The sequence below is a fragment of the Nuphar pumila genome, chromosome 11 (assembly GCF_984573655.1).
Source record: "Nuphar pumila chromosome 11, dmNupPumi1.hap1.1, whole genome shotgun sequence".
In the NCBI taxonomy this organism is placed as follows: Eukaryota; Viridiplantae; Streptophyta; class Magnoliopsida; order Nymphaeales; family Nymphaeaceae; genus Nuphar; species Nuphar pumila.
In genome coordinates, this window is record NC_143259.1 from 51,503,059 (window position 1) to 51,647,237 (window position 144,179).

A 144,179-nucleotide genomic window follows, 5' to 3' on the forward strand; every position below is an offset into this window, starting at 1 on the left:
CATGGGCTGTGCTAGCCTCTGCTCCGGATCTTCGCCTAAGACTGTCGTGATCATACCACCTTTTGACCACTTGATGCACTGATGAAGAGTAGACGGTACTGCGTTTGTGTTGTGGATCCACGGTCTCCCGAGAAGTAGATTATAAGTGGGCGGCACATTGACCACGTGAAAGAGAATTGAATGGACCGAGTGGTCAATGAAGATCTCTAGGAATATTTTTCCTTTCGCTGTTTGGCCATGATTGTCGAACCCATAAATGGTGATTGGATCTGGAATGTATTCTTCTTCTTTTATGCCCAAAGCTTTGGCGGTCATTTCCGGACATATATTGAGGCTGCTGCCTCCATCGATCAGCACATGAGGAACTGTCATCCCTCTGGTTCGAACCACAACATACAAGGCATTGTTGTGAAATACATGAGGTTTAGAGAGATCCTCATCGAAGAATGTAACTGGAGCATTAGTCATGGCCTGATTGACTATGTGGGCCATGTCTTCCGGAGTTATGCTTGGTTTCACCTTAATTTTCTGCAACAGATTATTTAATACTTGCTGATGTTTAGCGGAAGCTTGGGTTAAGTCCAAAATTGAGAATTTGGATAATGCTGTAATAGGCTTTAGAGTGGATGTCTCGCTTTTCTTTGGGGTGGACTTAATGAGATGCTTAGGGAGCCATGGCATACTTCTGGCTACCTCGGGAGATATCCCAGCGGGCTTGTCAGATACTTTCAATTTGCCAAAAGCTGAAATAAGGTCCATCTTCTGGGCCTTGGACCGAGCCTGCTGTAATACCAGGACTTGATGATGAGCTTGCATGTCATTTTCAGAGCACGGCCTGATATGCTCCTGTGGTTGAAACGACTGTTTGGTGATGACTACTGTAGAATGACGAGGAAATGGCTCTTTTAGAATATCTATATTTTCATCTTCCGCACCTTCTACCAGAAGATTTTTATCAATAAAGTTCTGAACAGTATTCTTCAGAACGAAGCAGTTCTCAGTATTGTGCTCGACTGTTCTGTGGAACTTGCAGAATTGGTCTTTGAATTTTCCCATAGGAACGGGAGGATCGGCCAGCCTTGGCAATTTGACCATCTCCTTGGTCAACAGGTACTCGAGCACCGTCTCGAGTGATTGATCTAATGGAGTGAACTTCCTCTCATAGCTCCATCCTTCGTGCTTCACTTTCTCTCGGGGTTTTGGTCCCTGCTCCAGCTGAAGCGGCTTGTTGAATTGCGGGATCGGCTTCCCTTTCTGATCATTTCTGTTTGAACCTCCTGCCCCATAACAGAAGTCTCTATTCTGCCCCTTGCGATGATTCCATTTATTATTACTGACAGAATTAGTGAAGTGAGTCTTCTTCTTTGACTCGTTCTGACCGCTGTTCTTGGTGAAAGTGAAACCTTCGTAGAAACCATTCTCCATACTCAATTCGAGCCATTCGGCTCGCTCTGTTAACTCTATAAAGGTTCTGGATGGTGCGGTGGAGATGAGGCCTTTTAGAGGCTGCGAGAAATTACTCAGAATTAGAGACAAAGCGTGCCCCTCTGATATGAGATCTCTCATTTTATTACAAGCTGACCTCCAGCGGCGGATGAAGTCTCTAGCTTTTTCATTTTCTCTCTGTTTCAGGCCACAGAGGTGGCTGAGGGTCGGGAGCGCCTCAGCATTGAACAGAAAGCGCTCAATGAACATATTTACCACCTTATCAAATTCTTTCAGCTCTATGGGGTTGATATGCTCTGAGTACCATTTAGCTGCAGTTCCCTCTAGACTGCGAGGGAAACAAAGGAAGAGTTCCCGATTGTCACGCTTGAATCGTGAACATTCAGCGAAAAACATGGCGAGATGAGCCTTAGGGTCGCCAGAACCATCAAACTTGATAAATTTTCTGGGGAGGTTATCCAGATTGTCGTCCCCATCTAAACCATCATAGAAGTCTTCGCTGGTGAAGACTTTCTTGCCCTTGTCGGGCCTGCAGATCTTTGACCATTTTCATCACATCTTTTAGTTGCGACTGAGTAGGGTCATTAACAGTCTGATTTTTGGATTTGTAAGCTGACCCCTGGCCCTGAGTCGACCTTTTGAATTCATGTTTATTTTCACATTCCTTGTCAGCATCGTCAGCTGTTTCTGATTCATCAGACATTTCCTCGTGACGACTCTGCTTTTTGCTGATATTCTTGACGGTATGACCCTTATCTTTCTGTTTGGTCTGAATTTGCTCAGTACTGACCTCAGCTTGCTCTGCCAGCATCTTGGTCATCATTTTTTTGAACATGGCATACATTTGGGGATCGATGCCATCATTCGCCTGTTGACCCTGACTCTGGATTGACCGAGGTGAGTCCATCTCTTCTTCTGAAGCTACTGAGTACGCGACGCCTTCAACTGATGTGGTTTTCTTTCTGAATCTTGTATGAACCATCGGGTATCACAAATGCTCTCTGCAAGGTAGAACTGATGGTTAGGCTTCTGAAGGAAATTTGGTTTGGAGGAAAATATTTGTTGAGAATTTTGGTAGACAATCAAAATAATATCCCATTACTAGGGATCGAGTCGTCACTGGGATTACGACAATTGCGTTGCTATTCTTTGCAAGATAAACAACTGAAAATATGCCTTGTTACCTAGGCGAGGTCGTCAAACCAAAGTGAAATGTAAAATAAAGGAATTTTTTTGAGGGGAAAAACATGATTTTATCAATAATACACTTGACAGAGGGGAGGGGGACAAACAATTTTCCACCACTCTACAAAATCAGAAGGCACACGAGGACCAGGAAAAATAGTAAGACTGACAAAGGAATCCCAGCCATGTCTGGCAGAATGGTATGCTCCGGACCACTGATCTGATGCGAGATCGAATTCTGGCAGAACCCCCGCTAGTGGACGAATCTCTACGCGTTTCTGCCTCTGAGAGAAGTGCCTGACACACCGCTCGAGATGATAGTATGCGCAGAAGAATGGGCCAAGTAGTCTGAATCGCTTGCCGTAAGCATAAGTGTATCTGGGACGTGATTCCTGACGATCAAAGTAGTCCCATACGACCTCTTCCTCCTGAAGGTTGTCGATCAAGAACCGGTATCGCGCAACTGGAAGAAGCTTTTCACCATTGCATCTGAAGGAACTGGCTCGGACTGGCACATGTCGGAGGAACCAAGACTGCAAGGCATAGGTGCACCCTTCGACTAGGATCGACTCTCTGAGTGCGAAACGAGTCAAACCTCGGTATAGAAAAGCGAGTGCGGCCATGGCTACTGAGAGGCGGCTGCTGGTCTATCGACTTCCCCATCTCCTTAGAAGCTGAACTATTCTGATATCCATGTAATTCCGTCCATCGGGAAAGAAAGCTAATCCCACCGTGCAAAGAACCATCACGTGCTGAATTCTCTCTCAAGCTGTTCTGGACAGCGAGCTGACTTCCACAAATGTCCCATACTGTCTGTAGATTTCGAGCAGATCCACATATTCGTTTCCATCCTCCTCTATCAATGGCCAAGACTTGCGTCCTGTCATGCGAGCTAAGGCATCCTTAGGGTCCAGACCCTTAACATTAATCAGAAACTGTTTCTCCAATGGATCTCCAGGCTGACCGGCTGGCTCGGGCAATCCCATGATCTCTGAAAATTCATCCATCAGCACTGTCATCTCGCCCCGCGGGAACCAGAAGGTAGAAGTGCTTGGATTCCACCGCTCTGCTAGTGCATGAATCAAGTTGCCGTTGACTGTCTGCTTTCCCACTGCGGACGCCAGTTCCAATCCACACTCGTCCAGATGGTCCGAAAACATACGAGAGAAGTTCTTGAACCATGAATAGTACCACCGGGGAAAGAAGGATCCGGTGCTGGGGACTCGATGTTCGGGAAGACTTTGTCGCACCTCGTAGGAGATGTGACCCTCAGGGAAGTCTGAATCAAGCTGACTGGATGCCATCAGACTGGAAGACATGGAAATTGGAATAAGACTTGGAAAATACAGGAAATTTGAGGAAAATGCAGGCAGGATAAAAATAAAGTAGGAACTTCGAGATCCAGAAGACAGGAGAGATGGGAAATCACCTGGAGTTTTGAAGAAAATAGAGGAATTTCATGAAAATCGTCCAGGGTTTTAATATTTCATAAAATGGAGTATTTGAAAATCGTCCAAGGTTTAAAACATGGACAGTATATGGACATAGATTGAGGAATTTTGAGAAAATCGTCCAGTATTTTAGAAAATTGGGAAAAATATGGAAAATGAAAAGAAAATAACATATTCAATCAAATTCTGCATAAACAAGTATGCACAAACAACATTCCCTAAAAGCTGACTCTAGATGCACAAATTTTGAAATGGCTGTGGGACCTTAATCCTAACTCTAAGGCTCAGATTATCTGTATTCAATCCAGTTATGCCTATATACTCAAGCCAAGGCTCGATGTACGTGACATAAAATCAAATTCTCCGGTTCTAGGTTCAAGTTTTCCAACATCCTTGAGCACCTGCCGATATACGTTGGACTATGGCCCTTGGTACGTGGCAGGGGGGTTTTCACCCAAATAGGTGGCCCAGTTGTGAGGCTCTGTTCCGAACTATGGTTCTGGAAGAGAGCTCAGCAATGTGAAGACCGGGACAATATAGGTGGGGGTGTTTTTTTTGAAAAACATGAGCACATGCAATCAAACAGAAGGCTATAAGTCCTAAAAAGATAGAATTTTGAAATATTTGAAGAAGCAAACATTGTTTTCATACAATTCCTAAATTGAGGAGTGTTGTATTAGACCTAAGTCTATGTGAGCATGAATAATTCTCCTCAATACGGTCCTACCAAACCATACCTAGTCTATATGCATTTCATGTCAGCTGGGTTCAAGTCTAGGCTCCTAGGTTCACATGATATCATAAAGCAAAGCTGACATTCCATGGAAATCGATTTTGACAATTTGAACTAAGTAGAGCATTAGATTGATCAGGCAAAGACAGGTCCCATCACGGTCGCCAAACATGTTATCATCGCAAAAATTTTTAACTTTTGCAAATCAAACTGACATTTGAAAAAGATTTTTTGAAAATAACTCGCCTCCATTTTTAAAATGCGGGAAAATTCTGTAGAATGGGACTCGCCTGTCGATACGAGGTTCAACCGTTCCTGCCACCTTTAACAGGGGTAATTGAATCAAGGATCAACCTTATGCTCTACTCTATTCAACTTGTCTAAATCATATTCTAATTTCTAAATGCACATACAATCAGGCATGTGCTATGAATTTTCAGAAAATGCACATTTTGAAAACATGATGTTTGCTTTGAATGATTGAAATATTTAGAAAATGTAAATCTTGGAAAATCGTGAATTGGGATTTGAAATGTACTTCTGAGAGAAATAAAATCGATTTTGAGGAATCCTTGACATTTGGTGAAAATCGATTCTGAGAGACTTGGTTTCTCTGAATTCAAACTTGGAAATTGAAATTCTAACTTAGAAAATTTGAATTTGGAACTTGGGAAATACTTGAAATATCATTGGCAAATCCATATTTTGAGAAAATCGATTTTTGAATAAGACTTAGAAAATTTTTGATTTTTTTAACTTCAAACTTTGAAATTGACTGCATAACTTGGAAAATTGAATTTATGAACTTGAGAAACACTTGAAATATTCTTTGAAATTCAATGCTTTTGGGAAAATCGATTTTGCTATAAGACTTAGGAGATTTTGAGGAAATGAACTTCTTTGAATTGGAATTGGCAAATGCATGAAATGAATGAATATGGATTTGAGGAATTGAGAAATACTTTTTGTATTTTTGAGAAATGCAGTGCATTTTGAAGTTTGCCTAAGAGTGTAGGCTGAATGTGGCTAATATGAAGATCATAAATCTATGTATCATTCGTATTCTGACTATGGCCATAAATACAAATTTTACCAAGTTTATAAACTTCATATAAGCTAGTGCATGTGCCATTCGTGTAGACCATGGTGAATTTGTAAAAATATGCAGGAATCATCATCCATCACACATTAAAACTATAAAAATAAACTATATGCAATGCAACCTAAGCTAAGCAGGAAATGTAAATTCTTATTCCAAAGTTTAATTACAAGTTACATCACTATTGAAATTTAAATACATGAAAAATAAAGTCTTCAATGTACCTGCAAAACTAGAAAACTTGTTAATGAATATATGTTGGCTTTTCTAGATTTATCCAGCAATATCAGGAAATTGCTGGATTTTGCTAGATATAAGCCTTTTTGCCATGATTCCCTTAAATCAAAATGATAAAATATGAAGAAATAATAAAGGTAAAATATGAAATTTCGAAATTGGGGTCAAAATGACCAAAATACCCCTAATAACAAGACTATGGCCTTGAAATTAGGGTTTTTAGAAAGATATTTTGATAAAATGCAAGTTTTGAAATTTGAATGGAATAAACTCAAACCAAATATGCTATGACATGATTAAAAATATGAAATTAGGGTTAGGGATTTCGAAATTTAGGTCAAATGACCAAATTGCCCCCGATAGCAAGACTATGGTCTTGAAATCAGGGTTTTTAGAAAGATATTTTAGTAAAAATTTGGGTTTTATGACCTAAATGAAATCAAATAACTACAAAATTAAACCTGAAGCATCCTAATATGATTATTAACATGATTAAACCCTAAAAATATATGCTTATACACGAAAATTCAAGAATATCACAAAAACTGTGATTTTAGCATTGTTTTTGGATCTTTCAGGAACCCGGTTTTGCAATTTGCTTAATTCAGCCATCAAATGGATTCCAAAATCCATAAAATATTATATATGCACTTGTTATAACCCTAATATCAAATTAGAATTATAAAAATATTTTTTTGAAATTAAATTAATCCGAAAATTGCATTAAACCCTAAAAATATGCTATTTTTGACTTAGTTCACCAACCAGTCTCAGTCCAAGACCCGAACCAGGGGTCAAATCTCTATGGAAATTTATGAAATATTACAGAGACTAACTAAGAAAGAAAACAGAGATTTCCCAATTTACAGATTGAAAAAAGCATCTCCGGTTAGGGAGAAACCCTTCTGGCAATCTGAGCTAAAATATATCACTTTTAACAGGGATTAAAACAGCTACTCCAGATTGAAAATACAGACATAAATAGCAATCTTAAACAAAAATCTCTGTAATTTTAGTGGTGAATAGTAGACAGAAAAATAATAATACTCACTGTTTACAGATCTAAAATCTGATCTGTGGTTTGGGATTTATGACTAACACAAGTCTGATTAGGGTTTTGGTAAACCCTAACGAGTTTTAAAATTAAAAACAGGTTCTCTGAAAGGGGAAAAATACTAAACAGTAATAAAAAATTCTGAAAATTTCACAGTAGACAGATCTATTCAATGGGAATCCATAACACTTTACAGATCTAAAATTGAATATAAGATGAGAGAAATATCATCACAGCAAGTTACCTTCTTGATTTTAACCACGATTTTAAAGCTTTAAAAACCTGATTTGATGTCTGATTTTTTTGACAGAGTGCCCGAGATCCAAAACCTCTGATTTTTTTACAGGAACTCAATAACTCATGTATGCACCACATATAAAAAAATTAGAAATAAACAATGAGTATTTCAATCCGAAATAACATTATCTTTACTGTTCTAAACCTAAAACACACAGAAATTTAAGAAACTTGAAAAACCATGCATTAACTAATGTAAATAAATAAAATAAACAATAAAACAGTAAATAAAACTTATTTCTATGCTATAGAATGTAAAACAAACATAAATAAACCATGAAAATAAAATAAAAACAGGGAATCAATGGCTGGAATTTGATATCACCTTTAAAACATAGATTTAACCCATTAAAAAGGGTAAATCATATATTTTATTGGTTAATAATGTAAAGAATCATATTAAAATCAATTCTAATGGATTAAAATCCCTGTAAATCATCCAAAACAGGGTTAGATCACCTTCTTGGATCGTTCTTGCTGATTCTTGATGGTTCTTGAGGTTGAATCCATTGTTTAGTCCATGAAGGTGATGGTGCCAATGGCTAAATCATGCTTAAAACAATGAAAAGTATTAAATAAAAGCTAAAAATTAAAGAAAATAATTACCTTGATGTTGCTGCAATGGAGGAAGGGCTGGAGAGGAGAGAGAAACTCCAAGAATCCCAAGGAAAGCAAGTTGGAAAAATCGACCCTCCTATAGCTTTCTTTTTATAAAAAATTTTTAGGTTAAAAATCAAATGTTTTAAAAAAATTGGACTCTTCTAAGGGGGGCGATTTTGGGGTGTAAAGACTATCCTACCCCTAGCCTAAATTATCCTATTTAATACCTAATTAACCCCTAGACTCTCCTAAAAAATCCCCAAATGTAATGCCACTTGGCATTTTAAACATTTGGCTTTTTAAAACACCTTTAAAAACCTTTTAAAAACACTAGTTTTAAAAACTAACTTTCAAAATGAGTTTTTCAAAATGGTTTTGACTCTTCTAAACCTCTAACACTAACCAAGACATCAACTAACCCTAGTCTAGCCCTGACTGACTCGAATATGGCGCCACCCCGAGTGGGCCCTACTTGAGTTTTTCAAAAAGTGATTTTAAAACTTGAAATTGAAGGAGTTTTCAAAAGGATTTTCAAAAGCAATTTTAAAATTAGAATTTTTGAAATGGCATAGGGTTCTAACTGAATTAGAATTCCTCTGGATATGGTGCCAACTGAGTGGGCCCACATTGAATTTTGAAAATTTTGAAATAAACACTGGAAATGGCTTTGAAAAAGGGTTAAAATTGACATTTGAAATTCAAGATCTTTGAAAATAGGGTCTCAAGCGAACTGGAACTCCGGGTTAGAGTCCTGAACTCTTAGGACTCGGAGATTTTAGATTTTAAAAGCCAAATGAAAGAATTTTCAAAAGATTTTATCAAGAAATGATGAAATAAGTCAGAAAACACAGTCAGGGTTAGACTCCTAACTCAACCGAACTCTAAAATAGAGTCCTGAACTAACTGGACTCTGTAAAATGACCTAAATTTTAAAAATAATCGAAAAAGACTGAAAATGGAAGTAAAACAGACTTATAAACCAGACTCCTGACCGGATTAGGACTCTGAGACAGAGTCCTGATCGGACTGAAACTTTCAAGAATTTGAGAAATTTGATGAATAGAGGAATTCAGAAGTGACACCACCTCAATGGGTCTCATCTGTGAATTGAAATCGATTAAAATTTGAATTTGAAATGAATCCAGATTGTTTTCTAAGAAAATATTTCGAAATATAAAGTCCTGGGGTTGGAAAATGACAGAGTATTGAATAAAAACCCAGGTTTTGAAATTGATTTTGAAATAAAGCTTTAAAATTCAAATCTGGATTGAATGTATTGAAAGCTGAAGTGCTGGATCTCAATAATGAGATGCAATGACATGCAATGCTATGCAATGCGATGGAATGATATGCAGAATACATGCAATGATATGCAATGACACATGAAATGTAAGTACTGGATGAGGGTGAAAATTTGGGGTGTTTACAGATGCCCCTCTTTGCTGCTAAGCCGGTTGAAAGCCGAGCTTAGTGGTAAAGAAAACACACCAAAATTGGATTATAAAAATGCCCCAGTTAGGTAAATTTGACTGGGTATGAAAGAATTAATTCAAATGATGGTGGTAGTTATAAAATGAAGAATAAGGAGAAAACTTTATTTCAAAAGAAGTGAGATTCAGGTTTTTGCCCTTAACCTGGATGGGACCGGAAATACCTCGTATGGAACGAAGCTCAGGCTTAACCTTTAACTTGATTTTGAAATACCTCATCACGTGAGGCTCAGGTTTGTACCCTTGACCTGATTGGGCAATGAAATTGGAATACCTCATCAAAGGAGGCCCAGGTTTATACCCTTAACCTGATTGGGTAATGAAATTGGAATACCTCATCAAAGGAGACCCAGGTTTATACCCTTAACCTGATTGGGTAATGAAATTGGAATACCTCATCACGTGAGGCTCAGGTTTGTACCCTTGATCTGATTGGGCAGAAAATGGAATACCTCATCAAAGGAGGCTCAGGTTTATACCCTTAACCTGATCGGGCAGAAAATGAAATACCTCATCAAAGGAGGCTCAGGTTTATACCCTTATCCTGATTGGGCAGAAAATGAAATACCTCATCAAAGTGAAGCTCAGGTTTAACCCTTAACCTGACTGGGCGGAAAATGAAATACCTCATCAAAGGAGGCTCAGGTTTATACCCTTATCCTGATTGGGCAATGAATGAAATACCTCATCAAAGGAGGCTCAGGTTTATACCCTTAACCTGATTGGGCAGAAAATAAAATACCTCATCAAAGGAGGCCCAGGTTTGTACCCTTATCCTGATTGGGCTGAAAATGGAATACCTCATCAAAGGAGGCTCAGGTTTATACCCTTAACCTGATTGGGCGGAAAATGAAATACCTCATCAATGGAGGCCCAGGTTTGTACCCTTATCCTGATTGGGCAATGAAATACCTCATCAAAGAAGACTCAGGTTTATACCCTTAACCTGATCGGGCAGAAAACGAACTGAATCCTCGAAAGAAGAGACCGTGATGGCACCTTCGGATTTCCGCACAATGAATCCGATAAGGGTTTTGCAAAAGGAAGGAAATTGGGGGTCCCTAAAGTTTGAAAAGGGATTGATTTTGGGCGCCTCATTGCTGAGACTAATTAACTTTTGAAATTGCCTTTTGCTGAAATTGGTGGCTTAACCTCAAGCCGAAATTGGACTGTCTATGGTGGGACAGTGGGGACACAGGGAAGTGTGCGAATCTGAGAACCCAGGCGCTCAGATTATACCGAAGAAGGGAAGGAATCTTGAAAACTCCTGTTATCAAGTCCTAAAAGGGATAACAACTGATGTCAGGATGTGCCAAAGATGAACCTCAAGCTCTCGCCTCACGCCAGGATAGCTAGAAAATATTGTCAAAATGTTGAAAATTATTGTTGATTCAAAATAATTGAAAATGATGACATTGTTTTGAAAGTATTCCCTCTTTTCTACCTGAAGTATTAACTCCGACTGGACTTAACTCTATAGAATCAAAATTCGAATTCAAATTGCTTGCGATTGACTTTCTTTCAAGGAGGCTATCAATTTCCTTGATATGGACGGGAAAGAAAGTATTCTTGATATTGTGAGAGCTATTAGTGAAAGAATATTGATAAAAGAATTTGACAAAATTAAAGGAGATTCTTGATAGATTCGACAGTCTGATATCCTGGGATTCTTTTCTCATGATGATCTTTCTGCACTCTTTTTTTAGCAGATTGGAGCTCTCTTGGATTTTTCGAGAATTACATCATCCTTCATTTTGGAGATGTCCTGACTTTTCTCTTTCTTTTTTTTTGGGAAGGGTACGTCACAAACTCCTTCATCTCAGAGATGTTCCGATCCTTCTTTTCTCTCAAAGATTATCTTGATAGTTATTGGCTCTTTGGTAGAAAATCTCTTGATGATAGCAGAAATTAAATACCTTTTAGGGTTTGTCGGTAGGCTCATCACACTCGCCTTCATCTCGACGGTGATCTGAACTTTCCCTGGAAGGATCCGTCACAAACTCCGTCATCTTAGAGATGATCCAAATCTTCTTTGGCCCCGGGGGTCGACTCGCTTAATTCGCCTTCATCTTGACGACAATTGAGAGATCCCTTTTGTAGATATTTAATTGCAGCTTGGGTGTTTGAGGAGATATGGAGATTGAGTGGATTTTTCTGTATCACCCAGGATATTTCGACTGCTTTATTTTTCAAGAAAGGTCTTTAAAAATGTGTCATTGACTGCGATCAATATCAATCACTTATGGCTTTGCAACAACATTGAGTTTTCTTTACTGGCCATATCGCAGATTTATTCTTCATCCTTTTGGTTGGCCAATAGAAAGATTTTGAACTTTGAATCCTTTTTCGCGAAAGCATTGCCCTTTCAGAAGTAATACTGAAGGTATTTCGAGGTACAATTTTATGCAATAAAGATTTTGAAATCAACAAATATTCGATGACAAATTGGCAAAACTTTCTTGAAATCCTTTTGTGAAAGCGAGCATTTAAAGCACAACGCAACACATCCATGACAAAAATTCTCTTCTCCTTTCCCCAAAGGAGAAGATTCAAAAATTGGAATTGGAAAGTACTCCTCTCTTCCCTGAAGAGGAGGTGTTTGCAAAACGAACTTTCGAAGAGAAATTAAGCTTTCGTCAAAACTTCCTAACATTAGGCTTCTCTTATGGAAAGGGGGCCGGAATTGGTGAGGTTGGTAAATTGGTCATGAAGGAACGAGTCCATAACACTCTCCCTGAAAAGAGGGTCCTTCATGATGAAATGGCCTAGTCTAAAATTATGGTTACAAGAAAAACGAACTTCCGTCGAAGCTCTCTCTGACCTAAGGGTTCCTTCTATGAAATTGGAATTTTGTTTTGCAAACGGTTCACAAAGGCACGAGTCTCTTCAAAAATTAAAGAAAATACTAAATTAATTCTAAAATTAACCAAATTAATTCTACTAATGCTGTATGATGATTATGCAACTCCTAAAATGCAGAAACTACTGAAAACAAGTCTAAATTGCCGAAACTAAGAAAATTACGAAACTACACCTAACTAGTGTAAAATAGCATTCTGACAGGTTATCGGAAAACCACTATTTGATAGGGCAAACGAGGTCCGATTTGCCCAAAATTTGTTCTGCTCTGCAACTGACAGATTAAACAAACTGACAGTTTTAACAGAATTGAAAAACAGTATCTGGAACTCTAGATATAAGCGTTTCAAATCTGGGAAAAATCAGGATATCGACAGTCTTGTAATTTGAAATCCAGAAAAAGCGGTTTTCGTAAAACGCTTAAAAATCAGACCAAATCAACTCCGAATGAGCTGAAATTTGGTCTGCAGTTAAATAACACGTCAATAAAGTGAATAGAAGAAAAAAATTTGGAAAACACAGAGTTTTTGCACAGAAAATAATGCTAATGCGACAGGGCAAAAATCTGGTTTTTATTTGAGTGCACTATTCACTTTAAGAATCTATTTTATCACTCTAAAAAAAAACAAATCAACCTAATGCAATCTAAATGACACTGTATACCAGTGTATATGCAGATGACTATTACGAATATGCTAAATGTACGACGAGCAAAACACGATAAGCAAATTATGACTAGAACTACGTTAAATAACAATGCAAATGCAACTATGCTAATCGATAAAATGCAATATGCCTAATAAGTTAACGAATATCTAACTATCATTCAAACCATCACAAAGCACATTTCACACATACTAAACAAATACGATACACGTACACACACTTCTACACTAAAACTAAATTAGATAAATAAACTAATTAGTATAAAAATCAAAAGAAATAATAGAAAATGAACTTACTTCACTAAAGAACAAAGGTTAGGGTTAGGACTCACTCTATTGACTCAATTAGGCTCGGTTTTGACTTAGATAGGTTCGGGTTGGTTTGGGAGAACTCGGTTTGGATTAGGTAGGTTCGAACTATGTTTGACTCGACTCGGACTAGTATGGACTTGGTTTAGGTTTGACCTAACTAGTTGGGTTCGGTTGACTTAGGTAGACTCGGCTAGGTTTAGCTAAGGTTGGGTTGACTAGGTAAAGGTTGACTCGACCTCGGGTTTGTTTTGACTTTGACTTGGGCTCGGTCTAGGTCTTGGACTTGGGCTTATTAAGACTAGGTTGAACTCGGTTTAGGGTTGACTTAGTCAACTAGGTTCAAGTTGGTTTAGGTTCAACTAAGCTTGACTCAACTTTGGTTTGGGGTAAGGTAAGCTCGGTTGACTCAAACTAAGGTTGATTTGACTAGGCTCAAGTGGGTTGAACTAGGTTTGACTCAATCTAGGGTTAGGGTTGACTCCACTAAGCTTGACTAAGGTTGGGCTTTGGTCTTAGACTCGACCTAGGTGTGGTTTAGGCTTTGACTTAGGCTAGGCTAGGTTTTGACTAGACTCAAATGGGGTGTAGACTAGGGGTTGACTCGACCTACCTCGGTTTGACTAGGTTAGGTCTAGACTAAAGTAGTAACCTCCTAATTAAGCTACAATTAATCCAAAGTTCACGATTTTAATGGAGAAGGTTGGAATAGGAATGTAATAATTACCAAATTCCAAATTTTGAAATGCTTTGGATTCTCAAAAATCACCCCATTTAAAGAGGGAGTTACACTCCTTAATTGCCTTTAAAGCTCCTTTTGGAAAAATGGAAAGACCAATCTAAAAATACACGATTTTTGCTTTTCAAGATGGAATTAAAATACTTTTAATACTCTATGGAAATCGTGTAGCCTAGATTGGAATTTTTATTTAATGCCAAAAACACTTTCCAAAGTTAAGGAGTAACTCCTTCTTTAATACCCATTCAAAATTCTAATTTTCCTTAAATGCCTCACTTCTCAAAAATCGCCAACCTCTAAAAGGGCTACTTTCTAAACTAATATAATTAATTCTACCTAGGGAATAAAAGGAATTAAATAAAAAACGATTTCCTAGGAGTTAATGCTAACCTAATTCCCAAAACCTACTTAATTAACCCCTAAAAACGGCTAGGAAAGAAAACCCTAATACATTGAACCTAGACACCTTCCTAACTCAATTAATGACAATTAATAATTTCTAAAAAATCGACCAAGAGCTCAAGGGGAGCTCTAATGGCTGCCGCCCCTCCTTGGGGAAGAAGAAGACTAAAAAAAACGAAAAGAATAAAAAAAAAATCTTAAACTAAAAAAAAATGACTTACTAAAGAATCTTATTTTGATAGAACTAAATTAAAATATGATGAAAAGAACTCCTAACTCCCCTAAATGCAAACATGAACAGCACTACGCTGGAATTTATTTAAAAACGTAAAGAAAAATAAAAATTCGACTCTTGTAATTTTTGTTTTTCAATAGATTCAAAACAAAAAACACAAAATGCTAAAAACGATTATTTAGAATTGTCCTAAACGAATTAAATGAATTAACACAACTTTATAATGCTGTTAACACCTAAAACACACAGCAAACACACGGTTTACCAACATCAACACACACATTTAACAAAAATACAAAGATCGGCTAGTACAATCCTAGCCAATTTTTTTTTCTTTTTCAAAAATAAAATCAAAACAAAACACAAACACAACCCACGAATAAAATGAACTAAAATGAAATTTCGTAATGAGATTTTCAGCAAAACAACACAATACACATGCTGGACAAAACAACAATATCAAAACAGAAAAATATTTTTGTAAAAATCAAGAATCGGCTAGAATAAGTCTAGCCGATTTTTGGATTTTTCTTTTCAATTAAAATCAAATGCAACCCACACACAAAACCGACTAAGATGAATCAAAATGAACACTTTCTTTATTAGATTTTCTGTAGAACAACACCAAGAACACTTATGACAAACTTGAAGAATCGGCTAGATGAAGATCTAGCCGATTTTTATAAAAAGGATGAAAAATCAATAAAAACTCGATTCCAATGAATCAATCAAATAAATAAACCTAAGCTAACGTGCTGGCCTTTGCACGAACTCTATTCTAAGGTTGAAAACAAGAAGAAAACAAGAAACACTCAGAAAATAAAGAAGAGAAAACCAACACTCACTTTCGGTTTTATCTAGAAGAGAAGGAAGAAGAAGACCTACCTTTTGGAAGATCCGACGATCGGGGGGATGAAGAAGAGCGGACCGTGGCTGGAGATGGACGTCCTATACAGTTCGAGAATGCTGTACTTCACCAAAATCGGTACCTTTTGCAGCTGCTACACGTTGGAGATCCATTGACGATGGAATGTGAGCCGATTCTCGATCGGAGGGTGTAGAAAGTCGGATGGAGGTAGGGCCGGCTCACCTTGATGGTGTGTTGCGCACTCCCGCCCAAGGTTAATGGTCTCCACCTCTGCTTCACCTGCAAAAATACAGAAAAATGGTGAATACTACAGCAAGGAACAAGAAAGAAATGAAAAGAAACAAAAGAAAGCTCGAAACTATGCTTGAAAATCAAGCATAGATCGGTCTTCAATGGCCAACACGTGGGGGAGATGGAGAGGAAGGAGATGCTGCTGTAGATTCACTGTAGGGGGCGTCCAAACACAGCCAAAGACGCCTAGGGCTTCTCTAAAAAGTATATTTATACTTTTTGGAATTTGCAAAAACACTGTTATAAAAAATATATTTTCTAGGCGCCTCTTTCTAGGGGGTTTTCAGAAAAACTTTTTGAAATGGATATGGATAGGCGTGTGGGTTGGGTTTTGGGCTTTCTAAGAGTTGATCCAAGGTCCAATTGACCTAATTGGGTCGGATATGGATCCGATCCACCTCGAAATCCATGCCCAAACACTAAAATAGCCATAACTCTCTCATTTTAACTCCGATTTTTCTGAAATTCGAACCATAGCCCCTTACTATCAAAACACCTCTAAACATGGGTTTAAAACCTTAAACTTGATACAAAATGCATGAAAAACTTGTTTACATGATGTGCATTTCATGCATCATCAATTCCCTTAAATCAAAATGATAAAATATGAAGAAATAATAAAGGTAAAATATGAAATTTCGAAATTGGGGTCAAAATGACCAAAATACCCCTAATAACAAGACTATGGTCTTGAAATTAGGGTTTTTAGAAAGATATTTTGATAAAATGCAAGTTTTGAAATTTGAATGGAATAAACTCAAACCAAATATGCTATGACATGATTAAAAATATGAAATTAGGGTTAGGGATTTCGAAATTTAGGTCAAATGACCAAATTGCCCCCGATAGCAAGACTATGGTCTTGAAATCAGGGTTTTTAGAAAGATATTTTAGTAAAAATTTGGGTTTTATGACCTAAATGAAATCAAATAACTACAAAATTAAACCTGAATCATCCTAATATGATTATTAACATGATTAAACCCTAAAAATATATGCTTATACACGAAAATTCAAGAATATCACAAAAACTGTGATTTTAGCATTGTTTTTGGATCTTTCAGGAACCCGGTTTTGCAATTTGCTTAATTCAGCCATCAAATGGATTCCAAAATCCATAAAAATTGGTACCTGAACTTGTTATAACCCTAATATCAAATTAGAATTATAAAAATATTTTTTTGATATTAAATTAATCCGAAAATTGCATTAAACCCTAAAAATATGCTATTTTTGACTTAGTTCACCAACCAGTCTCAGTCCAAGACCCGAACCAGGGGTCAAATCTCCATTTAAATTTATGAAATTTTACAGAGACTAACTAGGAAGGAACACAGAGATTTCCCAATTTACAGATCGGAAAAAGCATCTCCGGTTAGGGAGAAACCCTTCCGGCAATCTGAGCTAAAATATATCACTTTTAACAGGGATTAAAACGGCTACTCCAGATTGAAAATACAGACATAAATAGCAATCCTAAACACAAATCTATGAAATTTTAGTGGTGAACAGGAGACAGAAAAATAACAATACTCACTTTTTACAGATCTAAAATCGGATATGTGATTTGGGATTTATGACTAACACAAGTCTGATTAGGGTTTTGGTAAACCTTAACAAGTTTTAAAATTAAAAACAGGTTCTCTGAAAGGGGAAAAATACTAAACCGTAATAAAAAATTCTGAAAATTTTACGGTAGACAGATCTATTCAATGTGAATCCATAGAATTTTACAGATCTAAAATCGGATATAAGATGAGAGAAATATCATCACAGAAAGTTACCTTCTTGATTTTAACCACGATTTTAAAGCTTTAAAAACCCGATTTGATGTCTGATTTTTTTGACAGGGTTCCCTATATATAAAACCTATGATTTTTTTACAGGAACTCAATAACTCATGTATTCACCACATATAAAAAAATCAGAAATAAACAATGAGTATTTCAATCCGAAATAACATTATCTTTACTGTTCTAAACCTAAAACACACAGAAATTTAAGAAACTTGAAAAACCATGCATTAACTAATGTAAATAAATAAAATAAACCATAAAAAAGTAAATAAAACTTATTTCTATGCTATAGAATGTAAAACAAACATAAATAAACCATGAAAATAAAATAAAAACAGGGAATCAATGGCTGGAATTTGATATCACCTTTAAAACATAGATTTAACCCATTAAAAAGGGTAAATCATATATTTTATTGGTTAATAATGTAAAGAATCATATTAAAATCAATTCTAATGGATTAAAATCCCTGTAAATCATCCAAAACAGGGTTAGATCACCTTCTTGGATCATTCTTGCTGATTCTTGATGGTTCTTGAGGTTGAATCCATGGTTTAGTCCATGAAGGTGATGGTGCCAATGGCTAAATCATGCTTAAAACAATGAAAAGTATTAAATAAAAGCTAAAAATTAAAGAAAATAATTACCTTGAGGTTGCTGCAATGGAGGAAAGGATAGAGAGGAGAGAGAAACTCCAAGAATCCCAAGGAAATCAAGTTGGAAAAATCGACCCCCCTATAGCTTTCTATTTATAAAAAAATTTTAGATTAAAAATCAAATGTTTTAAAAAAATTGGACTCTTCTAAGGGGGGCGATTTTGGGGTGTAAAGACTATCCTACTTCTAGCCTAAATTATCCTATTTAATACCTAATTAACCCCTAGACTCTCCTAAAAAATCCCCAAATGTAATGCCACTTGGCATTTTTAACATTTGGCTTTTTAAAACACCTTTAAAAACCTTTTAAAAACACTAGTTTTAAAAACTAACTTTCAAAATGAGTTTTTCAAAATGGTTTTGACTCTTCTAAACCTCTAACACTAACCAAGACATCAACTAACCCTAGTCTAGCCCTGACTGACTCGAATATGGCGCCACCCCGAGTGGGCCCTACTTGAGTTTTTCAAAAAGTGATTTTAAAACTTGAAATTGAAGGAGTTTTCAAAAGGATTTTCAAAAGCAATTTTAAAATTAGAATTTTTGAAATGGCATAGGGTTCTAACTAAATTAGAATTCCTCTGGATATGGTGCCAACTGAGTGGGCCCACATTGAATTTTGAAAATTTTGAAATAAACACTGGAAATGGCTTTGAAAAAGGGTTAAAATTGACATTTGAAATTCAAGATCTTTGAAAATATGGTCTCAAGCGAACTAGAACTCCGGGTTAGAGTCCTGAACTCTTAGGACTCTGAGATTTTAGATTTTAAAAGCCAAATGAAAGAATTTTCAAAAGATTTTATCAAGAAATGATGAAATAAGTCAGAAAACACAGTCAGGGTTAGACTCCTAACTCAACCGAACTCTAAAATAGAGTCCTGAACTAACTGGACTCTGTAAAATGACCTAAATTTTAAAAATAATCAAAAAAGACTGAAAATGAAAGTAAAACAGGCTTAAAAACCAGACTTCTGACCGGATTAGGACTCTGAGACAGAGTCCTGATCGGACTGAAACTTTCAAGAATTTGAGAAATTTGATGAATAGAGGAATTCAGAAGTGACACCACCTCAATGGGTCTCATCTGTGAATTGAAATCGATTAAAATTTGAATTTGAAATGAATCCAGATTGTTTTCTAAGAAAATATTTTGAAATATAAAGTCCTGGGGTTGGAAAATGACAGAGTATTGAATAAAAACCCAGGTTTTGAAATTGATTTTGAAATAAAGCTTTAAAATTCAAATCTGGATTGAATGTTTTGAAAGTTGGAGTGCTGGATCTCAATAATGAGATGCAATGACATGCAATGCGATGGAATGATATGCAGAATACATGCAATGATATGCAATGACACATGAAATGTAAGTACTGGATGAGGGTGAAAATTTGGGGTGTTTACACATTTGCATCAAGTTTCCCCTTCAGGTTAAGGGATAAACCTGAACTACCCATTGAGGATAAGAGATAAATCCTGAGACCTCGACAAAGTCGTCCAAAAGTCATCGCAAAAATGAAGATTGAAAATCTCCCAACGTGACCAATAAACACTTTTCCAAACATCAAATTTTTTTTTTTTTAAAGTTAACCTACGAGTCAAGTCCTTTATCAAAACCATTTTTGCCAATCTTGTCAAAATCAACCTTCGGGTTAAGCCTTTTCTAAACCCAGTTTAGCACCTGGTCCTTCCAAACCCAATTTAACACCTGGTCCTTCCAAACTAAGTTTAGCACCTGGTCCTTCCAAACCCAGTGTAGCACCTGGTCCTTCCAAACCCGATTTAGCATCGGTCCTTCCAAAAAACCAATCTTCGAATTGGTCCTTCCAAACCCGATTTAGCATCGGTCCTTCCCAAAAACCAATCTTCGAATTGGTCCTCCTAAACCCAGTTTAGCACTTGGTCCTTCTAAACCCAGTTTAGCACCTGGTCCTTCCAAACCCGATTTAGCATCGGTCCTTCCCAAAAACCAATCTTCGAATTGGTCCTTCCAAAACCCGATTTAGCATTTGTCCTTCCCAAAAACCAATCTTCGAATTGGTTCTTCCAAAACTCGATTTAGCATCGGTCCTTCCCAAAACCAATCTTCGAATTGGTCCTCTTAAACCCAGTTTAGCACCTGGTCCTTCCAAGCCCGATTTAGCATCGGTCCTTCCCAAAAACCAATCTTCGAATTGGTTCTTCCAAAACCCGATTTAGCATCGATCCTTCCCAAAAACCAATCTTCGAATTGGTCATTCCAAAACCTGATTTAGCATCGGTCCTTCCCAAAAACCAATCTTCAAATTTGTCCTTCCAAAACCCGATTTAGCATAGGTCCTTCCCAAAAACCAATCTTCGAATTGGTTCTTCCAAAACCCGATTTATCATCGTTCCTTCCCAAAAACCAATCTTCAAATTGGTCATTCCAAAACCCGATTTAGCATCGGTTCTTCCCAAAAACCAATCTTCGAATTGGTCCTTCTAAAACCCGATTTAGATCCAATCTTTGAATTGGTCCTTCTAAACCTAGTTTAGCATCTGGTCCTTCTAAACCCAGTTTAACACCTGGTCCTTCTAAACCCAGTCTAGCACCTGGTCCTTCCAAACCCAGTTTAACACCTGGTCCTTCTAAACCCAGTTTAACACCTGGTCCTTCTAAACCCAGTCTAGCACCTGGTCCTTCCAAACCCGATTTAGCATCGGTCATTTTCAAAGTTGAATATTTGAATTGGTCCTTATAAACCCAGTTTAACACCTGGTCTTCTAAAGCCAGTTTAGCACCTGGTCCTTCCAAACCCAGTTTAACACGTGGTCCTTCTAAACCCAGTTTAGCACATGGTCCTTCTAAACCCAGTTTAGCACCTGGTCCTTCCAAACCCAGCTTAGCACTGGTCCTTCCAAACCCAGTTTAACACCTGGTCCTTCTAAACCCAGTCTAGCACCTGGTCCTTCCAAAACCTGATTTAGTATCGGTCCTTCCCAAAGTCCAATCTTCGAATTGGTCCTTCTAAACCCAGTTTAGCACTTGGTCTTTCCAAATCGGGTTTAGCACTGGTCCTTCCCAAAAACCAATCTTCAAATTGGTCCTTCCAAAACCCGATTTAGCATCGGTCCTTCCCAAAAACCAAACTTTGAATTGGTCCTTCCAAACCTGGTTTAGCACTGGTCCTTCCCCAAAACCAATCTTCGAATTGGTCCTTCTAAATCTGGTTTAGCACTGGTCCTTCCCAAATCCAATCCTCAAATTGGTCCTTTTACAAAATCTAACATCGCATTGGTTATTTTACCAGTTCCTGTATGCGTATTGGTCATTCTTTCAAATTCAATCTTTATATTAGTTCCAATTCCCAATTTCAACCTCCGGGTCACCCAATTTCTGACTTTCAGTTTTGACCTTCAGGTCAACCAATTTCCAATTTCCAATTTCCAAATTTCAATTTCCAATTTCTAAATTCAAAATTCCCATTTCCAAATTTCTAATCTCCAATTTCCAAATTTCAATTTCGACCTTTTGGTCACTCAATACCAATTTCAGTCATTTTCTCTTACGAGAGACCCTTTTTACAGGGAAAGTTCAAGGGAGCTCGTTCTTTTTGCATGCTATTTTTTATTCACTTAGCCTCTGTTCAAGGAAAATTTGAAGGGACTCGTGTCTTTGTGAACCGTTTGCAAACCAAAATTCCAATTTCATACAAGGAACCCTTAGTTCAGGGAGAGCTTCGACGAAAGTTCGCTTTTCTTGTGACCACAATTTCATACTAGGCCATTTCATCATGGAGAATCCTCTTTTCAGGGAGAGTGTGATGGACTCACTCCTTCATGACCAATTCACCGACCTCACCATTATCGGCCCCTTTCCATAAGAGAATCTTAATGTTAGGAAGTTTTGACGAAAACTTAATTTCTCTTCGAAAGTTTGTTTTGCAAACACCTCCTCTTCAGGGAAGAGAGGAGTAATTTCTATTTCCCATTTCTGAATCTTCTTCTTTGGGGAAAGGAGAAGAAAATTTTTGTCTTGGATGCATTGAGTCATGCTTCAAATGCTCGTTTTCACAAAAGATTTCAAGAACATTTTGTCAATTTGTCATTAAATATTTGTTGATTTCAAAATCTTTATTGCACAAAAACATTACCTCATAATATCTTCAGTATTACTTTCGAAAGGACAAAGCTTTTGCGAAAAAAGATTCAAAATTCAAAATCTTTCTATTGGCCAACCAAAAGGATGAAGAATAAATCCTTGATATGGCTAGCAAAGGAAATTCAATGTTGTCGCAAAGGCATGAGTGATCGATATTGATCGCAATCAATGACATATTTTTAAAGATCATTCTTGGAAAATAAGGCAGTTGAAATATCCTGTGAGACACAGAAAAATCCATTCAATTTCCATATCTCCTCAATTGTTTAAGCTGCAATTAAATATCTGCAAAAGGGATCTCTCAATTGTCGTCAAGTTGAAGACGAATTATGCGAGTTAGACCCCCGGGGCCAAAGAAGATTTGGATCATCTCCAAGATGAAGAAGTTTGTGACGAATCCTTCTAGGGAAAGTTCAGATCACCATCAAGATGAAGGCGACTGCGATGAGCCTCTGGACAAACCCTAAAGGATATTTATTTTCTGCTATCACCAAGAGATTTCCAATCAATGAGCCAATAACCGTCAATATAATCCTTGAGAGAAAAGAAGGATCAGAACATCTCTGGGATGAAAGAGTTTGTGACGTACCCTTCCCCCCCCCCCAAAAAAAAAAAAAACAAAAAAGAGAGAAAAGTCAGGACATCTCCAAAATGAAGGATGATGTAATCCCCAAAAACCCAATAGATCTCTAATTCTGCCAATGAAAAAATGGGCAGAAAGATCATCATGAGAAAAGAATCCCAGGATATCAGACTGTCAAATCTGTCAAGAATCCTTTTTAATTTTATGAAATTCTATTATCAATATTCTTTCACTAATTGCTTTCACAATATCAAGAATACTCTCTTTTCTGTTCATATCAGAGAAATTGATAGCCTCCTTGAAAGAAAGTCAATTGCAAGAAATTTGAATTCGAATCTTGATTCTACGAAGTTAAGCCCAATGAGAGGTAATACTTCAGGTAGAAAAGAGGGAATATTTTCGCACCAATGTGCATCACTTTCAATTATTTTGAATCAACAACAAATTTTCAACATTTTGACAACATTTTCTAGCTATCCTATCATGAAGCGAGAGCTTGAGGTTCATTTTTGGCGCATCCTGACATCAGTTGGTATCCCTTTTAGGACTTGATAACGGGAGTTTTCAAGATTCCTTCCCTTCTTTTGGTATAATCTGTGCACCTGGCTTCTCAGATTCGCACACTTCCCTATGTCCCCACTGTCCCACCATAGACAGTTCAATTTCGGCTTGAGGTTAAGCCACTAATCATTTTCCCGCAAAAGGTCATCAATTTCAAAAGTTATTTAGTCTCAGCAATGAGGCGCCCAAAATCAAACCCCTTTTCAAACTTTAGAGACCTCAATTTCATCCTTTTGCAAAACCCCTATCGGATTCATTGTGCGGAGGTTCGAAGGCTCCATCATGGGTTCTTCTTTCGAGAATCCCATCATTTTCATTTCCTGCTCAGGTTAAGGGTTAAACCTGAGCCTCATTTTGATAAGGTATTTCATTTCCCCGGTCAGGTTAAGGGTTAAACCTGAGCTTCGTTTCTACGCAAGGTATTTCTCATCCCATCCAGGTTAAGGGCAAAACATGAATCTCACTTCTTTTTAAGTAAATTTCTTCTTTATTCTCCATTTCTCTACCATTTTCATCAGGGCTAATTTCTTCATATCCAGTCAGATCCTTCTAAATGGGCCATTTTTATAGCCCAAATTAGGTGTGTTTTTCTTTGCCACTAAGCTCGTCCTCAAGCCGGCTTAGTAGCAAAGAGGGACATCTGTAAACACCCCAAATTTTCATCATTCATTTCCGGACAACCCTCCTCGTGCAGTGCCAACCCTGTTAGGTCAGTGTAGGCGTCAAACCTCAAGTCAGTTTCAAAAAATCACCATTTTACCCACTTTTATTAAGAAAATTACCATTTTACCCCTAGGTCATCCCGGACCCCAGTCAGTCAGAGTCAACCAAGCTCATTGGTCAGTTCAGAACATTTAGAATATCAGTCATTTCAAGCTCATTTGAGCTCACAGTGAGAAGGTCATTTTCATTTCTGACCATTCCTGCAAAAATGGAATCATTTCTTCAGAAATGAGCTCATCTCTCATTCAAATCCAAGCCAATTGTCTTCAAGTCACTCATTCCCAGTCAACCATATTCCCCAGAGTCTAGCTTGAGTTCATCAGAAGTTAAAGCGCTCCAATTTTAGTTCAAAACCATTTCCAAGTGTCTAGGAACCCATTTTAGCTCATTCAGCTGAAATTGAGCTGAATCCAGTTAATTGAGCTAGTGTTCAAGCTTCAATTTTAGTTCATCTTAGTACTACCAATCTTTATCTCAGCTCAAACCCAACTCAGATTCATAATTCACTTCACTCCAGTGACCATTCTGTACCATTTCTCTAAAAATGATAGCTTTTCTTGAAAATTTAGTCGGAAAGGCCAGTTGAGTCAGTGTCTGATCCGTTTATTTGAGTTCTGAAACTCTAAAACCCAGCTCAATCCAGCTCATTTCAGTTTAATTCAGCTCAAACCCAAATTTTCAGTGTCACTCTAGCTCGGTAGGGCCTGAAAACCATTTCTCAAACCATTTTGCAAATTTTGACAATTTTATCATTTTTTGAACTGGTACAACTGCCAATCGGGGTTTAAAATCCAAAATTCTTCATTCAGGGTTTGCATTTCGCATTGCATTTCATGTCATTTCTCATCATTTCATATCATTTCTCAGTATTTCGTAATATTTCATCACATTTCATTACATTTTTGAAGTCCAGAACTCCAGTTTATAAATTTCAATACAGATTGAGTTTTAAAAGTTTTCAGAAATCAATTTCAAACCCTGGGTTTCCAAAATTGACATTTTTACCCCTAGGATCCTAAATTTGGAAATATTTTCTCGAGAAAAACAATTTGGATTTCTTTCAAAATCAAAATTTTAAATTCTACACTAGATTTGATCTATAACGGGGTATTAAACTTCAAAATCAGAGCTCATTTCAAAAACTGCCAAAAAAAGCTAAAAGTTTTCTGAGAAATTTTACAAAGTCATTTTTGCTTTTATCACAAGTGGGACCCACTCTGAGTGGTGTCACACTGAAGCTTTTGGTCTTTATTTCAACATTTTTTTTTAGAAATCGTGTGGACCCACTCCAATGTGGCGCCCACTCTGAAACCCTTTCGAAAAACCATGTGGGCCCCACTCCAAGGTGGTGCCACATGTAAAAATAAATAAAAAATAAATAAAAAAATAAAATTCCAGATTTTTCTCTCTTTTTCTTTCCCTTTTCCTTTTCCTCCTCTTTCTTTTCTTCTTTTCTTTCTTTCCCTTTTCCTTTTTCCCTGTCCTTCTTTCTTTCCTTTCTTCTTCTTCCCTTTCTTTCCTTCTTCCCTTCCCTTCCTTCCTTTCCCTACTTACTCCAGCCCATTCACGTAAACTTTTTTTCCTTCTTTTCATTAGCCTTTAAATACCTAAGTCTATTCATTTCATTAGACCCTAAGTTTTCTTTGGGTTGGAGGGAAGCACATACGTTGAATACCTATCTCTCTCTCCCTCTCTCTATTACATGGTTCTCTCTTTGCAGCCTCCATGGCTCCTTCCAAGACAACCAACCACCTCCAAGGCAGCATCAAGGCATCCCATCACAGCTCCTTACACTGCAACAAAGGGACCACACCTCTCTTCCAGCCAAGGACCTCCATTGCAGCCCACCTTGAAGCATCATCTTCAGTCGGCCTTCCATCTCCAACCTTCAACAGCACTTGCAACCCATCTATACACTACCTTCTTCCAGCGAGGTTCAAGACGGCAACCAACCCATATGTTGCAAAGTGGAATCCAAGGAAAGGCTCCCATTTTATCAATATCTGTTTGTTTTGAATGTAGGATATTCCAATAAAAGTGCTATTCGGGTGAGATGATCCACCCAATCTATGGGTAGAATCATTCATCCCAATATCCAACATCAAAATTAATCATACCCCTGTCTTTTTTCATTTTATTTTCGTTATCATGTAGTTTTTATGTTGCATTTAGAGAAGTTTTTGATTTCATGAGCATTTAATGTAGTTTTATTGATATTTAATTTAGGTTTGATTTATGCGTCAAGTTCAGTTACGACCTTATGTGGAATTTTCTGTTAAAAAAATCCAAAAAAAATGCATAATAGTCTTAGTCATTGGCCTTTGTTTTTCTGCTGAAAATTTGGTTAAATTTGGGTTTCGGAACCCTCTCAAACAAATTAAATCCCAAACTGGGATTTCATATTTCCCAAAACTTCAATTTCTGTTTTAGCAGACAAGAACCTCCGAGATCTCATAGATGGGAGTTCCGAATGCTCCTTTAAAAATCACAGTACATTTTAAGTGGAATCTACTAATTGTTTGAAAATTTTGGGACCTTTATAAGTAGATTTGACCTTTGTCAAAAAACGATTTTCCCAGACCCATGGGAAAACCTTGATTTTTCTTTGTCAGGGTATAGACAGACCCTAACGTGTTGTGTCCGCTCAACACGTAGTTCAAATGCAAAAACTTTCAACACAAAAGTTGTTTCTAACCCTTTTTCCTGTCATTTTACAAAATTTGGGGATTTTTGGGATTATCCCATTATTTTTCCCAAATTTATCGTTTCTGCCTGATAGATTTCAATATTCAGAAATTCTAGAGATCCAGGTCTCTGATAACAGTGCACCCATTTCCAAACCATAACCCGAATCTCAATGAGGTGAAAAGATCATATTTTTTTTTATTTGCCAGGGACATTTTCTTACAATTTCAGTCATTTTACCATCAGTCTGCTATTTTCCCCACATTTTCTTCTGAAACCTGTCTGTTTGCCCTAAACCCTAGAGTCGCTGGATTCCGATCCGACTTGACAGAATTGTCCAGCTCCGACCATAGGTAAAAACCAGAATGTGTAAAAGAAAAAAATCCTTGCCTAACTGTCCTCTATCACCCCATAAAAGTTGGTAAATTTTTATGGAAATTTGATATTCGAAATCATATTTAGAATCCACATTTTAGGCAAAATTCTGATTTTTTAGGATTTTTAGCTATTTTCTATATTAAGAAAATACAAAAAAAATAGATTTTCGAGCTCCATTCTGTTTTTAGGGTTAGTCTAGGTGTCCATGCAAATTTGACTCAAATCCAAGTTCATTTGCTTTGTATGTCCGTTTATTTTTTAATTTAGAGGCAAAAATCAAGTTAAATTCAATATTTTATGATATTTTTGCCATCTTAAGGTTTTTATCATGTAAATAAGCATGTTATGTCATATTAGGGTTAATTTCAATCTCATTTGTATTTAAATTTCTCATTTACAAAATTTATTTCAGAAAACCCTGGTTTCAAGGCCATAGTCTTGTTATCAAGGGTATTTTGGTCATTTTGACCTAAATTTCGAAATTCCAATTTCTAATTCCATAAATTTTCATGCATATCATCATATTTCATCATATTATGTTTGATTTATTTAATTTAATTTTCAAAACTCCAAAATTTACAAAAATTCTTTCAAAAAACCTTGATTTCAAGGTCATCAGGGGTGTTTTGGTCATTTTGATCCCAATTTCGAATTTCCAAGTTTATTTTCGAAATTTATTCATTATTTCTCATATTTATATCAAAGGGGTTATGATTCTGGGTTTATATATGAATAATATCCGATAATTTCTAATATTTTTGAATCAATTTAGATAAACCTACATTTCTGTGCTAACAAGTTTTCTAGTTTTGCAGGAACATTCAGAAGGAAGACTTAGCCATTTTATTCATTTGTTTTATTCTATTCAATGTAAAAAGCAATGTAATATTTGGAATAAGAGTTGTTTTTTCATCTTAGAATATGATTGCATTGCATATAGTTTAATTTCTGCAAATTCTGATATCGGATGCATCATTCATGCACATTTTTCCAAAATCACTATGGTTGACACGAATGGCACGTGCACAAGCTCTTATGAAGTTTATAAACTCGGTGGGATTCGTATTTATGGCCATAGTCAGAATACGAAGAAAACCAAGATTTATGATCTTCGTATTAGCCATATTCAGCCTACACTCTTAGGCTAACTTCAAAAATGCACTGCATTTCTCAAAACTCAAAAAGGTTTTCCCAATTCCTCAATGAAATTCCCTTTCAAATTCATTCATTCATTCAATTTGCATCATTTTCAAAATCGTTTCCCAATTCCATTTCAGAAAAATCTGTTTTCTCAAAAATTTCCAAGTTTTTCTCAGGTATTGATTTTCTCAGAATCCTAAGTTTTCACATGAAACTTCAAAGTATTTTCCAAGTTCAAATTATGATTTTCCAAGATTTCCACATTCTCAATTCTAAGTTTCTAATCTCAAAATCAATTTTCTCAGGTTTTCCATTTTCCTAAGAATCCATTTTCCATTTCAAAAGTTATTTTCCAATGAACTTCTTGATTTTCTCAGAATTCTCATATCCATTAGCAATCCAAGTCTCAAAATTGATTTTCCCAAAGTTCAAGTTTTTCTAAGAATTCATTTTCCAATGCAAATTTCTGATTTTCAATGAAATTCAATGATTTTCTTAGGAATCCCATTTTCAAGCACTTTTCCAACCATTTTCCAAGTACATCTCAATTTTCCAAAGCAAACATCATGTTTTTCAAACTTGCATCTTTTCAAAATTCCATAGCACTTGCCTGATTCTTTGTGCATTCTAGGAAAATAGAACATAATTTAGATAATTTAACTTAGTCAAAGCACACATTTGATCCTTGGTTCGATTACCTCTGGTAAAGGTGCCAAGAACGGTTGAACCTCATACCGACAGGTGGATCCCATTCCACGGATTTTTTCCGCAAATTTTCAAAACGGAGACGTGTAATTTTCAAAACCATTTTCAAAACTTTGGTCAAGTTTGACTCGCAAAATCGTTTCTTCTAACTCTCGCAGAGGGAGGGAGGAAAAATTTTGCGATGATAACAGGAGGCCATGATCCTTCAAATGGGGTCCTGAACCCCTCTTCCTCCCACTGTACCTCTCTCTTCCCTCTGCTTCTCATCTCTCTCCTGTTCTCTCCTACCCTCTGTCTCCCTCCTGATTTCTCGCGCGACGGTAGGACCATCGGCGTCGACGACCTCGCTAACTACGTCAGCCACCTCCTCCTCGTCGGAACATGTAGGATCTCTGAATTTTTTTTCGGGTACTACATGGGGTCGAGTATGGGTTGCAGATTGTTGAAAACTTAAAAAAAAAAGAATGATTGAAAGGGGGGGGGGGGAGGTTCGAGTTTTACTATGGAGTGAGGGTGGTCGAAAACCCCAAATCATCGATTTGAGGGTTCTGACTGTTAAAGGCACATGCAAGTCTGATTCCTATTTGAGGGTCGAAAACCCCAAATCACTGATTTGGGGGTTCCAACTGTCAAAGGTATAATGGGACCTTGGGTTTTGGTTTTTGAGGGGGGGTACCCTTCGATCTCTGCAAACCGAGTCAAACTTGGCTACTATGAAACCAGACCGAAGGAAGGTGTGTCACTGTTACCCTGTGTATTTACCCAAACCTCATTCTGAGTTGGGATCGGATCTCGGTTCCATTGGTTTTAACCCTGTATGTTTCATTAGTAGGAAGTTTTTTTTTTGTTTATCCATGATGTTAAGTGATGGATGATACGTGGATATTCATTTCAATACAACCTAATCCAGTCCATGTACTGAAATTAGTTTCTAAACCCTGTACGGTAGGTATAATAATTAATCGATCACTCATTCAGAGTATTTCTATTTGGGAATATACGTTAAACCCTCTTAACGAGTCATGACTCGTGTAACTCATTGATTAAGCTGCAACACACAGACAGTGTCTCTGCCTCATGTAGTGTTGTGAAGATCAGTAGCATATACTGCTACTGTTGTCATGCTTTGCCCTTTATGGTTGCACGTAGTTCAGTCTTGAGTATGTTTACCCACCCAAACACGTTCTTTTTTATTATTTTGTATTTCCTATACTTGCTTGTTGAACATGTGAAAACTTATTTCATGCACATGTTGGGTTGGAAATTAGTAGGCTCTAGTTTGACTATAATGTTCTTTTTTTATAATATTGCACCATTTGTTTGTGTGTATATGAAAAATGCTCAATCAAGTAACTAGAACCTGCATATGCATATTATACTAAAATAGAACCAAGAATGGATTGAATGAACTACAAATAGTGTCGTGAGGGAAATTTCCAGAATCTGAGATGTATAAAATCTTATCAATGTTAATATGTTTGGTTTTGTGTTGTTCCCTGCGAAATGAGTTTTAAAGAGATGTCATTAAAACATGTTAGTGTGACATGCCTTCATGCAAGTGTAAATTCAATAGTTAACTTGTGAGTTTTGTTTTAAGCGTACGGCATAGAAATCAGTTTTTTTGCTGCATATGGTCAAAGAGATCATGAACTTTCTGTTAAGTTCATGTAAAAAAAATAAATATAAAATGGGTCATAGGTTTAATAACTGAAACTATAATTCTGTAAGGAGACCCTTGATGCAAAAAGGTTGCTCCCACATAATCAAATTTCAAAGGAAGGCCTGTATGTATGATATTCATATATAGTGAGGTCTAAGATGGAAGAAACATAATTATATGCTTGATGAAATAGAATTCAGAATAAAGCTTAATCTTAAATGTTATGTGCCCAACTGGTTTAAAGGTATCAGAGCACTCCGAGTGACATTATGCAATCAATATAATATGAAAAAATGTGATGTATATACCTTGGTAAAATGACTAAGGTTGGGGACCTACTACTATGGTAGTAGGAGGTAGTTGGGGAAATACCCCTCTACTTCAAAAAAAAAAAGATCAACCACTCAGTGTTTGGGCTTACCTTGGAGAGGGTAGGTAGTAAAAAACTTTGGGAAGATGTGTTTAACAATTTCGAGCTAAAGTGACTCGTTGGTCCCCAGTCCTCGAAGTTGGGGGGCACCCGGACTACCAATGTGTCCTAAATGGTAGCTCTTTATTCTTCTGTAGAAGTTAGGGATGCATCCTATTTTGGTTTTGGCCTTTGGGAGGTTCTCTCAGTCACTGACCGCTCCCTTAGGATTTATAGTTTCGGTTAGAACGTTCAGGTTAATAAAACATCCATGAATAATAAACCCCTAAATGTTTTCTTCCGTTACGAGTGATTTGGCCCGCGTGTACCCGTGGGATAATTAAAGATAAACATTTAATTAGAACATTTTAGGTATCACACTGAGTAAATTACTAGATTTATAGCTTCACAACTCTTTCAGAATATAGTTTTGTACTTTTAGCATACTTTAAAAATTGTAAGATGTGAGATATTTGAATCATGTTGATGTGTAGCTAAAACGTTATCCATGCTAATGTTGTGGTTGTTAGTTAAATGATATATATGTTATTGTTGTTGTATAGTTTCTTTAGTTGATCATGTATATGTTGAAGATCACACACGACACCCACTTCACATACTTGACACATGATGTACCTCCAAGAAAAATTACACAAATTCTTACTTAGATAGTTATAGTCTAATTCCTATGAATTTATCATTTTTCAGGTGAAGAATATAGTTTATGAGCGACTGTGGGATGAGGCTTCGATCGAGACTTTGGATTACTGTTCCCGCGATAGCTTGAGTTCATTTTTAGAACATGTCATTAAAACTTTGATGCTATTATTTATTGATAATGAAATGAAATAAATTTGTTGGCTTGCTCTCCACTGTAATGTTTCAGAATGTTTAACCTTATAGTATTACTTGTTTTCGCTGTTATAAAAAAAAACTCCTTAAAAATATGGGTTAAATTTCGAGGCGTTACAACCCAAGTGCCCATGCAACCCTATGGGATTTCTATCATCCTGCATGCATTTCACAAATATTGTATCTCAAAGCATAACATACATTCTCATAAGCAATGAATCATGTCAACATGCTATTCAATAATTTATTCATGTAGTATCACATAATTTGAATAATTAAAAATAACCATGCATTATTATCACAAATATGAATCAATCTGAGAAACACACTTCTAGCATCACTGTCAAATTATCTAGGTCTCATGGCTAGAATAGCCCAAAACTACACAACTAAACCATGTTGCCAAAATACAATGCAATAAACATGTTCATATTCATCTTTTCATATGCTTTGCAAATACAATCATGCTCATGCGTAATTTATCATGGAAATAAATGCATTTAAGCTGTCATAAATGAATTTACTCATAAATTTCAAACACAGTGTAAGAGTCTTTTTCTCAAAAATATAACTTACAAATTGTAATCAAACTCACTTTTATCTCTATCATAAATATTTATATCATATCTGATATAACTCAAAACTGAATTTGTGAAAAGTTTAAAGAGAACATTAAAATATAATTAAAACCATAAACCTGACTTTCTCGATAAGAGCTCTCATAAACCCTCACCAAACAAATTGACATGACTCTAATTAATGTCTTGATTTTACTGTACTCAAATCATATCTGGCCTAATTAAAAATATCTATGATAACAAATTGAATCAAAGGATCCACTACAACTAACCCATAACAAAAAAACACATAAGTCGATTTTCCCTATCCAAGCCCCCATAAGGCTAAATCGAAAAAGGCTTATATATTTTTAATTATGTTTAGTTGTAGCCATGCTTAATAAATATAAATATGCATAACTTAATTCAGTTCATCTTGTACATAACTTAGAAAGATCATATCTCAACAATATATGCATTTAGAAGAATCAAAATTCAAAAAAGAGCTCAAAACCCTAAATTGATTTATAAGAAATTGGTGTTTTGATTCTCTCAAGCACAAACTATTAAATCTTCATTAAGTCAAGCATGAATTCAGATATTGAATAGGTTAAACATGTTGAACATAATCATATAAATAAAAGTACTCTCCTTTGGAATCAAACAAAACAATTAATTTATAAGATTATCAAGATTTGATAATATTTTTCAATTACAACTTGCATAAATTTTAATTCAGTTCTATCTCAATTATTAGCCCTTTATATATGCATCAATAAGGTTTTTTAACACTGATAATATATAGAATACAACAGAAAATAATAAAATAATCATATTCAAACATGGTACTATCTAATTCCAAACACAAGTCATCAAGGAAGTTAAGATCCTTGATAACCCAGTTTTATAAAATTTGCCAAAAATAACAGAACGTATATAAAATCACTATATTTTTACTATGGTTACTTGTACCTGTCCAAAATACAACCCAACAAACTGATCTAAAAAATAATGAGCATAGAAATAATTAAAAATCTTTTTTCAAAACCCTATTTTGATAGAGTTTCAATCTAGAATCTATAAACTTCAAGATTTTCATCAGATTAATGTTTTTTTTTAAATTTATATAGAATGTTTTTGACAAAACTCTTTTTACAAAGTTTCTTATTATATGTTAAACTTCACCCAAAATGTTTATAAAATATTCTGAGTGGTTTTGCTTGGTCATTTTTACCATTCGTTAGAAATAGGTCAAAATAGTCTTGTAACCAGAGCCATAAACTGGAACTCTGTTAAAATAGGTGTTTCTTCCTCAATACGATTCCAAATCTGGACAAACAAGATTCTAAAATCAAGATCAAGATGCATAGATTAATTGACTATTTTTTTAAAAAAAAAATTGAACTAATATTCAAAGAGATATCAATTTATTTCCAAAACGAGTCAGGAATATCTTATCAAACATCTCAAACTTAGGTTTCTCATAAAATGTTTTTGTTAAAAATCTTCTTGAGACCACAAATCTTTTGAAATCTCAATATTTTAGATTTAATGAGATACAATATGAGCAAACTTATGAATATCATCAACAATAATCAAGTTATGACTAAATCTAACCCAAATCAACAAAGAAACTTATTTAGGCATGTTTTTCAAAATCATTTTTATAAAAAAACTCATTATTTTTCTTTGGTCAATCCAAACAACACTTTCTTCATAAAGGAAAATGTGTATAACGGGTCTAGACATGTAAATATACTTCTAAAAATAAATACAATTCATATATGTATGCCTGATGTACATAAAAGCCATCTACTATATAAATCTTACCAGAAAAATTGATATATCTTTAAGACAAAAAAAATCGAGTAGTTTGATCTCTACACCACCACAACCACCAAAGTTTGTGCAAGTTTAATGGCTGCACACACTACTCTAGACCTTTTAGATGTTTTTAGGAGAAGAGAAAGAAGAAAAACAAAAGAAAAAAGAAGAGAGAGAGAGAGATTTCTAGAAAAAAAATGAGAAGGGTGTGTGAGACGGGGTATAAATAGCCGTATCCACAAATCCCTAACCTATTTGATATAGGACTCTCCCCTTTAAAATTGTGTGAAGGCGGAGAGGAGTCCTTTCTAGAAAAATTATTATCTTCTCGACTCCATCCTCTCTAGATATTTGATTATTCTTAAATTTTATTTAATTAAGATTATTAGGTTTGACTATTCAACAACTAACCCTTAACAATTCTAACTAATATTATCTCTTCAAGAGGTGTGGGACACCCCACCCTCTTTGAAATCTTAAGTAGTGATTTAATTAAAAAATTTAATTAAAAACTTAATTAAAAATCTTAATTATCACTTTTATTATTTATCTAAATTAAAACTAGATAATATTTTAATTCATATGGACTCCTAGATCCAAATGGGGGTCCACATAGGATGTCCCCTATGAAGGTCCAATCCATAACCATTGGGTCTAATTAATATTAAAAACTAGATCCAATTCAAATAACTCTCCCGATCCATATTGGATCCAAATGTCAATTTTAGATCTAGAACCAAAGTCTAACCACTCTACTCGCTTAGTATTCATACTTTGACTTTTTTAATTATTCTTGAAATATTCTTTATAACTTGAAACGAAAGTTCATTATTAATTGAAACCAAGAAAATTAAGAAAATCAAGAATTCATAATTATTGTCACAAATTCACCAATAATTCATAATTTATTCATTTTAATTAAAAAAAAAATCTCAGGTTTTACATGAAAGCTAACCGAGGATCGCTAGGGTATATTAAGATCAATTAAAAGATCTACTTTTATATATGTTCTTATCCTTAAGGCCAAGCATCAATGAGTTTTTGAAAGGATACCCGCCAATTCTTATGGTAGATGACACTTTCTTAAAAGAAAGATACATGGGTATATTGTTCTTGGCCTATAGTATTGATCTTTGTAGTGAGATATTTTTTGTAGCATTTATATTTATTGATAAGGAGTCCAATGATTCATGGGCATGATTTTTAGAGCGTCTAAAACAAAAATTTATACACTTCGACAAGTTTAGAGAGAGAGGGGTATTGACAATTATCTTAGATAAGCATCTAAGTTTAAAGTATGTTGTCTCCCATACATAGCCTACATGTTATATTGGATTTTGAATGAAGCATTTGATGGAAAACTTTTCGAAGAAATTTGGTTCACCACTCAATGCACTTTGGTGAAGTGCAGCTCGAGCAACCATGAATGAACAATGCAATTATTTTCTTAACAAAATTATGGAACAAATCATAGATGCATACAATTATGTTGTCACTAACATGCATCCAAAACATTAGGCTAACTGCCACTTTTTAGCAAAAAGATATGATTGCATAACATCTAATATTGTAGAAAGCTTTAATTAGTGGATTCTTGTCATACATGGTTGCTTAACATCTAATATATTTTTGTTACGTTTACACGTTCTTTTGTTTGTTTTTTATTACTTTTACATGTTCTTTTGTTTGTTCCTTTGTTATCATGTTGGATTTATTATGTAGCATCTACTAAGATTAGTAAAAGAACTTCAAGTGGCTCATAATAAAGACAAGGAAAGAGACAACTTACCGAAAACCCTTTACCTTACCTCGTATTTCTTTGTGAGTAAAAATATAACCTTGTTTTACTATTGATTAATAAAAAATAACTGATAAACCTTGTATGTTCACAATAAATAATCGCAACTAAAAGGCAGTGAGGTGGGGCAGCTGACTGTTTAGAGAGCAAGGACTTGCTGTATCATTTTCTTGATACTAATAAGGTATATTTTTATACAACTCTGCATACTTACAAATAAATTTTCACATGCACAATGATGTTATACTAGATTTATGTTGCAACTCTTAATTCCTTTCAACTGGAGCAACAAATCTTTGGAAAATGGACATGAAGAAAAAGGATATCAAACTGTATAATTCTACATTGAATACATATTTAGCAAATAAAAAGGTTTAAACAAATAGTACAATAACATAACTTACTCAATAATAGATAGTACGATAACAATTTTTGTGTATGTTTGTTATCTCTTTTTCGTGTATATATGATGCATGTGATTTTTTCAGCACAATTTGTGTTTGACTGTTACAAATATTGACCAACGCAGATCATGGAGGGTATTTCTTAACAAAAGAACATGTAATTACTTTGCATTTGTTTGTTAACTCATTTCATACATGTACATGTTTTTCACTTGAGATTTTCTCATTTTACAAATATGATTATGGTATATTTGTAATACAATATATCTCATACTTGGGCAGAAATTGGAGATTTAACTTCATGCAGGTATGCATTTATGTGTCAATTGTTCACTACTTTGAGATATTCACTATAGTTGGTTGCTTGCTAATAATGGGTTATTTGCAGCAAGATGTCACAGATATAAGGAATCACATGATCAAGTTCTACAAGCACATGAAGGATATGACTTTTAAGGGTACAAAAGATAATGAAAAGGCAGAGACATTAGTTAGAGAGGTGTTAGAAGAGTCTGTCCAGCTAGTCGAATTGTGGATAATTATGCGCCAATTACACACACATGTAATTAATGATGTTTTTTTTCTTTAGACAATGTCTATGTTATGTAATTGTGTTTAGATTCAAAAGATAAGATTGGGCATGATTGCAATGTCTATGTTCTGTAAAGTCTTAATGTTGCATCTTTGTCAGTTGATTGGATCAACATGTTAGTTCATATTGATGAGGTTTTCGGGTTTTAGAACACTTATTTCAATAAGAAATAAATTATTTTCTGATAAAGTTATCTAATTTCATGCAAACCAACTATATTTAGTTATGTGTTAATCATATTAACTCGTCTATACATGGAGAAATAGTTTTGCAAGATAGTCAATTTTTTTGCGAATTAGTATGATTTTCATAAATATGTTTATGCGATTTCGGAACATATATGCAACATGGTCAGATTTTTTGTGAATCAGCAAGATTTTTATAAATATGTTCATGCAATTTTGAAATGTACATGCGAAATAGCTAAATTTTTGTGAAATAGTAGCATTTTTGTAATTATATACATGTGATTTCTGAAGATATATGTGAAGTATGGTATATGTGATTGTTGTTGTTTCAGTTTAAGGGGAGTTTTGCATATAATTTATGTGAATTTGTGAAGTATATGCAAATGAGTAAGATATTTTGTGATATTAGTTGTTTCAGCGATTATGCAAAACTGTATGATTTTTTGTGAAAAATCAAATTTTTATGAATTAGTAGGATTTTCGCAAATATATTTATGTGAATTCATAAAGTATATGCAAATGAGTTCGATATTTTGCGATATTAGTTGTTTCAGTAGTTATGCAAAACTGTATGTTTTTTTGCGAAACAGTTGGATTTTTGCAAATCATTAGGATTTTTACAAATATGTTTATGCAAATTCATGAAGTATATGCAAATGAGTTGCATATTTTGCGATATTAGTTGTTTTAGCAGTCATGCAAAACTATAAGATTTTCTGCAAAATAGTCAGATTTTTGTGAATTAGAAGGATTTTTGCAAATAATTATATGCAAATTCATAAAGTATATGCAAATGAGTTGGATATTTTGAGATATTAGTTGTTCCAGCGGCTATGCAAAATTATAGGTTTTTTTGCGAAACTGCCAGATTTTTATGAATATGTTTATGTGAATTCATGATATATATGTGAAAAAGTATGATATATGTAATTTTAGTCATTTCAATTTAAGTGGAGTTTCACAAATAACAACCCAAATAACATATAAATCAAATAATTTAAACATGTAAATGGCATATAAATATATAAACAATGACATTATATACAAATCATTCAACAACAATTTCAGTTTTGGTGCAATCTATTGTTAAACTTAACATATAAACATTGAAATGAAACATATACAAATCAATTACATTCAGATGACATTATATAAAAATTAATTCATAGAAACATATCCAAACTTATTGATGCAAAGCATCCTAAAGATCCGAGCTTTGAAGATGAATTGGATCCAAATTCAATTCCTAAGATTCGATCCAGGATGCGATCCATGGCAGATCCAATCGAGCAGGACCATCTGGGTCCAATTGGATCTCCGCGTACTCAGATCTATTTTTAATATCATGCTGCAATATCTGAGATACTTTTGTATCTTTCTCAGAGATTGTAATTTTATGTTTTGATTCCATTTTGTCATGTTATGAAATCACATTAAATTTATTTTTATTTTTATTTTTATTTTTATTTTTATTTTTTAGGTGTCGGATTCTACAGATTCGGATAGTTCTAGTGCCCTGTAGGATTGTTTTGCAGCACTAGAGGGTGTATAAGGTATTCAGGGTAGTTTTTTTTTTTCAATTTAGAAACCCAATATTGTGATGGGTTTTCAAAGCAAAAGCATCATTTGGATCTTATCCAAGATCCAATTCAACCCCAAGCCATAGTTGGTGCCACTTTGGGTTGGGCATCAATAACCCTCATTTGAATCTAGTTTGACCATAGAAGGTCAAAAGGGTTGTTGGAGGGTAATGATGCCCAGTTTTAAAAAGAGCCCATGCATTGGGCAAGTGGGCGGCAACTTGGAGAAGCCCACCCACCTTTGTGAGTGATTGAAGCTGGGAGGTGGCATCATCACTTCACCATTTAAGAGCTTAATACTTTCATGGTGGTCGACCATAAGGGCTGGTGGTTGTTGTTTTGAGAAAAAAAAAAGAAAATCTGAAAATGAAGTGGAAAAGAAATGTTTGAAGGTTGAAGACAATCATGATATTTTAGCCGTATCTCCCTAGATACTGGTCTAAATTGTATGATCTTTAACTCGTTGGAAAGCTAAGATTCTGATCTACAAGTTTGGTTACTACCACTTGGCTTGATTCAGCTCGGTTAAGCCGATAAAGTCCATGACAAGTTGCCTACTGATGGCATCAAGGAAATTTGTGGGTGATGGGTTGTGAGGGATCCTAGTAAGTGTGAGAAGAAAATGAAGAAGGTGAGTGTGTGAGTGAGAAGGACCTTTGGTGAGTGTGTTTTGGTGAAGAAGGAATGAGCTTGAACTGGTGAGGAGGACCACGATCACTGCAGCTGGAAGAGTTGGCGCATTCGAACCATCCTACCTCATCCCCATTGACATCCACAAGCTTTGTTTGCCTCTTCAAACCCTTGTTCTTATATTTTGAACTGTTTACTTTTGATTTTCTCAGCATACAAGCAGTTGGCTTATGTTTATGAATGAAAGTTTGAGTTTTAAATTCATATGTTGTTTGAAAGTAGATTCCAACAATTTGCAAAACTCATGATTGCTTACTCTTCTATTTTTTGTCAAAAAATCAAATTCTTAGTTCTAGAGTTGTCAGAGACAACCTCAAATAATTGACCGTATCTACTAAGATACTGGTCCAATTCTGGTGTTCTTGGGCTTCCTAAAAAGCTAAGACACAAACCTACAACATTTCTATTGAGGTTGCTATATGATTCAGCCGAAAGGGTTTAAAAATTTCTCTGTCAAGCAGTCAGTCAGACAGAATCTGTTAGACCTGTCTCGTCGAGAACACTGTGAACAATGTTCTGTATTTTGTACATTTCTCACAATCCCCTTCATGAAAATTTGATCTGTTTGATTTTGTAGAAAGCTAAGACAAAGATCTAAATTTTTTATATTTTTTATTTTAATTGATTCAGCCTAAAAGTAGTCTGAAAAAAATCTATTTTTCTGTACTTGTGTTTGGTCTGAATATAATATTCACTGATATAGCATTCTGTGTATGGCTTCTTAAGTTTTGAATATCTGAATATGTATGGTGTAAAATCGAAATCTGAAAGTTTGTCTGGTTAGCTAACATTCATCCACACAATAGTAAAGTTCAAGGTTTCTTATGAAACCCTCATCTGCATGACTGCATCACAGTTGAGTCACACGGTCAACTAGAACCCATTTATCAGGTTAGGCTAGTTAATAATTAGATCATCAGAGATCTTTAAAATTCAGTAGAGGTGCATAAAATTGCTCAAAAATTTTGAGTCATAGCTTTCTGAAAAGTTCTGAATCAGACCTTCATTTCATCTGTTGGAAATTTTCACAAACTTCGTTGTTTGAGGAGTCAAAACCCTCTTCGAACAGGTTGTCCACCAAACCTGGAGAGCTTGTCAGAGATTTGACTATCAGTCCTGGTTTCGAGTCCGTGGAGTGGACATTTCTGATTTGAATATAGTGATTTTAGATTTGTTAGAAAGGTGTGCAAGTCGTGCACAACTTTTCTTTAGACTGCCTCTGTCAAAACAGAGCGCACGGGTCCCGAAAAACCTATTTCCTATAGTCCTATTCGAACTCATCTTAGTGAAAAAGCTTTTGCGCGTATTGAGATCCATTTGGATCTTGGATCATAGATCGGTGTGTACCGATACCACATCATTTTGGTATCAAAACGAGGTTTGCCAGATTTCTCAATCCGACATGATCCCCGTTGTAGTGGGAAGGTTATTTTTTTTTTTTAAGATCCATTGGCCATGTCTGGGCGAATCAGATATAGGAGTCAAAGCGAGTATATCCTTAAAAAGGACATTCGTGACCTTAGGGATGAAACTCAAATCTTGTAGCATCAAATCAATGATCTTCATCATAAAATAAAAGATTTTACCAAAGAGCGGGAGAAGTCATTCTAGCGAAGTCAATGCGTTTCTCGAAGAATGCATAAAACACTTTTTTATGACACTGATCATGAGTTTGAGTTAGAACAGGATAAGAAAATGAGATTTTTGCAAAGTCAATTGCTCGCTGAAAAAACCCAGATGGCAAGGATAAAATCTAGACTTTGTGAACTAGAGTTAGAGAAAGACCGCCATCACAAACCTAATCTGCTCCAATCTTGGAGGTCTGATTCCATTCATGGGTCTGACCCACATCAATATTCATCTTCGTGTAGACAGAAGGATCCGCCGAGAAGATCCAATTGAGAGTCTCATATTCCAAATCTGACATGTAATTATGTAAATTTTTCACGTAGAGAATTGAGGCAGGGCCCTCGTACGCCCATCTCATCTTTTAGTCCCCGACCCAACCCCACTTCATTCAAGAATATTAATGCTGGAGTCAGGTTAGAGGAAACCTCGTATGTGAGTTGCAAGGATGAAGAAGATTTTGCTTCTTATGACTTAGAATCTTCGAAAATTCAGAAGATCATAGGCAATAATTTTGAAATTGATTCGGATCACGAGAACTAGTCCCAGTATGATGAAATCAGTCACACTCATATAATTTCCATAAAGGATTCTCTTGAGGAGCCTTTCATGAAATTGTAGGTGACCCGATATTCGATGAGGAGAATGAAGATGAACCTATCCTCGATATAGCATTCAATGCGTTGTTCGATGAAATTGATGAAATCAAGAAGGAACCCTCACTTGAAATTGAGGATGTTCTTATGCATGAATTTATTACTGAACCAGTGTTAGAAACGATATATGAAGAGATGCTCCACATCTCATCATTTTGGGAAATAAAACCTCTAGAAGACCAATCCTATGTCAATCTTGACGATCCGATCTACGAGAAATTTTATGAGCCTATAGAAGATACGATTTTGCCTCAAGATACGTTTGACATGATTGTCAACATTGATCCGTCAAGTCTCATTAGTGAATTCATCTTCAATAAAAAAGTCAAAATTGAAAAGCCCTATCATAGTATTGAAAATTTGATCGAGATGTGTGATAAGGAGCTTTTAGGAATTGAAAATATAGAAGCTCAAAATGAAATGTCTTTTGTTGACTTGTTCGAAAGTTTTGAGACAAATACATTGGAAATGACAAACATGAAAACTCTAATTTTTTTTGTGACCATCAGGATTTTGTTGATAATCGTACTTCTGTATCTTTGATAAATTCAGATAGTAATTTTGCTCTATTATTATATTGCGTTGCTTATTTTTAAAACAAATTGTCTTCTGATTGCAAAACTTTGTGTGCGAAGTTTGATATTGTGATTAGCATGATACATAGACAATTTTTATTTGTGACTGGTCTGAATTTTGTTGCAATCGTTAGAGCTTTGATACATGGTCAAATAATTAAATATCAAGTCTTGAAAAATTTTGTGTTTCAATCTAATTCGTCTGAATTATATTGTGCAAGGAAAGTTAATTTGCATGTTTTTAGTCAAACCATAAATATTTGTGAGAATTCATGTGAATATTTGAGTAAAAACCCAAGTATGTTTGCCTTGCATGATAAAAATGTTAATGTGTTAATATCTGATAGCAATTTATAATATTTGTCGAGCATGCATAATGGTTTAAGTATATATCTGATGTTGTCTACATTGCATAGTATATTTATTTTTCCTGTGGACAAACTTTGCGTTGATTTTATTTTGAATCTTTGCAAGAATTATGAAGCTTCACATGAGAAGAACAAGGCTCCAAGGATGAAGCCTTTTGACCCAGGGGGGAATGATGCAAAGCATCCTAAAGATTTGAGCTTTGAAGAAGAATTAGATCCAAATCCAATTCCCAAGATCCAGTCCAGGATGTGATCCATGGCAGATCCAATCAAGCAGAGCCATCTAGGTCCAATTGGATCTCTGCATACCCAGATCCATTTTTAATATCGTGTTGTAATATCTGAGATACTTTTATATCTTTCTTAGAGATTGTAAATTTGTGTTTCTATTCCATTTTGTCATGTTACGAAATCACATTAAATTTATTTTTATTTTTTTATTTTTTTATTTTTTAGGTGCTAGATTCTACGGATCCAGATAGTTTTAGTGCTCTGTAGGATTGTTTTGTGGTACTAGAGGGTGTATGGGGTATTCAGGGTAGTTTTCTTTTTCTTTTTCCAATTTAGAAACCCAATATCATGATGGGTTTTTAAAGCAAAAGCATCATTTGGATCTTGGATCTTATCCAAGATCCAATTCAACCCCAAGCCATAGTTGGTGCCACTTTAGGTTGGACATCAATAACCCACATTTGAATCTAGTTTGATCATAGAAGGTCAAAAGGGCTGTTGGAGGATAATGATGCCCATTTTTAAAAAGAGCCCATGCATTGGGCAAGTGGGCGACAAATTGGAGAAGCCCACCCACCTTTGTGAGTGATTGAAGCTGGGAGGTGACATCATCATTTCACCATTTGAGAGCTTAAGACCCTCATGGTGGTCGACCATGAGGGCTGGTGGTTGTTGTTTTGAGAAAAAAAAAGAAAATCCGAAAATGATGTGGAGAAGAAATGTTTGAAGGTTGAAGACAATGCTAGTATTTTGGTTGTATCTCCCTAGATACTGGTCTAAATTGTATGATCTTTAACTTGTTGGAAAGCTAAGATTCTGATCTACAAGTTTGGTTATTACCACTTGGCTTGATTCATCTCAGTTAAGCCAATAAAGTCCATGACAAGTTGCCTACTGATGGCATCAAGGAAGTTTGCGGGTGATGGGTTATGAGGGATCCTAGTGAGTGTGAGAAGAAAATGAAGAAGGTGAGTGTGTGAGTGAGAAGGACCTTTGGTGAGTGTGTTTTGGTGAAGAAAGAATGAGCTTCAACTGGTGAGGAGGACCATGGTCACTGCAGCTGGAGGAGTAGCTGGAGGAGTTGGCGCATTCAAACCATCCTACCTCGTCTCCATTGACATCCACAAGCTTTGTTTGCCTCTTCAAACCCTTGTTCTTATATTTCGAACTTGTTACTTTTGATTTTCTCAACATGCAAGCCCTTGGCTTATGTTTATGAATAAAAGTTTGAGTTTTAAGTTCATATGTTGTTTGAAAGTAGATTCCAACAATCTGCAAAACTCGTGATTGCTTACTCTTCTATTTTTTGTCAAAAAATCAGATTCTCGGTTCTAGAGTTGTCAGAGACAACCTTAAAGAATTGATCGTATCTACTAAGATACTGGTCCAATTCTGGTGTTCTTGGGCTTTCAGAAAAGCTAAGACACAAATCTACAACATTGCTATTGAGGTTGCTGTCTGATTCAGCCGAAAGGGTCTAAAAAATTCTCTGTCAAGCAGTCAGTCAAACAGAATCTGTTAGACCTTGTCTCGTCGAGAGCACTGTGAATAATATTCTGTATTTTGAGGATTTCTCACGATCCCCTTCATAAAAATCTGATCTGTTTGATTCTGTAGAAAGCTAAGACAAAGATCTAAATTTTTCATGTTTTCTATTTTAATTGATTCAGCCTAAAAGTAGTCCAAAAAAAATCTATCTTTCTATACTTGTCTTATGTCTGAATATAATATTCACTGGTATAGCATTCTGTGTATGACTTCTTAATTTTTGAATATCTAAATATGTATGGTGTAAAATCGAAATCTGAAAGTTTGTCTGGTTAGCTAACATCTATCCACATAATAGTGAAGTTTGGGGTTTCTTATAAAACCCTCATCTGCATGCCCACATACGAGGTGAGTCACGCGGCCAACTAGAACCCATTTATCAGGTTAGGCTAGTTAATAAATAGATCGTTAGGGATCTTTAAAATTCAGTAGAGGCGCGTAGGATTGCTCAAAAATTTTGAACCATAGCTTTCTGAAAAGGTTTGAATCAGACCTTTAGTTCATCTGTTTGGAATTTTTGCAAACTCGATCTTCTGTGGAGTCAAAACCCTCTTCGAACATGCTGTTTACCAAACCTGGAGAGCCTGTCATAGATTTGACTATTAGTCTCAATTTTGAGTCCATGGAGTGGACATTTCTGATCTGAATCTAGTGATTTCAGATTCGTTGGAAAGGTGGGTGAGTCGCATACAACTTTCCTTTGTATCACCTCTGTCAAAACAGAGCGCACGGGTCCTGAAAACCTTATTTCCTAGTGTCCTATTCAGACTCATCTTAGTAAAAAAGCTTCTGTTTGGATCTTGGATCTTGGATCTTGGATCTTGTATTGAGATCTGTTTGGATCTTGGATCGATGCATACCGATACCACATCACTTATACTCAATGATCTCATTCAAATGATGTTACATACAAATCAATGAGTTACAATGAGCTTTGAATACATAAAAAAAAATTTAAAAAAATCAAATGAATTTCTATAGTTGAGATGTGATTGGCGCAATTGTAGCTCCTCGATGTCCTTATTTGCATTCTCCAAAAGGGCAACTTGAGTATGTATCATATCCTCTTAAGTACGTAACATATTTTTTAGTATGTAGATTTTTTCAAGTGCAAGAGCCAACTCTCCTTTTAATCCACTTATGGTCTTTTTGTGCTTCTCTCCAACTTTCTCCTCTCCCTGAAAGACGCTCTTTGCCATTGAAGAACATGCAACTTGTTGGGCGGTCATAGCTTGCACTTTCTCCTCCACATGGGGAGCAACATCAGACTCCTGATCAGTGTTCGCATCTGATCCAACCACATGACCCACATTTACATCAACTTATTAAGGAGAGCCCACATTTACCTCAGTCCCTTGGGCAGGTACCTCCTTCGCCCTCTCACCAATGCTCTGCAGGTTGCTTCATTTATCTAGGCATTGAGGTTAGCAATAACATCAGTGAACACCAATGGGTCACCCTCTCCCTCCTTAGATACTTCTGAGATGGGAGATAATAATGTGCCTACAAACTGCTAAACTTTTTATGCACATGTTACCTTAGATATGGGTCACTTTGAAATTTGTAGTTGTTCTTTGTACGACAATTCATGGTTTTTTTTTTCAGCTCATTATTTGAGTGCAACTATACGTGATTATCAAGGGTGCATTTTTTTATAAAAAACGTTGGACACTCATAGTTTTGGCTTTGGATGTGGCTCCCTCTCTATCCACTAAGTTGTGCTTTCAAATTATCATAATGACCCAGTTTGTAGTTCTTTGTTGGCTTTTATTGTTGTACTACAACACTAGAAGATGATATGGGTGTGGATCCCTTCAACACAATCTTATTCTTATTGGCCATATTGTATTAATAAACATATTCAATTTTTTTCTACAATAACATGACAAGGAATATTGAACAAGTATTGCAAAAAACAAACAAACTATTTGCATTTCAAAAAACATTTAAAAAAAAGGAACATTATGCTTACCAAAAATATTGAAAAAGCATTTAATTAAAAAAAACAAACAAACAAAAGGGATCATTGTTTGATTCAGCCGTTAAACAAAGGGAACAATGTTTGATTCAGTTGTTAAACAAAAGAGAACATTGTGCTTACCGAAAAAATATGTTGTCAATGGTTCAACAGTGAAGTGCCTCCTATGAATAGTTGTCAAAAATAATTGCTAGAAGGGAAGCAGGTTGGAGACCACTAGTTGGGGGACAAAAAACAAATAAAAGCCTAAATTATGGAAAAATAAGTAGGTTGAGGATCACAATGGGTTTATATATGTCTTGAGAAATCTGCAAAAAACTAGAAATATCACATATTTGTCATAATTTCAGAAATATTTAAGTATGATATTTGTGATATAAGGTGATACACAAATAACTTTATGCGAGATTGTGCCATATATGTGAATAAGTAAGTTATTTGCAAATTTGTTGCAAGTGAAGTTTCACATATAAATTTATGTGATTTCATAAAGTATATGCGAGAAGAGTGTTTCACGAATATATTTATGCAAAATATTGATGTATATGAAAAATAATAGGATATTTGCGATTTTGGTGGTTTCAGTTTCACTATAAATTCGCAAATAAATTTATGCGAGTTCATGATGTCTGCATAAAAAAATGTATGATTCTGGATTTGAGTGAGAGTTGAACCTAACCAACGGGTGGTATAATTTTATTGAAATAAGGCTTCAATTCGCAGTTGCGAAGGGTAAAATTATCCTAATGATGTCAGATATTTGCGAGTTTGGACATTGGGAGAATATAAAAAATATAAGGTTTTAGGGAATTGTGCCAAATTAACCATAGGGTAGGGTCATTTTTTATTTTTATAAGGCTTAAAAAATCATTAGTAAGTGTGTTATACTTTTTGTAGGGCTTCAAAATTCAATAGTGGATAATGTGGGACACTTTTTGCATAATTGATGGCAAGTTGGCAATCCACTTAGCAGGGAATTGATTAGTTATTTTATTTTTATAAATAAACGTGGTGATGACAGGAACAGGCACGGTGGTCTGAGTGAAAGGTTAGTGCAATATGTTCAGAACCACCACTTACCGTGTCAAAGGCCTATAACTGGTTGTGGTAAGCAATTGGATGATGATTCTTCATTTTATGGCAGAAAGAACAGAATACTTTAAGATAAATTCCAGTTTCTACAATATCTAGAAATGATTGAAAATCTACCCTTTTAAGTTGGACAAAGGAGAAAGAAACACATCCATTTCAATCCCAGCATGATGCAAAATACAGGAAACTAGCAGCCAGTGAAAGCTCACGTTATCTCCTAGTGTTTCTGTTGTCCTTGCGTTGCCATTTGACATGGTACATATGGTCTTGATTTTTTTCTCCCTGCAGTGAATTTTCTTGTTCACAAAGTCTTGTTGTCCAAAAATAAATTGCAAATGATAACATTGGGAGTTCTTAAACTTCAACCAAGTGGAAAGACCAATGATGTGCTGCAAGTGCATCATTCTCTTTAATTAGTAATCAATCAGTGCAAAACATGGTTAAAGAGCAAATTAACAAGCCTAATGGATCTTGAAGAAGCACCAGACCATAAAAGTTGGTTGCATTTGTGCAGAGCGAGGTTCTTATGTAACCTTCACTAAAGTTACAATTTATATACTTTCATATAAAATACAATCTTGATCATGATTTTGTTCCTGTCAAGTCTTCTAATGTTAGATTCATGGTATCATGTGATCCCTTCTTCACTACTTCACCTCGAGCAGCTAGGAAGTCCTCCACACTTCCAGGTTCACCGAACCACCCCAAGCGATCCGCTATCAGATGCAGATTGTTACAACCGCCGCATCGAACCACCACTATGCCCTTCTCATAAGATTCCCGACATGCTGTCCTCACAGATCTGGTTTCACAAACTTTGCAGGTGTAGATCATAACCATGTCATGTCTTTTAGATGCTTTCAAGCTGGACAGAGCTTTGTATTGCATGGAGGTCCTACTGTCCAGTTCAGGTTTTTCCATGCTGGCATCTGCCTTATAACTGTACGATAATGGAGCAGCATTTTCAACTGATTCATCAGGTTTATCAGTTGACTCCATGCTTTCATTCGTCACTGATGATGAGACTGCTCGGACCCTTCCATGTCGCAAGGGAAGCAGATGCCATAGTTTACCTGCAGTTCATTACAAAAAAGACAGCCTTTAGAGGAAAACCACTCCAATTCCAAGTAGATAACAAAGCAAAGGAGACAGCCTTTAGAGGAAAACCACTTCAATTCCAAGTAGATAACAAAGAGACTAGCAATCAAGACAAGGATAAGCATGGAAAACAGCCAGCTGCATGCAATGCAGTCAGCATGCAGCCACTAGCTTATGTTCCAGATTTTTGACAGTACCTGAAGTCTTGAATACAAAAACTTAGCACTAACAAAAAACAAGACGCCAGCTCTATCAACTGATTTTAGCTAAAGAATATTGCCATGTTTTTCCTATAAGATTTGAGCTTATCTAAATGACTTGAAGGTTAAGTTAATATGGGAGCTCACTTAAGGTTAATGATACACAAACAACTGAAAACAGTGGGATCATGATTGTATACAAGTAATTCCAGATAAAGTATTTAACAATCACAAGTCTGATCTGAACAGTTGCCTAGACCATGTTCACCAAACTGACATTCATGAAATCAGCAAAAACAAACAAAACCAAAAGTTTTTTAAATATGAAGAAGCTCTCTTACGAGATATCCATAAGAAAAAGAACTCTGTTACGAGCAGCAGACATGTGATGACGGTTTATCAACAATTTTATCAAAAAGTATCAAATGATGTTTTTCATAGACAGAAAATACAAACATGGCCGCAGAAAGAGTATTGATCGATTACTTTTGTAAAAGAGGCTGCCTTGTGACTCTATTCCTTGCAGAATTTAGTCAAGCATATCATTATTTAGAAGAAGCTGATAAGGTGCAAATGAAATAGGCAGATTTTTAAGGGGGGAAGGAGGATATTTTGATTCTACATGGCAGAGGCTGGTAAATGAGCCGGACAAATCAAGCTTGGCTCATTTCCTGCAGTGAGCCAAGCTCGAGCTCATGGCAAGCTCAACTAAAATGAGCTGAGCTCCAGCTGGTTTGTTGAAAAAAAAAATACATTTTTAAATTAAAAATAATAAAAATTGCATTCTAAACCTACCGACCAAGCTCAAACTAGTTAATTTATAAAATAAACACATTGTTTCAAAGCCGTAAGCAATAAGATTTGAACTATAAACATATTGCTTGCAGGCCATACACTTAGACCATCTATACCCTACGATATACAATATGTTTAATACTAGTTAATGAGCCTATATGAGTTGAGCTGAACCGAACAGTCATCGTTCATGTTCAGCTTGCCAAGCATATTTCACGAGTTCGAACGAGCTCTTTATGAACCGAACACGAGCCGAGCCACATGTGACATGTCTCTTACTCTCTTTTCCCAGCCCTAATGGCAGAATCTAGACAAGACTACAACTCTATGCTTGGAATGGATAGGCTGTGGGGGACATAAGCTGGACAGAAGCCACCCAGCTGGGTAATAGCTATTGGTATCAACCGATGGGCCAAAGAAATCTTAAAGAAGAAGAGGAAGACAGAGCCTTAGGGTTGCCACTGAACCATGATTCCGAAGGGGGAGGTAGTGTGATTTTACTTTCCTTTATATGAAACTACTACAATACAAGACAATTTTACAAGAATGCCCCCATCTAATACAAAACAACTAATTAATCACAATGGGGCAATGTGGAAAAGAATAAAGAATAACAAAAATATAAAACATAGCAATCACGTCTGACATGATCGAAACTAATTTGGATCTGGATCTAGGTCCATAATTATCTCTTAATAGCCTCACTCAAGTTGTACATGGTGATCACCATGGACAACTTGAATTTTAAGTACCAGAATCTTTGTTTAGTTAATCCCTTGATGAAAATGATGGTACGAATAAGGCAGGGACATCCTAGCGACGTACCTATGAGTAAGACTAGTGTGCGAATATGCGAGGAGCTATGTAACACAGACTCTTCTAACAGGGCACTGCACCCGCACCCATGCGGGTGCGACACTTGGACACTGCTTTCTCTGTGTCAGGTGATGTCAACCACGCTGAGGTCCATTTCATTCTAAAAGTAGATTCAGTTAACCCAAACCAAGTCCAGTTTTATCTATATTACATATATAAATACATAAATGCACATACATACACGTAGTGTTAACTTAAAACTGTTAAAAATTATATATATACCCTCCCTGCACCCAAGTTTTTTTAAAGTGCTGCATCCGCACCTGCACCTATGTGACATGCTAGGAGTTGTACGGAATAATCCGACAAATTTCAGTCAAGTGTTTGTATGACAAACTAAAGGTATAACACCAACTTTAAATTGAATTTTAATAATAGTAACGGTACTGTTTTACCTTGAACATATTAGTCACTTGAGCCGGTGTCAATAGGGAGGCCGAGCAAGAGTTCGCTCAAAGTTGCACCACACGGTTTGAGGGACTCACAAGAGGGTTCTACTACACTGTTTTTAGGTGTTTAATAGTGTTTTGGCAAACAACAAATGAGGTCTTAAGAACCCTATTCGAATCTGGTCGCAAGAGGCCCAATTAGTTCTTTGGGACATTTCACCAAACAGTTGGTGAGCGTCCCTGATCACTATACAAATAGCATAATGGCTGTTCAGTCTTAACATGAAAATGTCGTGAAACTCAATTCCTGTCTGAAAAATAATAGATAGTTAACGATTAATTCACGAACAGATCCAACATACATCGAGTTAGACGTCAAACAGGTTTAACACATCAATGGATTGGATGCAGTTTCAATGAATATGAAATCAAGAACACACGTCCTGCTCAACAGCAATATGGATATTCACTGCTTAATTTAGAAAATCAGATTCGACACTTATCGAATTAAGCACAAAATCAGTCCTAAGCAGATACAGTCTTGACGCAAATTGAATCAATGCCTGACAGCTAAAAATAAATACAAACAAGAACACACCTGTCTTAAAACAGATTCTAAATAAGTTTTCAAACTCAAAATCAAACTCAGATATATTCCATAAACAGCCACGCATAAACAGGGTTTATCATGATAACAGTCCATTCATTTCATTCTTTCAACCATTCTAAAATCACATAGCAAGCGGAGGGGACCTCAGCCAACACTCGAGCATGGATTTGGTCCTCACGAGCATATGCAACCGAAAAGAGAAAGAATATTCACCTGCATGTTCTATGTTCATGGATTGAAGAATTAAAAAAAATATCAAAAACATTAAAAAATTTGATGTCAACCATCATCATGTTAATGCCATATTTAATAGGCATTCTGATCTAAAATTGTTGAAAGTTATTGAAACATGTTTTGCATCTTTCATTGTGATAGTGAAAAAAATTAAGTCAAGAAAACTTTGACTAACATGGTGACCGATAATAATTAGACATTCTATTGTGCTGATGATGTTGCCAGGGCCTAAGAAATTAAGAAAATGTATTATTAATGATGAGTTTTAGGATAGAGTCGTGTACTCCTTGAGTTAACCTATTTAGGAAATGCCGAAAGAAGTTGACATGGATGAGCCTATGCTTCACAAAGTTTATGAAATATGGGATACTCTGATTGAAAAAAATCAAGTTGCAGTTTTCAAGCATGACGAAAAATATCCTACACTTGATGATTCAGAATTTTTTAATTATATACATTCAATTTCAGTAAAAAGATGAGATAAAAGAAATACTCTTTTGCATTTCATGGCACCTTTTCTCAATTCCAAATATTATACAAAGAAGTGGTGGTAAGGAGGTGTTGGCTGTGTCCTTCCAAATCTAGACTCAGAGCTATCAAAGCATAGGAATATATGTATGGCAAGACTTTATCGGTAACAACATTTTATAAAGCAAGCCACACACGAGTTTGAAATTTTTTTCTCTAGGAGGTTATATGGATATGCATTACTAGTGAGAGAGGAGGAAGATATAGATCTTATCACATGGTGGTCAAATATGGATAAAAAATACCTCTTCTCCAATGTCTGGCAATGAGATTATTATCTCAACTTGTTACATCATCATATTGTGAAAGAAATTAGAGTAAATATGCTCAAATCCACAACATCAAAAGAAACAAGCTCACAAGCAAGCGTGCAAAAGATTTCGTCTTTGTTAATTCCAATCTTTAATTACTTTCGCGAATCAATGAGGAATACAAGTATTATTTTTTAATTACTCTTTTAGTTATTGAACTATTTTTTAATTCCTTCGTTTAAATATGCATGTATTTAATATTTTTAAATTTTAATTGTAATGCAAAAAATGATCATCCAAATTTTGAGATGTAAACCCATAGAAGTGTGACTTAGAGGAGCAACATGATTTCACCACTATAAACATAGACTTAACTGAGCCTAATCTTCCTTCTTACGATGAACTTGATAATGAAGCAAAAAATTATTAAGATCAATACTTCATCGTCATATACATTGTGTATGATATACTTTTTGTATGCAATTATGCATTGTTTGTTTTTTTTATTAGTATAATTTACTTTTTTTCTGCTTGACTTGTTTGATTGTTTAATATTTTATTAATTCACTTAGCGTAGCCATAATATATTTATGTTGATTTAATTGTAGTGTTATTTTTTATTGACGAGGAATAACAATTGTGTTAAAGAATGTGTGTGTGTATATATATATATATATATATATTCAAATGTATGTAAACCGAAATACCCATAAGGGGTATTTCGATCATTTCAGAGTGTAATAGTGGTCAGCCCATTAGGGAATGACTTTGTCTTCTTTTATATTTTTATATTTTTATTTTTTATTGAAACATGGGTTTGACGGGACAACTCCAACTACCTGTCGGAGCTGCCGTTGGGAGCCCAAGAGCTAGTTGGGCTGCCCCACTCTTCCGCTCTTGTTGTTATAAATAGGGGTTCTCCCCTTGTATTCTTCAATGCTTTTCTAAGCATTCCAGTTCTTTGCTCTTTAGTGGCTTATGTGTGCTTGACCCATAAGTGGTCAACTGTGTTTCCATACTATGTTCTTGTTAGCTCATAAGAGGCACTCTCTTGTTCTTGTTCTTGTTCTTGTTCTTATTTCATTACATGGTATCAGAGCTTTCGTGCTCTTGGATTGTGAATTTATTTGTGAAGATCACAAAGAGGATTCAAAAGATATGTGGAGCATCGGTTCGTGGGATCATGCATTAGGAAGCGCACCATCAAGTCTCTTCAACAAATTTCTTGCTAGCTTCTTTCCTTTCTTCCTTCTTTTGCTTTCACTCTCTCTTTGTTGTAAAAATGGTGGACGAAAGAGAAATTATCATATCTATTCCCGTAAGACTCAATGATTCTAACTATGTGATGTGGGCATCCATAGTAAAGCACAAAACATGGGAAAAAGGTCTATGGGATTTGGTTGATGGCACCGAAAGAGAGCCTAAACTTATGGTCACCAATATGAAAAATGGAAAGGAAGTGGTTCTCCAAAGGAAATATATGTCCAAGGCCGTTATCGAATATGAGAAAAAATGGAAAGAATAGAGGATGGGTCACTCCAAGATGATTGGGTGGCTCATCAATAGTATTGACATCAAAAAATGCTCTAACTTAGCAAAATTCGATTTTGCTAGTTACGTGTGAAAATACCTTAAAGACATATATAGTTTAACGGATATAGTACATATACGTAATGTGAACCATGACCCAAGGAGAGATGAGCATTAAGGAATATTATAATGCTTTATCTCTTCTTTGAGATGAATTGACTCTTTTAAAGCCTATGTAGCATTGTCCTCAAGACGAAGAACTCAATGAAAAACAAATTAGAACAAAACATTTCTATCAATATGTAAATAGGCTTAACCCGAATTTGAAGGGACCAAATCGGCTCTTCTACATAGAGGAGGAGTACCTACCATAGTAGAAAAACTTAAAGAGTTGACTATGGAGGAAAATAGGTTGAAGAAAACCCCTTACAATAAAGATGAATTCATGCTTGCTATGTCAAGGTTCAAAACCACACTAGGGCTTATAAGGCCCCTCACTTTGTAAGAAATAATGCGAATGAAAAAAATTCCAATGATTATGGAAGGAGTCTAAATGATACAAGAGGTGACCATGAATACAAAAGTGGCAAAATAATATGGCATTTTTGTTATGAATCGGGTTATATCAAGCCTTTTTGCCCTAGAAGGAGAAAAGAAGATGAAAAGAATGTGGCTTATTGAAAAAAATGGTGTAAATGATAAAAGCATTGGCCCATTATCTTTGGCACAATACATGGAGGCACTACAACTAATGCTCAAGAGCCAAGCTTTCTCTCTCTCGAACACGACCGCATCTACATGTATTGATCCCCGGTAAGACTTCTTGGATTCTTGATTCTGACGCTTCTTTTTATATGACCCCAAATGAGTGAACACTATCCGAATGCCATATTAATTCAAATGATTTTTATGTTTCAACCGCGGATGAAACTTCTTTAAAAATTAAAAGTTTTGGAATTTTGCAAAAACATAAAACCTTTTATGTACCCAATGTTAGAATTGTACCAAAATTAAATTTAAACATTTTATCCATTTCTTAAATTACGGATCATCGGTGTAAAATATCTTTTTTATCTAATGAATGTTTGATACATGATCTTCATTCCGAAAAGCCGATTGGGCGAGGCCATAGAAGAGATCTCCATGTTATGGAGAATCTTTAGTTATCAAAACATACCTTTTGTAATTTTGTGGACAATAAAGATATAAAAAATTGGCACAAGAGACTAGGGCATCCTAGTGTGTCACAATTATGTTTGTTTCCATTTCTTGCAAATTATAAAGAAAAAAAAAATAGTTTGTGAAGATTACATTCTTGGCAAAATGAAATCTCTACCTTTTAGACCTAGTTTTTTCATATCAATACAACCATTTGAGTTAGTGCATTCTTAAGTCACAGAGATACGGCTAACCGAGTGCCTCAACTGCGTTGACGCGATGCAACGCGGGTGCGCGTGCGGGTGTGGTCAACGAACCTTGGGTGTGGTCAACGCACCCAGGGTCATTTTTGTCCAAATTTAAGGCTGAAAAAAAAATTGCCCGATGTTTTATTGCTTGAGAGGAGGAGGATTAGGGCAAAATACTTTTGCCCTAATCCTCCTCCCCAGCCTCCCACTTGAAGCCGACGCCAACATCGCCTCCGACGCCGACGGTCTACGACTCCTTTCGGTCGCTCCTCCTCACTTATCAGGTACGTCTCTCTCTCCCACTCCCACTCGCTCTCTCTCTCTCTCTCAGTCTCACGAGCTCTCCATCACTCTCAGTCGCTCTTTCGCTCTCTCTCACGAGCTCTCCATCACTCTCAGTCGCTCTCTCTCTCAGTCTCACGAGCTCTCCATCACTCTCAGTCTCTCTTCTCACTCTCAGTCGCTCTCTCTCGCTCTCACTCTCAGTCTCACGAGCTCTCCATCACACTCAGTCTCTCTTCTCTCACTGTCAGTCTCTCTTCTCACTCTCAGTCGCTCTCACTCTCAGTCTCACTCTCCATCACTTAGAATGCACCTCCATTAAGTTCCCTCACAACCATGATGTCAACTCCCTCTGCTATCTCTCTTTAATGTGGAAGAGTCACCTAGTTGAAAAAGCAAAAGAAAAAAAAAATAAGAACATTAAGCACCATTCATGAAAGAGATCAAACCGTATCTCATATCTATATCTTACCAACCTAGAGAAGCTAACATATCAAAGTCATCAATTATCAATAATAAAAAAGCTTTGTTGAATCAGATAATAAAATATTTAATTTGTTTCTGTCTAAACACTGTCGGTCCCAAGCCCGGATAAAGGAGGGTTGCGGTAAGCCATTGACAGCCAACATTAAAACTTAGTCATACCCTATGAATATGAACCAATATGAGAATTTCGTTAGGGCGTTCCCTACTGAGCGATGCGCTGAACTCTATAGGCCCAGAGGCAGTGATAAATGGGCAAGGGTTGCTAGGTCGTCGCCCGAAAGCGACGCGTCACACCGGCGCCCGGATGTGGTGTCAAATAGGCAAGGGTTCCCTCACTTTGTTGGATGGGTGGGGGTAAAGAAGTTAGTCCAAGACCATAAAATTAGGTTAGCCACTTGGAACATAGGGTCTTTAACTGGTAAGTTGGTAGAGTTAATAGATGTTATGTGTAGGAGAAAGATTGATATTTTATGTCTACAAGAGACCAAATGGGTAGGTGAGAAGGCAAAAGTGATAGAACCTTAGGGATATAAGATTTGGTATACAGGAATAAATAGAAATAGGAATGGAGTAGAGATTGTAATAAGTCATGAGTTTATAGATGATGTAGTTGAGGTCCGTAGGAAGGGTGATAGGATTTTACTTATTAAATTAGTATTAGGTACGTATATTATTAATATTATTAGTGTTTATGCACCTCAAGTAGGTTTAGATGATTCCATTAAGCGTCAATTTTGGGAAGATTTAGATGGATTAGTACAAGGGATATCTTATAGAGAAAAGCTTTTCATCGGCGGTGACCTTAATGGACATGTAGGCATTAGTAGGGATGGATTTGAGAGTATCCATGGAGGCTATGGTATAGGAGAAAGAAACGAAAGTGGAGAAAGGATTTTAGATTTTGATTTGTCCTATGATATGATCTTAGCAAACACTTCGTTTAGGAAGAGGGAGTCTCACCTAGTAACATTTAAAAGTGGGGTTAATATGAGTCAGATAGAATTTTTCCTACTTAGAAAGAGAGATAGGTGTTGTTGCAACGATTGTAAGGTTATACCGGGAGAAAGTGTAGCTACACAACATAGAGTCTTAATTTTAGATCTTATAATTAGACAATGCCGCAAAAGGGATAGACATAGGATAGATCCTAGAATTAAGTGGTGGGCACTGAAAGGAGCTAAACAAGAAATGTTTGTAGAGCAAGTAATTAAGGAAGCTGATTGGTATCTCGAGGAGGATTCAGAATCAATGTGGAATAAGATAGCGGGTGACATGAGAAAGGTAGCTAAGGAGGTATTGGGTGAGTCTAAAGGCGGTGCACTGTTAGGTAAGGATACATCATGGTGGAACAAGGATGTCAAATTAGCTATTAAGGTTAAAAGAGAGTGTTATAGAAATCTAAGTAAGAGTCGTGATAATGAGAATTTGGAGAAGTATATGATAGCAAAGAAAGAAGCTAAAAAAGTAGTTCGAAACGCGAGGGATAAGGTATATAAGGAGGTTTATGACAAGTTGGATACCAAAGAGGGCGAGAAGGATATTTATAGGCTTGCAAAAATGAGAGATAGGAAATCGAGGGATCTGGGTATGGTTAGATGTATCAAAGATGAAACACAAAGGATTTTAGTCAAAGATGAGGAGATTAAGGAGAGATGAAAAGATTATTTTGATAAGCTATTTAATGGAAGTCATGCTCAGGATCTTGGAGACTTCTCCATTCCTTTTCATAAGATGAATCGTGACTTCATGCACAAGATTCAAAAGAAAGAAATTGCAGAGGCTTTGAAGAAAATGAAATCAAGAAGGGCAGTTGGCCCAGATGGTATACCTATCAAGGTTTAGAATGGTTGACAAATCTTTTTAACAAGATTTGGCGGACAAATAAGATGCCTAATGAGTAGAGGAAGAGTACTTTGGTGCCTCTATATAAGAATAAGGGTGATATACAAGATTTCACAAACTATCGTGGTATAAAACTCATGAGTCATACTATGAAACTTTGGGAGAGGGTGATTGAGTCTATGTTGAGGAAGGTTGTCATGATATCGGAGAATCAATTTGGTTTCATGCCTTGAAGATCAACTATGGAAGCTATACATCTTCTTAGACAACTTATTGAGAGAAATAGAGAGAGGAACAAAGATTTGCATATGGCTTTTATTGATTTAGAGAAGGCATACGATAGAGTACCTAAGGACGTTCTCTGGTGGACAATGATGAAGAAAGGTATTTCTCTCAAGTACATTAGTATAATTAAGGATATGTACGAAGGAGTAGTAACCAATGTCCGCACTTGTGGAGGGGTGACAACCAATTTTCCTATAACGGTTGGGTTACATCAAGGATCTGCTTTAAGCCCTTTCCTATTTGCTATAGTGATGGATGAGCTTACGAGATCAATTCAAGAAAATGTGTCGTGGTGTATGTTGTTTGCTGATGATATTGTTTTGATTGATGAGTCTAGAGCTGGGGTTAATGCTAAGTTAGAATTATGGAGACAGACATTAGAAGCAAGAGGTTTTAAGTTGAGTAAAAGTAAGACAGAATATATGGAATGTCGGTTTAGTAAGCAATGAAGTAGTAATGGGAGTGTAGTTGTAAGAACTTCAAAAAAAATAAAATTAATTGATCCGGACCCGAGGCCACCGCCCCTCGCTGTCATTAAAAGACAGCGATGCAGGCAGGAGGAGGGTTACGAACCCCCCCTCACCGCCTCTCGTCTCTCTCCCTTACCCTCTCGCTCTCTGCAATTTCTCTCTCACTCTCTCGTCCTCGACTCTCTCCCTCACCGACCCTCTCGTCTCCCTCTGTCTCTCTGTTTCTCCCTCTCGCTCGTCCACTGTCACCGACACAGGCGACCCCCGACAACCCACGGCCACCGGCGACAAGCTCCTCTCCGACGAGCTTCCTCTGAAACCTCCCCCTGGTACGCCGATGCCTCCTCTTCTCCCCTCTTTTCCTTTTCTTTTCCTCTTTTGTCTCTCTCCCTCTCTTTTCCCCTCGTTTCTCGGTTACGCAGGGAGGGGAGGGCTGAGCCACCTCCCTGCTGCCCTAGGTTGCAGGGGAGGGGTAAAGCCCCCTCCCTGCGAGCCTTTTTAGCGAGGGAGGGGTTGTGTCGTGCAGGGTACGGGAGGGGCCGATTCCCCTCTGGCTGCAGGGGAGGGGCTGAGCCCCCTCCCTGCTTTCGTTACTGCAGGGAAGGAGCTAAGCCCCCTCCCTGCTTCTGTCAGGGCAGGGGAGGGGCCGAGCCCCTCTTCCCTGCCCCCCTTTTTGTTGTTCCAGCAGGGGCCATCGGCCCCTGCCATGTTTATTTCAGCAGGGGCTGCAGGCCCCTGCCCTTTTTGCTTGCCAACAGGGGTTGATGGCCCCCTGCCCTTTGTGCACGAGCCTATACCCTTGGCAGACAGGCCCAGGTAATCTTCGTGGGGATAGATCATTGCAATCGTTGGTCTTCAACGAGGAATTCCTAGTAAGCGTGAGTTATCAACTCGCACTGACTACGTCCCTCTTTTGGCGGCAAGGGTCATTTGGCCCTGCCCCATCCTTTTTTTTTTCGAGTCAATTGGGACGATTGGCCCCAGCCCTATGTATCAAAGAAGTCGAGTCTTCTCCTTGCTTTTGCTTTTGTCTGGGTTGCATGTTAATATCGCATATTTGCAGCTACGACAGATCTTACTCGCGCTCCGCGACCCGAGCCGTCAATCGTGTACATCCGCAGACGCTAGCAAGCTCGTAACTCTCCAAGGTAGGGGAAGATTGCACGGAAGACTTGGATAATTGAATTAAGTTCAATTAAACTAAAAACGATCATTAAATGAATATATATATACAAATATATATTTATACAAGTATGCACTTCACTCAAGGACGCGGTTTCGCGATCCTTGCCCTTTACCTTCTATCAGTCTTTACTTGTCGTCACGCATCGCGTCGAGATCATGCGTTGCACTCCTGCTTACAGTTTTTACTTGTCGTCGCGCATCGCGTCGAGACCTTGCATTGTACTCCTGCTTACAATTTTTACTTGTCATCGCGCTCTGCGCCTAAGCTCTTGCTTTTGCATATGTGTTGGAATTGCCTTGCTATTGCAGATGACGTGCAGGTTCTTGCTCTTTGCGTATGCCTTAAAGGCATCCACGTAGAGGATGCAACCACTCTCTCTCTTGCGACGAGAGTTGAGTTAGGAGCTAGTGTTACATCCTCGTCTAAGGAGAGGGATACCTTGCAAGGATCCTGACTCTTCAAGTATGCAGTCCTGCAGACGAGTTGGGGTTCGAGCAAACTACTTAGCAGGGGTTCTGTTGAGAAACCTGTATCCCGTCTATCGAGGCCGGTATCGAGTCATGCGAGGCATGTAGATACCCCGATAACGGATGAGATTCTAGAAAATCGCATGCATAATGTTGGCACAAGGTATTGTTGTTTCAAAAGATAAAGTAAAGTTGATAAACATTACATCTTTGTGAAACACTCCTGTCGAGGCTTCTATTGAGGAGCTATACCACTTTCATCCTAGAGTACTTGTAGTCGTGCACGACACGTGTAACACCCCAAAATTTCAAGCTTGCAAACCTTTTGAAAAAAAAATAGACAAGAGACTAAAAAGGAATCTCTTCATCTCAGAGATGGTTTACGAAATCAACGGAAGACTATACTTTTATTAATTTCAAAAAGGCAAGCTGACAACTTTGAGCGCGTTAGCTAAAAGAACCAAAACGCACAACACATGCTACTTGCAAACACTTGGAAAAGTCACTTTCATTTAAGAAGTTCTCCAAATAGTACAAAATTCGGATATCCCAAGGAAAATCCGTTACAAAACCCCAAACAACAGGACGCGAGCTAAGAGCAGGAAGAAGAACGTCTTGGAGCCATCATGCCATCGCGCCATCGCCTGTGGTGTACCTAATCATCACCTGTACCCATAGAATGGGTTAGTTTCGCGAAAAACTAGTAGGTGCACAAGAGAGACTACAAGGAACTGAATTATGTAATTTAATTCAGTAGGTTACGCAGTTTAAAGCAGATATGCAGTTAAACACGTAAGCAATGCATGTAGATAACTAGTGCAAACGCATAAGTAGTGCAATCGAACAAGTAGTGCAAATGAATCAGTAGTGCAAGCGAATCAGTAGTGCAAGCGAATCAGTGGTGCAAGCGAATCAGTAGTGCAAGCGAATCAGTAGTGCAAGCGAGTCAGTAGTGCAGCGAATCAGTAGTGCAAGCGAGTCAGTAGTGCAGCGAATCAGTAGTGCGAGCGAGTCAGTAGTGCAGGCGAGTCTCACGGCCCAGCAACCAATGTGAACAGACTTTATGTTCCGATATTACTGGCCTGCGGGTACGCGCAGGCAAAACATAAAAACAACTGAGACTAGTTCGGGCGTCTATTATTCTATGTATTTTCAATAACCCGAATAGCTAGTTGAGTCCACTCCAAAGGGGACGTCTTTAGTCGAGAGAGGATTCCCCAGAGGCTGAAAAGCAGTGTCACGGATGCATCCAACTTCTGCAGAAGTGTTGAGCTAATTATTGTAGCCCCTTTCCCCTAACTCCAATGACTAGGGAAGCCGGATCATTGCTCGTAGGGTGGTTGTTAACAACCTATCCATTGAAGTTTTTGTACCGCTCTGTCCTCTTCCCTTACAGAACAACCAAAAGCGAATGGGTGCGTTAGGGGTTGCTTAACTAACGACCCATCCTATGTTGCGATCTTCAACCCACTCGAGCATCTTGCCTGTGAAGGCGAATGTGAGGTCATTTATGTGATTACAGCATTGTGCCTTTAGCATTGTTCGAGGTTGTACGATCGTCTCATCCGATCATCGCAGTACTAGACGTGTCGTGCACGACTACAAGTACTCTAGGATGAACGGGGTATAGCTCATCAATACAAGCCTCAACAGGAGTGTTTCACAAAGATGTAAAGTTTATCAACTTTACTTTATCCTTTGAAACAGCAGTACATTGTGCCAACATTATGCATGTGATTATCTCAAATCACATCCGCTATAGGGGTATCTACATGTCTCGCATGACTCGATACCAGCCTCGATAGACAGGATACGGGTTTCTCAACAGAACACCCGCTACAAAGTTCGCTCGCTCCCGACTAAACTCTTGTCGCAAGAGGGAGAGTGGTAAATGCTCCTTGCATCCTCCACGAGGATGCCCTTAAGGCATCCGCAAAGAGCAAGAATCTGCACGTCATCTGCAATAGCAAGGCAATACCACCACATATGCAAAAGCAAGAGCCTAGGCGCAGAGCGCAACGGCAAGGTAAAGGGCAAGGATTGCGAAACCGCATCCTTGAGTGAAGTGGATACTCGTATAAATATATATATATATTTATATATATATATATATATATATATATATATTTATATTTATATATATATATATATATATTTATATATATATATATATTCATTCTATGGTCGCTTTTAGTTTAATTGAACTTAATTCAATTTTCCAAGTCTTCTGTGCAATCTTCCCACCTTGGAGGGTTACGAGCTTGCTGACGTCTGCGGACGTACACGATTAACGGCTCGGGTCGCGGAGCGCGAGTGGCATCCGTCGTAGCTGAAAATATGCGATATTAACAAGCAAACTCAGACAAAAGCAAAAGCAAGGCAAAGACTCAACTTCTCCGATACATAGGGGTGGGGCAAACCGTCCCAATTGACTCGAAAAGAAGATGGGGTAGGGTCAAATGACCCTTGCAGCCAAAAGAGGGGTGTAGTCAAATGCGAACAGATGACTCACGCTACTAGGAATTCCTCGTTGGAGACCAACAATTGTAATGATCTGTCCCCATCACGATGTAGCTTCCAAAGATTCCCCGGGCCTGTCGGCCAAGGGTATAGGCTCGCGCACAAAGGGCAGGGGGCCATCGGCCCCTGCTGGCAAACAAAAAGGCAGGGGCCATCGGCCCCTGCTGGCATAACAAAAAGGCAAGGGCAATCGACCCTTGCTGGCATAATAAAAAGGCAGGGGCCGATGGCCCCTGCTGACAAACAAAAAGGCAGGGGCCATGGGCCCCTACTGGCACAACAAAAAGGCAAGGGCCGATGGCCCCTGCTGGCATAATAAAAAGGCAGGGGCCGATGGCCCCTGCTGACAAACAAAAAGGCAGGGGCCATCGGCCCCTGCTGGCATAATAAAAAGGGGCAAGGAGGAGGGGCTCGGCCCCTCCCCTGCCGTAGCAGAAAACAGGGAGGAGGGGCTCGGCCCCTCCCCTACCGTAACAGAAGCAAGGAGGGAGCTCAGCCCCTCCCCTGTCGTAACGAGAGAAGGGAGGAGGCTCAACCCCCCCCCCCCCCTCCCCTACCGAAACGGAGAGCAGGGAGGGGTGTCGTGCCCCTCCCCTGCTAAAAGGGGGCACAGGGAGGGGGTTTGACCCCTCGCGTGGCCACACAGAGAAGTGAGGGAGAGAGAGAAGAGACGGAGAGGGAGAAAGAGGAAGCGATGGCGTACCAGGGGGTTTTCGGAGGAAGCTCGCCGGAAGGAAAGGGGGGGTCGCCGATGTCGGTGGCGGCGGCTGTCGGGGGTCGCCGGCGTCGGTGACCGTGGACGAGCGAGAGAGAGAAACGGAGAGACAGAGAGCGAGTGGCGGTGAGGGGGGTTTCGTGACCCTCCTCCCGCCTGCCTCGCTGTCTTTTAATGACAGCGAGGGGCGGTGGCCCAGGTCGGGTCCGGGTCGGATCCGGCCCAAACCAATTTTTTTTTTTTTGATATTACATCCTACCCTCCTTAAAATAATTTCGTCCGCGAAATTTCTATAGCATAAATTGGTCAAAATACAAGTCAGGGTATTTATCCCTGATATCCGACTCAAGCTCCCATGTACATTCACTAATTCCATGGTGTTGCCAACGTACTTTTACAAGAAAAATCGTCTTCGATCTGAGCACTTGGTCTCGACGATCAACGATTGCTACTGGTCTTTCCTCGAACGTCAAGTCCTTTTGGATATCCACATCATCATAATGAATGATTGTGCGATGGGTCGTGAACATATCTTCTCAGCATGGATACGTGAAAGACGTGGATCTGAGCGTACTGAGGAGGTAGCGCAACGTGGTAAGCCGTCTCGTCGATCCGATCCAGGATCTCAAAAGGTCCGACGAATCGCGGACTCAGCTTTCCCTTTTTCCCGAACCGGAAGACGCTCTTGGTAGGAGATACCTTAACAAAAACCATATCTCCTGTTGAGAACACGAGCTCTCTACGTCGACGATCGGCGTAACACTTCTGCCGACTTTGCGCGGTACGCAGACGTTCCCTGGTCATCTGCACTTGCTGAGTATAGTGTTGTAGCACTATAGGTGAATCTAGCATCCGTTCACCAACCTCATCCCAGTAAACAGGTGATCGACAAGGCTTCCCGTACAATGCTTCGTAAGGGGCCATACCAATACTGGCATGATAACTATTATTGTACGCGAATTCTGCCAACCCGGTATGAGAGTCCCATTCTCCCTTCCAGTCTAACATGCACGCTCGCAGCATGTCCTCCAAAGTCTGAATCGTGCGTTCAGATTGTCCATCAGTCTGAAGGTGGAAGGCAGTGCTGAATTTTAGCTTTGTGCCCAAGGCTAACTGCAGCTGCCCCCAAAACCTGGAGGTGAACCTCGGGTCACGATCGGAGATGATTGACACAAGAACACCGTGCAATATCACAATCTCCCTGACATAGAGGTCTACCAAGCTGTCCAGTGACTGACTGAGCCGTATAGGGAGGAAATGCGCCGATTTAGTGAGTCGATCCACGATCACCCAAATCGCATCGTGTTTCCTCCGCGTCCTTGGCAAACCGACGATGAAGTCCATCGTGATGTCCGCCCACTTCCATTGTGGAATCTCCATTTGCTGCATCACTCCGCCTGGTCGTTGGTGCTCGATCTTAACCTGTTGGCAAGTCAAGCACTTCGAAACGTACTCGGCTACGTCCCGCTTTATTCCATTCCACCAATATCTGCACTGCAAATCTTTGAACATCTTTGTGCCGCCCAGGTGAATCGTGTACTTGGACTTGTGGGACTCAGCGAGAATCTCATCTCTCAAAATAGGATATTCTGGCACCCAGAGACGATCCTTACGCCATACACCTTCCTCACTCAGTCGGAAGGGGGTATCGGCCTGCTGCGCTAGAGCCTTCAGCTTTTCGTACTGCACATCGATCTTCTGACTGACAAAGATCTTTGACAATAGCTCAGGCTGAGCTAACATGCTGGAAAGACTGATCGAAACTGGAGTGACTGCAAACGGTTCCCACGATATCAGATCCTCGATCAGCTTCCACCCCGCAAATAACAAGTTTACGGAAACGCTGGGAGACTTGCGGCTCAGAGCGTCGGCCACAACGTTCGCTTTTCCTGGGTGGTAGGATAAGGTAAAGTCGTAATTCTTGAGAAATTCCAGCCAACGTCGTTGCCTCATATTCAGCTCCTTCTGTGAGAACAAATATTTTAGGCTCTTATGATCTGTAAAAGCCTCGAACCGCTCCCCATACAAATAGTGCCGCCATATCTTCAATGCGAAGACCACCGCTGCTAACTCCAAATCATGAGTCGGGTAATTCTTCTTATGTATTTTAAGTTGGCGCGATGCATAGGCGATCACTCTATCGTTCTGCATTAAGACGCAACCCAAACCTGTCCCGAAAAAGTCTGTGTAAATCACGAAGCCGCCTTGACCCGAAGGTAAGGCCAAAATAGGAGCAGTCGTAAGACGTTCCTTCAACATCTGAAAATTGCTCTCACACATGTCGTCCCACACGAACTTAGCTTCTTTCTTCAGGAGTTGCGTCAAGGGTAGAGAGATCTTAGAAAAGTCCTGGATAAATCTTCGGTAACACCCAGCTAATCCAAGAAAACTCTGAATGTCACGAACATTCCTCGGCTGCCGCCAACTGAGTACAGCCTCGACTTTCGCTGGATCCACGGACACACCTTCCTTGGAGATGACATGTCCCAAAAACATGATCTCCTCGAGCCAAAACTCGCACTTAGAGTACTTAGCGAACAACCGCTCCTTTCGCAAGGTTTCGAGAATAACTCTCAAGTGCTCACGATGTTGCTCCCAGCTATCTGAATACACCAAGATGTCGTCGATGAACACGATCACGAAGGTGTCCAAAAAGGGTTTGAACACTCTATTCATGAGATCCATGAACGCTGCAGGAGCGTTAGTGAGTCCAAAGGGCATGACCGTAAATTCGTAATGCCCATACCTAGTCTGGAAGGCCGTCTTGGAGATATCATCTCCCTTAATTCTGAGTTGATGGTACCCAGATCTAAGGTCGATCTTTGAGAAGATCCTGACCCTCTGTAACTGATCGAACAGATCCTCGATGCGTGGCAACGGGTACTTATTCTTTATTGTCGCCTGGTTAAGCATCCGATAATCGATGCACAACCACAATGATCCATCTTTTTTGTATTTTATTACCGGGTTTCAAACTTAGCCCTCGACCGATATCAAGAAACAACACCATGCATCGGAACATTGAAAAACAACATCCAATGTCGGGGACACCATGGAAAACAGCATCCACTGGCGCCACTTTATTGGTATACCAAAACAACAACAACAACTGTGTCAAAACACACCACCCCAGGCAAAGTGACAGACTCTCCCTAAAACCGTGGCCAGGAGAAGAACCTCAATATCGGGTTCAGGGGCAACAACACGCACACGGAGTTTTTGTATCCTCACGATTTTTCCAAAACCGCAACATCCAAGATTCCCGCGCTAAAGAAGGGACATCAAGGAGAATATGAATTACACTGTTCTTTACTTTCTTTTATCTGGTTATTAATTCATCTCTTTTATATTTGCAAATTAACATACAGAATTAATAACATAAGCTTGCACATCAGCATGCTAAACTTTTCACGAGACCACAGCCCGTGACAACATAAAACAGTGCGGTAAAACAATAATATCACATTTGATTTGTTGCAATGCATCAAAACAACTAAAACAGAGAACAACCTGCTCTCGAGGCTCACCTAGCCCCTAATGATCTAATTGACCATCGATGCACTCATAAGCAAAAATCATCAATCACATGCCTCTATGCATTATTTTCTACATGCCTTTTCAATGCACATTCATGTATGCAAACTTTGAGACGTGCATGAAACAATAAGTTCATAAACATATGCAATTTTTTTCCTGTCATATGCATGTGCTTATGTGTAGTCATTCACCATTAGGTTTCCATTCATGTGCGCTAAATTTTTAAAGAATGTGAACATGCATATATCTGCACAACATACATCATCTCCATTTGAAACATATAAATAGTCATGCAATAACGCCCCTGTGAGGCGCACACAAATTCTTGGTGAGCACATGCCATATCTTTTGGAATAACACCCTGAATAAGCATAACATAATCAATAGGAATGTAGAACATACATAACACAAGTAGAGGTATACATAATCAAAACATGAGACTATTCATTCGTAACATGTATTGAAAGACAACTTACCTGCCCACAACTAGGGTCTGGAAATTTAGAACACACACTATGAGTCAAATTACAGATTTAAAATAACATCAAGTTTATATAAGATTTTTCTTGAAATTGGCTATTCAAGCTTAGCCGACTTAATTGACTAGGGTTCAACCTCGCTCCAACCGAAACCCAACAGGCACCCACCTGTCAAACAAGTCCTTTGAATCTGTAAACCCTTGTTTCAAAAATTTATATTTCACACTAAAAAAAACATTTTCCTTTGCAGAACTTACATCCAGTTACAGGCAACTGGCCCAGCCGAACCTAGTTGGCTGGGTCTGTCCACTGCCAAAGCACACTGAAAATAATCTGTATATAATATTTTTCTTCTTTAAATCCATGCCCAGTCGAGTACTCGGCTGCACTCAGGTCGGCCTGTCAGGGGCTGCCAAATCTGGCCGCAGGCTGGAATGGGCCCAACAAGGTCTGGCATGCCCAGCTGAGCCTCTCGACTGGGCTGCCAGGTGCCCATCGAGCACCCTGCTGGGTCTTGTCTAGCCCGACCAGTATCAGATTTTATAACATACCATGCGATCTGCAGGAAACAGGGCGAGAGAGAGAGAGAGGGAGAGAGAGAGAGAGAGAGAACTCAATGGCTGGGGCGACTCACAATACACGACCACCAAGCCCTAACAATGTTATATAAAACAACAAGTATACAACTATCCTTGTAATATCAGAGATATTACAAGGATGCCATTAATGAAAGTAAATGGCATGTGTTTCATTAACATACCATGCGTATGGATCTGGATCCAGATCCATACGCAAGTTATATTTTAACACCCTCCCTCAAGTTGTACGTGATTTTGGATCATGTACAACTTGCTCTTCAATAGCCAAAATTGACGTCCTGTTAACCCCTTGGTAAACAAGTCTGCCACTTGATCTTCTGTTCGAACATGACGTAGTTCTATCTCCTTCATCTCGACTTTCTGCCGTATGAAATGTTGATCAATCTCAATGTGCTTCGTTCTGCTATGCTGGATAGGATTACATGCAATGTTTATTGCGCTTTGATTGTCACATAGAAGAAAAGATCGAATAATTGTCTCCCCAAGATCACTCAATAAGTGTCTAATCCATGTGGCTTCTGTCGTGCCTGCAGCCATCGATCTGTATTCAGCCTCTGTACTCGATCGTGCCACTGCCTTTTGTTTTCTGCTGCTCCAGGACACTAAATTGTGTCCAATATATGCACAATATCCAGAGACAGATCGTCTCTCATCTGGATCCCCTGCCCAATCTGCGTCTGTATAAGTGATGAGTTCATGTCCTCTATGCAAATTATCGTTCTTGCGATAAACAAGTCCGTCTCCTATAGTTCCTTTTAAATAACGTAGAATGCGCTTCACAGCTTCCATATGACCCTCCGTTGGAGCATGCATAAACTGGGATACCTGATTGACAGCATAAACTATATCAGGTCTGGTAAAGGTCAAGTACTGTAACATTCCCACGAGACTTCTATACATTGTAGGGTTGACACAAAGATGACCATCTTCAGAGCTCAGCCTTTGATGTAATACACTAGGAGTACTGGCTGGTTTGCAATTCGTCATCCCAGCTCTTTCCAGAAGATCAAGAGTGTATTTTTGTTGCATGAGTGTCAATGTGTCTTGTTGTCTGTCAACTTCCACACCAAGAAAGTACCTCAACTCCCCTAAATCTTTCATTTTGAAAGTTTTCATTAAAAACTGCTTCACGTCTTGCACATGATTATCTGAACTCCTAGTGATCACAATGTCATCAACATATATAAGAAGAAGTATAACAATGTCTGCCTTTTGGCAAATAAAGAGTGAATGATCCAGAGAGCATCTTCTAAAACCATAACTCTGAATTTGCATAGAGAAACTTTCAAACCAGGAACGGGACGCCTGTTTCAACCCATACAGAGATTTCCTCAGTTTGCACACCCAGGCAGTAGGGTCCTTCTCGGCATAACCAGGAGGTTGCTCCATATACACTTCTTCCTTTAAAATTCCATGCAAAAATGCATTTTTAACATCCATCTGGCTAAGGCTCCAACCTCGATCGACTGCTAGAGATATGATGACACGAATAGTACCCATTTTGACTACCGGACTAAAAGTTTCATCATAGTCTTCACCATATTGTTGTGTGAATCCTCGAGCAACAAGTCGTGCCTTATATCTGTCAATGCTTCCTTCAGGCTTATACTTGGTTTTATAAACCCATTTTGAGCCAACTACATTCTTTCCTTCTGGCCGAGGGACTATTTCCCAAATCTGGCATTCATGAAGGGCTTCCATTTCTTCATTCATAGCTTCAGTCCAATGACGGGATTGAAGAGCTTGGTTAAAACAAGTGGGTTCAGCCTGTTTTGTGAGCTGAGACATAAACAACTGGAAATCAAGGGAGAAGGTCTCATAACTTACCCATCGTTGAATAGGATGCTTAATGCGTGACGGCCTTTGAGCCGGATCATTGGCGATGCTTTCCACATTCTTCGGCTCTGTATTTTTGTCCCGTCTAGTGTATACCTGCCCAGAGAAGCGTTCTACTGGGGGTGGCTCAACTGGAGATGATTCAACATGTATTTGTGAGTCATTCAACTCCCTACTCAAGCCGAAGGAAGGACAATTTGTCTGACATGTTTCTCCTGTATTAGCAAAAAGATTTGCGCTCATCCATGGATCATATACTTCTAATTCTCGAGATGGCACCGCTGCAGAGTCATTGGCCTGAAAATTTCGTTCGTCAAAAACAACATTTCTAGAAGTCCTAATACGTTTTGTAGTAGGATCATAGCATCGATAACCTTTGTATTCATCTGCATACCCAACAAATCTGCACTTGACAGCCTTGTCCTGAAACTTATTTCGCAGAGATGAATCAATATGTACATAACATACACAACCAAAAACATGCAGCTCATCGTAAGAGGGATGTTGCCCGAATAAAGTATAATAGGGAGATTTACGATCTAAAAGTGCCATAGGAAGACGAATTATGATATGAACAGATGTGTGAAAAACTTCTGTCCAGAGACTAACAGGCACATTGCTATCATGTAACATGCTCATCGCGCTCTCAACAATATGCCTGTGTTTCCGCTCTGCAACCCCATTTTGTTGAGGAGTATGACGGCAAGAAACTTGTCGACTTATTCCTTTATCCCGAAGAAAGGCAATAAAATCGTTCGATGAATACTCTCCTCCACCATCACATTGTAAATGCACAATATCACAAGCAAACTTTGTTTTGACCATCGAATGGAATTCCCGAAATATTTGAAAAACTTCATGCTTGTGTTTTAAGAAATATATTCAAGTATAACGGGAATAGGAATCAATAAGGATAACATAGTAACGACTGCCAGAAAGAGAAGGAATAGGTGCGGGTCCCCAAACATCAAAACAAATAATCTCAAATGGCTTTGAAGCTCTTTTATTTATAATATGAAAAGGAAGAACATGACTTTTGCAGAGTTCGCATGAGGAACATTTATGATTATTATCAGAAAATGAGCATAAACTAGACTCTGGAAGGAGACCATCAGATACAAGGTTTTCAACGAAACCTCGATTACAATGTCCCAAACGACTATGCCAAATATCTGGCTTATTACAATGAGATGAATTAAAAACTGCCAATGAAGAAAAAAACAAAGACTCTAAAGGCGAAGACACTGAAGAATGCTTGGACGACTTCAACTGGAGAACTGGGACTGAAGACGAAGACATTGAAGGAATCTCCTTGAAGACGTACATGTTTCCTTGTCGCTCCCCCTTAGCGAACGTCTCCTTCATTCGTAGATCCTTAACATAAACAGAAGAGGGAGTAAATTCGACAGAAGAATTCATATCGCCAACAAGTTTAGCTACAGAAACAATGTTCTTTTTAATATTAGGAGCAAGAAGGACATTGGACAAGTGAAGTGAGGACTTTGACATAGGGATATGTGCATTGCCAGTATGACTAATGGAGTGATAAGTTCCATCTCCCGTAACTATACTACCTTTTTCAAAATAAGGCAATAAGTGAGATAACTTACCCGCATTACCCGTAACATGCGTGGCGGCACCCGAATCAACATACCATTCGCCTTGTTCATTTTGCTTGATCGTCATCTGTGACAATGCTGATAACAAAAGTTGTTGCACATCTGTGGATGACCCTTTTGTGTCCACAGCCGTAGTGGATTTATTTTCAATTTTGTTTAATTTTCCTCTATTCTGTAGATTGAACCAACAATCAGCTTTCACATGTCCTCTTTTGTTACATAAGAAACAAGTGGGTACTCTCCTCTGATTCCCTGTGTTAAAACCCCCTGAAATATTAGGTGTAGGCAAGATACCACGTCCTCCCTGCCCAAAACGTCCGCGGCCTCTGCCTCCTTGATGCCCTCCATTCCATCGTCCAAATCCTACAGAAGTGTCCATGGCCAAAACTGAATGAGGACGAGCTGATTCATGTCCTTCTGCCCTTTGCTTCATAATCATCTCATGCTGGAGAAGTTTCGCTTGGAGGTCGTCAAAAGTGGGCAAGTGAGGAAGACATGATAAAGCTGTAGTAAACATGTCAAAATCAGGACCCAATCCATTGAGGAGTTGTTGAACTTTATCTTTATCTGCAATAGCACTTCCAACAACAGCCAATTGATCAGTAATACTCTTCAAGCGGCCTATGTATTCCATGACTGTCATGGAGCCTTTCTTCAAACTTTGAAATTCATTTTTTAAGAACATAACTCGGGATTCTGATATCTGAGAGTAAGTCTGTGACAACTTACTCCACAGATCCGCCGCAGTACAATCATCTGAAATAGTAACCAACACTTCTTGAGAGAGTGTTGACGTAATATAAGCAACTAAAGACTGATCCCGCTTCCTCCAAACTGTATACTCTGGATTCTTAATGGAAATGGTAATTGTGTCACCTTTCTCATCCTTGGTTTCCTGCAAAAGAAGCCGTGGTGGTATAGGAACTAAACCATCCAAATGTTCATCGAGATCCTGACTCCGTATAAAAGGAAGGATTTGCCTTTTCCACGTCAAAAAATTAGAATGAGTAAGTTTTTCTGTAACAAGCTGACTCAAGAAATTGGCAGAGGGACCGGATGATGAAGACGAAGAGTAATCCATATCAGTAGAATAATGAATAAGCAAACAAGATGAATGAAAAGAAATAAACAGATTTGAGATCACTTAATCAATCAGAAAACTGTAATAAGGCAGATACTTGTACGACCAAAAAAAAAAAAAACTGCACAAAGAACACTAAAACAGCAATGAAGGAAGGAAAGAAAACTTGTGGAATCAAAACTGGTTTGAAATAAAAAGGGAAACAGTAGTCGGTGATGTGTTAAAAAAAAAAATGGGAACCAACACAGATGATAGAGTAACAGAAAAGAGAAAACTTAGGATGAACGGAAGATGATCGATGGGCACGCTGAAGGAGGAACACGCCGCTGCTGTTCCAGAGATTTCAGAAGAGGGAGATACGCTGTTGCTGTTTCAGAAGAGGGAGATACTGCTCTACGCTGAAGGAGGAACACGCTGCTGCTGTTCCAGAGATTTCAGAAGAGGGAGATACGTTGCTGCTGTTTCAGAAATTTCAGAAGAGGGAGATATGCTGCTGCTGTTTCAGAACTTCTTCACGCACAGGGAGTTCTGTTGTTCACGCTGACCCCATCTCGATGAACACGCTGAAAGAGGATACGCTGTTTCAGAAGATTCTTCACGCACAGGATGGCCTGTGCTCTGATACCATATCAGATTTTATAACATACCATGCGATTTGCAGGAAACAGGGCGAGAGAGAGAGAGAGAGAGATAACTCAATGGCTGGGGCGGCTCACACTACACGACCACCAAGCCCTAACAATGTTATATAAAACAGCAAGTATACAACTATCCTTGTAATATCAGAGATATTACAAGGATGCCATTAATGAAAGTAAACAGCATGTGTTTCATTAACATACCATGCGTATGGATCTGGATCCAGATCCATACGCAAGTTATATTTTAACAACCAGACCCCACCCATGCCTGGCAGGGCATGGTACGCCAGGCCAGATTCAATTGGCCCAACAGCCAACCCACAACGTTCCGATTTTTTTTTCTCTTACAATAGCAATAGCAGAGCATTGATATAAACGAAGGCTGAAATGTATATGAGTAACTTAAATATGCATACACATCAAGACACCTATGGCTGAAATCGTGCTCTTTGGGATTTTATGCTCAACAAAGCCGAAATCCGAAATCGGGTGCTAGAAGATCCATCAGCAGGACATGGTATGCAGATTTTGAAGTCACGATTTCACATAAGAATAACCCAAACATGCATTTTAATACACTATTCTATATGAATCAAAAAGAAAACATCATTTCTAACTCAATCCTAGCATTAAATCTTGTTGACAAATCATTTAAACAATGTTAACAAACTAGGTCGGCTGCTTGTCATACCTATGTAACTACCTGTATATACATGTACATAGGCAGCCGCACATATATATGTATATATGTAAAACCTGCCCAGATATACCTAACTTCAAGAACATACGTTAGCTTAGCCATGGATATTAAAACAACTATTCAGATTTCACTCCTCCTTGGCTTTGCTAGAATATTACATAGAATACGAATCTATGCTCCCTTTTCTTATTCAACTCAAAGAAGAAACCTCATACCGTTGCCTGGCGTTAGATGGCTGCTGCAACCGCTTGCAGTAGGTCCTGCCGAAACCGATTGCTCACTGAGAAGGACGTGGGCACGATCAAGCACTCCTACCTTCCAATCGCCGGAGATGAGACCGGCGGCACCTCCTTGCTGACAAGAGAGAGAGAGAGAGAGACGGGGGAAGAGAGACCGAGTGAAGAGGGCGAAACCCCCTCTCCACTCCCCTTTATCGCCCCACCTCCTCCCCTTTTGCCGAGAGGCGCGGGGTTCAGCTATGCCTGCTGTAACCGTCCCCCTTCCTCCCTTTCAGTAACTGCAGGAATCGTGCCCTAGGCACAATTCTTGCTTTTCCCGACCCGGGTCTAAGAGTTCTTTTTTTTTCGTTACTTACCTGCTACAGGGGACGCGACTCGAGTCCGAACCCGAGACCCGGTGCAGATTCGATGGTTATTAGGGTCCGCAAATTTGGACCCGCTACCCATTGCGAAGTGGATCCATAGGCTGGGTCCAAATGGATCCAACTGTGGATCCCTTACATATTTTTATTAATCTTTTTTTTTATTATTATTATTATATTATATATATATGTATATTTCAAATATGATATTATTCACATATAGATCCTGGATCCGAAAGGTGGATCCAGGCCCATAACACATAAATTATGCAAATTTACGCATAAAAATTTGTGGTTATTACATTATCTGCGTGCATTGCTTACCTGTTTAACTGCATATCTACTTTAAACTGCGTAACCTACTGAATTAAATGTACATAATTCAGTTTCTTGTAGCCTCTCTTGTGCACCTACTAGTTTTTCGCGAAACTAACACATTCTATGGGTACAGATAGCAAGATGACTCCAAGACTTTCTTCTTCCTGCTCTTAGCTCGCGTCCTGGATGTTTGGAGTTTTGTAACGGATTTTCCTTGGGATATCCGAATTTTGTACTATTTGGAGAACTTCTTAAATTAAAGTGGCTTTTCCAAGTGTTTGCAAGTAGCATGGGTTGTGCACTTTGGTTCTTTTAGCTAACGCCCCCAAAGTTGTCAACTTGTCTTTCTGAAATTAACAAAAGAATAGTCTTCCGCTGATTTCATAAACCATCTCTAAGATAAAGAGATTTCTTTTTAGTCTCTTGTCTGTTTTTCTAAAAGGTTTACAAGTTTGAAATTTTGGGGCGTTACAGTAGTGAAGCTTGGTGAGCAAGAAATACCGGTGGATGATTATTTCAAATATTTGGGATCCATCATTCAAAAGTATGGAGAAATTGATGGAGATGTAAATCATAGGATAAAGTTGGGTGGATGAAATAGAAAAGTGCAACTGGAGTGTTATGCGATCGTAGAATGCCATTGCGGTTGAAGGGAAAGTTTTATAGGACGACTATTAGGCCTGCTTTACTATATGGTACGGAATGTTGGGCTGCCAAGAGACATCATATTCAAAAAATGAGTGTAGCTGAGATACGTATGCTTAGATGGATGTGCGGAAATACAATAAAAGATAAGATTTGAAACGAGGAGATATGTAAGAAGGTAGGCGTTGCACCCATTGAAAATAAGATGAGAGAGAATCGTTTACGGTGGTTTGGACATATTCGGCGAAGGCCTAATGATGCTCCAGTTAGAAGGATGGAGAAATGGAAAAATATATTAGTTAAAAGAGGTCGAGGTAGGCCTAGGAAGACTTGGATGAAAATGATAGGAAAGGATATTAATGCTTTGAACCTCACCGAGGACATGGCATTGGATAGAAATGATTAGAGGAGAAGGATTCATGTGAAAGACCCATAATGATTTTCTTTGTTGGTTCATATCGCCGACCCCAATTGTTTTGGGATGAAGGCGTAGTTGTTGTTGTTGTTTCTGTCTGAAACAGATAATAGATATTACAAAATTTTCATTTTTATGCAAGTCGAGCCTGAATCAAGTTTTCTTTTGACTGGAAAGAGGGAAATAGTTTATTGAGCTTCAACATATATCAGGAGTTCAAATGACCATAAGATTTTCAAACACTATGACTCAAGCATGCTGATGTGGCTCAAAACAAGATCTACAATTGTGCCACCATCACTCTCTGATGGAAGAAGACTATGAGGTCAAAAGAACGATACAATCACGTGGAGAACAGAGTCTATCCATGTTACCCAATGAAGATATTATGCAAATGCTCTTGGATATATAAATATACATATAAAACATGTATATACAGTAAAAAGTCAAGGGTGTCATCATATAAGGATACACTCATGAATGACAAACCACCCCATCCCCTTTCGAAAAACCCAATCTAAGAAGTAGCAGTTAACCTAATATGATTTATGAGATATTAGGGTGTTGTTTTCTTTAAATTTCTCTCGTTCGATCATACTATGGAAATATTTTAAAGATGCATGCCTTTTAACGAGGATATATGATTCTTGTTGAGACACATCTGAAATTTTGTTCGTTCATTCTCTGTCATCTGAATGCAATATCGAAACTTTGTTTATTGTAAATATGCTTAGAAGATACTGCAATAGTGCAGGTTTCATTCGATGTTTTTATATTATTGTTGCAGTCTTGAATGTGCATTGAAAATTTAGAATGAATGTGAATTTGTCCAATTGATTCGCATTTTTTGATATTAGAATGGGTTTTCACTATTTTTTTGTGTTTTCAGGACAAAAATGACGGATAAAGGAAAAGAACTTGCATCATCCTTATCCCCACATGTGAGTTCTGCTGTTAATGTTGCTGATAGTTGTAGTGTGAGTGATGATGCGAGGTCACTATGGGTACATGCAGATAAGCTTGCAAAAACTAAAGGTGGTGAAAACAAGAGATTTCGTTGCAAGTTTTGTGAAAGAAATTTTGTTGGGTCTTACACAAGAGTTAAAACTCATTTATTGAAGATACCAGGACATGTCATTTTAGGATGCAGAAAAGTTGATGAGGCAATGCGAAGACAATACAAGAAGAATATGAGAAGAGAAAGACAATGAGCGATTCTTGTTTAATTAGTGTATCATTTGGAAGCTACCAAGAAGATGCTAAAAAAAAAAGTCAATATAGGAGGTAAAAGAACAGGAACGATAGAAGCATCATTCAATACATATGGAAGGGAGGAGATGAATAGAAAAGTAAGGAGGTATTTTTATTCTAATTCACTCTCATTTAATGCAGTTAGAAATCCTTATTGAAGAATTTAGTAACTTCTTTGGCAAATTGTAATTTGAGTGGCTATGTACCTCAAGCTCAAAAAAACTATGAACCACACTTTTTGTAGAAGAGAGGGAAAATGTGAAGAGGTTGCTAGAGATTAAAAAATATTCATGTGAGCAAAATAGAGTTTCTATTGTTTCTTAAGAGTGGACAAATATTCAAAGGCGTCCACTAATCAATTTCATTGTTTCTTCTCTTAGTGACCCAATATTCTTGAAAGCAGTTGATGCATCTGGAGAATATAAAAATATGGAGTTGTTTATAAAAGTCATAAAAGAAGTGGGTGATCAGAAAGTAGTACAAATCATTACAGACAACGCAACAGTTTATAAAAGTGCAACATTGAGTTTGAAGAGTGAGTATCTTAATATTTTTTGGACTTCCTGTGTAGCACACAACTTAAATTTGGCCCTTAAGAGCATCTGCAACCTCAAAGAAGAAGAAAATTCACCAGCATATGCTTTATGTTCATGGATTAAAGATTTAGAAAAAAATGTTAAAAGCATTAGGAATTTTGTTATTAACCACCATCATGCTAATGTTATATTTAATATGCATTCTGATATGAAATTGTTGAAGGTCGCTGAAACAGATTTTGTGTCCATCATTGTGATCGTGAAGAGGATTAAAAAAGTGAAGAATGCTTTTGTTAGCAAGGTGACTGATTAGAATTGGGCATTCTATCGTGCAGATGATGATGTCAAGGCTCAAGAAATTAAGAAATTCATTAGTGATGATGAGTTTTGGGACAAAGTGGTATACTTCCTTTAATTTACGCAACCTATTTGGGAAATGTTGAGAGAATTTGATAAGGATGATACCATACTTTACAAAGTTTATGAAATGTGGGATAATATGATTGAAAAAATATAAGTTGTAGTTTTCAAGTATGAAGAAAAAAATCCCGCATTAGATGATTCAAATTTTTTTAACCATATTCATTCAATTTTAGTCAAAAGATGGGATAAGAGCAACACTCCTTTGCATTGCATGACACATTCTCTTAATCCAAAATATTATGCAAAAAATGGCAGGAAGGTGGTATTGGTCGTGTCCCTCCAAATTTAGACTCAGAGCTATTAAGACATAGAAATATGTGTATGACGACTTTTTCCAGAAGCACGTATTTTAAATCAAGTCACACAAAAGTTTGAAAATTTTGCATCTTCGAGATTATATGGACAAGCATTACTCACGAGAGAGGAGGATAATATAGATCCTATCACATGGTGGTCAACATTTGGATTAGAAACACCTCTTCTCCAATGTCTTGCATTAAGATTGATATTTCAGTCTTCTAGTTCATCTTGTTGTGAAAGAAATTGGAGCACATATTCTCAAATCCACAACATGAAGATAAACAAACTCACCAGCAAGCGTGCAGAGGATTTAGTATATGTTCATTTAAATCTTCAACTACTTTCACGAACCAATGATGAATACAGGTACTAATTTGCTCTCTTAGTTATTTGATTATTTTTTATTTTTTATTTAAATATACTTGTATTATATTTAACATTTTCAAATTGGGTTTGTAATGCAGAGAACATCAAAATTTGGGATGTAAACACCGAAGAATGTGACTTAGAGGGAGAGCATAATTTCAACATGACAAACATGGATTTATTTGAACCTAGTCTTCCTTCTTATGATGCATTTGATGATGAAACAGAAAATTATTAAGATCCATTACTTCATTGCCATATACATTCTAGGATATACTTTTGGTATGTAATTTAGTTCTTTTCTGCTTTGCTTATTTGATTGATATTTAGGTTGATTTAATTGTGGTGTTAGTTTTTGTGATGTAGAATAGAATTGTAGATTGTTAATTTGATATATTGCATGCATGATGAATGATATTATGACATTGTTAATCGTTAAAACTTCAAAATTATATATATATATATATATATACAATTTTTTACAATTTTGCCTTGCCGCACCCCCGCACCCAAGTTTTTCTAAAGTGCCACATCACCGCACCTGCACCCGCACCCATGTAACATAGGTGCATTCGGATGTATGGGGACCAAATCCAGTTATATCAAAAATGAAGAGTAGCATATTATGTTATTTCGTGGATGACTATATGATAGACACTCTTGAATATGTTTTCTTAAACACAAATCCGAAGTATTTGATTGTTTTTAAAAAAATTATTGTTATACAAAAATTCAATTTAAGGCCAACATTAAAATCTTTAGATCCGATTCCAAAGGTGTTGTATCAAAAAAAAAATGCACACCAATATTTCAAATCATTTTTTTTTAAATAAAACCCTAAAATTTATGAGAAAACAAAGGATTTTTGAAATATTTTTGAAAATATTTACAAAAGAAAGGTTTTTCGAGAATTCAAGGCTATTCTCTGAAAAATTCTTCAAAAAAAATGGGTTTGGATTCAGAATTTGAGAAAATTTTCGAGTTTTTAACCTCGAATCAAGAAATATAGAGCAGTGAATCCAAACGGATGCCGGATGGACTGTCTGAGCCATTCAAAAACTATTTTTGGTATTTTTGTAATTTTAATTTGAAAATTGGACAACGGGGCTCAGATTTGGATTTTGATATTGGATCCGGATCCGAAATCGAGTCAGATATAGAAAATTGATTTGATTTCATTAAATTTGAGAAATAAACTAGAATTTTGAGTGAAAATGACTCAATTTTACTCAAAAAATGGGGGTCAAGGGCAAAAAGAGAATTTTTATAAGATTTTAAAAAATTTTGGGTGTTAACATCTCCCCACCAGGATTAAGTTTAGCACATGGAAAAATTCTTTGGTTATGAAAATCTTTGTATGGTCTAAAACAAACCTCAAAGGCTTGGTATGATAGATTCAGTAGTGTGATGACACAACTCGGTTTTAAATCATGTTATAGTGACACTGCATTGTTTGTTAAGTCTTCTAATGCAGGAATGGTGATATTACTTCTCTACGTTGATGATATGATTATCACAAGAGGTGATAAACAAGGAGTTAGTCATATCAAAGATGTGCTTAAACCCAACTTTGATATGACAGATCTTGATTTTTTACGATACTTTCTTAGAATAGAAGTGACTTACTCACCTCGTGGTTATTTGTTATCACAGACAGTATGAAATAGAGATCATAGAACGGTCAGGACTTTCTTATGAAAAATAAGTTGATACTCCAGAGGTCATCCATGCAAAGATGAATAAAAATGATGGTTGAAGGATTAACTCCATATAAACAAATGATTGGAGCTTTATCTTATTTCTATTACTCGTCCTGATATTTCTCATGTCATTCATTCTGTTAGTCAATTTCAACATGCTTCCACTACAATACATATTAATTATTATTAGATATATTAAAACCTTATTAATTATGGGTAATATATTTTTCTTTTATCCTCTTCCTCATTAAAAGTTATTGCATATTCTGATTTTGATTGGGAAGGGGATGTGAATGACAAACGTTCAACTACGGGTTGTATTTTTGTAGGTGATTCTCTAATTTCATAGAGATGCAACAGAAGGTATTTCTCTCTTCCACTAAAGCAGAGTATCGTGTCATGACGACAACTACTTCTGAATTAGTATGGTTGAGACAATTGTTAGAAGACTTGGGAGTTCACATTGCAGAACCCTCGAGATTACGTTATGACAACAAGAACGCAATATACATTGCAAGCAATCATACATTCCATGAAAGGATCAAACACACTAAAATGGATTGTCACTACATTCGTGAGGATTTTTTGAAGACCGGCATGTTGCATATGTATCATCTGAGTATCAACTGACGAACTTCTTCACTAAAGTGCTCCCACCACCTAGATTTCACTTCCTCGGCAAACTCTCGATTGTTACACCGTGAGTTTGAGGAGGGTGTTAAGAATGTGTATCTAATATATATATGTATATATATAGTCATCTTTTTGTATATTCAAATGTATGTAAACCAAAATACCCACTAGGGGTATTTCGATCATTTCATAGTGTAATAGTGGTCAGCCCATTAGGGGTTGACTTTGTCTTCTTTTGTATTTTTCTATTTTTATTTTTGTTGTTATTGAAACATGGGTTTGATGAGCAGATCCAACCCAACAACTAGTTGGGCTGCCCCACTCCTCTCTTGTTGTTATAAATAGGGGTTCTCCCCTTATATTCTTCAATGCCTTTTTAAGCATTTTAGCAATATACAATATCCTATATTTCAAGTTGTATTCTTTGCCCTTTAGTGGCTTATGTGTGCTTGACCCATAAGTGGTCCATTGTGTTTCCATATTGTGTTCTTGTTAGCCCATAAGAGGCACTCTCTTGTTTTTGTTCTTGTTTCAGGTATGGAATCACAAATAATAAGAGACTTGACACTCCTTAGGTCGTAAATGCTAAAATGAGAATCGATGACGAAGAATCACTTGAAGCTCCAACTCCCTACATACAGCTTCTCAGAGTACTCTCTTACCTTTCAATTACTAGATCTGATATAACACACGTTGTACACATAGCTAGTCAATTTCAATATGCTCATACTTTTGTTCACAAGAGAGCAATTTTGCGTATTATTAATAAAACACTCGTAATTTAAAAAAAAAATTGTTTGGATCCACCCGGATCCAAGTCAACGCTCCCCCCGTATTCCTAAACCCTGGCAGGGGAGGTTTCCTTTTACGAAAAACAGGAAACCCCCTCCCCGCCCCTCATCTTCTTCCCCGACTCCTCCCTCTCTCTGCACAACCTCCGACCCCTGACCCTTTTGTCTCCCTTTGCTCGTCGGAAAACCCCCCGACCACTCACCGGGATCCCCCCTCTCTCTGCGCAACCTCCGACCCCTGACCTTCTCGTTGGAGCCCCCTTCGTCGGAGGCCCTACTCGACGCTAACAGAACCTGAACCCACAGGTACGCGCCACCTCTCGCTGCTCTCTTTCTCTGTTAGCTCAGCAGAGGAGGGACGTCGCCCCAACTTGCTCTCTTTCTCTCTGGGGATCTCATGTAGGAGCGCCGACGCTCCTGCCCTCCCCCTCGTCTCTCTGTTAGCCCAGGTAGGCCTGCCCTCCCTCTTGTCTCCCTGTTGACCTTGGGCAGGAGTGCATATGCTCCTGCCTCCCCCCACCACCACCACACACACACACACCTCTCTTACTGGTTATGCAGGCAGGAGGGGCGACCTTCCTGCCCTCTTTTTTTGTTGATGCTGGCAGGAGGGCGCTGACCCTCCTACCCTATCTTTGTTTCTTTGTAGACCACGACAGAGGAGGGGTGCCACCCCTCCTGTCGTCTCCTCTCCGGTCTCCCTATTTTGAACAGAGGTAGAGGAGGGTTGTCGCCCCTCCTTCCTCTCTCGTCTCCCTATTAACACACTGCAGGAGGGTGCTGACCCTCCTGTTCTCTCTCCCTCTCTGTTTGAGCAGGAGGGAGGGGCGACCCTCCTGCCCCCGCTCTTTTCCCCGAGCTCTTCAGCTGCAGCAAGATGTTGCAGCTGAGGGGACATACCGAGCCCAACTCGGTTCTCGAGACCAGAGGATCGAGCCTAGGCTCGATCCCGTCCAGGGAGACCAGGCTCGGCCTGACTACCGAGCCTGCCCCCTCCCCTCTTTTTTGCTTTCCTCATGCAATCGGAACCGAGCCCAGCTTGGTTGTGGCCTGCCCAGCCATACTGGGCAGACTCAACCGAGTTGAGCTCGGTCTTTACCAAACCCAACTCAGTCCCCGTCTGCGACTAGTCAGACTCAACCGAGCCAAGCCTGGCTAACACCGGGCCACAACTTGGCTCACCCCGATTCTAGACCCGACTCAACCCGGTCGGCTCGAATCAGGGTTGGGTTCGACCCCTGCGACACAAGCATGGCGTATTTTGTATAGCTTAAAAAGAGTTCCCTCGTTTTTCTTTCGCAGTACAATAAATACTTTTAGCGCACCTCATCGGCGCAATGAATGCGACACGCGCACCAAGGCAAGAGCTCTTGAAGACCTACGCTCGAAATCATCCGCGAGTTTGACCATCTCTAAGGCAGGAGAAAGTTGCATACAAGGACAAATGGCAGAACACTTCTAGCATATATATATATATATATATATATATATATATACGTATATACCAGAGTTACCGGAAGCGCCTAGCTAAAAGGGGAAGCGCGCTTCCCCGAAGCGCGCTTCGGAAGCGCGAAACGTCGCGCTTCCGAAGCGTGGGGGGAAGCATCCCCCTTTTTTGGGAAGCGCGCTTCCCTTTAATGGGGGACGCGTTTCCCTTTATAGGGGGACGCACTTCCCTTTAATGGGAAGCGCGCTTCCCCCACGCTTCCCCAACGCTTCCCCCACGCTTCCCCCTCGCTTCCCCCACGCTTCCCCCTCGCTTCTCCTGTTTTTTCAAATTTTTTGTATTTTTTATTTTTTACAACAACAACAACAACTACGCCTTCATCCCAAAACAATTGGGGTCAGCGATATGAACCAAAAAAGAAATTCATTTTGGGTCTTCCACATGAATCCTTTTCCTCCAATCATTTCTATCCAACGCCATGTCCTCGGTGAGGTTCAAAGCATTCATATCCTTTCCTATCATCTCCATCCAAGTCTTCCTAGGCCTACCCCGACCTCTTTTAACTAATATATTTTCCCATTTCTCCAACCTTCTAACTGGAGCATCATTAGGCCTTCGCCGAATATGTCCAAACCACCGTAAATGATTCTCTCGCATCTTATTTTCAATGGGTGCAACACCTACCTTCTTACGTATCTCTTCGTTCCGAATCTTATATTTTTTATTTTTTATTTTTATTTTTTTTGCTTCCCCCTCGCTTCCAAGACGCTTCCTGGGTCGCTTCCGAGACGCTTCCTAGGTCGCTTTCGAGACGCTTCCCGAATCGCTCCTAAGTGGTCCCACGCTTCCCCGCTTCCTAAAATTTTGAAAGTGCCTCGCTTCCCGCTCCCGCTTCCCGTATCGCTTCCCGCTCCCGCTTCCTCAACTGGCAACCATGGTATATACATATATATATATATATGCTTTTAACTCAAGGACGCAATTTTGCGCATTCTTGTCCATTTAAATTCATGTCATTTACTTTGCCACTGTGTTGTTACGTGCACAGGCTACTGCTTACGCAATTTATTTGGCCGATATAGGGTTTCGTACATCGTGCACTGCTTATGTAGTTTATTTAGCTCGATGTGTGGTTTCGCACATCGAGTTTGGCTTTATGTCATTTACTTTGCCATTGCGCTGAAATGTGAGCAGGCTACTACTGCTTACACAATTTACTTAGCCGATGTACAGTTTCGTACATCATGCACTATTTACGCAATTTATTTAGCCGATGTACGGTTTTATACATTGTGCATCACTTATACAGTTTATTTAACTCGATGTGTTGTTTCGCACATCGAGTCTGGTTTTATGTCATTTACATTGTCGTCGCGCTGAAATGTGCACAGGCTTATGCTTTGATATATATATATATATATATATATATATATATATATATATATATATATATATATATATATATATATATATATATATATACATATACGTGACTTTGTAAGGTACGCAGTTTAGCATACTCCTGCCTACCTTGCATTACGCTTGCATTTAAAGATACAAAATTGTGTATGCTCGCCAAGTCTTTAAAGAAAAAGAGAATTTCATGCAAAATTCCAATGTTTGTAATATTCATTGTTTCAAAAAACGAAAACGAATATCTGGTGGTTGCTTATTCTCAACCAAGTCTTTTCCTCAACCCTGTGTAGCCCTAAGAGGTACATACGGTCTTTTGTTGTGATATCTGAATGACTCGGATACTCTCAGCCTAAAACATGAGACTTTGATATTTCTAAATAGTGTTGGTTTTTTTTTCCTGAGAAAATGATACCCCTTTCATCGTAGTGGTACTGTCAAACATGCGCAGCATGTTAGTACTACGATAATTGGATGAGAGGTTTATGGTAACCTCGTAGCGTGCAAGTGCACAATGTTGAAATCACATAAATGGTGATGATCGCCTTCACAGGCAAGATGCGACTAGAGCATGCAGAATGTGTCGTCAGTTAAAATAGAACCTAAGGTACCCATTCGCCTCTTTGGTTCTGTCAAGAGAGAGGATGCGATGATACAAAAACTCTGATGGACAAGTTAACAACTACGCTCCTTGAGTAGCAATTGACTCAGTATTCCTGGTTATCGGAGTTAGGGGATGGGGCTATCGAATATTATTCTAGGTGATAGGCCCAATGGACTTCTGCAAAAGTTAAATGCATCCATTGCCACGAATGCCTCTGGAGAATTCTCTCTCGGTTACTGGTCGTCCCCTTTGGAACGGACTCAGCTAGTTGTCCGGGGTATCAAAATACATAGCATAACAAACCCCCGGGCAGTCTCAATTGTTTCTACGTTTCTCATATGTGTACCTCAGGACAACTAATATCGAAACAAAGTTATCGTATTCATTTTACTTATTTTGACTTGCACACTGCGAAAGAAACAACACATATGTTAGTTTTGTTCTGAATTTTGTTAGCATGCTCATTTTGCTCACTCTTCAGAGACATCTGATAAAATTAGCACGATACAAAAACAAGATTAGCATGGTCATTTTGCTTATTCTGAACAGCACATCACAAAAGGGACAACGTATATGCTAGTTTTGTTCTTAATTTTGATATTTATACACCTACCAAATTTTTATCAATCTGACATGTTTCATGGGTACAGGTGATGATTAGGTTGGAATGACAAGCGATGGCACGATGATGTGATGATATCAAGATGAGACTCCTTCCCTGATGTTTTGGTAATTTGGTATAAGGGTTTCTTTGAAATTTTCCTTTTCGTGTAAACTTTAAAATCTCGTTTTGAATCTATTTGGTTTCAATGAATGTACGGAGTTACAAATCCGTTGTGTAAAGGAAGGTTCGCCTGTAATGCGCCCAAGGTCCGTTGTTATTTCAAACACCATTTTCAACTGAACTGCTGTTTTAAAACTCTGATAAAGGAATGATTACAAGGCTTTCAAAATTTTCCTAAAAAGTTACAAATTCGGGATTTTGGGGGCGTTACAATTAAATATATTAAAACTTCTCTTTCTCGAGGCATCTTCTTGTATGCTTCATCTACATTAGATCTAATTGTTTAAATTGATGTTGACTGGGGAGGTGATCCTAATAACAGTTACTCAACCACAAGTTTTCGTGTTTTCTTAAGTGAATTTCTACTATCGTGGCGGTGCAAGAAGTAACAGAAGGTCTCGCTTACATCAACTGAAGCTGAATAACGGGTCATGACTACTACCACAATGGAGGTGGTATGACTGAAGATTGCTGACAGATATGAGAGTTTAAGTAACAAGAGCCTCAAGTAACAGTGCGATCTACATTGTCAGCAATCGTACATTTCATGAGAGCACCAAACAAGATGAATTGTCACTACGTACGAGAAGAATATGTACATGGCAATATTGGTTTTCCCTATGTTACATCCAAATACCAGTTGACAGACTTCTTCACCAAACTTCTCGTGACTCTGAGATTCCAGCAAACTTTCGATCATTTTATACTAAGTTTGAGGGGGAGTGTTAAAATATGTAAACATTGTATATATATATTATATTATATGTATATATATAATATATATATATATATATATATTTTATTTGTTGTAATATTTTTATTTTTATTATTTTTTGTTAACCAAAGTTTACTAATGACTAGTGTTAGAGCTGGTCTACTGGCTAGCCATTCTAGATGTTGGAGCTAGTCCAACGGCTAGAGAGGCCTCTCTCTCTCCCTCTCTTCTCTCTTATTCCTCTCCCTCTCTTGTATATAAATAGGGGTGAACCCCTTTGTTCAAATATGCTTCTTGCATACTTTGAGATCATTAATAAAATAATATTTTTTATCTTGTGAGCCTTTCTTGTGTTTGCCCATTGTGGGTTTTATGAGTACGCCCTTAGAGGCCACATTTGTGCTTGTCCATTTTGATTCTTGGTGGACACTTTATTCGTGATTGGAGGCTCTTGAATCATTTCAGAAAGACCCAACTGATAACTGGGTTTATCTTTTGAAAATAAAAAAATGATTATTCTAACAGGATAACTGTTTCTCAAGGAGAACTATTTAGCTCATATCGTCTTCAGTCTACAACACCCAAAGAAGAAACAGGAAAAAGAAAAGGACTCTTAAAAGAGTTTGAGAAGGATAATTGATGTCGTGATGCATCTCCAATCTCTTGCAACGAATTCCAATACTTCCAGCGCATGTGAAACCAAAGTAAAGGGCTGATTTTTCTAGAAGCTTCCTCATTAGGCTATGCCACAAACCATAGACTTCACTTTTTTTTTTGAGGTTCTAGCCAAGAAACCCCTAAAAATGAGAACAATCGGATAGATAGCCAGATGTCACCATTTAATTCAACTTGTGCAAATTAAACAACCACTAAAACAATACAAGCAGTGCAAATATGAGCATGGATGAGATAAGTTTGAAAGATAACATGTTGCTGACCAGGCTAGGATCAATCTGCTACCAGCACAAGGCATATCATGAAAGCATCACATGAAACATACTATTTTTATACTATTTTCTATGCTGATTCACATGAAAACTAACTAGCATCATCTCCATTGGGACCGAGACACCAGTGAATAGGCTTGGGAATTAACTCAAGATGGGTAAGCATAGACTGAATCCAACAATTTGACTATGAGATAGTATATAAAACTTATAAAATTTAACAAGTTAACAGTTTCTTGAAGAAATGAAAGAGATTCATTTAAGATCGATTTTTTTCCAAAATCATCCCTACCCTATAGGCTAATCTCAAATGCATTCCTGCCTTATATTGAATCCCAAATTCATCCCTAGCTTTTGCTCTGTCAAGACAAATCTGACCTTCAGTTAAGTGATATTCATTTCATCATGGTTAGCAGCTTACCATAGTTATGTTATCATAACAATAAACTATTTTGTTTAAAAATTCAATTCCATCTCCCTAACCCTTCTGTTCCTCTCTTGGACTCTTTCAATGCCAGATTCTACATGTGCCCCATATGCTAGTTGCAATTGCCTCTCATTTCTTTTGGGATAAGTCCCAAGCTTTCAGCCTAGGAATAGCTCTTCACATAGCACTCAAGAAGGTGAAACAAGATCGTTTTGGTTCAAACTGGCCTTCCTGCAAAATGGGACGGGGAAATGTGCAATTACCACAACTGTAAGAGATGGGCATAATCTTGAATGCAGTCTGTAGGGAGTGGGATTTGGAAAACCCAAAAAGAGCATAACCGTTGTCACCCCATCTTTTAAGTGGAGCCATTAAAGTGAACCCATAAAATATAGAACCACTTGTTGAGGCTATAATTTCAATTATAAAACCAGAGAAGCAATTACAACTTGACAAGCATTGTCAATGTGTAAGCACACATGATGTTTACTTATTGAGAAATCAGCTTTATGCAAGATTTCAAGAGGTCGTGTAAAGATGAGGTTTTGGGAGATTAGTTTTGGGTTGCAGTTTATAGTGGTAAGTCTTGATCCTAATTTTAGGAAGTTTCCATTGAGCATGTAGCCTCTGCATATAGGAGGATAAAAAACAGTATTATATTACTGGATTATGATGGCATGATTATGCCTTTTTGTTATATTTGGAAAGCATTCGTATCTTGAACAGACTCTAAGATCCAAGGAATGTGGTGTTTGTTGTGAGTGGAAGGGGAAGGAGTCGTTCAGTAGTTCGTCTTAATAAGTTTTCTCAAAATCATCTTTATATTATTGCTCATCTAAAAATAATCCCTCCATAATGGGCAAAAGTGTCATTTCCCCATGCCTAAACTGTTTCCAACTTCTCTAACCGGAATTTGTTAAGATATACATATACATATACATACTTAACTGTAAACCAAAATACTCATCAAGGGTAGTTCGGTATTTTCATGGTAATAGGCGTCAGCCCATTAGGGGCTGACAATCTATTTTTCTTTTTTCTATTTTTTACTTTTTCTGTTTTTCACTTTTTACTTTTTTAACTTTTGAAGTAGTTCTAAAGGGCGTTTGTTAGAAGAAAGATCGTGATCAAGAGGAGGATTGTGGACTTGGCAAAATACATCGAAATTCCGATTGTTGCATTGGGAAGCAGACCATCTTCAAAAAGTCTTGTATTGCATTTCTTTTATCTCTTTCTCTCCTTCTTCTCCTTTTCTTCTATTTCGCTTTCTCTTATTGCAAATGGAGAATGAGAGGGAAGTGATAGTCTCCATTCTCATACGCCTAAATGACACCAACTATGTGATGTGGGCATCCATAATAAAACATAAAATATGGGAAAATGGGCTTTGGGGGTTGGTTGACGGCACCGAAAAGGAGCCTAAACTTATCCTTACAAAATTGAAGAATGGAAAAGAAATTGCGCTTTAAGGAGAGGAAATGGCTAAAGCCGTTTCCGAATACGAGAAAAGATAGAAGGAATGGAGGATGGGTCATTCTACAATTATCGAATGACTCATCAATAGTATGGACATTCACAAAATGTTCTCGTTTGGCAAAGTTTGACTTCACTAGTGATACATGAAAATACCTTAAAGACATGTATAGTCTTAACGATATTGCGCATATTTGTAATGTCCAAAATAAAGTGAGGACAATGACTCAAGAGGACATGAGCATAAGAGAGTAGTACAATGCACTCTTTCTCCTTTGGGATGAATTGGCTCTTCTTGAGCCAAAATGACATTGCCCACAAGATGTTGAGCTCCGCGAAAGTCAAATCAAAGCAGATCATTTTTATCAATTCATAAATGGGCTTAGGCCCAAATTTGAAGAAACTAAATCCGCTCTTCTTCATAGAGGAGGGGTTCCTTCCATAGTTGAGACACTTGAAGAATTAACTATGGAAGAAAATAAATTGAAAAGACCGTCCGCTTCTAAGAATGAAGAATTCGTGCTTGCTATGTCAAAGCCCGGAAATCATACGAAGAGTTACAAACTACCTCATTTTGTAATAAATGAGAATGGTAAAAACCCCAACAACCATGAAAAGAGGGGTGATCATGATTCAAAAAAAGGTGAAAAAATTATTTGTTATCATTGCTATTAACCAGGACATATCAAACATTTTTGTCCCAAAAGAAAGGAGGAAGATTATAAAGAAGACAAAAGAGTGACTACGATTGAAAGGAGTGAAGTTGACTACTCCAAATGCATCGGTTCGCTCTCCTTAGCTCAATTAATGGAGGCGTTGCAACCTATGCTTAAATCTCAATCTCCTTATTCGGGAGTTGCCATATCAACAAGTGACAACCATGGTAAGACATCTTGGATCCTAGACTAGACTCCGGTGCTTCATTTCATATAACCCCTAATGAGTCCATATTGACCGAATGCAAGTTTAACTCAAATGATTCTTGTGTTTCTACTGCCGATGGCACATCTTTGAAAATCAAAAGTTTTGGTATTTATCAAAAAACACTTATCTTTCATATACCAAATATTATAGTACCAAAATTGAACTTAAACCTCTTATTCGTTTATCAAATTGTGGACTATGGTTGCAAAATAGTTTTCTCATCTAATGATTGTCTAATACAGGATCTCCAGTCCGGGAAGCCAATTAGGCAGGGCCATAGAAGAGGAGACCTCTATGTTATGGACAATCTTGAATTGTCAAAATAACTTTTTTATAATTTTATGGAAAAGAAAGATATAAAAATTTGGCACAAAAGACTAGGACATCCTAGTGTGGCCAAATTACAATTGTTTTCATTTCTTTCAAATTGTAAAAGGAAAAATTTTTTATGTGAAGATTACATTCTTGGCAAAATGAAGTCTTTACCTTTTGGAACAAAGACATCTTATAACTAAGAATCCATTTGAATTAGTGCATTCGAATGTATGGGGACCCGCACCGGTCGTATCCAAAGGAGGTGTTTCTTATTATGTTGTGTGTGTAAACGATTATAGTAGACACACTTAGATATTCTTTTTAAAACACAAATCGGAAGTATTTGATTGTTTTAAAATTTTTCATAGTCATATACAAAATCAATTTAAAATCAATATTCAAATCTTTAGAACTAATTTCAGAGGAGAATTTATGTCAAAAGAATTTGAAAATTATCTTGACTTAAATGGGATTATACATAAAAAATCGTGTCCGTACACCGCTCAACAAAATGGTCTTACAGAAAGAATGAATAGACACATTATTGAAACCACTAGAACACTTCTAGTATCTAGAAATGTTCCCAAAGTTTTTTGGGCTGAAGCCGCTCTTACGGCGGTGTATTTAATAAATAGAATGCCCTCAAAAAAAATATTGAAAATGTTTCTCCTATTGAAAAGCTTTATAAAATGTCTCCCGATTACAAAAGGTTGAGGGTATTCAGGTGCAAATGTTTTGTTCTTACCAACAAGAATGATAAACTCTCTCCTAAAGCAATTCCTTGTGTGTTTTTGGGTTATGCCGAAAACCAAAAAAGATATAGATGTTATGACATTAAAAGAAACAAATTGTATGTTTCTCGAAATGTTACGTTTCTCGAAAATGAAAAAGGATTTTTCAAGGATAATATCAAAGAGAGTTGTGACTATTCGTTCTTTTTTTATCTAATCAATGATAAATATGAAAATATTCATGAAAGCCAAGTCATACACGAGGCAAATGAGAATGTGAGTAGAAGTCTCGACAATATAGACCTATCTCACGATAATTTACAAACCTATGCTCGACGTACTAAAGGTCATCCACCATGTGCTTTAGAAAGATACTCTCAAAGCCAAGAAGAAGGCCCTTCTAGTCTTAGAAAATCCATAAGAATTTCAAAAGCTCCTAGTAGATTTGTTTCATATGATTCATTTGAACAAAAGCATAGATCTTGCCTAATGGCTATTCACTCGTATGCTGAACCTCAATCATATCATGAGGCTAAGCATTATCATAAATGGGTTAAGGCCATGAATGATGAGTTAGAAGTATTAGAAAGAGCAAAAACTTGAGATATTCAAACATTACCTAAAGGAAGAAAACTATAAGATGAAGATGGGTTTACAAGGTTAAAACTAAGTATGATGAAACATTAAAAAGATATAAGGATAGGTTAGTGGCAAAGGGATATAGTCAAGAATATGGGATTGACTATGATGAGACATTAGACCTATTTGCTCGCATGACTATTGTTAGAACTCTCATTGTTAGAGCATCAATTAGAAAATGACTTAGATTTCAAATGGGCGTCAAAAATGCATTTTTAAATGGTAATCTAGATGAAGAAGTGTACATGGATCCTCCACCTGGCCTAACCTTAGCACATGGGGAGACTCTCTGATTGCGTAAGGCCTTGTATGACCTAAAACAAGCTCCAAAGGCTTGGTATGATAGGTTCAATGATGTGATGACACAACTTCATTTTAAATCTTGTTTTACTTATTGTGATCATCGCAAAATTTTTCCTATACTCTTGTTGGTTTCTCTCTCTTCCTTCTCTTTCCCTTTTCTAACCTCTATTTTCCTCCTTTTTGAAGAGGGAGGGGGGGAAAATAAAAGAAAGAAAAGAAAGAGAGAAGAGAAAAGAAAGAAAGAAAGAGAGAAGAGGAGTTCTTTTGCGCGGTCTCACTTGACCTTGATTTGAAAAATATTTAGAAATTTAACTTGCCTCCGTTTTGAAAATATTTACGGGAAAATGGAGAGACGGGATTCGCTCGTCGGTACGAGGTTCGACCGTTCCTGGCGCCTTTACCAGGGATAATCGAACCAAGGATCGAATCTATGCCTTTTGCTTTGCCTAAATATTATCTAAGAATTTATCCTAAATCTAAATGCACAAAGAATTATGCTTGTGCCATGCAAAGATGTATGCTTCTTTTAAAAAAGATGTTTTTGAAAATTTCCAAGTGTTCTGAGATGAACTTGGTAAGGGAGTGAAGAAATGTTTAAATCTAACTTTAGAACTTGAGATAGATCAGAGAAGTTCTAAGTCTTTGAAGTAAATCAGAATTGGAAGAATAAATCTTGATTTTGAGAAAGAATGACTTGAAGCTTTTGAAAATGAAAGGAAAATGAAGTTTCAAAGTCAGAAATGGACTTTGAATTTTGAACTTGATTTTAGGAAAGGAAATGAATACTTGAGATGAATTTGAATTTAGATTTTGAAGTTTGAAATTGGAATGGACCGAGAAAATAAAATGGTATTTAAGAATAGAAATGGATTTAAGAGATTCAGATTAGATCCGAAAATGGAATTGAAATCTAGAATTGGAATTGGATTCCGGATCCTAAACAGAATGAGATCCGAGGTTTGGAATCCAAGATGGACTTTGGGTTCTGGATCCTGGAGTGGATCTAAAGTCTGAGATCCAATGTAGAGTTGGACTCTAGATCCTAAGATGGAATTGGATCTGAAGTCTGAGATCCAAGATGGAAGTTGAGTTCTGGATCCTAAATGGAATTGGATCAGAAGATGGGATCCAAAAGTAGTATTGAATTCCGGATCCTAAAATGGAATTGGATCTAAAGTCTGAGATCCAAAGTAAAACTGGATTCCAAATCCTAAGTGGATTTGGATCTGAAGTCTAAGATCCAAAGTGAAATTGGATTCTGGATCTTAAAGGAAATTTTTGGATCTGAAGTCTGAGATCCAAGGTGAAATTTTGATTCTGGATCCTAGAATGGATTTTGGGTTTTTGAAAGTCCAAATAAGACTTTTGAAAATGGATCTGGGTTTTGAAAACCCAGATTGAATTTAAAATTCAGGAAGGGTCAAGCTTTGAGATTCATAATCAATCTCAGATTTTGAATTCTGAAAAATAAACTCGGTTTTGAGTTTGGAGATGAATCAGAAGTTTCAAAGTTAATCTAAACTTTGAAATTTCATTTAGATTTGGAATTCTAGATATACAAGTGAATTTCAAAGTCAATTTGGACTTCGGATTTGAAGTTAGAATTTGAATTTTGGATATAAGTTGATCCTGAAGTTTCAAAGTCAAATGGGACCTTGAAATTGAATTCTTGAATCCTTTTGAGAAATAGAGTTGAATTTGAATTTATGAATAGGATTTGATCTGAGGAATGAAGGAAATAATCACTTGGATTTATAAAAAAGAATTTTGAAAATATGATGCAATTCTATCTGAATGAATTTAAATTTTTGAAATTGGATTTTGAAAAGCTATTCCATTCTTTAAATGAATTAAAATAAGATTGAAGATATAATACATCCTTGACTATGGTCATTGAATGTATTATATAATAATCTATATTTAAATTCAGGTGAAGAATGAAACACATTTGGTGCTTTTATAGAATTTAAAATGAAATTAATTCTCAATATACCCTGACTATGGCCATTGGTATATATTTTGAATTAATTTTAAGTTAAATTCTGATAAAAGAAAAAAATATTTAAGAAAAATATGATGAATTTTGAAAACGGGTCCAGTGTGGATCCAATGTTATTTTGTAAAAGATAAAAATACTAAGTTTTGTCCACACCCTGACTATGGCCATTGATGTGGATCATCAACTTAGGATTAATTTACCTCTTACGAAATAGTGCACGTGCCATTCGTGTTTCACCAATGTGAGATTTTGAGAAATAAAGGCAAAAAGCATGAAAACAAGTAATTCATGGTATTTTACAATGCCCATTCATTCTATCTAAGAACTGAAAATATAAATATTCTCATTAATAACTAGCTATTACATCCCTGAAATTGAAATGAAAATTACAATTCCCTAAGCCAAGCAGAAAATAACCCTTTTCCTATATTTCCTGCAAAAAGATAAAGTTAGTATGAAGCCAAGTAGGAAATGGGAGGAAAAACTAAGAGATTACATTAGAATTACAATGCATGTGATGATCCCTCAATGTTGATGAGGGAGTATAGGAAGAAAATATAAGATGGATGGAACATGCTAACATGACGTGCAATGAACATGGAAAGGTGTAGAGAATGATGGCAATGCATTTAACATATGGCCTATGCTATGAAATGCTATTTAAATGAAGGTATGGATGTTAATGGGGTCATGAAGATAATGCAAGAACTGAGAGATTGATGTACAAATGGTTGGCAACAGTATATGGGGGTGCTGTGGCATGCATATATTGTGTAAATACGAGTGAAGGTGAAGTGTGTATGGATGAGAATAGCTAATCTAGGGTGACAATTGGATGTTACTGGGTGCTGTGTAGCCTAGATACTGACACCTTGGTGGATGCCTGAAATGGAACCACAGCAGTGCCTAAGCAGGGGATAAGGAGATAACCTAGAGTTACCATATCCAATTGTGATGCTATCCTCCTCTCATGGTAGAGTCCGCAAGCGATTTGAGCATTCCAACGTTACTGCGGTTCACAGAGGCTCAAAAAGAAAGCTTATTGCCATGAATTGTTTCTCCATAAGTGACAGACTTGTGGTTGCCTCCACTAAAGTTATTGGTTTAGATTCAATTGAATCCATAAAATCAATCTTTTATTGGTTGTATGCATTCCGAAAATTGGTCCCTTTAATCAACACTTTCTGAACAAATTCTGCAAGAGATACGTCAACTCTGACAGGATGAGGACTTCGATATCGCATAATATAACTTTCTGGCACATGACAGGACACAGTACAGCAAGGTCTTCGATCCACCAATCTCTGGAGCCATTTTAGCCTGTTCATTAGCATGCAGCCGCATGGAGCTGTTATACTCTAATCTGAGGAAGCTAGAAACTTATATGTTCTATGTATGCTGTGGATGGCGTCGATGCTTTTGCTGACGAGTCTCAACTCCTTAGCTAGTGGAAGCGGGCAACGATTTTGTCATAAAACTTCAACAGACCTCTCGAGGCTTTTGCAAATAACACCATCTCTGTGAGCTTCTTATGCAGGGCAAAGCTTCCCCCATTCATTCTAATGATATCACTAGGCATATCAGGAGACATTAATTTGTTTTCTTCACACGAGCTGGAAATCAAGGACCAGTCGCGATCCACTTGGGTGATAAACAAAGAGAGCTGGATCCCTCTAGAGCCGAACAGGGTTGGGGGCTAAACCAAAAGTTGGTTGAGGCAAATGGTCGAATGGTTGGTGTACAGGCTAAGGGAGGGGACAAAGGAAGAGTTGCTCGATTCAGGAGGGTGAGATCTTTCTTGTGAATCCAACACCAACTATGCTGGATGAACCACACTTTTCTAGGCAACAGGAATTTCCTCACGCATTTCAGCTAGGGCCTTCTGATTTTCTGAAATATCAAACTCCTATTTCATCCATTTCTTCACGTAAGTGCTCCAACTGAGGGCGAGGTTTAACTTCAGCAAATCCAGACCCATCCAGATTATCAGAAAATCTCTCCTTGATACCAGACGATGACGCATTGGGCTAGGCTTAGTGAGATGCTGAACTCACACAGACTTGGTAAAACATAGTGGGTCTAGACTTTCAGTAAGTCTGAATCATCGTTGACACATAAGTGAAAGGGATAACATAGGAAGTGGGGGGTGTAGGAAGTATGGGGGGATAGAAATAAGCAAATGCCTTGGATAAACAGTACAGAAACTAGGCAAATATCAGATGACTGAGATCAACGAATGGATTAAAGCACACAGTAAATGGCTCAAGCAAATAGCAAATGACTTAAATGAACAGCAAAATTAGTGAACGGATGAAACAAACATCGGACCATTAAAGTAACAACTAGTTTAAACAAATGGCAAACAACAACCTAAAATAACTAACGAGTCAAGCAGATAATTGGTGGATTAAATGGATAACATATAGCAGCAAATAGGTTAATAGCTACGATTTCAATCAAGAATAAAGCACGGAGAACCATAATCAGATGCTCAAGCTAAGTTGATAAACAATTGCCATTTACGACCATAATCTTAATTTGCTATACACACTTTGGTGAAATATAAGGTGATGCTATGCTGAGGTGTATATAGAATAGTGAGTGACAACCAACACTGATATCTGAAGAAAAAAAAAAGAAAAGAAAAAAAAAGAAGAAAAAAAAAAGAAGAAAAAAAAAGAAAATAACAAGATATTATCTGATCTGACATTGAAATCAAACCTCGATGAAATCATATTGAATCGGCCATCAAAATCAAAACACCGATGGAGTCAGTGAGGCTTACAAATACATTTTAAATCTTTGACTGCTGGTGTTTGATGAAATACAATGTTGTATGGGAATCAACAGAGAATGAGCGGATATTACAAGATGCAGATCGTTACCGCGTATGCGGGTCGATTATGCTTAAAATGAGCAAGGGATGGAAACAAAAGGAGCTTGATGTTGTTCAATAATCCAACAGAATTGGGAATCAATATCAACAAATGATCAAAAATCAAACACCACCCTCAACCTTCAGAACCAAAGATCCTGCTGGACTTTCAATTGTGACTACCATGACTTAACGAATACATAAACCCACTCAATGAAATACAAGCTTACACCGACGATAGGATAACCAGGTGTGAATTAAAGGGGATGCTGGAAATATCACATGGAGTGAAATCCAGAAACCAGAACTAATGACGGATAACGATAGTTACAGAAAAACAGAAAGAAGAAAAACAAAAGTTATAGAGCATAAACGAAAATTACGAGCACCGATTGTGATGAATATCGGTTTTAAGCAATATCTAGTAACGTCCATAAAGATCAAACTACCCTGGCTAACGGGAGTAAGGAATTGGACATTGGAGCAGAGGTCACGCAGAGAATCCAAATTTCAATAGGAAATTAAAACAAGAGTGCGATTTAGTAGGGAATTCAGACAGGGATTCGGACGAACCCTGTCAGATTCTTGAATCTTACAATCTGAGCCCAAAATTCCCAGCGTGAGTAAAACAAGAAAGGAAAGAGATAAGAAGAACATGAGAAAGAGAAAAAAAAATGTTTGAGCATGATTGCTCCATTATTGTTGCATAAGGGAGGGGTTGGCATCGCTATAGGCGACCCAACTCCCTCACGAATGCGTCAATGGATCTGAAGAGAAAAAAAAAAGTGATTAATAAGAGGCAGTGGGAATAAACGACGCGAAGATATAATAAGGGGGGAGATGATGCACTTACCTCTGATTGTTGTGGGTTGATCCCCTTTCGACTACTATTGAGGAGGCGCCTTGCAGAGAGGGGCGGAATTCTTAATTCTGTAGAGGTTCTGAAGGAGGGAGTCACGCTCTTCTCTTTTATTATGGAGGTCTTCTGCCCCTGGAGTAAAGGAGATGATCCGGGGGAAGAGGGCGATCAGCGAAAGATGGATGATGTGCGCCACCACAAAAAAAATGGGGATCCTCTCCTCCCCTTCGTTGTTGTCTTTATATAGAGAGCGAAGAAGAAACGAGAAGGGGAAGCTGTTGGGGAAGGCTCGAGAAGGAGGAGGTTAGGGATCAATGGTTGAGGTGGAGCGATCATCGATCAAAGGGTGGAAGCTGATGGATGCCCATCGAACGAGGGATCGAGGCCGCCAGAGGGGAAGGAGGCAGGGCCGTTGGAGATCAAGGGTTTCGGGGCGTGAGGAAGAAGGCTTCTAGAAGGTGGAAAAGAGGGAGAACCGTTGGAGATGGGCGAGCGATCTGCGAAGGGGAGGAGTTCGTTCAGGATGAATGGAGGATGGGTGCTTCCAGAGGGTAGCGCGAGAGATGGCTGTTAAAATTTTTCTCAAATTCCCAAGAGGGGGCTCCTTTTTAAAAAAAATTCATAAGAGGGTTTTCAAGAGAGGTTTTGACAAAACAATTTTTCAAAAAGAGTTTTGATTGCCTATTTCTCTGGATTTTTGGAATTTTTCTATTGTTTTCTCTTTTCGATTTTCTTATTTTTTTGTTTTTTTCTTGGAATTTTATATATATATTTGTATTTTTGAAAACAAAACTCTAAAAACTAAGGAATTTAAACTAATTTTACAAAATTTTCAAAATATTTACAAAAGAAGGGTTTTTCTGAAAAATCAGGGTTATCTTGGGGAAATTTCTTCAGAAAATGAGTTTTTGACACAGGTTTTTGAGAAAATGTTCGAGTTTTGACACTTGAATCGAGAAATACAACATGATGGATCCAAACGGATGTCGGAGGGACTGTCCGAGCTATTTAAAAACTATTTTTTGTATTTTCTGTAATTTTAATTTAAAAGTTGGACAACGAGACTCAGATTTGGATCTTGACAATGGATCTGGATTCGAAATCAAGTCAGATATATAAAATGAATTTAATTTCAGTAAAACTTGAGAAATGAACTGGAATTTAGATTTAAAAATGACTCATTTGCTCAAAAAATGAATTTAGGGGCAAGAAGAGAATATTTAAAAGATTTTGAAAAATTTGGGTTTACTACTGTATGTAGATGATATGATAATTATATGAGATGATAAGTAAGAAGTTAATTATATCAAAGATGTGCTTAAAGACAACTTTGATATGACAGATCTTGGTTTTTTACGATACTTTCTTGGAATAGAAGTTGTTTACTCACATCATGGTTATTTTTTGTCATAGACTAAATATGCAGCAGAGATCATTGAAAGATCAGGACTCTCGGATGAAAAATTGGTCGACACTCCGAAAGTCATAAATGCCAAAATGAAAAAATATGATGGAGAGCCCTTGCAAGATCCAACACCCTACAAACAGATGATTGGGGTTTTATCTTATCTTTCTATTACCCGCCTTGATATATCTCATGCTATTCATTCTGCTAGTCAATTTCAACATACTCCTCACTACAGTACATATGAGTGTTGTAATGAGAATTATTAAATATATTAAAAAATCTATTAACCTTGGCATGTTTTTATCATCCTCTTCCTCTCTAGAAGTCATTGCATATTTTGACTCTGATTAGGGAGGGGATGTCAATGATAGACGTTCAACCACTGGTTTATGTATTTTTGTAGGTGATTCTCTAATCTCATGACGATGCAAAAAGCAGCAGAAGGTGGCACTCTCTTCGACTGAAGCTGAGTATCGGGCCATGGCAACCACTATGTTGAAATTAGTTTGGTTGAGGCAACTTCTCGAAGACTTGGGGGTTAAAACTGCAGAACCTTCGAAATTATGTTGTGACAACAAGAGCGTTGTTTACATTGCAAGCAATCATACATTTCATGAGAGAATAAAACACATTGAGATGGATTGTCACTATGTTCGTAAAGAGTTCCTGCAAAAGACCATCACACTACCTTATGTTCCATCAGAATACCAACTCGCGGACTTCTTCACCAAAGCGCTACCATCACCCAGATTCTACTTCCTACTTGGCAAACTCTTGGTGGTTGTACCATGAGTTTGAGGGGGGTGTTAAGATATACATGTACATATACATATACATATACATATATGTATTTAACTATAAACCGAAATACCCATCAAGGGTATTTCGGTATTTTCACTGTAATAGGCGTCAGCCCATTAGGGGCTGACAATCTATTTTTCTTTTTTCTATTTTTTACTTTTTCTGTTTTTCACTTTTTACTTTTGAAGTATTGGGAGCAGCTCCAAAGTAGCTATTGGAGCTGCTCCCAACAATCATATTTATGACAGTTGGGAGCAGCCCAACAACTACTTTGGGTTGCTCCCCATGTGGCTTTGTATTATAAATAGGCCTCGTAGTTTCTCAACTCATTTTCATGAGTAAATATATGCAATAACAATTCTTTAGACCCTTGTGTGGGTGGATCGGTGATTCAATCAAGTATTCTACTTGATTGAAAGTGTGTTCTTGCATGTGTATTGGATTTTAGCCGCTTCATTACAGAATTAACCAGAAGGGTGTATTTGGAATGGCTGAGCAAAAGGCAGTGACATATTTGAGATTCGATAAAAGGCAGGGATGGATTTGGGATTATCCCTAAGGTAGGGATGGATATGGAAAAAAACCTTTAAGACTATGTCACATGGGTGCGGGTGCGGGTGCGGCGCCATTTTAAAAATTTTGGACACGGGAACTCGGCTATATATATATATATATATATATATATATATATATATATATATATATATATATATATATATATATATATATATATATATATATATATATATATTGTGTGTGCATATATGTGGATATTGACCTCTAAAGTTTGGCACCAGCATGAGTGTTTTTATAAACTTTGGAAATTGTACTTTTGCCCTTGCAGAAAGGGGGGTCCGGGGGCTCCCCCCGGCGCAGGTCCCCGTGTCCAAAATATATAAAAATATATAAAAAGATCTTTTTTTTTGTTTTTTACCCTAAAAATGAACAAAATTAGACTCGGTCAACATTGACCGAGTCCAAAACAAGGACAGACTCGACCTCAACTCGTTGACCGAGTCTAACTCGGCGTTGACCGAGTCTGGGCCGTGTCCGAAGCCGCACCCATGTCCGCACCCCTGTCGGGGCATGTCGACTCGGGTGCGGCGCCTCCCTAGCCGAGTCCGTGTGACATAGCTTTAAGATTAATCATCCAACATGTTGGGATATTTCCAATACTTCCTTTAGAAGGAAAGCAATACATAATGGTTTCCCAGAATAACGTAAAAAGAATGAAGGTATTATACGAGCAACTACTCCATTGCTTCATCATGCAAAACAGACTGTTGCAATTGTCAATATTTTACGGTGACGTAGTGCAACCAATATCTGAACATAGGGTTCAAGTACATTGGAATGTCCATGAGATAAAAAACATGTACCACAAGATAAAGGGACGAAGATACTTCTTAAACTGATCAACAAGAAAGACATGCTAGGTCTCGAGCATTCTCGAGATGGCCACATAGATATGGTGGCAAAGATTCCATTCACACAACTGAACTGTCAGAGCTGCTTCTTTTCCATGACAGGAGACATGTTCAAGAAATTGAGATCACCAATCACATGTATTAGCTATCCTTGCTTCGGTTTGACCTCAAAAGACCTTACAGTGGCGAAAAAACCAATATTAACAAAAAGGAAAGAAGATAATCAAGTTAATACCATTCATTGTAAAGAAATAGAATATATGTCACATGGGTGCGGGTGCGACACGGGTGCGGTGCAATTTCAAAAATTTGGACACGGGGACACGACTATATATATAACAATAAATTAATAATAAGATTGTAAATTTTAAAGCAAAAATAAAAAAATAATTCTTAACAATACAAACTTACCAAAATATAACACATAAAGAAGCTTGTGAGTATAATAAACAACATAACTTATCATAAATTTGTCTCATCGTCTGAATTAGAGGGAAGAACAGGATCGAGGTAGTCAATGTTGAGAGTATGCAAATCATGTTCTCCCTCCAAGTCAAAATCTTCTGGATTTACATCACAATACTTGGATGATCCACAACTGCATCAAAAAATGATTAACTTAGTATCTAACTTCAACTTTGAATACAAATATTTAAATATGAACTTTGAATACAAAAGAAAAAAAAGTACTTATACTCATCTTTGGTGCGGCAAGAAATTAATCGTAGTTTAGAGTGAACACAAACCAAATCCTCTGCTCTTTTACTAATGAGTTTGTTTCTTTTAATGTTGTGAATTTGAGCATATGTACTCCAATTTCTTTCACAACACGATAATGTAACAGGTTGTGATAACAACTTTATTGTAAGACGTTGCAGATTTGTTGTCTCTGATCCATATGTTGCCCACCAACTAAGAGGATCTTCCTCGTCCCTTGCCACGAGTGCTGCTAAAGAATCAAATCTCCCAATAGAAAACTTTTCAAACTCACTATTTACAACCTTAAACATGTGAGGATCATTAAAAAGTTTTCTCAAGCATATCATTATATTCCTTGATATCTCAGGATCTTCATTTGGAGAAACACGACCAACACCTGCTGTCAACTATTTTTTTACATAATATTTTGGATTGAGAGAGTGTGTCATGCAATGCAAAGGTGTATTGCTTTTATCCCGTCTTCTCACTAAAACTGAATATACATGATTGTAAAATTCTGAATCATAAGTACAACATCTTTTTTCTCATGTTTAAAAATGATACTTTGAACTTTTTCAATCATATTATTTCACATTTCATAAATTCTATGAAACATGGGTACATCTTTGTCAACTTCTCACAACATTTCCCAAATAGGCTATGTAAATTCAACAAAATATATAATTTTATCCCACGAAAAATCATCACAGATGCATTTTTTGATAGCTTGAGCCTTAACATCATCTTCAGTATGATAAAAATCTCAATCTTGATCAGCCACCATCATCATCAATACATTCTTGAGTTGCTTCATTCTTTTCATCATAACAATGAGAGAAGCAAAACGAGTTTCAGCAACTTTCAATAACTTGAGATTAAAATGCCTATTAAATATAGAAAGGGCATGATGATTGTTTATAACAAAAATTCTAATATTTCAAACATCATGCTCTATTTTCTCAATCCATAAACACATTTCACGTGCATGTGCATCATCTTTTGATGGATTGCATATACTCTTAAGTGATAAATTTAAATTGTGTGTTGCACAAGGAGTCCAAAAAATATGTGAATATGTATCTTTACTTGTCAAATTCATTCATGCACGACTGCAAACTGGAGCATTGTCAGTAATGATTTGCACCACACTTTCTTCACCCACTTCTTTTATCACCTCGACAAATAATCTTTTTAAATATTCAACATCTTTATACTCCCCAGATGCGTCAAAAATCTTCAAAAAGATTGGCCCATTAAGTGAGTAAGCAATGAAGTTTATCAGTGGTCGCCTTTGTATATCAGTCCACCCATCAGAAACAATAGAGACTCCAAGTCGTTCCCATGCAAATTTTTGGGTCTCTAACAAGTCTTCAATTCTATTTTTTTCCTCTGCAAGAACGATTGCTCTTAGTTTTTTCTGAACTAGGAGGCACATAACCACTCAAATTACAATTAGCTAAAGATGTAATCATATCTTTCCAGTATGGATTTCTGGCTACATTAAAAGGAATTGAGCTTGAGTAAAAGAATCGACCAATCTTTTTATCAATTTTTGCTCTTGCCATGTTTTTGAACGACACTTGTATTGTTTTATTGCTTTCCATCTTTCTTTTCTTCAAAAGCCCTTCTTGTACATCACTAGCAATAGGAAAAGACAGATTAGTCGAATCGCTTTTCATCTCTGCAATTTTCTTCTTTTCAGCTTCCTATTGTTCTTTCTTTAATTGCTTTAACAAGTCTTTGTCAAACCCAGAACATGCCTTAATTCCTTGACCACGAATATGCAAAAGATGTGCTTTCACACGCGTATAAGAACTCATCAAAACAATCTTACATAGATTACAATGAAACTGCACATTCCCGCCACCACTAGCATTTATCCCTTTTGTCACAAGCCTCCAAAGTGGTTGAAAAACTTCTAATTCAGGGTTAGAACTTGAACCAACTGTATTGACATGCCGCTAGAACTCGCCATTATATCTAAAAAGTGAAAACTGAAAAGAAAATACATAAATAAAATAAAGTTAATAACACTTCAAAAAAATAGTATCAGGAGCTCCACCCCTCTCATTCTGTGTCGCAACTATGCGCATCAAGAAGCGCATGTTGCGGCCTGCCAAACCGTATGTCCCTTTGGCAAGATGCACAAGGAACCTTGCAGTTGAGCTGTTAACACCGAGTAGGGACACGATTCTGCTGCGGCAAACGGAAAGCAAACACAGAGACCCCAAAAGGCACCAGCCTGGCAAGAAGCCGGAAAATAAAGTATGGCAAGGGGCGGACCCCCCTGCTGGAAAATAAAGAACATGGCAGGGGGCTTCGCCCCTCGCCGAAAAATAAAGTATGGCAGGGGGCAGCCCCTTGCCGAAAAACAAGGAGGAAGGGGAAGCCCCCTGCCGGACGAAGAGGAAGAAGAACAGAAGAGGGAGGAGGCATACTTGAGACCGGTGGCTGGGGAAGAAGGTGGCTAGCATCGCCTGCAGCTACAGTCGTCGAGGTCTGAGTCATCGGCGTGACTGCAGGGGATGAAGACTGAACGGCTGGGGGGAGGCAAAGATCGACAGGTGAGCCCCTCCCCCTGTCGTAAACCGCTCTTTAGGGTTCGGCCCAACGCATGTAACATTTTGGATCTGGGTCGAGTCTGGATCTGAACCAGACCCGGATCCAAAATGAGTTTGAAAATGGACCTTTATAGACTCGGACAAAGTTGACCGAGTCTATAAAGTGGATGAACTCGGCCCAGGTGCGTTGACCGAGTCCGCCCCGTGTCCGAAACCGCACCCATGTCCGCACCCGTGTCGGGGCGTGTCAACGCGGGTGCATCGCCTCCTTAGCAGATTCTGTGTGACATAGAATAGAATCTATGGAGGCAATGGAGATCTTCCCTTTTCACTTTCTCTTTGTGATTATTATTATTAGTATTAAATTATTGTTATTATCATTATCAACAACTCAGGACTAGCCTGAAAAATAACCAAAAAATTGCAAGTAGATCATAAGGCAAAGGCCCAAATCTGGGGTACATCCTTAAAAAATTAAAAGTTCTTTCCAAGTGGGAAAAGAAGAGCTACACTACAAGGCACCATGTTCCCAACTGCACTAAATAGCGAGCGAAATTCTATCAAAACAGAAAGGCTTTTAGCGAAGATTAACCACTTCCTGCTCCGAATTTACTCCACCTAAACGTGAGATGGAGCACATTTTTCCAGGGCCGCAAATTACACACGAGGGATCCAACAAAGTCCGACAACGACGCACAGCAGAATCTAAATTTCTAGATACTCTGGACAAAGCACACCCTGGTTATCATTTTGCACTGGTTATCGTTGCTCACCTCAACCAAGTTGCACCGGTACCTCCTTTCCTCTCAACCATTCAAAGGAATGAGAACAAAGCCACCCAACATCCGGTCTCTACATTCTAAGCTGTCCAATTAATACAAGCAATCATCACGGCTACACCTTCTAAACGTTTTCACTGGAACCATTCCTCAATCAAGTTGAAGGCATACCCACCAATAACCCCAAAAAACAAAAAGCGCTTAGAAGAATGAAAAAACAACAAAAAAACACATGCTCTCGAGCCCTCCCTCAAATGCACACCCACACATCACAGTTATCTCAAAGCAATACCCACAATGAAATTCTACTGCAAAAGCACAGAACCAACAAAGCCACCATTGAGAAAAGAACACAGAGAGAAACATGGAGAAAAGGGAGCTAACCTTGAGCCACAGAGGCGGTAGGAGGGAAGGCAGGATTCGTTTGGGAGAGCACCCTCTTGGTCAAGAGACGAGCAACCCTCGAAATCATGATGGATTGCAAGACGAGCAACGGACGGCTTTCAAGTTGAAGGGGGCGAAGAGGAAGGCAACACGCTTTGACAGCATATGAGTCTGCCGACTGCAACTACGCTATGCTTAGGGGGATCAAGTGGGTCGGATTTTAGACAACGATAAGATTTCGAAAAAAGAAGAAAAAAGAACTGTGGTAGTTTTAAGATGTCTTTATCTAGTAAGGGTTTGTTTGATGGCGCGTTCGGGACTCCCCCACGTCTTAAGAACGGTTTTTCATGGTTCCACCCCCTGTTACGAAAAGAACAGAGAGACGGGGAACAAAAAAACCTGGATCCACTTTACCCCCGACACTTTCCCTCTCTCGCTGCCTCACCCCGGAATTCCCACTCTCTCTCCTCTCTCACCCCAGCCCCAGATCTTCCCTACGACGGTCCCTCCGGCGAGCGATACCTCCCAACGATCTTGTCCTCGGTGATCCTCTCTCCGGCAAGTCTGTCTCAAGCACCCTTCTCTCTCCAGCGACCCTCTTTCCAGCGATCCTGCATGTATTTCTCTGTTAATCAGACCAATTTTTTTTTAGGTTTTTTATTTTAAACCCTATTTTTGCCAAAATCCAGTTTATTGAGGGTTAGGTTTGTTCAATCAGATTTTTTTGAGGGTTTTATATTATAATCATTGTTTTTGCAACTTTTTTAGTGAATGCTTGCTAAATTAGGTTTATTCAAAGTTAGGGTTTGTTCAATCCAAATTTTTAAGAGTTTTGTATTTTAAGTACTGTTTTTGCTACTTTTTTTTAATGAATTTATTTTTTTTAATATGCTTAGATATTAGGAATTTTGTATCTTGAACAGTGTTTTTGCAAAAAAAATTAGTGAATAAATGCTAAATCTGATTGATTTGTTTTGGATATGCTTATATATTATTAGAGATTTTGTATCTTAAATACATGATTTGTATGTTTTTTAGTGAATGAATATTTATTTTGTTTTGGATATGCTTAGATCTTAGGGTTTTGCATTTGATTGCCTGTTTTTTTAGCGTTTTTAGTGAATGCATGTTAAAACAAAAAAAATTTCAATATGCTTATATATTATTAAGGATTTTATATTTTAAACATGTGATTTGCAATTTTTAACAAATGAATGCTAAATCTATTTCTTTTGTTTCTAATATGCTTAGATGTTAGGGATTTGTATTTTAATCAAAGTTTTTATAATTATTTTAGTAAATGCATGTTAAATATGTAAAGTGAAAACCCTTAGAGATCCAAAATCATTTTAATTTTTATACCATGTGGTCACTAACATAAACCTTAAGCGTCAAACATCAAATAAGGGTTGTATAATGAAATCTTTGTGATCCATTAACTAAATGAATGAATATGTATGTGTGTTAAGTTGAGTTGTGATTCTATTATCTTTGTTAGTGTTTTGATGAAAACATCATTGTGAATGCAAATTGTTCAAAATGACACAAAAAATGCAAAATAGTCGTACTAGAAAATGCAATGGAGTATCTCAAGTAGACTATTTATTTGAATGCATGTTAGATCAATCTAAATAACTTGTAATGAAATATTTAGGGGTTTGAAATAGAAGGTCATGAGGGTGGTGGAGAGTCAAATGAAAAAGAATTTAGGGATAAAATCACATTGAAAAAAATCAAAATTAAGTTGAAGCATATCGGGACCAACATAACATTAATGAACCAAACATTAACCACTTTAGGGTTTAGATGAGACGCAAAACTAAAGTTTTTTGTGGTAGATACTGAAATATGGGTTGAATATCGAGAAAACACCTAACATGAAACAATTATCAGAAACTAGAAAAAATAAAGCTATTATGAACATATTGTTGAGATGGGAAATCAATAAGTCCATCCAATTGGAACTACCACCACCACCTCCTCTCTTCAAATATGTCATAGATGAATTAAACTCATTATCACAAGTTCTAGGTGATGAGACACCCATGAGTAGCCCACCACCTAGTATGCTCTCATCTTCCAAAAGGCTTTCAATTCAAGGAAATTGCAAAATTTATAGTGATAATCAAATTGTGGATATGCTAGCAGCATTTATATGTATGTATGTGAAGACCATCAACAATGAATCTCCCTACAAATTGGCAATAAAATGTAATGATGTATTAAAAAAAATGTTGATTAATAGTAAGATTACTACGAATACGCGTGTGAAGGCATTAGACTTACTGATAGCCCCTATAATGCAACTATGTTCTTGAGCATGGATCCAAAATATCGGGTCGATTGGTTAGACTATAAATTGTCTCTCAATGTTTAAGTATGTATTTGCATAAGTCAACTCTTATGTTGATTGTGTAATGTTATTATTGTGTTGAATGTTAAATATTGTTTTTTTGCACATTAAATATTTCTCAATTAAAATGTTGCATGTTATAACAGTGTTAAATGTTTGATATACATTTTTATTGTATTCATGTTATTCTTATTCAATTATGTGCATGTTATTCAAGTTTATTGCATGATTATATATGTATATGCAAAAGTATTTACTTCACAGTGATTGTGCTTACATTCATGTTGTCATAGTATTGCATGTTACTCATATATAATTCCCAGATTTTGTACATGTTATTCATGTTAACAATGTGTAATTATATTTATTTTTGCAAAAGTATAATGACTCATCAACAAGAACTTATTTATTTACTTACTATGATGATTTTGATCATTTCTTTACATAGTTTGAGAATGCCACATAGGATAATAGTTCATGATTATATATATAGGGGTAATGATTTTGTGCATGATTGTGTGTTGGGTCATCGGCAAAATTGTTTTGATCTTTTATGCATGAAAAAACACACATTCATAGCATTATGCGAAGTTCTTCGCAGAAGTAGATTATTGCAATATGCCCATGATGTAGGTCTTGAAGAACAAGTTGCAATTTTTTTATTAACACTTGGTCATAAAGAGCAAAATAAAGCAATGCAATGTGTTCGAATACTCATGACAAATATTACAAACATGCACACACCTCAGATCTAGACCTGCCCAGTTGGGGATTACATAGAAGAGAGAAAAAGAGCTTCCTAGGACTCTTCCAGAGTGGGATGCCCCCTGGAGAATCCCACTTCCTCTAGGGCTCCACTTACCCGAGGACTCTATAAGAGAGTTGAACGCTCCCTCTGGAATCTCATCTTGGGTGGGACTGTGGATATACACTTTATCTTAATCTTTCTTTTTATCCTATAAATAGACATTTATAATTTCTTATTTTTTTAATGAGATTTATTGAGTTCAACCTCTAAATTTTATTTTGGTTTATATGATTGCGCCTAGAGGGAAAGACTCTACTCCCTCACCCGTCTATCTATCCTCACTCATCACCGGTCAATCGAGAACATATTTCTCCCTTTCAGCATGCCTTCACCTATCGCCTCGATCCATACTGCCATGTGAGATCTCACTTCTCCCTTTGTCGATTTATTCCCTTTGGTCGTGTCCCCTACCCAGAGACATGCCCAACCCACCTTGCACACCCTCCTCTATTCCCCTAGGTCGAGTCCTTACTGAAACTCACCCTCCTACTTCTGTCAATGTGTCCCCTACCCTAGCACACAACCTTGTCGCACGTTGTCCATGTTAGCAGCGAGCATGTCCTCCTCCCTAGGACATGGCCCACCCCCTTCTTCCTTGCTATATAGTTGCAGCATATCAAGTGCTACCCAGACATGCCCCAACATTCTTTTGTGGTGTGATTCTCTGAGCTGCTCCCTAGTTAGTGTGTCAGATTCGCCTGAGCCAACCTCTCAGGAATCATACTCTATTTAGTATTAGAGCATCCACCTCGAAATCCGTATAATCTTCATGGTTTTCGTACAACGATCTCGGGTGTAATGCCCAAAAATTTTAACTAAAAAATTCATGGTTTTTTTTTATAAATATGAGGTCTCATCTATGGTATTGCTTTAATCGAATTGGGCTCTAAGGAGTCAACCAACGCAAGCACTAGCATTTTAATAGCCCCCTATAACCAAATTCGAGAAAAGACGTCCAAGTGATAAAATCCTTTATATTTGAAATCATATATAATTTAGAATTCACAACAAAACATTATTTTAAAAATGGTTAAACATTCTGAGCGAGTTACAGATATTTGAAACAACTTTAGCTAACCATGAACTAAACTAATTCATTCATAATTAAATAGTTTATACCAATTGTTCAAAGAAATAAATATTAAATAAGAGTCAATATCCACAGTATCTAGATAAATTAAATGGTTTTCATGGTACCCCCACAACATCCCGCAACCGATCCTCAACTCACTCATTATCTGAACATTATAAAAGTAGGGTGTCAAACTCCCAATTGAGTCTCAGTAGGATATACATTAGCATTGCATGCGTACACAATACTAAGCATATATCAATAACAACACACAACACATAACAACAGGCATTCAACAAAATATCTACAATAGTTAAATTCAGGAACACATCATCATAACATATCATCATTAAACAATATATCATCACAAGCATGCTTTCAACAGAAACAGTAAAATAAATATAATCGCATAATGTAAAGTGATCATAATCATATAATTATTTATTTATCTTACTTAATAATATAGACACCCTCAGACAACTTCATCATTCAATCGATACCACTTGAGCATTTATTATGCTATGCATTTTATTATAACTAGAATGACTAACTGAACGATAACTCAAAAGGAGAACGACTCACAACTAAGAGAAAATCTCTTAACGGTAGCAACAATTGGATCGATCTAGAAAAGAAGACATTGCAAGTCAAGAGAACTACCACTTAGGCCACACGGTAGTCCTGACCAACTAACTCCTGTGAGTGGGGACCAAGTGAGACTTTCCGTCCACAAAACAACAACAATGTCACAGAAGCTTATACCATCTACCCTCTCTAAGGTGAACTTGGGATGCTGGATCCTGGGCATTTCGATACCCTTTCAAGGTACAAAAAAACATCAAGTGTGGGGTTATCTTTATTAAGGCCATAAGTCAATGATATTTTCATAAATTGGTGCATAATCAATACCCCATGGGTTCTCACAATCCCTTACAATTGAGTAGTCACATGTGTTTGTATGTCACACACATGCCTTACAACACAAGAATATCATTTGACCCCATGCCCACAGTCGTGCACACACATGACATATCCACATGAGCATATACAATACATTAATTCGGGCTCTCAAGCACATATCAATTCCTTGAATCGTAAGCTCACATAAGAACAATCAATCATGCATCATGAAATTCATGTATCATAGCATGTAATAATAATAATTAATCATCATGATGCATGTTTATAATCATGTCATAACATTCATTGCATATCATACTCATTTAAGCACGTACACATAATATGTATTCATTTAACTGTGCAAATATCATTCAATATATGCATAATCATAACATTGTATATCATAAATATCATTGCAAGAACACATGGTCTCTAACCATTAGTGTATCTATCTTGGTTCAATTCTTGAACCAAGACTTGTCCAACTGGTCCTCTTTCGGAACCAGGATACTTAGATCACAAAAGTTCTCACTCAGAACTACATGGACAATTTTTTTTGCGACTATTTTGCATCCAAATTCTATGTAGCAGGGGCCCTTGCCCTTCTTGATTCCATAAATTTGGAAACCCACAACATGACGACGTCTCAGGAGTTGGTAGGGGAACTATGCACCACGTTTGAGTCCCAATCCATTAAAGTGGATGGCCAAATCACCAACTTAAGTTAGAATGTAAGTGTTCTCAAAGAGGTTATGGTAGCACTCAACGGGAAAGTAGACTAGTGTTACCAGCAATTCCTCATTATTGTTGAGGATATCTAGAACTAGTTGGTTGTACGACACGAACGTCATGGAGAATCCAACTCGGGCAGCCAGTACTCAAGGTCCTCAAATGGACCCTATCAGGCTCGACAACCTAGGCTATATTTTCCTAAGTTTGTTGAAGATGACCCTATGAGCTGCTATTTTGGAATGAGCAATATTTTTGGATTGCCAGGACGCTGGATGAGGATCGGGTGGCCTTCGCCTCAATTTACCTCGAGGAAGATGCCATTCATTGGTATCATTGGTTGGTGTCCCAGTTAAGGACGTCTACTTAGGAGGGCTTTCCCCAAGCCCTAGTGATATGATTTGGCCTCTCTGCCAATGCTAATCACCATGTATTATTGTCCAAGATTCGCCAATAGGGCATCATAATTGACTACCAAACACAGTTTGAGAGGTTGAGTAACTTCATCACCAGGTGGTCCCAATAGTCGCTGATTGGGACCTTTATCGTGGGCCTCAAATCAGACCTATAGATCAAGGTTCATGCAACAAGACTTATATCTCTAATGCAAGCTTTTGAATTGACACGAGTAGGGGTGTCAATGGGTCTGGTTTACTCGGACCCAACTTGGACCAAACAGTTGGGTCCGAGTATGGTGATAAATAAGAAGACTCAATTAAGACACGGGTTCAGACCCGAAGGTCTGATTAATACATGTATCCAAGTATAGTTTGTGAAATTTTATACCAGACATGAGTTCTAATTAAGACCTATAATTTTTCAATGTAAAAATGATAAACAATATTATTTTACAGAGTATGGTTCGTGTCTGGTACATATAGTTCTTATCTGGTCCAGGTATGGTTTCTCTTATAGTGGACCCGATTAGACCTGGGTCTGGACCCAATAACATACCCAGAAATTAGGTGAAAGTCTAGTTCCACCTAGGCCAGAACCCAACCCAACCCATTGACACCTAATGTGGACTCAGTAAGCACCGATCTACGATCCAAGATCCAAATGGATCTCGATACGTGCAGAAGCGTTTCATGGGAGTGAGTCTAAATAGGACTCTAGAAAACAAAGTTTTTGGGACCCGTGCACTCTGTTTTGATAGAGGCAGTCCAAAGGAAAGTCGTGTGTGACTCACACACCTTTCCAATGAATCTGAAATCACCAGATTCAGATCAAAAGTGTCTGCTCCACAGACTCAGAACTGAGACTGGTAGACAAGTTTGCGATAGACTCCTAGGCTCAGCAGACAGTTTGTTCGAAGGGGTTTTTAACCCCTCAGACGTCAGTGTTTGCGAAAACTCTCAACGAAGGAAATGTAAGTCAAATCCAGAAATTTTAAACGAGCTATGATACATAATTTTTGGCCTACTCTATGGCCCTCTACAGATTTTGAAAATCCCTGATGAGCTAGTTGTTAACCATCCTAACCTAAGAAGCAGGTTCAGTTCAGTCACGCGAATCACCTCGGATTCAGACGCCCAAATGAGGGTTTCGAAAGAAACCCCGAACTTCACTAACATGCAGATGGTTTCGGGCGCCCGGACCCATTTCTTGACAGAAAATGGTGACACCCAATCATGATTTTTGCAGATTGTTGGAATCCACTTTCAAGCAACATATGAAACTTAAAAACTCAAACTTTCATTCAGTAACATAAGCAAAATGCTTGCATGCTAATAGATTCAGAAGTAACAAGTTTAAATTATAAGATCAAGGGGTTGAAATGCCAAACAAAGCTTGCGGATGCCAATGAAGATGAGGTAGGGTGGTTCGAAAGAGCCAACTCCTCCAGCTACAACGATCGTGGTCCTTCTCACCAGTTCAAGCTCCTTCCTTCTTCACCAAAAACACACTCACCAAAGATCCTCCTCACTCACACACTCACCTTCTTCATTTCCTTCATTTTCTTTTTTTTCTTCTAAAAAACAAAAGCTAGCCTCCACCATTTTTCTGCTAGGATTTAAGGGCACAAAGAGAGCAAGTTCTCTCATTGGCCACATGAGAGGCAGTCTCCCTTGAGGCCAATGAGGGCAGCCTCCCTTGAGGCCAATGAGAGAGCTTAATTCCAACAAGTTCTAGCTCTCATTGCACCTCAAGTTGGCCCAATGGCACAACACCCTTTTGAATTCATTGAACCAACTGGGCGGCACCTCAAACATGCCCAATGAGGATGGGCTGATGTGGTTGGTGAAGGAAAGCTTGAATACCATTGACCGAAGTCCATATTGGTCCAACTCTAGGGCACCAATATGAATCCAGGTGGTGTTATTGGATCTTGATACAAGATCTAATACTTAAACTAGATCTTTACACATATCACTTTGGATCCAACATCAAAATTGTAAAAAATAAAAATAAAAATAAAAATAAAAATAAAACTACCCAATTACCCCGTATACCCTCTAGTGCCACAAAAAGATCTTATAGGGCACTAGAACTATCTAGATCTGTAGAATCCGATACCTAAAAATAAATAAAAAATAACATGAATAAAAAAAATAAAAAGTCTAAATGATTCCAGACATACAAAATGGAATCAAACATAGAAATACAATTCCTAAGAAAAAAACAAAATATCTGAGAAATTGGAACATGATATTCAAAGTGGATCTAGGTACGCGGAGATCCAATTGGACCTAGATGGTCCTGCATGATTGGATCTGCCATGGATCATATCTCGGATCAGATTCGATCAGTTGGATATGGATCCAACTTGTCTTCAATGCACAGACCCTCAGGATGCTCTGCATTATTTCCCCTGGGTTGAAAGACTTCATCCTTGGAGCATGTTTCTGCTCAAGCGCAACTCCATAATGAAAGTGCAGTAGGATCGAGGCAACAAGCACTAGAGGGGGGTGAATAGTGCCTTTAAAAATTATCTGCGAAATATTAACGGATTTTGCAATTTGAAAAGCAATCACACAAAGGAACACAAGAATTTATCCTGGTTCGGTCTTTCCCGACCTACATCCAGTCCCCAAGCAAAACCCGTTTGAGATTTCTACTATCAACCTTGTGTAACTACAAGATCATACAGACCAAATCCGGTCCCACTTTCAGTAACACACCTAGTGAAAGCAAACAACTCCTTTAAACCAAGGAGTCCTTTCTTTTATAGAAAATTGAAATAAGTAACAACTTACAATACAACCTATGAGCCCTTCTTTTGAATGCAAATGAGATGCAATTGGCTTTTGAGGTTATTGAAATACTCTACTCACAAATTCACTATCTCTCAAAGGAATTTGAGTGAAAAACTGAAGTGAAAAATATCATGTGAGTGAGAAAATAAATACTTGAATGAATATGAGTGAAAAGCAAGAAGTAATTCAATTGGATTTTATATATTTGAGCGTAGAATGCACTCATATTTATAGTTGAAAGTTTTCATACGTTGAGGGTATGAAAGGGTGTCAAAACAGTCCATTTTGAACGATCAAAACGTTTGAAAAATGAAAAGACACCTTTTTGAAGTTTCAGGAAAAACAGCAAAATTAGTCGACTGGAACAGTAGTTAGTCGACTAATAGTTAGTTATTAGTAGACTGACAGTTACGTCGGTCGACTGATTTGTTAATCGAGCTGTTTGAAAATCTGAACTTTTGAAACTTAGTCGACTAGAGATAAAATTAGTCGACTGATAATATCATCAGTAGTCTGAAAAACCTTTCAGTCGACTGCTGCTAAAATCTTCTGAAAAACATACATTCTATCCGGTCGACTGATAAAAGCATTAGTCGACTGTTGCTAAATTTTCAGAAAACACATGTTCTGTCCAGTCGACTGATAAAACCATTAGTCGACTGCTGCTAATTTTCCAGAAAACAGACATTCTGTCCAGTCGACTGATAAAACCTTCGGTCGACGAATTTGACAAAAATGACTTTTTAGAAAATATGACGCAAAAGGATTAGTCGACTGGTGAGTCTATTGGTCGACTAATAAACACGAAAATTTAAGAAAAGAGTTTTCTAAAAAGATTTTCATAAGGGGTTCTTTTAGAAAAGTTTTTCTAAAGACTTTTTAGGTGAAATGCAATTTAAATATGCACTCTAAGTAAGACTCTTACAAGAATCTAAGACTTTTAATGAATTTAACATTTGCACACTAGTCTTCAAAGATTCTTCATCGAATTCTTCAATGTCTTCATTGCCTTAGCTGAAATGCAGTTGATTTCACTTGCTTATCATCAAAAACTTGTACTTGAAGTATCATGTACGACTTCATTGTCATAACACATAATTCCTGCAACAATTCAAAATATAATCAGTGTAGACATTATTCATTGCAATAAGAATAGAATTAAACAAGGCAAAAAATTCTTTGGAGGAATGACAATAATATTTGATGCAATGCAATTGTAATAACCGCAAATTTTATGCAGTACATAGAAATTATATTTATATATATATTTTTTTATTAACGTGAATTGGGCCTAGGATCTGTTACCCGGATCCAAAAGAAAGATATATGTGCGTATTAAAGTATTTATATAATAGTAATACTAAATAAATAAATAACTAATAATTATTATTATAAACTTGTCAAATCCACCGTTGGACCCAAGTGGATCCAACCCCTGGATCCACTGTTATTCACGCGACCCGAATCCAAATCGTGATCGGATCCAGCATCGTGGGTCGTGGTTCAGACCCGGACCTGGTCCACACCCTGTAAAACTTTAATACAGGGCGGGGGGGGGGGGGCAACCCGATATGGGTTGCCCGATAAACATAAGAAAGGGGAAAACCTGTGATCATCGCAAAATTTTTCCTCTCGTAATATTATCTCTCTTCCTTCTCTTTTTCCTTTCTATCCTTTATTTCCTCCTTTTTGAAGGGAGAAGATAAAAGACAGAAAGAAAGAAAGAAGAGAAAAGAAGAGAGAGATGAACTCTTTTACGGGGTCTCACTTGACCTTAATTTTGAAAATATTTAAAAATAACTCGCCTCCGTTTTGAAATATTTGCGAGAAAACTGGGATACGGGATTCGCTCGTCGGTACGAGGTTCGACCGTTCCTAGAGCCTTTACCAGGGGTAATCGAACCAAGGGACGAATTTATGCCTTTTGTTTTGCTAAGAAATTATCTAAGAACTTATTCTAAGTCTAAATGCACAAAGAATCATGCTTGTGCAATGCAGAGATGTATGCTCTTTTTGAAAAATTGATTTTGAAAAACTCCAAGTGTTTCTGATAAAAATAGAGTGAAGAGATGGTTTTTAACTCAGAACTTAAGATTTAAAGTTCTAAGTTTTTAGAATAATCAGAGCTTGGGAAAATAATCTAGACTTTTGAAAGGAAGGATCTTGAAATTGGGATAAAAGGAGAAGAAAGGAAACTTCAAAGTCATAAATGGACTTTGAATCATAATAAAGATGAAATGGAATTGGATCCTAACTTTTGAAATCAGAATGAAATGTGGGAAATCTAAATAGAATTGAGAAATAGAATTGATTTGAAAGTTGGAATTCAAGATGGAATTTGAATCCAAAGTCTCGATTCTAAACAGAAATTCGAGATTTAAAATTGAGTTCTGGATTTAGAATCAGAAAATGAGAATTGGATTTGAAACCTGGGATGAAATGGAATTGGATTTAAAAATTCGAATTGAGAATAGAAGTTGTTTTTGAAATCTGGAATTCAAGATGGAATTTGAACTTGAGATCCAATATGGAGCTGGATTCTGGATCCTAAAATGAATTTTGGATCTGAAGTCTAAGATCCAAGGTGAAGTTGGATTCTGGATCCTAAGATGGATTTTGGATCTGAAATCTGAGATCCAAGGTGGAATTGGGTTCTGGATCCTAAATGGAATTTGGATCTGTAATCTGAAATCCAAGATGGGATTGGATTTTGGATCCTAAATGGATTTTGGATCTTAAGTCTGAGATCCAAAGTGGAATTTGGATTTGACTTTGGATTTGGATTCCGAAAGTCCAGATAGGACTTTTGAAGATGGATCTGGGTTTTGAAAACCTAGATTGAATTTAAATTTTAAGTGGGGTCAAGTTTTGAGATTCAGAATCAATCTCAAACTGTGATTGAAGATAAGAAGATAAACTTGTTTTTGAAAATGAATCAGAAACTTCAAAGTTAAATTGAACTTTGAAAATTTTGAATTTTGAATTGAATTGGAATTTTGAATACAAAATGATTTTGAAATTCTAAAGTCAAATTGGACTTTGAAATTGAGATAGAATTGGAATAGAATTTTGATAAAAGATGTTCAAAATCACTTGGGTTTTTGAAAAGATTTTTTTTTGAAAATATGATGCAATTCTATGATTAATGAATTTAAAGAATTTGAAATTAGATTTTGAAAAACTATTTCATTCTTTAAATGAATTAAGAATGAGGTTGAAGATATAATATATCCCTGACTATGGTCATTGAATATATTATATAATAACCACATTTAAATTCAAGTGAAGAATAAAATACATTTTTGGTGCTTTTATAGAATTTAAAATGAAAATAACTCTCAATATACCCTGACTATGGTCATTGATATATATATTGAATTAATTTTAAATTAAATTCTGATAAAAGAGGAAAATATTTAAAGAAAATATGATGATTTTTGAAAAGGATCCAGTGGGGGTCCAGTGTTATTTTATAAAAGATAAAAATACTAAGTTTTGTTTACATCCTGACTATGGCCATTGATGTAAATCATCAACTTAGAATTAATCACCTCTTACGAAATGGTGCACGTGCCATTCGTGTTGCCATTTGCGAGAATTTGAGAAATAAAGGCAAAAATGCATGAAAACAAGCAATTCATGATATTTACGATGCTCATTCATCCTATCTAAAACAGGAAATGTAAATTCTCATTAAGATCCTAACTTATTACAAGTTTTGAAAATTCAAATCTCAAGTGATGTTATTCTCCTCATATTCCTTGCAAAACAACTGGATTAACATGAAAATGGAAGAAAAATGGCATATACCATGTGGATATCTACAAAATGTTCATATGAATGATGGAAAGATAGATGGAATGATATATATGCTTATACATATATATATACATGTATATGTTATATATATAGGTAAGTATATAGATACATACATATATATATATATATATGGCATGAGGAAGGAGATGAGCTAAGGGGTTGTAGGTAGTAAAGCTGGATGACCTATGTAACATGGAATGAGCTTGCAATAATATAATGACTGATAGGTGGTAAATGAAATACAAAAAAAAAAAAACTAGATATCTAAGGGTATGCTAATGATTCATTTTGCTATAATGTAGATGAGGATATACTACTGAGGCATGTGCTTTTGTGGATTTGGGAATGACATAGTGGTGAGAAGGCCACTATTATACAGATTGCAGGGAATGGATGGTAGCAGAACCGAATGGTGATGCTGTAGTGTCGTGACAACTGCAGGCCATATGCCTTGGTTGTGCACAGTATGTGGCTATGCCAATGTTAAAGCTGAAGCTGCTGGAATGATGTGTTGAAAGTGGCAATTTAAGGGGTTGTGCACAGGAGAAGTGCAGGGAATGGATGTCAGCAAGGTGCTAAATGAAGGGAAGAAATGGCTGTGTGGGATAATTAATCATTGGATATTGGTAAGTAGTATGACCACTAATGCAGCCGTGACCTCCAAAGATAAGTGCAAGCAAGTAATAACAGGTGATATTACAGGAACTTTTGCATAGAGACGCAAAGGAGATGACATATGGCTGTGCAAGTGGCTTGTGAGAGCCAGGGTGTAGGTAGAGATCCTGATGGTGAAGGCCTATTGACTGGTACGGGGGGTAATGAGATGCTGCCGTATGACAGGAGCTGCTGGTGGGTATGGCAAATAAACAAGGTCATTTGCAGAAAACTGTTGTAATGGAGTTTTTTGTTTAGATGGTGATAATAGATGTTGGGCAAAGACACTAATGGAAGTGTGGGGATATTAGCACTCTTTGAAATGCAGAGGAAACAACACGCACCGAGTCATGACCTCCGTAATGAGACTGATCTATTGAGAGGGTTTCAGACCAGTCTAATCTTTCGATCTTACAACCCCTGTGACATTCACTTTGAGACCCCACTATTGCTGACAATGAATAATTTGTGCATAGACTCCCTCCCAGGCTCGAGCAAACCCATCAACACCACCTTCTAATTTCCAGTTTAATCTATCATAAAACCTGCATAATGGTGGAAGGTTCTACACCAACTGTGGGCCTGATTTGGCTGGAAATTGGTGATAGGATATGGTGATTGTAAGAGATGTCATTGGGGACAAGAGGTACCAGCAGGTTGGTGGCTGGACTGCTATGATACAAGACAAAGATGGTAAGGTTTTACCGTGAAGAAGAGGTGTAGGTGTGTGCCACATAGCAGAGGTGTAACAACGATGTAGTGTGAAAATAAGTGGAACAGGATGGTGGAGTGGATTATAATGACATGGTTATACATATGCTAAGACTGTAACTACCTTTAGAAAGCCTTCAAATTGGATGTATAAGTGATATAGTGAATCTAAAAATCATAATGAACTTTCAGCAAAGTAAAAAAAAATTTAGAATTTAACATTCATTAATGACATCCCTGCAAAATCAACATCTAAAATCGACAGTTAAGAACAAAATGCAGTGAAAATTCACAGTGAGTTTCGAGCATCTAAACATGGCACAATTGCATCACCACGGTGAATTTCATACTGCAGGCATCCAAATCTTTTGGAAATCGTGCCAAATAACTGTTGAGAGATCAGACACAAGTGATTCCAAACTCAACTTTGGCTAAAGGAGGCGATAAGTAGGGGCTATCAACAAATTGAGGCAGGAAGAGTTAGATTATTTTGAAGGAGTTGACGATAATCTTATCTCAGGCAATCATTATATCTACCAATTTTACAAAAGTTACTGGTTTTGTTAAACAAGAATCATCACATATTAAATCCAACTGATGGCATATACTTACTGTTATGGAAAATGAACAGGAGAGAAAGCAATATCAGATGTGCCTGCAGTAAATTCACATCGTTCAATAGTGGATAACATAATGAACCAGTGAATTAAGCACATTCAGGCTTGTGTATGCACTTCTCCAGGTAATTAACTTATAACGAAATTTAATAAATGCATAACCACATCCAAGATATTAACTTACCAGAAATGATGCCACAATGTTCAGGTGATTAGATACAGAACAAGGAAACCCCTGAAGACACAACTTAATCAAGGTATTTAACAAGGGAAGGATTACTGTATACCGTGCCTGATCAAATGCTGATCAGCCAATCAACCATGGCAAGAGTTTGAGGTGTAAATGTACACAGGGCATATGGGCAAATGATGTTGGAAACTGATAAAAATCGCAGCGAATGGTCATCAATTCTCATCGTCAAGTGCACAAAATCAAACGACAGAAGTAGATGCCATAACACCAACAAATTATGCAAGTGGATATGGATTTTACGCTAGTAAAAAAAATGCTACGAGGGTGGGACAATGCAAAGCAACACTCTGATAGGCACTGCATAACATAGAGAATGCCATCTGATACAAGATGACTCCAATAAACCTGATAGTACTAAAATTAACATTGACATGCTGCTTGCATGATGGGTATTCTATAGTAGATCAAATGAAACCCTTACGATTGAGCAAAGTATTTTCCTAGCAGTAACTGGTAAGGATTTCATGGGTAAATAGAAATACACGAATGCAGGGGAAGATGATGCCAGCCTAAAAAAAATCGATGATGCAAATGAACATTTTACAAGAAATGGACCCAGAGATGATACACTCTGTAGATCAGGTGTTGTCATTGAGCCATTAATTTGTAGATGATAAGTTAAAACGCAACAATAAAAGAAAAAATGATGAAATCACCAAAACTAAATTCAACCTTTGAGAGAAAGGAGAAACGACAAATATCAAATTACTGTATTGATGTTCCAAGACTTAGTCAAAATAAAATCATAAGGAAAAACATGAAATGCGAAAAGGGTGTAGGAACAATATTATTCCTCTTTGATTTTACTTATTTGTAACTCAGTTTGCTGTCTACAAACTGATGTTACAAAGTGTGCATTCATGGACATTAGTTAAAATACAACAAAAAAAATGCGTTGAAAAGAAAAGGAAAGGGGGATGAAAACAAAACAAAAGAGAAATGTAGTAACGAAAAAAAATGAAAGACTAGGAAAGAAAAGGATGAGGTACTAACCTCCAGAGGTTGACTTCCTTCGGACTCCTGCAAAGGAGATGCTGTGTGGAGGTCGGGATGAGATCCACAGAGTGAAAATGGATGCTGCTCGATGAAGGAAGAAAAAATGGATGATCTGCTAAAAAATGGATGTCGATCCTTTCTGGATGGCCTGAAACTTTGAAATACCCCAGGGGCTCTGAAGGGATAAAGCTCGGTATTCTTTGCCTGTTGCTTGCGGGAATTCGCAGGATGATGGCTGCTCTTAGGTTCAGGTAATCGTGAAAGAGGAGATGGTGTCCGCTATTCAATGGCTGATGCTTGTTTTGCAGAGCTTTTTGAAGGAGTGAGCTCGGATGAAGGTGGATTGTAATGGATCGTTACCGAAAAGATGGATGATCCTCGATCATGGGTGAAGGCCTCTTCTTAAAGAAGAGGTGGAAGGTTCGAGCGAGGAACCCATTGAAGATAGAGGGTGAAGAAAAGGAAAGTTGTTGCAAATCGGACGATGGAGAGAGGAGGGGGAAACGGGCGGGAAGGAGTCGTTGGAATTTTCCACTTTTTTCATAAAGGAGGTCCCCTTTTTAGGAAATTTTTGTAAAGTGGTTAAAAGTGAGGTTTTCAGAAAAATATTTTAAAAAGCTTCAAAACTATTTGTTTTTATCATAGTTTTTCCATTTTTTTTGGTTTTTTGTGTTATTTTTCATTTTTTTTTTGTATTTTTGGAATAAAATCCTAAAGTTTTATGGGGGAATAAAGATTAAAATTAATTTTTTTGTGTTTTTGTAAAATATTTACAAAAAGGAGTTTTTCTGAGAACTCAAGGCGATTTTTGTGAAAATTTCTTCAGAAAATAGATTTATATCTGGATTTTTAGGACATATTCGAGGTTTACAACCTTGAACTGAGAAATATAGGGTTGGGGATCCAACAGAGTGCCAGATGAATTGCCTGAGCCATTTAGGACCATTTTTGATATTTTTGTAATTTTAATTTGGAAATCGGACAATGGGGCTCAGATTTGGGTTTAAAACACTAGGTTCGGACCCGAAATCGAGTTTGAATGGATCAATATGGATTTTAATCCAGAAAATCTGAAGAATGACTGAAATTTAGCTTTGAAATTGCTTTGATTTTCTCAAAAAATGGGGTCAGGAGCAAAAAGGTCATTTTTACAAACCTTTGAAAAATTTGGGGTGTTCACAGATGCCCCTCTTTGCTACTAAGCCGGTTGAAAGCCGAGTTTAGTGGCAAAGATAACATTTCAAATTTTGAAAATGCCCCTATCAGCAGATCTGAACTGGGTGTGGAAGAATCATTTTAGAAATATGACTTCTGAGGTTTAAGACCTTATCCTGAATGGTTTTGGGGAGATGAAATCCTCGAAAATGATATGATTGAGCAAAAGATGAGGAAATCGTGATGGGACTTTGGATGAAAATCCCGAAACGGTGGAAAATCAGAACTTTGATCAGGTCTCATGGGTGAGACAAGATACTCTTTTTGGAATGATTGAGGTTTAGCCCTTAACCTGGATGGGCCGAAGATATATAATTTTTTTTTTTGAATGAGGAAAGGAATGCATGAGGACCTTGATGGGACATTTTTGAGAAAATGCCTCGTGAGATGAAGCTCAAGTATAATCCTATCCTGGATGGATATACAAAGCATGGATTCCTTGATGGGAAGAGCCATGATGGGGCTGGAAGAAAACATCTCGTTTAAAACGAGGAATTTTTTTGTAGGAACAAGACTCAAGTTTAACTCAAACCTGAAAGGAAGACACCTCGCGAAGCGAGGTTCCGGGTTAACTCTTAGCCTGAATAGGAAATCTACCATACGTGTTTCTCAAATGGAGAAACCATAATGGGACCTTCAGAATTTGGACGAACAAATCCGAAAGGGGTTTGCGAGAGGAGGAAGATAGGGTTTTCTAAAGCTTTGAAAAGGAGAAAAAATTGGGCGTCTCATTGCTGAGACTGAAATAGCTTTTGAAATCTATGACCTCTCGCAGAAGGTTCAGGCTTGACCCTTAACCTGAGTGGGAGCTACCATACGAAATCTTCAGATGAAGAAACCGTGGTGGGACATGAAGAGATATTTCAACTGAATAAGGCAACTCCTTTGGGAAATATAAACAACGCTAGGTTGCATCAAAAATGGATATTGAATATTTATTTCATTCTTGGAATAGCTAGAATTTTTTTGCCAATAAGATAAAATTGTAGTTGATTCAAATGCTTGAAAATGTGCACGTATGTGCGAAAGATATTCCCTCTTTACCTAGAGTATTTCCTCCATTGAGGTTAACTCCTCGGTCCTAAGAGTCAAATTCAAAATTTTAGCGTTGATTTTTTTCAAGGAAGTTATCCATTTTCCTGATATGAGAAATAGAAGAAATATTCTTACTTTCATAAAAGCAAGTAATAAAGAGATATTGATAAAAGAATTTCACATAAGAAAAGATGACTTCTGGCAACTTTGACAGTTTGATATCTGGGTGTTTTCCCATGATGATCCTTTTGCACTCTTTTTGAGTCACTGCACTTTCTCATTTTTTCACATCATCCTTCATTTTGGATGTACTGATCTTTTCTCTCTTTTTCGGGAAAGGGTACGTCACAAACTCTTTCATCTTGGAGATGTTCCGATCCTTCTTTTGTTTCAGGTATTATATAGGCTCAAAGGGTCTTTAGATGATAGCAGAAATCAAATATCTTTTAAGGTTTGTCGGTAGGTTCATCACACTCGCCTTCATCTCAACGGTGATTTGAACTTTCTCTGGAAGGATCCTTCACAAACTCCTTCACCTCGGAGATGATCAAAATCTTCTTTAGCCCCGGGGGTCTAGCTCGCATATTCGTCTTCATCTTGACGACATTTGAGAGATCCCTTTTGCGGATATTTGATTGTAGCTAGAATGGATAAGGAGATATGAGTGAATTCTTTTATAGCTCAGGATATTTTCACTGTCTGATTGCCAGAAAATTATTTTAAAACATTCGCCATAGCCAAGATCAATATCAATTCGCTTCTGGCTTTTCAACGTCATTGAATATTTCTTTCACAAATCATACCGAGGATATTTCTTTCATCCTTTCGGTTGATCAACAGGAAAAGATTTGAATTTTACTTCTTTTTCGCAAAAAGTTTCACCTTTTTGGAAAGAATACTAGAGGTAATTTGAAGTAATTCTTTTGTGCAGTAAGAATATTTAGAATCAACAAATGTTTTTAGCAAATTGGCAAAGTTTTCATGAATTCTGTGTGAAATATTCACTCGATATAGATTTTGATGCGACCTTTTAGCTGTATCTTCGATTTTGGAAATACATGACCAGCAAAAGCTGGAACCTTTCAAATACATGACCAGTGAAAGCTGGAACCTTTGAAATACATGACCAGCAGAAGCTGGAACCTTTGAAATACATGACCAGCAGAAGCTGGAACCTTTTTTGAAATACATGACCAGCGAAAGCTGGAACTTTTGAAATACATGACTAGCGAAAGTTGGAACCTTTGAAATACATGACCAATAGATGTTGAAATCTTTTGAAATACCTGACCAACAAAAGCTGGAACGTTTGAAATACCTGACCAGCAAAAGCTGGATCGTTTGAAATACCTGACCAACAAAACTGGAATGTTTGAAATACCGGACCAGCAAAATGCTGGAACGTTTGGAAATGTATGACCAACGAGTGTTGGATCTTTTGGAAATACCTGACTAGTTATGAAAAACTGGGTTTTTAATAAAAAAGGTTTTGAAGGTTTTGAGAATAATCGAAATTGGGAGATTATAACCCGAGGGTTGAGAAAAACATTGCACCCAGAGGTTGGAGAATTGATTTTGGAGATATGAAGGTTTGGAAATGATAGATTTGAGAGATTGAAACCTGAAGGTTTGGAAATGAGAGAATGGAGAAATCGCACCCTGAAGGTTTGATTTGTGGGATAGGTTGATTTGGGAGCTCGACAATTGCGAGCTGGGACCTTTTGAGATATATGACTAGCGAGAGCCGGGTCTTTTTGGAAATATGTGACCAACAAAAGCTGGGTCCTTTTTGGGAATACATGACCAGCAAAGCTGGAACGTTTGAAATGCATGATAAGCGAAAAGCTGGAACGTTTGAAATACTTGACCAACAACAGCTGAAACGTTTGAAATACTTGACCAGCGAAGCTGGAACGTTTTGGAAATACATGACCAACGAGTGTTGGATCTTTTGGAAATACCTGACCAACAAAAAGCTGGAACGTTTAAAATACCTGACCAGCAAAAGGCTGGAACGTTTGAAATACATGCCCAACGAGTGTTGAATCTTTTGAAATACCTGACCAGCAAAAGCTGGAACGTTTGAAATACCTGACCAACAAAAAGCTGGAATGTTTGAAATACATGACCAACGAGTGTTGGATCTTTTGAAAATACCTGACCAGCAAAAGGCTGGAACATTTGAAATACCTGACCAGCAAAAAGTTGGAACGTTTGAAATACATGACCAACGAGTGTTGGAACATTTGAAATACTTGACCAGCAACAGCTGGAACGTTTGAAATACATGACCAACGAGTGTTGGATCTTTTTGGAAATACCTGACCAACAAAAAGCTGGAACATTTGAAATACATGACCAACGAGTGTTGGAACATTTGAAATACTTGACCAACAACAGCTGAAACGTTTGAAATACATGACCAATGAGTGTTGGATCTTTTTGGAAATACCTGACCAGCAAAAAGCTGGAACGTTTAAAATACATGACCAACAAGTGTTGGAACATTTGAAATACTTGACCAGCAACAGCTGGAACGTTTGAAATACATGACCAACGAGTGTTGGATCTTTTTGGAAATACCTGACCAGCAAGAAGCTTGAACGTTTGAAATACCTGACCAGCAAGAAGCTGGAACGTTTGAAATACCTGACCAGCAAGAAGCTGAAACATTTGAAATACATGACCAACGAGTGTTGGAACATTTGAAATACCTGACCAGCAAAAAGCTGAAACGTTTGAAATACATGACCAATGAGTGTCAGATCTATTTGGAAATACCTAACCAGCAAAAAGCTGGAACATTTGAAATATCTGACCAGCAAGAAGCTGAAACGCTTGAAATACATGACCAGCAAGAAGCTGGAACGTTTGAAATACCTGACCAACAAGAAGCTGGACGTTTGAAATACATGACCAACGAGTGTTGGAACATTTAAAATACCTGACCAGCAAAAAGCTGGAACGTTTGGAATACATGACCAACGAGTGTTGGATCTTTTGAATATACATCAAATTTTGAGAGATTTAAGTCAGAACTTGAATTTTGTAGAAGAAAAGATTTTGATCAAAAGACTGAATGTAGAAAGTTATTGGTGCGAGGATCGGATCGTCCAAATGAGCTTAATATATGATTGAAGATTTTGAGAAATACCCTAGTGCGAGGATTGGGTTGTAAAGATGAGCTAAACAAAGTGAATTTTTTAGAAAATAAAGATTCTTTGGTAAAAATTAATGAACCATCATAGTTTATTTGCATGTGGTCGACTTTCAGGATTTTGTCCCCTTGTCCTGGACGGGGGAAATAACAAAGAGAATACCTCATTGACAGGAGGCATCAGGTTTATCCCTTAACCTAAAAGGGTATTTTTAAGGATAAAGATGGAAAAAATTCAGTAATAAACTGACAAAGAATTGTTTAAAACTCGCCCGAAACTGGCGATAGTTTGATGAAAATTTAAATTGAGAAATGAATCAAATGAATGAAATTAATACAAAACACAAGATCATTTGAAAATCAGTAGAATTTTGAGAAAAGAATTTTGTCTAATCCTGCCTGCATACGATAAAGGAATATGATTATAGATCAAAAATAAAAATGCCCCAGTATCATGGAGAAGAATGTAAGAATTGATAGAATATCATTGTTTTATTAAGATGGCTCTTTGAATAGTACAAAGGCTTTAGAATGAACATTTCGGGTATAAAATTTCTTCAAATGCAAAGCATTGACGAGATCTGACATTTCCACTCCATCTGTGTTGATTAGACGATATGAATTGCGAGGAAGTGCTTCCTTGACCACATAAGGGCCTTCCCAATTGGGTGACCACTTGCCCCGTGGTCGATGCTTGATATGAGCTGTCGATCTGAGCACCAAATCGTTAACTTGAAATTTTCTCTCAATGATGGACTTGGCATAGTGTCGAGCTATCCTTTGTCGATAAGCTTGAGCGTGTTCTGCTGCCTTGAGTCTCTTTTCATCCAGTAAATCTAGCTGCACCAATCTCTGCTACTGATACTGATCAAATGACAATTCTATAAGGGAAGCAAATTTGAGAGTGGGCTTCTGGACGTGGAGAGGTAACACCACTTTAGTTCCGTAAACAAGTTCTGAAGGAGTGGCATTAGTCAGAGTTCGAATGGTGGTTCGGTATGCCCAAAGTGCATCATGAATTTTCTCATGCCAATCTCGACCTGTTTTCACAGTCCTTTCCAGAATACGGATCAAGATTTTATTGGTGGCTTCTGCCTGGCCATTCCCTTGAGGATAATAGGAAGTTGAGAAATGATGGGAAATTCTGAATTTAGAATAGAAGGTTTTCATCTTCTCATTCTTGAAATGACTCCCATTATCTGAAACAATATCATGGGGTATGCCAAAGCGGCAAAGAATATTCTTGTGAATGAAAGAAACCACGTGGAGGCCTTTTACTGTGCGTAGAGTGACAACTTCAACCCATTTGGTGAAATACTCTGTAGCAGCAAGAAAGTACTTGTGACCGTTGGAAGCAGAAGGGGTAATTGGGCCCACGACGTCAAAAGCCCACATAGAAAATGGCCAAGGAGAAACAACTGATTGTAGATATATGGCCGGTGCATGAATGTAAGGCGCGTGCATTTGGCACTTGACGCACTTCTTCACAAATCTATGACAGTCCTGCTGCATGGTATTCCAATAGTACCCTGCTCGAACGATCTGCTTGACGAGAGTCTGATAGCCAACATGGCCACCACAAATCCCTTCATGTGCCTCTTGGATAATTTCCATAGCTTCTTCTTTGTCTAAGCATCTGACACACTCAGAACTGAAACCACGGCGGTAGAGGACATTGGCAAGAATGAAATAACGGGTAGACATGCGTTGGATTGCACGCTGCTCCTTTTTTGGCATCTCTGGTGAAAATTCATCAGTCTCAATGAAATCTTTGATGCTTTGATACCAAGGCTTCTCCTTCTGATTGACCTGGTTTACTTGCATAGTTGAAGTGAAAGCAGGTTGCTCAAGTCTGTCAACTTCGAAAGAACGACATGACTCACTGCCCTTGAAGGATAAAATAGAGCCTAAGCTGGCTAAGTCATCGACTATCTGATTGTGTTCTCTTCTTATGTGATTGAGCTGAAATTCTTCGAAGCTATCCACAAGAGCTAAGACGATCTTCTGATACGGAATCAGTTTGGAATCTTTCACTTGCCATTTAGTGTTAACTTGACTGACAACAAGTAAGGAATCGGCAAAGGCATGCACTCTCTTGACATTGAAATTTTGCAGAATTTTGAGGCCTTGTATTAGAGCTTCATACTCGGCCATATTGTGAGTGCATTGGAAACCAAGCTTGAGGGAATAAGGGATCATTTCTTTTTCTGGAGTGATTAACAGAACTCCAATCCCTATGTCAGACATATTTTTAGAGCCATCAAAGAAAAGGTTCCAAACTGGAGGCTATTGGACATTGTAGATGTGTTCATCAGGAAAATCATCTTCTGCTTTAATTTCTTCTGTTAGAGGAAAATCCGCCAACTGATCTGCGATAGCTTGGCCTTTAACCGACTTTTGAGAAACATACTCTAAGTCATATTGCATTAGAAGGACTTGCCACTTCGCAATCCGTCCAGTGAGAAATGGTTGTTCCAAAATGTATCTGAGAGGATTAAGTTTCGATAGAAACTTGATTTCAGAAGCCAACAAGTAATGTCTTAATTTCTGGCACATCCAAACCAGATCTAGATAAGTTTTCTCCATCTGAGAATACTTCTTTTCATAATCAATGAAAGTTTTGCTCACGTAGTAGATGGCGTGCTCTATCAGGCTGCCTTCTTCATACTGCGCGAGGAATCCACCACAGACATTCTGATTGACATAAATGTATAATAGGAGAGGTTTCCCCAACTTAGGCGACTTCAAAACTGGTGGATTAAGGAGATACTGCTTGATGCGCTCAAACGAGAGCTGACATTCTGACCCCCATTCAAAATTAACTCCTTTTCTTAGCAAATGATTGAAAAGTTCACATCTCATGGCCAAATTGGAGATGAACCTGCGAATAGACTGAATACGCCCTTGAAGGCTTCGCAGTTTCGTGAGATTAGTTGGAGGCGGCATACCAATAATGGCTTTTGCCTTGGCTGGATCCACCTCGATTCCTTTCTTGCTGATAATGAAGCCGAACAATTTGCCAGACTCAACTCCAAAAACACATTTCTGAGGATTAAGTCTTAACTTGTAGAGGATAAGTCTTTCAAAAACTTGACTAAGAGCATCAGGGTGATTCTCATCTTCTTTAGACTTAACCAGAATGTCATCCACATATGAATCCATATTCTTGTGCATTTGATCATGGAAAATAACGGCCATTGCCCTTTGATAAGTCGCCCCGGCATTTTTGAGTCCAAACGGCATAACAGTATAACAGAAGGTTCCCCATGGGGCAGTAAATGAAGTCTTCGACTGATCACGAACAGCCAACTTGTTTTGATTATAGCCTGAATATCCATCCATGAAAGAAAACATGGCATGACCTGCTGTGCTATCGATCAACGGGTCAATATTAGGAAGTGGATAATCATCTTTCGGGGTAGCCTTATTGAGATCCCTGAAATCAATGCAGATTCGAACTTTTTTGTTCTTTTTAGGGACTGCTACGATATTTGCTAACCAATCTGGATAATCAATGGTCTGGATGAAGCCTGCTTTTAATAAATTTTCAAGTCCTTCCTTGACTTGCTGCTCAATTCGAGGGTCTAACTTCCTCAGTTTCTGCTTGATTGGTCTGGCTTTTGGTTTCAACTTGAGTCGATGCTCAACCAGCTTGGGATCTAATCCCGACATATCTTCGTAAGTCCAGGTAAATACTTCCTGATGCTTCTTAAGAAATTGGATGAGTCTTGTTTTTTCAACTTCGCTTAGACCCTACCCGATTTTGAGAATTTTTGGATCATCTTCCGACCCAATGTTGATATCCTCAGTTGGATCTTGAACCAGAGATGAGGGTTCATCCTGCTTCTGAATGTGAGCAAATTCTGGCAATTCCTGAATGGTGGAATCAAATTCTGCTAGCTCTTCGGTCTGCTCTGCTGCCTGGCTGACCTTTGCTCTGTCTTTCATCTCAGGAAACCTTGCTAATTTTAGATACTTGGGATTGATAATGAATTTCGTCATTGATTCAGGAGTTAATGGTCCTGAAAATGCCAAGAAGAGGTTTTTAAGGGAAAGTACAAGCCAAAACAAATTTTTGTACAAAGTAAAGAAAAATGACATAGACAAAATATAAGAAAGAAATGATGGATACTCAAGTATGGAGGAAAAATTGATCTTTCAGTGATTGGAAGTGAAATATTTACAAGATTGACAAAAAGATGGGATTCTGTCATCCCTACAAGATTCAGTAGAAAAGAAAAGACAGAAAGCATGAAAAACTAAGGCATCATCTTTTTATTGGCTTCTTCTGACAAAAATGGTCTTTTTGCTGGAATCCTGGCCGGTGAACCCCAACCCTGAGCTGTCCGCATGCTGAACTGGAATGATAGGCTCTATTATGCTGTCCTCATTTTTCTCTATGCCCCGGAACGGCTGGTATCCATGTTTTATCAGTAGGTCAAATCCCTTTCTGGCTTTGGAAAACTGAGGAAATAAGGGATGATCTTTGAAGGAGGTGTAATTGATGCAACCTCCTAACTTGAAGAAACAAGGTCCCTGCCATTGGACCGTGGCTGCAACATTCTCTTCGTCTATGACATCTTTCAGTTTCAACATCTCTAAGCTCTCGCTGAGATTGATTTCATCCGCTTCTCGGATGCTTGGAATATCATCTCTGAATGTTGGACGGGGAATCATAGGCTGTGGCAGCCTTTCTGCAGGGTCTTCGCCCAGAATGGTGGTAATCATTCCGCCCTTGGACCACTTGATGCACTGGTGGAGGGTTGATGGAACGACATTGGCGTTATGGATCCATGTTCGTCCCAACAAAAGATTGTAAGTTGGCGGTACATTGACGACATGGAATAGAACCGTGTGCACTGAATAGTTGATAAAAATTTCCAGGAAGATCTTTCCCTTTGTAGTCTGCCCGTGATTGTCGAAGCCATAGATGGTAATGGGATCAGGCACATATTCTTCTTCCTTCAATCCCAAGGCCTTTGCTGTCATTTCTGGGCAAATATTTAGACTGTTGCCTCCATCAACAAGAACATGTGGGACAGTCATGCCCCTGGTCCTTACCACGATATACAGTGCATTGTTGTGAAAAGAATGAGGCTTTGGCAGGTCCTTATCTGAAAAGGTGATAGGCGCATTAGTCATCGTTTGATTCACGATTTGCGCCATATCTTCGGGCGTAGTGCCCGACTTTACTTTGATCTTTCTCAATAGATCATCCAACTTTTCTCGATGCTCGGGAGAATCATGAGTTAACTCGAAAATAGAAATGTTGAAGAGCGCTGTAATCGGCTTCTGAAGACTACTAGCCCGCTCTTCTGCTGCCTTAGAGGTTTCTGCTTCCTCTACGCTGATCTCTTTCTTGAGGAATTTTCTCGGAAAAACTTGAGTTTTTCCATTCTCAACTAGTACACTCACTTGGTTAAGCAGCGAGAAGATATCCATCTTCTGAGATACAGGCTGATCCTGATGTAGAACCATTACCTAATGCTGGAGACTCAATTCTTCAGCGGAACATGGATGTATATGGTTTTGTGGAAGGAATGAATGTTCTGAAATGGTTGATGTGAAATGTTTTGGGAATGGAGCAGATAAAATTTCCATTTTGCCTTCCTCTTCATCTTCTACGAGGATGCTTTTGTCAATACAGTCCTGGACTAAGTGCTTTAAAACGAAGCAATGCTCTGTATCATGCCCCATCGCCTTATGAAATTTGCAATATTGCTCTCTGTACTTTCCCATGATTACTGGAGGATTTGCAATTTTGGAAAGTTTTACCATCCCGTGGGACAATAGGTATTCCAACACTTTTTCCAGAGGCTGGTCCAAAGGAGTGAATTTCCGATCCTTGCTCCAATTGATGTGCCTAGGTTTTTCCTGAAAGTCCCCTTTTTGTTGAGGACCGCTTGGGAGAGGCTTATCACTGTTCTTACAAAGTTTTCCTGCAGAATATGGGAATGGTTAGAGTATGGAGAAGCTTTTGAAAACCAAAATTTTTGAGGAAAATAAATGAAGGATTTTGGCAGACAATTTTAAGAGATTATCCCATTACCCGAGATTGGGTCATCACAAGATTTGTGACAATTGTGTTACCATTTTGATGATAACGGAAAAATATGCCTTGTTATCTAGGCGAGGTCGTCAACCATGATAAAATATATTGAAGAAATGTGGGAGGAATGTCCCATTTACCCGGGATGAGGTTGTCACCAAAATTGTGACCATTTGTGCTATAAAACAAAATACAAGAAATAAAATTTTGGCCAAAAAGTAATTTTTATTGATATGTTTAACATTCAAAGACAAAAAGAGGGTGGGCAGACAGTTTGCCACCACTCTTGATATTCAGATGATACATTTGGCCCAGGAAATACAGACAGAGAAACAAAGGAGTCCCATGTATATTTGGTGACATGGTATGCCCCAGACCATTGATCCGACTGCAGGTTGAATTCTGGCATGTTGCCCGTCGGGAAGCGAGTGTTGGCACGAACCTGCCGCTGCGAAAACTGTCTGAGACATCGTTTCGGCTGATAATCAACACAAAAGAAAGGGCCAAGCAATCTATAGCGCTTGCTGCGAGCATAGGTGTATCGAGGAACGGTCTCTCTTCTGTTGAAGAAGTCCCAAACAATCTCTTCCTGATACAGTTTCTCGATCAAAGCTCGGCACTGAATGGCTGACTTCGGCTGCTTACCGTTGAATCTGAAAGAACTGGCCTTTGAGGGAACATGTCGCAGGAACCACAACTGCAGTGGGTAAGTGCATCCTTCTACCAGGATAGTCTCTCCAAGAGCAAATTGAGCCAAGCCTCGGTAAAGAAAAACCAAGGCTGCCATAGAAACTGATAGCTGACGGGTCTGCTTGCTTCTCCATCTTCGAAATAGCTGGGCAACTCTGATATCTATGAAATTCTGACCATCTTGAAAGAAAGCTAATCCTACGGTGCATAGGATCATGACATGCTGAATTCTATCTTTTGCTGCTCGAGGCAGAGTGTCAACCTCTTCGTAAGCTCCGCACTTGCGATAGAGTCCGAACAGGTCGATGAATTGATTCCCACCGATCTCATAAAGAGGCCAAGATCTTTTCCTGGTTGCTCTGGCCAAAGCTTCTCGAACGTCTACCCCTTTTACATTGATCAGGAACTGCTGCTCGACAGGATCATCTGGCTGACCAGCTGGTTCGGGCAATCCCATGATATCACTGAATTCGTCCATCAATAGAGTCATCTCTCCCCATGGAAACCAGAATGTGCAGGTACGTGGATTCCACCGTTCTGCAATAGCCTGAATCAAAGCTCCATTGATGGTTCGCTTGCCTGCTGCCGATGCCATCTCTAACCCACAGTCATCCAGATGGTATGAGAACATACGTGAGAAGGTGGCGAACCAAGAATAATACCACCGAAGGAAGAAAGGACAAGACTGGATGACCCGTTGATCCGGGGATTCATCCTGAATCTGATAGAAGACATGCTCTCGGGGAAAGACAACATCGAGAGAATTGGACGCCATCAAAATGATAATGGGGCAAAGAAGAATAAGGAGGAAAATTAGATAGAATGCAGGACTTACGGATAGACTCTTGAAGAATAAAAACCTAGAAATTTTGGAAAGGTTGAGGAAATTTTAAAGGAATTTTCCAGGGTTTTGAAGAAAATTAAAAAAAAAAGAGAAAAAGAAATGTAGGTAGAAAGATACACACCTGGGGTTTTTGAAAATAAGGGGAAGTTTTGAATAATACACCCAGGTTTTTGAAGAAGGGTTTGATACATATATATGAGAGAATAAGAGAAACGTCACAAAAATTTGCACAAACAAGGATGCACACACAACACTCCCTAAAGGCTGACTCTAAATGCAATATTTGAAATGGCTTGTAGGACCTTAATCCTAACTCTAATGTTCAGATCATCTGATTTCAATCAAGATATGCCGATATACCCAAGCCGAAGCTCGAAGTACGTAACATAAAAATATTTCTCCGGTTCTAAGGTAATGGTTTTCCAACATCCTTGAGCACCTACCGATATACCTCGGACTATGGCCCTTAGGTACGTGGTAGGGGGGCGCGAACCCAAATAAGTGGTCCAGTTGTGAGGCTCTCTCCCGAACTATGGTTCAGTGAGACAACCCAGCAACGTGAAGATCAGGACAATATAGGTAGGGATGTTTTCAAAAACATGTTCAACATGCAATAAAACCAGAAATCTCTAATGCAAGTCCTAAAGAGATAGAATTTAAATGAAAAGAAGCATACAGTTGCATACATTGTTAGCATTCAATCCCTAAAATTGAGGAGAGTTGTATTTCAGACCTAAGTCTAATGTGAACATGAAATAATCTCCTCAATATGGTCCTACCAAACCATACTTAAATCCTATATGCAATGATGTCAGCTTAGGACAAAGTCTAGGCTCCTAAGGCTTGCATGAAAATGAAGCTGACATTTGAAGAATAAAGACTTAGATAATATCAAAGCAAAGAAGAAAAATGCATTAAATTCGACCGGACGAAGATGAGTCCCATCACGGTCGCCAAAACTGTGATCATCGTAAAATTTTTTCTCTCGTAATATTCTCTCTTCCTTCTCTTTTTCTTTTCTATCCTTTATTTCCTCCTTTTTGAAGGGAGAAGATAAAAGACAGAAAGAAAGAGAGAAGAGAAAAGAGAAAAGAGAAAAGAAGAGAGAGATGAACTCTTTTACGGGGTCTCACTTGACCTTAATTTTAAAAATATTTAAAAATAACTCGCCTCTATTTTGAAATACTTGCGGGAAAACTGGGAGATGGGATTCGCTCGTCGGTACGAGGTTCGACCATTCCTGGTGCCTTTACCAGGAGTAATCGAACCAAGGGTCGAATTCATGCCTTTTGTTTTGCTAAGAGATTATCTAAGAACTTATTCTAAGTCTAAATGCACAAAGAATCATGCTTGTGCAATGCAGAGATGTATGCTCTTTTTGAAAAATTGATTTTGGAAATCTCCAAGTGTTTCTGATAAAAATATAGTGAAGAGATGGTTTTTAACTCAGAACTTAAGATTTAAACTTTTAAGTTTTTAGAATAATCAGAGCTTGGGAAAATAATCTAGACTTTTGAAAAGAAGGATCTTGAAATTGGGATAAAAGGAGAAGAAAGGAAACTTCAAAGTCATAAGTGGACTTTGAATCATAATAAAGATGAAATGGAATTGGATTCTAACTTTTGAAATCAGAATGAAATGTGGGAAATCTAAATAGAATTGAGAAATAAAATTGATTTGAAAGTTGGAATTCAAGATGGAATTTGAATCCAAAGTCTGGATTCTAAACAGAATTTGAGATTTAAAATTGAGTTATGGATTTAGAATTCGAAAATAGGAATTGGATTTTAAACCTAGGATGAAATGGAATTGAATTTAAAAATTGGAATTGAGAATAGAAGTTGTTTTTGAAATCTAGAATTCAAGATGGAATTTGAACTTGAGATCCAATATGGAACTGGATTCTGGATCCTAAAATGAATTTTGGATCTGAAGTCTAAGATCCAAGGTGAAGTTGGATTCTGGATCCTAAGATGGATTTTGGATATGAAATCTGAGATCTAAGGTGGAATTGGGTTCTGGATCCTAAATGAAATTTGGATCTGTAATCTGAAATCCAAGATGGGATTGGATTTTGGATCTTAAGTCTGAGATTCAAAGTAGAATTTGGATTTGACTTTGGATTTGGATTCCGAAAGTCCAGATAGGACTTTTGAAGATGAATTTGGGTTTTGAAAACCCAGATTGAATTAAATTTTAAGAGGGGTCAAGTTTTGAGATTCAGAATCAATCTCAAACTGTGATTGAAGATAAGAAGATAAACTTGTTTTTGAAAATGAATCAGAAACTTCAAAGTTAAATTGAACTTTGAAAATTTTGAATCTTTGAATTGAATTGGAGTTTTGAATACAAAATGATTTTGAAATTCCAAAGTCAAATTGGACTTTGAAATTGAGATAGAATTGGAATAGAATTTTGAGAAAAGATGTTCAAAATCACTTGGGTTTTTGAAAAGATTTTTTTTTGAAAATATCATGCAATTCTATGATGAATGAATTTAAAGAATTTGAAATTGGATTTTGAAAAGCTATTTCATTCTTTAAATGAATTAAGAATAAGGTTGAAGATATAATATATCCCTGACTATGGTCATTGAATATATTATATAATAACCACATTTAAATTCAAGTGAAGAATAAAATACATTTTTGGTGCTTTTATAGAATTTAAAATGAAATTAACTCTCAATATACCCTGACTATGGCCATTGGTATATATATTGAATTAATTTTAAATTAAATTCTGATAAAAGAGGAAAATATTTAAAGAAAATATGATGATTTTTGAAAAGGATCCAGTGAGGGTCCAGTGTTATTTTATAAAAGATAAAAATACTAAGTTTTGTTTACATCCTTACTATGACCATTGATGTAAATCATCAACTTAGAATTAATCACCTCTTACGAAATGGTGCACGTGCCATTCGTGTTGCCATTTGCGAGAATTTGAGAAATAAAGGCAAAAATGCATGAAAACAAGCAATTCATGATATTTACGATGCTCATTCATCCTATCTAAAACAGGAAATGTAAATTCTCATTAAGATCCTAACTTATTACAAGTTTTGAAAATTCAAATCTCAAGTGATGTTATTCTCCTCATATTCCTTGCAAAACAACTGGATTAACATGAAAATGGAAGAAAAATGACATATATCATGTGGATATCTACAAAATGTTCATATGAATGATGGAAAGATAGATGGAATGATATATATGCTTATACATATATATATACATGTATATGTTATATATATAGGTAAGTATATATATATAGGTAAGTATATATATACACACACACACACACACACACACACATATATATATATATATATATATATATATATATATATGGCATGAGGAAGGAGATGAGCTAAGGGGCTGTAGGTAGTAAAGCTGGATGACCTATGTAACATGGAATGAGATTGCAACAATATAATGACTAATAGGTGGTAAATGAAATACAAAAAAAAAATAAACTAGATATCTAAGGGCATGCTAATGATTCATTTTGCTATAATGTAGATGAGGATATACTACTGAGGCATGTGCTTTTGTGGATTTGGGAATGACATAGTGGTGAGAAGGCCACTATTATACAGATTGCAGGGAATGGATTGTAGCAGAACCGAATGGTGATGCTGCAGTGTCGTGACAACTGCAGGCCATATGCCTTGGTTGTGCACAGTATGTGGTTGTGCCAAATGTTAAAGCTGAAGCTGCTGGAATGATGTGCTGAAAGTGGCAATTTAAGGGGTTGTGCATAGGAGAAGTGCAGAGAATGGATGTCAGCAGGGTGCTGAATGAAGGGAAGAAATGACTGTGTGGGATAATTAATCATTGGATATTGGTAAGTAGTATGACCATGAATGCAGCCGTGACCTCCAAAGATAAGTGCAAGCAAGTAATAACAGGTGATATTACAGGAGCTTTTGCATAGAGACGCAAAGGAGATGACATATGGCTGTGCAAGTGGCTTGTGAGAGCCAGGGTGTAGGTAGAGATCCTGATGGTGAAGGCCTATTGACTGGTACGGGGGGTAATGGGATGCTGCCGTATGACAGGAGCTGCTGGTGGGTATGGCAAATAAACAAGGTCATTTGCAGGAAACTGCTGTAATGGAGTTTTTTTTAGATGGTGATAATAGATGTTGGGCAAAGACACTAATGGAAGTGTGGGGATATTAGCACTCTTTGAAATGCAGAGGAAACAACACGCACCGAGTCATGACCTCCGTAATGAGACTGATCTATTGACAGGGTTTCAGACCAGTCTAATCTTTCGATCTTACAACCCCTGTGACATTCACTTTGAGACCCCACTATTGCTGACAATGAATAATCTGTGCATAGACTCCCTCCCAGGCTCGAGCAAACCCAACAACACCACCTTCTAATTTCCAGTTTAATCTATCATAAAACCTGCATAATGGTGGAAGGTTCTACACCAACTGTGGGCCTGATTTGGCTGGAAATTGGTGATAGGCTATGGTGATTGTAAGAGATGTCATTGGGGACAAGAGGTACCAGCAGGTTGGTGGCTGGACTGCTATGATACAAGACAGAGATGGTAAGGTTTTACTGTGAAGAAGAGGTGTAGGTGTGTGCCACATAGAAGAGGTGTAACAACGATGTAGTTTGAAAATAAGTGGAACAGAACGGTGGAGTGGATGATAATAACTACCTTTAGGAAGCCTTCAAATTGGATGTATAAGTGCTATAGTGAATCTAAAAATCATAATGAACTTTCAACAAAGTAAAAAAAAATTAGAATGTAACATTCAGTAATGACATCCCTGCAAAATCAACATCTAAAATCGACAGTTAAGAACAAAATGCAGTGAAAATTCACAGTGAGTTTCGAGCATCTAAACATGGCACAATTGCATCACCACAGTGAATTTCATACTGCAGGCATCCAGATCTTTTGGAAATCGTGCCAAATAACTGTTGAGAGATCAGGCACAAGTGATTCCAAACTCAACTTTGGCCAGAGGAGGCGATAAGTAGGGGCTATCAACAGATTGAGGCAGGAAGAGTTAGATTATTTTGAAGGAGTTGACGATAATCTTATCTCAGGCAATCATTATATCCACCGATTTTACAAAAGTTACTGGTTTTGTTAAACAAGAATCATCACATATTAAATCCAACTGATGGCATATACTTACTGTTATGGAAAATGAGCAGGAGAGAAAGCAATATCAGATGTGCCTGCAGTAAATTCACATCGTTCAATAGTGGATAACATAATGAACCAGTGAATTAAGCACATTCAGGCTTGTGTATGCACTTCTCCAGGTAATTAACTTATAACGAAATTTAATAAATGCATAACCACATCCAAGATATTAACTTACCAGAAATGATACCACAATGTTCAGGTGATTAGATACAGAACAAGGAAACCCCTGAAGACACAACTTAATCAAGGTATTTAACAAGGGAAGGATTACTGTATACCGTGCCTGATCAAATGCTGATAAGCCGATCAACCATGGCAAGAGTTTGAGGTGTAAATGTACACAGGGCATATGGGCAAATGATGTTGGAAACTGATAAAAATCGCAGCGAATGGTCATCAATTCTCATCGTCAAGTGCACAAAATCAAACGACAGAAGTAGATGCCATAACACCAACAGATTATGCAAGTGGATATGGATTTTACGCTAGTAAAAAAAATGCTACGAGGGTGGGACAATGCAAAGCAACACCCTGATAGGCACCGCATAACACAGAGAATGCCATCTGATACAAGATGACTCCAATAAACATGATAGTACTAAAATTAACATTGACATGCTACTTGCATGATGGGTATTCTATAGTAGATCAAATGAAACCCTTACGATTGAGCAAAGTATTTTCCTAGCAGTAACTGGTAAGGATTTCATGGGTAAATAGAAATACACGAATGCAGGGGAAGATGATGCCAGCCTAAAAAAAATCGATGATGCAAATGAACATTTTACAAGAAATGGACCCAGAGATGATACACTCTGTAGATCAGGTGTTGTCATTGAGCCATTAATTTGTAGATGATAAGTTAAAACGCAACAATAAAAGAAAAAATGATGAAATCACCAAAACTAAATTCAACCTTTGAGAGAAAGGAGAAACGACAAATATCAAATTACTGTATTGATGTTCCAAGACTTAGTCAAAATAAAATCATAAGGAAAAACAGGAAATGCGAAAAGGGTGTAGGAACAATATTATTCCTCTTTGATTTTACTTATTTGTAACTCAGTTTGCTGTCTACAAACTGATGTTACAAAGTGTGCATTCATGGACATTAGTTAAAATACAACAAAAAAAATGCGTTGAAAAGAAAAGGAAAGGGGGATGAAAACAAAACAAAAGAGAAATGTAGTAACGAAAAAAAATGAAAGACTAGGAAAGAAAAGGATGAGGTACTAACCTCCAGAGGTTGACTTCCTTCGGACTCCTGCAAAGGAGATGCTGTGTGGAGGTCGGGATGAGATCCACAGAGTGAAAATGGATGCTGCTCGATGAAGGAAGAAAAAATGGATGATCTGCTAAAAAATGGATGTCGATCCTTTCTGGATGGCCTGAAACTTTGAAATACCCCAGGGGCTCTGAAGGGATAAAGCTCGGTATTCTTTGCCTGTTGCTTGCGGGAATTCGCAGGATGATGGCTGCTCTTAGGTTCAGGTAATCGTGAAAGAGGAGATGGTGTCCGCTATTCAATGGCTGATGCTTGTTTTACAGAGCTTTTTGAAGGAGAGAGCTCGGATGAAGGTTGATTGTAATGGATCATTACCAAAAAGATGGATGATCCTCGATCATGGGTGAAGGCCTCTTCTTAAAGAAGAGGTGGAAGGTTCGAGCGAGGAACCCGTTGAAGATGGAGGGTGAAGAAAAGGAAAGTTGTTGCAGATCGGACGATGGAGAGAGGAGGGGGAAACGTGCGGGAAGGAGTCGTTGGAATTTTCCACTTTTTTCATAAAGGAGGTCCCCTTTTTAGGAAATTTTTGTAAAGTGGTTAAAAGTGAGGTTTTCAGAAAAATTATTTTAAAAGGCTTCAAAACTATTTGTTTTTCTCGTAGTTTTTCCATTTTTTTTTGGTTTTTTATGTTATTTTTCATTTTTTTTATTTTTGGAATAAAATCCTAAAGTTTTACGGGGGAATAAAGATTAAAACTAATTTTTTTGTGTTTTTGTAAAATATTTACAAAAAGGAGTTTTTCTGAGAACTCAAGGCGATTTTTGAGAAAATTTCTTCAGAAAATGGATTTATATCTGGATTTTTAGGACATATTCGAGGTTTACAACCTTGAACTGAGAAATATAGGGTTGGGGATCCAACAAAGTGCCAGATGAATTGCCCGAGCCATTTAGGACCATTTTTGATATTTTTGTAATTTTATTTTAGGAATCGGACAACGGGGCTCAGATTTGGGTTTAAAACACTGGGTTCGCAACCAAAATCGATTTTGAATGGATCAATATGGATTTTAATCCAGAAAATCTGAAGAATGACTGAAATTTAGCTTTGAAATTGCTTTGATTTTCTCAGAAAATGGGGTCAGGGGCAAAAAGGTCATTTTTACAAACCTTTGAAAAATTTGGGGTGTTCACAAAACCCCCTCCCCCGATAAATCTCACGTTAGGGTTCTTTTGAACCCTAGCACGCTGAGAGTAAAAGAGATGGGGAGGTGGAGGAGCACAACGCAGTCGCCGGGGGGGGGGGGGTTCCTTCCTTTTCGGGAGGTCACCCTCCTACAAATGGGGACCTCCGAACCCCTCTTTATCCCACTCTATATCTCTCTATCTCTTTTCCCTCTCTCACTCTCACCTACCTCTCTATCGTTCAAATCGCCTCCGAGCTCCGGCCTGCAACTCGAAGCATTTGCCGGGAGAAGCCGACCGACCTCCTCTCGTGGCTGCCGCAGCATCTTCGTCGGAAAATGGTAGGCTTCTGTACCTCTTCTTGCTAGGTTTAGATTGATGTCTGGTGGTGATTAGG

General features: G+C 37.7%; 1 protein-coding gene across 1 annotated transcript; it reads right to left on the reverse strand.

Annotated features, from left to right (window-relative positions):
- Nucleotides 1-48,306: 48,306 nt before the first annotated feature.
- ZR3 (Zim17-type zinc finger protein) lies at nt 48,307-107,634 on the reverse strand. The gene is made up of 2 exons (XM_089981210.1): nt 107,092-107,634; nt 48,307-49,009 (listed from the first exon to the last, which is right to left on the reverse strand). Exons 1-2 carry the CDS (start codon nt 107,177-107,179, stop codon nt 48,519-48,521), a joined length of 579 nt encoding a protein of 192 aa, XP_089837336.1. The 5' UTR covers nt 107,180-107,634; the 3' UTR covers nt 48,307-48,518.
- Between the last annotated feature and the right edge of the window lie 36,545 nt (nt 107,635-144,179).

Coding starts and splice junctions, on each gene's coding strand:
- ZR3 (XM_089981210.1), bottom strand. CDS start 107,179: ATGATTTCGAGGGTTGCTCGTCTCTTGACCAAGAGGGTGCTCTCCCAA. Junction 49,010..107,091: donor TACCGCCTCTGTGGCTCAAG/GTTAGCTCCCTT, acceptor AATGAACTGCAG/GTAAACTATGGCATCTGCTT.